Source organism: Cervus elaphus, chromosome 1 (genome assembly GCF_910594005.1).
Source record: "Cervus elaphus chromosome 1, mCerEla1.1, whole genome shotgun sequence".
Taxonomy (NCBI): Eukaryota; Metazoa; Chordata; class Mammalia; order Artiodactyla; family Cervidae; genus Cervus; species Cervus elaphus.
The window spans coordinates 80,031,244-80,158,513 of NC_057815.1; the positions used below are offsets into that span (position 1 = coordinate 80,031,244).

The 127,270-nt window shown below is 45.7% G+C and overlaps 2 protein-coding genes across 9 annotated transcripts; one reads left to right on the forward strand and one right to left on the reverse strand.

Annotated features, from left to right (window-relative positions):
* The first annotated feature begins 1,836 nt into the window (after positions 1–1,836).
* PRR5L (proline rich 5 like) lies at positions 1,837–79,064 on the forward strand. Of its 8 annotated transcripts, none has more exons than XR_006342342.1 (10): positions 1,978–2,194; positions 24,519–24,806; positions 26,883–26,963; positions 42,347–42,395; positions 55,986–56,043; positions 60,609–60,700; positions 64,945–65,085; positions 68,673–68,799; positions 69,065–69,235; positions 77,771–77,897. XR_006342342.1 is itself a non-coding variant. In XM_043909454.1 (10 exons), the coding sequence occupies exons 3-10, from the start codon at positions 24,643–24,645 to the stop codon at positions 78,163–78,165; spliced, it is 1,107 nt and encodes a 368-aa protein (XP_043765389.1). In that variant the 5' UTR covers positions 1,986–2,194; positions 12,226–12,424; positions 24,519–24,642; the 3' UTR covers positions 78,166–79,064. The 8 variants fall into 8 exon arrangements, 6 of the variants coding, with proteins under 6 accessions (XP_043765404.1, XP_043765433.1, XP_043765414.1 ...); XR_006342343.1 differs by having other exon boundaries at positions 1,979–2,194; positions 69,111–69,235; XM_043909454.1 differs by lacking the exon at positions 69,065–69,235 and adding an exon at positions 12,226–12,424 and having other exon boundaries at positions 1,986–2,194; positions 77,771–79,064.
* A 24,020-nt stretch (positions 79,065–103,084) lies between these two features.
* Positions 103,085–122,469, reverse strand: TRAF6 (TNF receptor associated factor 6). The gene is made up of 7 exons (XM_043909533.1): positions 122,330–122,469; positions 116,624–116,944; positions 112,454–112,604; positions 111,386–111,544; positions 109,925–109,996; positions 105,987–106,064; positions 103,085–104,658 (listed from the first exon to the last, which is right to left on the reverse strand). Exons 2-7 carry the CDS (start codon positions 116,920–116,922, stop codon positions 103,789–103,791), a joined length of 1,629 nt encoding a protein of 542 aa, XP_043765468.1. The 5' UTR covers positions 116,923–116,944; positions 122,330–122,469; the 3' UTR covers positions 103,085–103,788.
* Between the last annotated feature and the right edge of the window lie 4,801 nt (positions 122,470–127,270).

A 127,270-nucleotide genomic window follows, 5' to 3' on the forward strand; every position in this document is an offset into this window, starting at 1 on the left:
CTTTTATCCTCGTTTGCATAGGTGTACACTGAAGCGTAGTCGTTAAATAACTTGGCTAATATTCTGCAACTAGTCAGAAAGGGTGGGTGACTACCCTTGACCTCTGGTTCCAGGCTTTGGCTCTCAACTGCTCTACACAACTGCTTTTTTTTTTTTTTAATTTTTTACTGGAGTATAGTTGATTTACAATGTTGTGTTAGTTTCAAGTATACACCAAAGTGAATCAGTTATACATAAACATATATCCACTCTTTTTTACATTCTTTCCTTACATAGGCCATTATAGAGCATTAAGTAGAGTTCCTTGTGGTATACAGTAGGTCCTTATTAGTAATCTATTTTTTTTTTTTGCTTCTCTATCCTACTGACTTTGATTGCTAGTTCATGAAAAAAATTTTTAATATATATATTTTATTGTAGTTGACTTACAATGTTTCAGGTATACAGCAAGGTGATTCAGTAATACATATACACATATATTATTTCTCAGATTATTTTCCATTATAGGTTACTACAAGATATTGGCTATAGTTCCCTGTGCTATACAGTATATCTTTGTTGCTTGTGTATCTATTTTCTTTTAAATTAGAAACCTAGCATTTTATTCATACTAAGTCAAACAAGGAGAATCAAAATTGTCATAAATTTTTTAGCTAGGCAAAAATTCATGTTTTCTAAAATACATATATTATACATACTATATATATGTATACAAAAGCTTTTCTACTGCACTTGATAAAGGCTTGAGAAAGAACATCTTAAAAAAAACAGAAGAGATGGAGAAATTGGAAAACATAAACTAAATGAAATGGGAGCACTGAATATGAAATAGAAAATGTCAATGTAACTTTGACTGCAGTTCCCAGTTCCCCTCATTGACCACTGCGCTCTCAAGCCTTCTGATCCCAGGCACGCGCTTTGTCCAGTCTCCTTCATTGTCTGTGATTCCTGGGATGGGATTTAAAGTCTCTGCATCATGCTGAGGTTTGCTGAGAACACTTTAGCTTTATCTGATATCTCTGGACAAGGGGAGCACCCGGAGCTTCATGAAACCCCCTTTGGGCACATTCTGACCAACAACCCTTTCATAAGGTCACACTGCTCAAAATAAACAAGAAATTTTTTCTCAGTTTTGACATAAAAAGACATCTTTTTTTCAGCAAATGTCACTGTGGTTTCAAAGCCTAAGTGTGATGTGTGAACGAGCCTATTTGTAAAGTATTTCCTGCTCAGCCATAGGGTGAAATTATGCAAGCCAGTGAGTCCTGAGAACAGCTGCATCAAATTCTTTACACCTGCAAAAGAAAAACAGTTTTGAAAATAGTTTTTCATTGTTTTTAATTTGGGGATCGGTTGGCTTTCTGTTGTTTCAAACTCTGAAGGACCCTCCAATTCACTAAACCTTCAGCTGGAAAGAGAAGTGAGAAATTGGAAAAAAAAAAAAAAAAAGTTTACCAAATCTAAGGTAGAGACTTCACTGGAATTACATTTCCATTAATGCACTTAACTTCTGGAACCGGCCTGAGGATTGTCCCTTAACGCAATGACAGAAATCCCAGGCTCCAGCCCTCCACTGAGCCCTAGAATCACGCCCTTGGCATCCTGGTAGAGTTTCTTTTCGTGGGGGTGGAGGTGGGGGTGGGGGTGGGTGGCTGGGGGGTCTCGAAACCTCTAGTGTGAGGTGGGGGTGGGTGGCTGGGGGGTGTCGAGACCTCTTGTGTGAGGGAAGCGCAGCGCCAAGCTCCCATGACCTGTTGCATCCTCCCCAGCTTTACAAGCGTTGCATTTCCTGAAATTGTTGCACTGGATCGAAATGCAGGCGACCCCTTCCCCTTGCACCGACCCCCTCCCTAGCCGGGTGAGAGTTGCTGCTGGGGAGGAGTACTGGGATGGGGTGAGGTGGGGTGGGGTGCGAGCTGCTGGAGAGAAACTAAAGCGATGAGCACAGGACAGGAAAAGTGGGAGGAGGAGGAGCGGGGGGCGGTGGGAGGAGGAGGGGGAGGTCGCAAGATGAGCGAGGAGGGAAACGTGTCACCAGCTCGGGTCCGGGAGCTCCGCCGCCACCGCGATTGTGGACTCGCGCCGGAGAGGACTTGAGGCTGGACTGGACCCCGCCGAGCCGGGAGAGGAGGGAGGAGAGGGAGCTGGGCACCGCGCGGTGGCGAGAGCCATCCAGGTCGCTCATTGCTCGCGGGTGAGAAAACTTTCTCGGGAAGACAGGAAACTTTTCCCCGGGCGTGCAGAGTCTGGGGCGGAGGCGAGCTTCGGGGGTGCGTTGACTCGAGGTGACTCGGGAGGGGCTGGAGCCTTAGGCTCAGCAGCGGCTCGGGATTGAGAACACAGTCGCCCGGCACACCGGGCACAATCCGGCGGGGCTCGCGGAGGGGGCTTGGGGAAAGCGTTACATCTGGGGGCAACCGGGTGGGGGCCCTCGCGTGGTGAAGGGTCCTCGGATCCGACGCTGCAGGCGGGCACAGAGGACGGGGCTCGCGATCACCGTGCGGGGGGGGGGGGGGGCGGGGGAGGGGAGGAACTTTCCCCGCGTCGTGGCTTAGGATGGGCGAGGGACGCCGCCGATCCTAGGACCCAGGCTATGCCTGGAGATCGAAAAAGAAAGTTTGCTTGTCGTTCTCTCTGGTTCTCCCCTTTGGCTCCTTTGAGGTGCAAATCTCAAGAGCTGCCCCTGCTCGGGCGCGGGCTATTCGGCGCCCCGAAACACCCCCATCTTTTCCTACTATTCCCCCTTCTTTTCGGAGAGAGGCTTGGGAGGGGAGGCCAGAGAAGGGAGCCGCTTTGTCCCAAGCGCCGCTGGAAGTGCGCGCTCCGCAGACTGGGGCGGGCGGGGGAGCAGCCCGCGGAGACCTCGGCCCGGCGGGCGGCTCTCCTCGCCAGCTGCATCCCCTTTCCGCTACATCTTTCCCGCCCGCCCGCGTTTTGGGGAGGCTTTCCCCTGTGCGCCTACTGTGCGCGCACGCAGAGCTCATTGCGAGCACAGGGGGGCGGTCTGGAATCTTCACTCCTGCCTCTCGACTCTGGTTCCAGCTTTCTCCCCCTTTTCCGAGGGGCGGCCGCCCAGGATCAGACCAGGTTCTGTACTTGCAACCGTGCTTCAGGAATCAGCTCTGGGGTGCCTCCCTGGTTGGCAGTAGGGTTTTCCCCTGTTCTACCTAGCCTCCGCCTTGGGTCACATGCCACCGCCTCTTCCCCCGCGGTGCCGGGAGCCCGCGTTTTGTTGGTCAGCAGTAAGGCGGTGAGTATTTATAGACACCACTGCAGTCCTGCGGTATGCAAGGTTTCAATTACTGCGATGCGCCCCACGGGACGGAAGGCTCACGCGAGGTGGCTCAGAGGCACATCTGCTCCGGAGACCCACTTGGAAAAAGTTCCGGGCTGGAACCTCCAGACATTCCTGCTGGGTAGAGTTCTAGACCTATTGCCCACACGATACGTGCAGATCCAAACGACCCATTGCAAAGGACCAAATTGGTCAAGGACTCCAGATTGTCTCCGTCTTCCGCGCCCGCCCCCCGCCCTTCCCCACCAAAAGGTGCTTGCTGATCAAACCTCAGAGGTGGCCCTTTTTATTTCCCTTTAGTGATCCTGACCACTGTGGGTGCAGTCATGACATATCACTGGCCTGCATGCTGCAAAATGTCATGGAACTGTGCTCTAGTAAATTGCTGGGGCGGGGGTGCTGAGAGGTGTGCTGGAGGCGCTGTAACTGACAACAGAAACAGCACCTGTATCAGAAGGCGAGATGGCACTTACAGGCACTTACAGGAACTAATTTAGCCACATTTTAAATTTAGTTTCTTGTGAGTTTCCTAGTAGGACTAAGAAAAGTGCAACGCTCCTCTCTGTGGAACCTGGCTGGTGGGGCTTTTCTGGTTGTATTGAGCCCAAGAATCTGGCCAAGAGAGCTGTTCAAGTGTTTTTGTAGAATGTAGCAGATAAAGGAAACAATGCTTGGTTAATCCACAAAGTTGTCTTTGGTTTTATTCAACCCCAACCATCATCCTTTCAGTATTTCATTGATGATTGTTACAACCAGAACCCTTAGTAGTGTAAAAAAGAAAGGTATTAGAAATAAGATTGTTTGACCTGGTTATTGCTCAAGAGCTTAGTTTAAACAAGCTTATTTCTCAATGAGGAGACTTAATTTCTTTCAGATCCAGAGGGTCATGGTTGTGTTTTTATTTCAAATTGGTGAAATTTCAACAATGGTCTGTGTTTGAACATTTCAAAAATGTTTTTCTTTATTTTATAAAAGGGGAGAGGGACAAACAACTCTTGAAGTCTTATTATATTAAACTTTGCACTAAGAAACTTTGATATATAATCTGCACCCCAAAAAATGAGATAAGTAGTATCATTTTCACATGACATAGATAAGTCCACTGAGGCTTAGAGGACTTCAGTTCAGTTCAGTTCAGTCGCTCAGTCATGTCTGACTCTTTGCGGCCCCATGAACTGCAGCACGCCAGGCCTCCCTGTCCATCACCAACTCCCGGAGTCCACCCAAACGCATGTCCATTGAGTTGGTGATGCCATCCAACCATCTCCTCCTCTGTTGTCCCCTTCTTCTCCTGCCCTCAGTCTTTCCCAGCATCAGGGTCTTTTCCAATGAGTCAGCTCTTCGCATCAGGTGGCCAAAGTATTGGAGTTTCAGCTTCAACATTAGTCCTTCCAATGAACACCCAGGACTGATCTCCTTTAGGATGGACTGGTTGGATCTCCTTGCAGTCCAAGGGACTCTCAAGAGTCTTCTCCAACACCACAGTTCAAAAGCATCTTTGTCCAAAGTCAAGTAACAGGGACTCTTCCCTGCTAGGTCTATTTCTTTTGTTATTATAATTACACATAATGGCCTGCCTCTGAGAATCCTGCCCCTCTGCTTGACTGTTAAGCTAAAGTGCCTTTATTCAGAACTCTTCCACCTGTAGATGGCAGGAAGGAAGAAATTAACACATCACCCTGTCTGAGGCTTGCTACTCTAGGAGATACTTGCGAGAGTAAATGGCCTTTTTAGTTTGTTTCCTCACCACCCCCCATCACTGATGAATAAAAGAATCTGGCATCCAGACTTTGACAGGATGGTTATTTTGAGACATTAGTCTGCCATCTTGGTCAGGCGACTTTCCAAATAAATTCGTGTTCTTGCCTTAACACCTTGCCTCTTGGATTCACTGACCTCTGTGCAGCAAGCAGAGTGAGCCTGGACTCAGTAACAGGCACACACACCTTGGAGTGGAGCTGAGAATGGGTTCCAGATCTGTTACTGCAGCCTTGAAGTGCCAGCCATCTCTGAAGATGTCTTTCCTTTCAGGGCCTCAGTTATTGATAAGATCATTTTATAGTTGATTAACTGGTGGCTTTTCTTTCTTTTAAATATCATAGAGTGGCTCAATCACTGGGGAAAAAAATCCTAGTCTTATCTTTAAAAACCATCACACTGGTATTTGAAAATATGATTCTGGGGATCCAGACCTAATGTCATAATCTTCACTTTGTTTATTAACAATGTACATGCAGTATTTCAAGCATTCATCTGTAGAAAATTGAAATCAATAAGGACTTTGTGGATTTCTTAATGAGTTCTCTATCCTAGGGAATTTGTAGGTGTCCATGTGAATAGTCTCCTTGGTCATTCTTTTTGTACTGCCATTGTATGCATAGAATACACAGAAACTTGAATTGTAGCCTTTTTCATTTTCACCTTTTTTTTTTTGCAGAGGTAGATTGATACAGAATTGATGTGAGAAATATAGAGTGTGAGGCCTTCTGAAAGATCTCTAGTGTGTTGGGTTCATCATTTAAAGTTTGTTCCCTAGAGTTGCCTCTGTATATGCAAAATGTAAATTCTTGCTAAAAGCAATGCTTATAGAAAATCATTTGTTAACCATTTATTATAAATTAATATTTCAGTGGCTGAGTGTTGGGAATAAAATATTTTGTGGGTTTTGTACAGGCTATGAATTTAATAATTTGGGAACAGAGACAGTGGAACCCTGATGAGCAGAAGGTACTGTTTTAGAAGGGAAGAGTCCCCTTTGGAGCTAAGTGATGCAAAGCAATGATCGAGCATCAGCAGTGAATTTGAGTTAATTCATGATTTGGGCAGGGGCTGGAGATTCAAGGTTTATCTTAAAACTTGTACCGTTAAAGGAGCCAATTTATTTACTGGGCAGTTACTGTGAGCTAGGTACAGTCATGGTAATGTTATTTGAACCTCTCAACAATCAAACAGGTAGATAGTCTTCCCTATTTTAAGATGTGAAAAACAAAGGCTCAGAGAGGTTAATTATTTTCCTGATGTCCCACAGCTATTAACTCAAGCCCCTTGTTCTTTCTAGTATATTCTGATATGTGTCTTTGAAGACCTTCCATGAAAAACCCAGGATCCCAAGATCTCAAGAAGGTCCTAGTTGTTCACATGGAAGTTTCTGAATCAGAGCAGTGTGGTAGCATTAACATGAGAGGACAGGGGCTGGGGGAACACTGGAGGAACCGAAGGGACAGTCTGGGTAATTCTGAGAGTAGTTATTCCATGGAAGAAGGAGAGAGGCCCAGAAGGTATTGTGACCATAAGAATTACTGGTGCTGGTCTGGCAAGGGCTGGCTGTCGCACTGGTGGGCAGGACCTGGTGATCAGCCTGCCCAACAGGTTCTGAAACAGGAGAATGGGGGAGGCAGTACTGCCACCTCTCTTGGCCTGGCTTCTGCTGTGAGGAAGCCTCGTTAGAAGCCCCAGGTTATAGTCAATTTATATTAGGGAGCCCCAGACTTGTTTCCATTTTAATTGGACTTGTCTTACGTAACAGTCACCCAATCTCTCTCTCTCTTTAAATATTCTTTTCTTATGCTTTGCCAGTTTATGGCCTTTGTAGATCAATCCTTGGATTCCATTTAGAGGAGAGAGAAAGAGAGAGAGAGAAAAAAAAAATAGTAAAGGTTAGTGATTACCTAAATTGGATTAAGTTCTGTCTAGCAGCCGTTTAAAGAAATACTGCTTGCTCTTTAATTACTGTCAACTAGGAATTTAAACGGTCTATTAAATTTAAGCTGACTTTTTTTTTTCCCCTCTGATAGTTCCAACTCCTAACATATTCTGGTGATTTGGGGGCTTTTTAAATATTTTTCATATGTGTGGAAGACATTCTCTGTCTCCTCCCTTTTAAAAATATTCCATTTCTGTAGCAGGATAATAAATGACATTATTATAAACTGGCTTCGTTATGAAGCAGAAGCTAGCAGCCCGGTTTAGCTGGCTCTATGCTGATTGGAAAGCAAGTCAGTTAGCTGAGTTCTTTGTCAGAAATATGAGGACACCTCTGTGAGGTTTTGGGGATGGAGTATGGCTTCCTCATTTTTCTCTAATACAAGGTTAGGCTTAAAATGAAAATCAACCACCTTTCCTCTGTGTAAGCTTTCAGTCAAAAATATGAGTATTCTTTATGGAAGCGGGTGGTGTGTATGCTTTGAGGCTGGGTCTAGAGTGAGGTGGGCTTCCCTCGTGGCTCAGCAGTAAAGAATCCGCCTGTAACGCAGGAGCCACAGGAGATGCAGTTTCCATCCCAGGGTTGGGAAGATCCCCTGGAGGAGGAAACGGCAACTCGCTCCAGTATTCTTGCCTGGAAAATCTCCATGGGCAGAGGAGCCTAGCTGGTTATAGTCCATAGGGTCGCAAAGAACTGGACATGACTGAAGCGACCGAGCATGCACACGCATGCGTGCACGCACGCACGCACCAGGGTGAGGTGAGTGAGCCGCCAAGGGCATGGCCCTGAGTGATACCTCACTCCCCTCACCCTCTTCCTTGCCCTGTCGTGCCTATGGGTGAGCTGTGCCCAGAGGGTCCTGGAGAGCCATGGAACTCACCCTAAGATCCCTCTCCCTCTTGACCATGGCCTCTGGAAAAACCAGGTCAACATCTATCCCTGCCAATGCCCAAACAGCCTCTCATAATTATTTGTATGATTTAGTTTGCATATAATCATAGGCTCCAAAAAACGTGTTCTTGCCCTTAAGTACACCTCACCTTAATTTTGGGGGGTAAATATGAGATTTCTCTCATCATCAGTGTTCTGGTTTCACTTTAGCTGGCCACCACACACCAGCAACACCTCCAGTTTCTTGCTTCTCTCCTCATTTGTTACAGAACTTTCTTCAACTTTGCTGGCTCTTCTGGATGCATGCCGAGTTCTGTGTTTTATTGAAGGCATCTGTGACAACAGTTGTTTCTAGCAAATACTAGGATTAAGGGACTGCTTGGGACTGCCTTGGCCATGCAGGAACTAGAGTTTATGTCCATTTAGCTGAGCCTGGGAGAATAGGTGAAGGAATTTGTTTTCCCCTTCTTCCCAAGGTTGGGGGCAAAAATCCAGCAAGGACTCTGACGTGTGTCTGTATTATTATGAACTAAGCTGCCTCAAACCCTGTTACAACCTGCTCGTGACCTCATCTGCGTAAATCCTCCGTGTAAAGCCTTTTACGCTTGTCGTTGAATTCTAAATACTCCTCTGGAACGGGTTCAGCATTATTCCCCAGGTGCCGCTGGGGAAGACCACATCAGCTGCCGCCGTCATTTTGGAGAACTCTGCTACTTGCTGGCCACTGGAGTCCACCACTGTGGTAGCTGTGTGGCCACTTTCATTGTAAAATATCTGCAGGCAAATGTGGTGGGTGAACATGGTTATCCCATGCAGTGTTCTGAGATCATTTTAAAAAATCTCAGCCAGCAGGATAATCGATTCCTTTCACGATTCAGAAAAAGTCCCCAAGATACCCCCAAAGGTCAGTATCAACTTTGCAGATGAGAGAGTTGTACAAAGGGGCCATATGTTGGTCCTGCCTGGCATCTTGGAGATAGTGCAGGACAGGGATTTGAGATCTGGATTTGAGATCAGAGATTGCCATGGGCAAGCTGTCTGACCGGGGGCCAACTGCTCACTGTTGCCGTCTACAAAATAATGCAATGGTCTCCTGTGAAGGTTGCTTCCTATGTTAAAATTCCGACATGGCCAAGGAAGCCTGGTCTAGGGCTGTGCTTCTCCAGGTGTGTGCAAATCACCCAGGGATCTTGTTAAACCACAGCAGCTGATTCAGTGGGTGTGCGTTGGGGCCTGAATGTCTGACAAGCTCCCAAGTGATGCTGATTCTGCTGATTCTCGTCTTGAGTTAAGTAGCCAGGCGCTAGAGTCTGACCAGGGTCTCAACCTTATCCATATTGACACTTGGGACTGGATAGTTCTTTGTCGTAGGAAGCTGTCCCGCGTGCTGTAGAATGTTTAACAGCATCCCTGACCTCCATCTGCTAGATGCTTGTGGTACCCTTCACACCTCCCCACAGCATAGCAGCCAAAAATACCTGGAGACATTGCTGAATGTCTCCCTTGGGAGGAGATGGGGGCAAGATCACCCTTGGCTGAGAACATTAGTTTTTGCTAGACTGGTGTTGTCAAGGCTGGCTGTATATCAGGATAGCCTGGAGTTCTTCTCTTTGAAATTCTGCAAAAGTACTCATCCTAGACTTGAGTCCTGATGCTATTGCCCTTTCATAACTGTGGGACTGGAGACAAGTTCCTTCTCTGGCCTCTGAACTAGAAACTCTTTACTTCTAAAATAGGGTTCATAATGATGCCTACTTCTGAGAGTTGTTGGGGAGATCAGATGAGGTAGTCATCTGATCATGACTAGTCATCCCTTGGTATCTGAAGGAAACTGGTGCAGGAGGTCTCTCTTCCCTGGACTGAAATCCAAGGATGCTCAAGTCTTTACACTTGGTCCTCTGTATCTGAGGGCTCAGAACCCACAGATCCCTAAGGCTGACTATATGAAGTGCTGTGCAGGTGTCAGTGGTGAGTGGTATACTACAGACCTCTGAAGTTTTATTCTACTGGTTCGATGATTTTTCCCAGGACTGGATTCATCTTCCTACAGGCCTCCCTGAGTGACCATCACGCTCTTTCCTCATTATTCCTCTGGCCCTGGCAGTTAGGAACTATACTTGTTTTTCTGTAGTCACTCTTTAAGGCAAGGGGCCTCAAACTGGCAGCCCAGGAGCCAGACTTTGGCATCAGAAATGTCCTGTTTGGTTTGAGTCCTGTTTTGGAAAAAAAAAAAAAAGATTATTTGCCCCAGTATTTAAAAATTGGAAGATTTGACATGTAAACTCGGGCTTCCAGCTTTTCTTTAGGAAACAGAAAGAAGACGGAGGGTTCTCTTTAGTCTGCTGTGGTCCCTACCTGGCCTTCTAAGCATGGGTGTGTTCTCTGCCTTGGGCCACCATAGGCATTGAGTTGTTTGCCATCAGAGCTTTAGGCCTTCCTGTGTTTTTCTGTAATCGTGACCAAATTCCTGTTCCTTTTTTCTCTTTTCTTCATTATTGGTAAGACCACATCTGGCTCTTCTCTGCACTCTGGATAGTGGGTGCTTACTGATATGTACTAAAATGTAATATTTGGTCCCATCCTTGCCAGATTTTAAAAGGGTACCTGTTGAGCTTTAGCTATGAAAACTTGTTTTTTTCCTTCCCCAAATTTCCTTCTCAGTGTCCAGCGCCCATATTCTTTAGAGAAACAGACAAGAAAAAAGAAAGCATGTATTTTTTGGTTGACCTTTCATGAGCTTTGCTTTGTAAATGGAGAAGGCGATTTAATCTTTCTGCCTCCGTCTTGTCTCAACCGTCCATCTTCAATTACAGCCGTTAGTGTAATAGCGCATTTATGGCATTACTTTTGAATATTTCCTGTGAGCCCCTGAGCCTCTTGGGGGCAGATATTCCATTCTTCCTTGTCCTGAACGGTTCTTTCCTACTCAGATCCCGTGCACAACGGACCTTCTAACATGTGGTTGTTACATGAACTTGAATCGAACTCATGACCTCCCTGAAGTGATCAGATCCCAGGAGCCCCTCCAGGCTCCTGACTGTCCAGCGCTCTCTGCACTTGGCCCCATGACATGGGGCCCTTTCCCTTTGTCTCCTTTTCTTAGGAGAAAGCACTCCATCTTGTTCCTGCAACGGGAGAGTGAAGCTAATTTTTAATAAATCACACATGTTATTCTAGAGCACATTTCCCCACACTGAAAACTCCTGCTGGGTGCCAGACAGTAGCTCTGACCACTCTGTCACCCGCCGGGTCCTATGTACGGTCCATGTCAGCAGTGTCATTGCCGACATCATGCATGGTCAGTCTCTGCGACCACTGGTGTCTAGACTTTTCAGTTTATCATCTGGGAGGCACTGCAGAATCACTCTGGATGGCATTTATGGGCCACACCCAAACACTCCAAGAAACTTGGACACTTAAAGTGGGGCTTTGAGAGGAGTAAATAAGAGGTGTGGTTATTCCCCACAGTTTTGTTTGACTTGTATCACAGGAGGGGATTTTTCTGATGATTATATCGTGGTTGGCAGCCTGGGTGACGATGCTGCTGGAATGAAATCATTACTTCTAGATGCATCGGGATTGTCAGTGCTCTGAGTTCTGGGGACATTTTGCCAATCTTGTGAAGCAGAGAGGAGCAGGCGCTTGCATCCTGTTTGTGCCAATATTTACTCTTGCACAAATTTGGACTCCCAGACTCTTCCGTCTGCGTCTGATTTCCAGCGGAGGACTGAGAAAGTTGTCTCATTCTTCCTGTTGAACTTTTTCCATAGCCCAAACTTGACTCCTAACATTTTCTTGTTTGTGAGAATGTCTGTCTCCCGCTGGTTTTTGTCTCCTACAAGTTGCAAAGGTGGGTCTTAATCCAAATAAGTGTGCCATGTCCCGCCGCCGGCGCCTTCCTCTGCTGCGCTTGTGGGTTCCACGGACCAGCAGGCAGACCCAGGACTTCTTGCCCACGTGGCCCAGGTCCAGTGATGCTAAGGTGGACCCCAGTTCAAGCAGAAGGAAGGGTATTTTTCTGGTCCCTTGTGTATGCTTGGCTCAAAAATGGTGAAGAATCTGCCTGCAATGCAGGAGACCCAGATTCGATCCCTGGGTCGGGAAGATCCCTTGGAGAATGGAAAAACTACCCACTCCAGTATTCTTGCCTGGAGAATCCTATGGACAGAGGAGACTGGCGGGCTGTGATTCATGGGGTTGTGAAGAGTGGGACATGACTGACCAACTAACACTTTCACTTTCAGAAATGGAAGGGTTGTTCCACTTGCTGGCCTGGGAGTCCACATTTCATTCCAATATTCACCCTTATTTCCTGGGCAATCTTTTATGTGCGCAGCACCGTGCTTATAGCAGGATACGACAGTGAGCAAGTCCAGCCAGCTCTCACACGTCTTTAAAGAACTTACGTGCTCTCAGGGCCAGTCAGACTGTGAACAAGTCAACAAGCACAAATGACTTCAGCTCTCTTGAAGGGACTATGAAGAAACAAAACCTCCTTCCTCTAAGGGACAGAGCTCACGGGCTGCCTGAACCGGGTAAGAAGCTGTCGGTGATGGTTGAGAAGGGAAGTGTGGGAGGTGGTCCTGTGGCAGACCTGTCGTTAAAACCGAGGGTTGGGAGTTCAGGACATGGAATCAGGTGGGATTTGACTTTTGGTCCCACTTAACTAGTCTTCTGACTTTGGGCAAGTTAATTCCCAGGCTTCAGTTTCTTCCTCTGCAAAATGAAAATAACAAAACCTACCTCATTGGTTTAGGGCAGAAATGGACTGAGATGATAGCTGCTCATAGAGGCTCAGCATTACCCGACCATCCGGGCCAGCCTCTGATGATGGTTAGTATATTCCTGCCAGCACCAACAAGAGGAAAATCGTCATGGAAAGCGATTGATCTGGAAAGTGGTCCCACTCTTCTTCAAAACATATGGGCACCAGGTAGTTCAGATCTGGTTTCCTAGGTTGGCTTAGCAGGCTCTGTTTGCTATGTGTTTCTTTTAGTGAAATCTCAGGGGCTGCTGACTGGCCCTGTTTGAAGAGTGTATCTGGGTGTGTATGTAATGTGGAGGGGAGGAGAGGGTGCTTGTGGCTCCACTGAGGAATCAGTGATAGAGTAAGGGTGAGATAAGAGAGAGCTGGTTAGTTAAGAGGCTGACCAATTAGATGATATGGCAAGTGGGAGATGACAGAAGGCTGAAGGCTGGTTCTGCGTTTGCACTGTGTCAGGGTCTAATCCCCATCCTGGTCTGTCAAAGGTGCCTAGTTATGTGGGCCTCACAGGGTAGGGGTTGAATACATGGCTGGCAATGCTGAGAGGTTAGCATCCAGTGAAGTTGCTCAGTCGTGTCTGACTCTCTGTGATCCCATGGACTGTAGCCTACCAGGCTCCTCCATCCATGGAATTTTCCAGGCAAGAGTACTGGAGTGGATTGCCATTTCCTTCTCCAGGGGATCTTCCCGACCTGGAGACTGAACCCAGGTCTCCTGCATTGCAGGCAGACGCTTTACTGTCCGAGCTACCAGGGTGGCTAGCATGGCCATCAGCCAAGTCCATGGCCGTCAGCGAGTCTCTTACTTATAGATCTTAGGAAGGAAGTTACTTATCCAAGGCCACAGTGGCTGGGTAGTGCTGGCTTACATTATACTCTGATTAGGCTCTGGGTAAAAAGTGTGAGAAGGCTGATGGTCATAGCTATGATGGGATAAAATAAAGGTCACAGACCCATATGCATGCCAAGTTGCTTTAGTCAAGTCCGACTTTGTGACACTATGGACTATAACCCACCAGGCTCCTCTGTCCATGGGATTGTCCAGGCAAGAATACTGGAGTGGGTTGCCATTTACTATTCCAGGGGATCTTCCTGACTGACCCATGGATATCCTGCAGCCCCTGTATTGGCAGGCAGATTCTTTTATCACTGCCCCAGCTGGGAAGGGTTATGTGAAGCCCCTGAGGTGTTAGTCTGCCTGGTGAATTAGTTGCCAACTCTTACACAGAGTGATTTAAACATTCTAATAGGTCTGGATTTGGGGCTTCTCTTGAAAACTTCAGATTTGGGACAGCTGGGCTTTTATCCTAAGATGGCAAAATCCAGATTGAATTGGGCAGTGGATGCCTCCTTTAACTTGGGTTGTTTCTGTCCACTCTTTGGGATGTTTCAGGCTCAGCCCTTTGGGACAGTTTGTGATGCATGATGCGAAGATGGAAAGAAATTGATTCTCCCTTTCATCTTTTCTTACCAGGGTTTATTTTCTGGTCCATGTATCCCTCCACAAGGCAGCTCCTGTTGTAAAATAAATGCTAAATAAATAAATTTGTTTTGAATGAGTGAGTGGTAAGTGATAGAGCACTGCCCTGGGGATTAGGAGCCCAGTTTGAATCCCGACTTCTAAGAGCTGAGTGACTTTGAACAAATCGTATAAGCTATGTTTGTATTTGACTTTTGAGAAGGGGAGCTGATCACCCAGCTGATCACTTTTTTTAAACTTATTTATTTGAAAAAGTAATACATTTTCATGTTTCAAAATTTAAAAAGTACGTAAGGGTTTATAGAGAAAAGTGCTCCCCACTGTGTTCCTGCCACCCAGCTTCCTTCCTAGGGAAAACCAGGGTTACCAGTTTCTGGTTTGTCTTTTCAGAGATACTTTATGCTCATTTGGTGAAATAGGCACATACGCTTTTTCATCTTTTTTATGTAGGTGGGAGCCTAACATACACATGATTCTGTTTAGCCCTTTAACACGCTTCATTCAGAGAGTGCCCTGGCGAGCACCCCAGTCAGTGCATGGTTTGTTGACCCTACTTTCTTAGATCCCAGCATATGGGACACCGCAGCTGACGGAGCCAGTCCTCGATGCTGAGCGTTTAGGGTCTCCCCGACCCATGGCTGTTCTAAAGAAGGCAGTAGAAAAACTCAGGTTTTAAAAGCCACTCGACATGCCCAGAGTAACATCCCTGGAAGTAGTGTTGCTGTGTCCGAGGATACAACCTTCGTCATTTTGTGTATGTTAGTCGCTTAGTCATATGTAACTGTTTGCAACCCCGTGGACTGTATCCTGCCAGGCTCCTCTGTCCATGGGATTCTCCAGGCAGGAATACTGGAGCAGGTTGCCATTTCCTTCTCCAGAGGGGAACCCAGGGATCTCCCAACCCAGGGATCGAACCCTGGTCTCCCACATTGCAGCCAGATTCTTTACCATCTGAGCCACCAGGTTGCAAACTTCCCTCCATGGCAGTTGCCCCAGACTGTGCTCAGTCAAGCCCCACACCATGACTGGATGTCATCTTTGGGAACCTATGGAGGCTTCGTGGAGAACAATGTTCTATGAAAATTTAATACTAGCTCCAATCAGGGGGTCTTCTACTATGGCTGAGGCCATGATCTAGGCTGCCTCATTTAATACTAACATTGAGCTAAATATCACATTCGTTTGACAGATGAGGAAACAGAGATTCAGAGAGGTTGAGTCATTTATCCAGGTCACCCAGCTGATACATTGTGGAGGTTGGATTTGAACCCAGGCTTGTCAGATTTTAATACTAGGATGTTTTCATACAGTAAGGCCGTGTGTAATTTGAGCTATTGGAATCCTCAGCTGATACTTGTTTATAGTTTCTGTGTCTCCTAGCAAGACTCACTCTCTGACAGGTTCATTTGCACATTCATCAAATATCTGTGGAATTCTTGCATTATACTACACTCTGGGGATGCACTTGAGAACCGAATAGACATAGTCCCTGCCATTATGGACCTCATGGAAACCATAAGAAATATTTCTGTAGTGATTTATTGTGGGGTCCATAGCCCCTGGGATCTAATGCCTGATGATCTAAGGTGGATCTGATGTAATAATAATAGAAATAAAGTGCACAATAAATGTAATGAACTTGAATCACCCCCAAAGCATCCCCTGCCCCCATCCATGGAAAAACTGTCTTCCATGAAACTGGTCCCTGGTGAGGAGGGTGCTCTGTGGGGTGGTGTAAGCTGATTGGGGTGGGGGTGGGTGGGGGGAGGAGTAGGACCTCTCTGAGCAAGTGAAGTTTAGATGATAAAGGGTGTGCAGGTTTGAGCCTGGGTAAGTGAGTAGAAACTATTTTGCACAGAGGGCACAGCACATACAAAGGTCCTGGGGCAGGAGAGAGCAGGTAGTACTAGAGGAAATGTAGGAAAGCTGGTGTGCAGAGTGAAGGGAGGTGAGAATGTGAGGATGAGGTTTGGGGATTTGTTCTAAGACCTGTGGGGAGCCTTTGAAAGCATTGAAGTGACAGCTCTGTGAGCATTGCAGGCACTGCGGTGTTGGGTTCTTGTTCAAAGCAGCATCTCCATTTCATTCTCTGTAAGATGGGGAAGATGATAGCACACAGGGCTTCCAAGCATTTTCTAAAAATATATTTATTTTTAATTGAAGGATAATTGCTTTACAATATTGTGTTGGTTTGTGCCATACATCATCATGCATCAGCCAAAGGTATACATATGTCCCTTCCCTCTTGAATCTCCCTCACACCTCCACCCCATCCCACTCCTCTAGGTTGTCACAGAGCCCCAGTTTGAGTTCCCGGAGCCATACAGCAAATTCTCATTGGCTATCGATTTTACATATGGTGGTGTGTATATTTCAATACTACTTTCTCCATTCATTCCACCCTCTCCTTCCCTCCTCCATATCCACAAGTCTGTTCTCTATGTCTGAGTCTCCATTACTGCCCTGCAAACAGGTTCATTGGCCTCTTTCTAGATTCCATATATATGCGTTAATATATGTTATTTGTTTTTCTCTTCCTGACTTTCTCTGCATAATGGGCTCTAGGTTCATCCACCTCATTAGAACTGACTCAAAGGGCATTCATTTTTATGGCTGAGTAATATTCCACTGTATATATGGAGCACTGCTTCTTTATCCATTCATCTGTCACTGGTCATCTACGTTGTTTCTACGTCCCAGCTATTGTAAATAGTGCTACAATGAGCATTGGGCTACAATGAACATGTGTCTTTTTCAGGGGCTTTCTAACATTTTGATGGTAGGAAATACTGATATATTTAGTCCCAGTAAATGTGTAATATGCACGTTTCCCCCAGATGGGTGCACTCTGATATTTCCTATTCTAATCTATATCACGAAAGATATAGATTAGGGGTCTATATTCAGGTCAAGCCCCCCTGAATTCATTTTAGAAGCACCATGATAAGGCATGTCAAGGGCCTGTCCCTTTCTTTGCCCTTAGTCAATATGCCATCATTCTCTGCGGTCATCATGATCAAGACTGCCCTGGCCATAGTTAAGAGAATGGATGGGTGGAGTTGAATGACGGTATCTAAATCCTGAGGGTGTGGAAGGTCATTGGCTCTTCATCTCTGTGTTCGTGTCCCAGGGGAGGAGCTCCACGCTGGGCTTCCTGCCTTCAGGGGCACCTGGGTGGGGGTGAGGGGACCTTATCAGATGAGCTGGCAGTGTGGTTTCCCTGGGAACGGGTTTCTCCTGTTTTGTTTTCTGGGCGGCCACATCAGACTGAGTACCCAGTTTTGTTTGACTTCTTTGTTGTTTACCCTCAGATTGGCTTTTTCTAGGAAGCCTCAGAGTCATTATAAGCCACCCACTTCTTTAAGTTTTGCCATGATCCTACTTCCCTTTTCAGAGCCGAGGGTTGGAGCCTTAGTACAATAGAATTCATTTGCATTTTCCGCTAAGTATACCACCTTCTTCTGCCCATTGGCCCAGCCCGTAGGCTGCGCCCCCTCCCCGTGCCCTGGCCCTAGAAGCCGGGAGAAGGCAAGACACCACATTCTTCTCCAAGATACACATTGTGGATCCCGAGTTTCCAAAGAAACCCCGTGCAATGAGCCTGGGGGAGAGCAAGGCCAGTGACAGCATCCAGGAACCCTCTAACTGTCTCATGCTTCGTGGACACAGGACACTGGCTTTCCAGATAACTGAAAAGCACGCAACACTTAACTACTTAAATCATTCTAGAGGCATATTTTCCTAAGTGTTAACCTCATTGGTCCTTCATGAGCGAACATCTACTAAAGCACCATGGTTTCTGTAACTCAGAGACTTCAGGCGAGGAAGGTTTTGTGATGGTGACAGTGATGATGTAGTGGTGGCGGTGGGGTTGTAGCTGAATTGTGTCCCCCTAGAATCCGTATGTTGAGATCCAGCCCCTAGTACCTGAGAATGTGATTGTATTGGGTTGGCCAAAACGTTGGTTCGGATTTTTCTGTAACATCTTATGGGAAAAAAAAACCCAACAAGCCTTTTTGGCCAACGTAATATTTTAAGATAGGGACTTTGAAGAGGTGACTGAGTTAAAACGAGCTCATTAGAGTGGACCCTCGTCCAATCTGACTGGCGTCCTTATAAGAAGAGGAAGTTTGGACAGAGAGACACGCGGGATGCAGGCACACGGAGGAAAGTCCCCATGAGGACACAGGGTGGCCGTCTGCAAGGCAGGGAGAGAGGCCTCAGGAGAGAACCACCTTGCTGAACCGTGGGAAAATAAATGTCTGCTGCTTGAACCCACCCCGTCTGTGGTCTTTGGTTAGAGCAGACAGAGCAGGCTAATACGGCAGCAGTGGTGGTGGTGGTAATAAAAATAAGCAATGGGTAGCAGATATCAAGCCCTTGCTGCATACCAAGCTTGTTTCAAGCCCGCCTTGAAGCATCTCACCCAGCCCCACACCATCGCTACCACCACCAATCCTAACTCACCTGCCTCGGCTGGAAGTGGCGACACGGAGCCTGGCTCTGGCCCCTTTGGTCCGAACCTCCACGGCATGTGCGGCGGCACCTGCGTAATTCCAGGAACCGTGCCAAGCACCTCGTAGATCATCTTGTTCGTCAGCACCACGACTCTCCAGGCTCCCATGTTTTCGATGTAGACCCTGCAGTGCAGGGTGGGCCAGGGACGCAGTGAGTATATTCATTTGTGGTGGCTGCAGTAACAAATGCCCACAACCTGGGTTTTCTTTGAACAACAGGCGTGGGGACTTCCCTGGCTGGTCTAGTGATTAAAACTTCAACTTCCAGTTTGGGGGAGAATGGATACGTGTGTATGTATGGCTGAGTCCCTTTGCCACTCCCCTGAAGCTATTACAACATTGTTAATTGGCTACACCCCAGTACAAAACAAACTGTTTTCCAAAATTAACAGGTAGCATTTCAAAAAAGGCTTAGACTTTCAATGCAGGGGGTACAGGTTTGATCCCTGGTCTGGGAACTAAGATCCCACATCTTAAGCCAAAAAACCAAAACATAAAACAGAAGCAATATTGTGACACATTCAATAAAGACTTTAAAAATGGTCCACATTAAAAAAAAAAAAAAAAAAAGTCTTTAAAAAAAACCCAGAAATGTATTTTTTCACAGTTCTAGAGTCAGAAGTCCAGAATAAATGTATCATAGGATCATACGCCCTCCAGAGATTCTAGGGGTGAATCTCGTTTTCTTTTTCACAGCATACCAACTTCTAGCTGCATCGGGAGAACCTATTTCTTTCCCCTTTCAGCTGGTGACTGCCAGAATTCCTTGGCTTGTGGTTGTATCTCTCCTGTCTCCTCCTCCGTCTTCTCATCTTCTCTGTGTGTATCTGTGTCTCCTCTTCTGTCTCCAATTTCCTGCAGCCCTCTTATCAGAATACGTGTAATCATATTTATGGGCCCATCTGGATAATCCAGGCTAAGCTTCTTCTCTCTAGATCCTTGACTTAATTACATCTTTTGCCACCCAAGGCAATGGTCTCAGGTTCTGAGGACTAAGCAGTGACTCTATCTTTGGGGGCCAGTTTTTCTGCCTCCTACAGTCAATGAGTGGCGGAATGAGCATTGATACCAGGGTTTGCCTGATTCAAAAGCCTCTAGTGACCACTCCTCCTTGAGAACTACAGTCATTCCTGTTAATTTTAATGGTATGTTAAATGTTCCATTTGGGCTTCCCAGGTGGCACAGTGGTAAAGAATCTGCTTGCAACGCAGGAGATGCAGCAGACATGGGTTTGATCCCTGACTGGGGAAGATCCCCTAGAGCAGGAAATGGCAATCTGCTCCAGTATTCTTGCCTGGAAAATTCCACAGACAGAAGAGCTTGGTGGGCTACAGTCCATGGGGTTGCAAAGAGTTGGATGCGACTGAGCAACTGAACAGCAACCATTCCATTTAGGGGGTATCATCGTTGATTAACCTGCCCCCTATGGGTGGATATTTTGGTAGTTTCCATTATTCATTACTGCAAAGAACTGGCATATCTGCCAGTCTTCAGGACCATGTGACCATTTCTGTAGGGTACATTCTTAGAAGTGGAACTGCTGGGCCAAAGGGCCAGTAATTCTTAGCTTGCTTCACTCTGTGACCAACCCCCACCCCACTGCCACCCAGAAATAGTGCTACAGGAAAGGAGTTGAAAGGCATCATGCCTCAATAAATACCATCCTGAGTTACCCAAGGCCCTAATGCTCTATGACCACCATGGGGGCTCGGAGACCTGGCCTGCTCCCAAGTGGAGTATTTTCCAGATGTTTGTGAGGCCGCCATAAGCTAGAGGAAGTGTTGCTGTGTTCCCACTGCTGTCCCTGCCTAGAGATTTAGAAATAACAAGTTATTTATTTAACAAGCACTTGTGAAGCATTTGCTGTTTGCCACGCACTGTTCCATCTAAGTGCTTTACAAATATCCTCCTTTTATCCTCATTCAACCCTGAGGTTGTCACGCTAGCTGGCTCATCTCCTGCAGGAGGCAACTGAGCCTCAGAGAGGTCAAGAGATCTGCCAAGGTCGCACAGAGAGTAAGGGGTGAGGTGTCTAACTAGAGCAGTCTATGCTTTCGCCTTCCTTTTTTCTCCTCTTTGTGCTCCCCTTGCCCGTGTCAAATGTGGTCTTAGTGTTCCTTATGTCTGTTTATCCATCTCTGGGGCATGAGGTTTAAATTTTAATATGAAATTCTGTGACTAGATGTTTCTGCCTAACTTGGTAGCTTCAGTTGTGATCTTCCTGGCCACGTCTGGTCTCCCAGCAAAGTGAGAATGGGCTGCAGGATGAGGCCAGTCGTCAGTCAGTGATCTGCCTCTTAATAGCTATGTGACTTCTGGCAGGTTACTTAACTTTTCTGATCTTCAGATGGGGTTTTGTGACAGCGTTTGTCATCAAGTCAGGCAGGCAGTTGGTGCCTTATGAGTTGCTAGTCTTTCTTCATTTTTAGCTTCAGCAGTACCCTTAGGCTTGAGGTTACAGAGATGAGTAAGTCTCGATCTGATTGCCGTCTTCAAAGAGCCTACAGAATGGCCTAGGTAGGGGCTGGGAAACTTTCTAGATCAGGAATGAGGGAACCTGAGTTCTAGCCAGTCCTGGCTGTCTCCTACCTCGGACATCAGACCTTTCTCTGCTCCTCTGGGCCTCACTTTTGTCCTCTGGAAGCGAGAGCCTGGCCTGGCTTCACTCCGAAGCCCCGTCTGTCTTGTGAGTTTCTGCCTTGTCCTGTTTAGGTCGGGACAAGCCCGGGTGTGAGGAGACAGCGCCATGGCAGGTGGATACAGGCTGTGTCAGCGTTTCCCTTTTAGGCCCCTCTCATCAACGCGCCCAGCAGCTTCCTCTCGGTGCTGTGGGGAGGCCTCTAGGCTCCAGCCGGAAGTAGGCATGGTGGATGAAGACAGCTTTGGAATGTCTGGATCTGAGGGTGGCAGGTTTTGCAGGGGACGAATGAGTCAGAGATGCTCCTGGCTGTGTGTTACTGCGCGGCTGAGGCAATGCCGAGGACACCGCAGTCATCATCCTTTTGACTAAGTCTCCCTTAGTTAAAAGGGTTGCCTATGTAGATGGGGCTGCCCACGAGGCTTGCTGGATGTGCACACGGCTTGGAGAGGAAGCCTGGCAGTGGGACGGGAGGCAGTAGCTGAGAAGTGGGATGGTGGGGTAGGAGCCCGCTCCCGGGATCTGCTGTGCTGCCCAGCCTCCTGGAGAAGCGGTGTTTCAGCAGGAAGCCAGAAGACTCGAATGATGCATTCTGCTCACCTTTCCACTTCCCTGTACAGGTGCCCCTGAGTGGGAGGCAGCTCCATCACCTGGAGTTTAGGATCCTTGTAAATGGAGTTAATATCCCATAATTACACAGATGAATTGCACTTAACAGGCCCATTTAAAGAAGGGTGGTGAAACAGAGTCTCTCTTAATTGTGTGACCTTTACCGGGCAAGTTAAATCCCAAAGCCAGCTAATTTAAGGCGTCTGAAGGGCTCCCGTGGTTTTATTACTGCATTGCCCCACTCATTTATTTGCATAGATCTTTCCACCTTCCAGGGCACTTGTGGGGTTATTGAGACCCTCTGAAAGTGAGCAGGTCTGCCATGACTTCCTCAGCATTTATTGGTAAAGTTTAGTCATCATCAGCTCATTCTGAGAATGGGGTGAAGGGCAGGAGACTGTCAGAGAAAGTGGGACACATTTAAAAAATGTCAGAGGTAGGACGAGTCATTCCTTTCTGGGCTCTTGGTTTTACAAGTACATTGTCACTGTGCCCACTGTCTACAGGGAGTGGTAACCCTGCCCACGCCCTCTGGATGGACAGTCTCAGGGCCCAGCTAGCAGCCTCAGTGCTTCACTGACCAGGGCAGCCTGTTTCCCTGGGAGGAGGGACCTGGATTCTTCCTTCTTCCAACACCACAGCTGGGCCTGCAAAACCTGCTCCCCCTGCCAGCTGGAAAGTTGGCATTTGTGGCTGGAAAATCTTTTTCTTTCAGTGTTGGTTTTGGGGACACAGCAGAGTAGCTGGTGAGGTGCCACTGAGAATACTTCTGGGCTAAACCCTAAAGCTTTGGAAGAAAAAAGTGACTGTGATCTTGGTGGTTTCCTTTTGTTCTTCCCTCTGACCAGTTCCCAAACTCACTTTGCATTGTCAGTTTGGACTTGACGCTGACTGAAGGATAAAAGACTGAAATGGCAGGTTCAAAAGTGCCCAGAGAAGTGAGAGAGACAGGTCTGAACAGAAATAGCCGGTGCTTGAGAGCCTCAGGTCTGCTGTTTTGCTGGGCAGGTCACACCATCTCATTTCCCCTCTTACCTGTCCTGTGGAGTTGGCATTGCTAGCGGCTGAGGACTCTCAGACTCAATCAGCCTGAAGTCACACAACCTGGGAGTGACCTTGTTAAGATGTGAACCCAGATTCACTCAAAGTCATTAACCATGGAGTCATAAAGGTTTCCAGGAGACAGTGTCATTGAACCCAACCCTGCAGGGTAAGTTAGATTTAGATAAGCAGAGAGGAAGAGGGAGGGGGTTCTGGGCAAGGGAAACAGGGCTGTGCTGTGATCAGTCGTTCAGTCGTGTCTGACTCTTTGCAACCCCAAGGACTGTAGCCCGCCAGGCTTCTCTGTCCTTGGGGTTTCTCCAGGCAAGACTACTGGAGGGGGTTGCCATGCCCTCCTCCAGGGGATCTTCCCACCCCGGGATTGAACCCAGGTCTCCAGCGTTGCAGGTGGATTCTTTACCATCTGAGCCACCAGGGAAGCCCAAGAATGCTGGAGTGGGTAGCCTATCTCTTCTCCAGTGGATTTTCCCAGCGGCGTCTCCTGCATTGCAGGCTGGTTCTTTACCAGCTGAGCTACCAGGGAAGCCCCAAGGGAAATTGTAGATACAATCAAAAGGCTGCAGCCTCACTTGGAACGGCTCCATGGGGCAGGGACCACATTCTGCATGGCCACCATGCATCCCCAATACCTGAGCACCTGAAGTGCTGTAGGGGTTTCTTAAATGTTTATTGCATGAGCAAATACATGACGACTTCTCTTGCCATAGACCATGAGCCTCTTGAGGGCGGGGACTAGGTCTTAGAAATCTTCGGATGCTCCACAGCTCACATGGTTAATAAATTGTTGCTGTTTATTACTAAGTTGTGTCCAACTCTTTGTGACCCCATGGACTGTAGCCCACCAGGCTCCTCTGTCCATGGGATTCTCCAGGCAAGAATACTGGAGTGGGTTGCCATTTCCTCCTCCAGGGGATCTTCCTGACCCAGAGATCCAACCCATGTCTCCTGCATTAGCAGGTGGATTCTTTACCACTGAGCCACTAGGGAAGCCTGGTTAGTAAATAGTAACCAATAAATATGTTCTGATGGAGTGCATGAATGGACGGCAGGTAAGTGAGGGTGAGGAGATGAGCCTGAGGGAAGAGGCGCTGATGCTTTGGGAAATAGTGAGCGATGCATGTGGGCTGCTGGGGTCAGAGCGTGTCATAGACCATCTTCAGTGCCTAGACAAGGAGCTCTTGTGTGCTCTATTTTTTTTTTTTTTTAGTCATCTCAATGGAAAACTTGGTGGAAGCTACAGAAACTCAGCGGGGGCCCAAACTTTGATAGGTGTGCATGGGAACCACAGTCAAACGTAGCTTAGAAATCACTTTTCTGTAGGACTGGCCTCAACCCATTGTGAGTGCCTCTCCACTTGGGGATGACCACAAGGTTATAACCAAAAGGAGGCTTGTGAACACTTGTGCATGGGACCCTGCGAGATATAGATAGTACTGTAGGGTCCTGGAATTTTTTTTGGGGGGGGGGGGGTCGTTTGCCAGGAAGTCCCAGCCAGCTTCCCCCAAGATGGCGTCTGCTTAGCCCAGACGTTTTTAAGAAAAGCTGGCCTCTCTTTTCAGGTATTGGCCAACGCCGTGGTTTTGAGAACGCCCGACGGCCGGAAGACAGCCCTGGGAGAAGCCCTTTGGGTGGGCAGTCAGAACCTTCTGGTCCAGAGGAGAAGCCGCCCCCTCACCTGGACTTATGACCCGTGGCTTCGCCCCCAGCCTACCCGTCGAGTTCCCCAAGATGGGCTCCTTCCGCAGGCCCAGACCGCGCTTCATGAGCTCCCCGGCGCTCAGCGACCTGCCCCGCTTCCAGGCAGCCCGCCAGGCTCGGCAGCTGAGTTCCAACTCCGCTTGGAACAGGTATGGGAGGCACTGGGTGGGCAGGAAGGTGGTGGTGGGGTAGGGGTTGGGGTGCCAGGGCCGGGGGCTGGCTGGACTTCAGCATCTCCTGAGATCACGGCTCCAGAAGGTCATGGGTATAGGGGTGATTGACACAGTGTGCCCATTTCCCTGGCAGCTGTATCCATCAGCTTTTCTTTTCTTTTTTTTAATGTATTTTTTCTTTTTGTATTGATATACAGTTTATTTACAATATTTTGTTAGATTCAGTTATTTTTTTCTGATTATATTTCACAATAGGTTATTACAAGATATTGAATATAGTTCCCGGTAGTATGCAGTGAATCCTGGTTGCTGTATCCTAGTTTGTTAATCCCATACTCCTAGCTTGTCCCTCTTTCTCTCTCCCTGTCTTTCCTTGTTTGAATAGAGGGAAAGCAGACCACTGGGGGCTTCTGGGCTCTCAAAGTCAGTTAACCAGCCCAGGACAGTTGTATCAAAACTTAACATTAGTCTCACGCCAGTTGTCAGAGACCTGAGGGTGGGAATGTCTAAATAACTTCCAGTCACCTGCTACCTGTTTGGGAAGATTTGACATGTATCTGTGAAAAGCTAGCAATGCAGCATAGACCAGGGTTGATCCCCACCTGGAAGCTGCTGGTGGCTGAGAGAGGAGACACTGCACCTTCGAAAGGTGTCCAGCCAATCTGTGTACCAGGTACTGAGTAGAGACTGAATCCATACTATGTCTCACCCTCCTGGAGCTGTTTTTCAAATTTGGTTCTTCTTTGGATAAATCAAATGCATTGTTATTTTAAAGCATTACTGAAGTGTTTTTTTTTTTTTTGTCATTTGGATCATTATCGGGTTTTTTTTTAATGAATACACAACTCATGATGGTGAGGGAGGAGAGATCTGAAATGGTTTGATGGTAAGTAGAACCTGGTTCTACTTAAAATGAACCTGGTTCATTTTAAAAAAGCCTGAAACCTGGGCTGAAGACAAACTTGTGATCAGCTCCTTGCTGAAATCCTGGGCTGGGTCCAGAGACTTACCTGGGTCCTTCAAGGGATCAACTCTCCTGCCTGGGCACTCGTGGGAGGGGAAGGGGAAGTGAGGCCAGCCCTTCTGGAGTTCTTCCCAGAAAGTACTGTTGAAAGGCTGGACCTAGAGTCTGTCATACAGAGTGAAGTATGAAAACAAATATCAGAAAGAGGAAAGCAAATATCGTATATTGGGGCATGAATATGAAATCTAGAAAAAATGGTCCAGATGGACGTATTTGCAGGGCAGGAACAGAGATGCAGACATAGAGAAGGAACATGTGGACACAAAGGGGGAGGGGCGGGTGGGATGAATTGGGAGAGTAGCAGTGACGTACGTACAGCACCGGCTGTGAAACGGGTCGCTGGTGGGAAGCTGGTGTATAGCACCAGCTCAGGTCGGTGCTCCTTGCTGACCTAGATGGGTGGGATTGAGCGGGGAGCTGGCAGGGAGTGCCAAGAAGGAAAGGATATTATGTATACGTATAGCTGATTCACTTCATTGTATCACAGAAATTAATACACCATTGTAAAGCAATTATATATACTCCAGTTTTTTTAAAAAAGTAAAACAAAAGGCAAGGACAATTAAAATCCATAATTGCAAAATTTAAAAAAAATTAAGATAAGCCAAGGCATGATCTTTTCCAGGCTGTGAAGACAGAGGCCTCCTAAGTGAGAGACCTGCAGGCTGGGGTGAACTCCTGCTTGCAGTCAGAGCCACGCGGGATTCTTCCAGGCCCGCAGGTGCTGGCCACGCGGTTTCCCGAGGGCAGATCCCACTGCCCGCCCTTGAGTAAGGCTGCTTCCCAGCAGGGCTGCCAGCCTGCGAGAAAGTGCGGGGAGAGGGCCTCTTTCTGTCCTCTGGGGCTCAGTCTTCCTCCCTCTCCAAGGACCCTCGTGTGCAAGTGATGGATTCCAGGGAGAGAAAACGTGGCCCTGCCTGTGCCCCGGGCTTCCTGGCCCTTCTCCCCACCTTCGGCTCTGAGCCGCTTGTGGAGGTGGCACCGGGGAGGCAGATCCACTCACCCGGGGTCTTTCTATTTCCCCACAGCGTCCAGACTGCCGTGATCAACGTCTTTAAAGGGGGCGGCTTGCAGAGCAATGAGCTCTATGCGCTGAATGAAAACATCAGGTATGTGGCTGGCCCGGCAGGGACCCTCCCTTCTGTGGGCCTGATCTGGGGCAGAGGGGCTACGCTTCACCATCACTCCGGGAGCCTCACCTTAAGTTCTGTTTTTTGCTTGGTTCTTATTGGTGCTTCTGTTGGCTTTTCTGAATCTTTTCTGACTGTGAAGTTCCGGGGCCCTTGTCTGTCTAGACTTCTGCTCCAGAGAGGGCCTGTCCATTTGTCCATGTATATAGTGCATGTGTGGGTGGCTGAGGCTCAGGGGTAGAGGGTGACATCTAGCAGCTGTCATTCACTCTGTAAACATTTCTTGTGCCTCATTGACCATACTAGGCAGGATGGTCTAGTGGTTGGGAGTAGACTGCTTAGGATTTTATAGCTGTTCTTCCTTTTACTAAGAGGTTTACCAACCTCTTTGTGCCTTGGCTTTCTCTTATGTGAAACAGGGATAGGAAATGCGCCTACTTCCATAAGTTCTTGTGAGGTATTGAGTTACTGCATAAATAGTCTGTCAGAACAGAGTTGGAAATGCGTGAAGTACTTGGTACTCGGAGCTCTTACCATCCTTGTCACTGTCATTGCTATTAGGTTTTGGTGATAAAACTCTCGATAAGATACGGTCCTTGAAGAGTTTGTCTTCCAGAATCTTCCCAGTAGTGTCTGCTACTCGTTCATTCATTCATGCATCAAATGTTTTTGTGCCTCCCCATTAGCCAGGCACTGGAAACACAAGAATGAATAAAGATAGATATAGACACGGCTTTTCCTGGAATATATAATATGTTCAGTTGGGGCAATAATCATTAGTCAACTGATCACACGTAAAAAATGTATTAATAATAATGTAGCTGTGACAGCTACCACAACACAACTGTTAGTAGGACTTGGTCTTGCCAAGGAGGCCAGGAATGGTGATGTGACACTTGTGCTGTCATCTGATGGATCAGTGGATATTAACTAAATGAAGAGGGCTCCAGGTAGTGGCAATTGCAGGTGCAAAGGTCCTGTGGTAGCAACGGACCTCAGCACAGAACTGAAAGTAAGCCCACTTGCCCAGAGCACTGGGGGTTGGGTGGTGGTGTGGTTGGATTTGTGTTTTGGTAAAATGAGGGCAGAGAAGCAGGCATGGCCCAGAGCCCCAGGATCTCCTGGGGACAAGAATTGGACATCAGTTCTTTTAATGCGCTGGTGTTCATTCCTCTTGGGTGTGTTAAGTGCAGAACATCAAGGCTAAAGACCCAAGCCTGAAGTGGGCAGAACATTAAACAAGGCCATTCTTTGAGTCCTGTTTACATTTACTTAAGACCTATATTAAGGGTCAGTGAAGTGTTTTAAGAGCTCTGCTTTCATGAAAACCTTTAGAGCTTAGAAGTAAAGAGAGTTGTGTTAAATTTCTAGCCATGTCCTTGAATTTCACATAAGAGTTACACAAATATGCAAAGACACAGTAGAGATCATCTCACCCAAGGCCCCATTTTCACAGAGGAGGAAACTGAGGCCCCGAGAAGTTGAGTGACAGGGGCAAAGCTGGGTCAGCCAACCTCCTGGTTGCAAAAACTGAGTTTCACTCCAAGAACTAAGATCCCCGGCTCTTCATGAATGTTCCTTAGCTCACAATAGATGTATAAATAAATAAAGTGGTGACTCAGGAGCGTGCTAATTGTTCCTTGCATCAGGGGACGGATCCTGAAATTGTACTTAAAACCCTTGTTTGTGGGCAGCTAGGAAAAGTACGGGTCACGCCAGATTGCACCAGCCCTGTTAACCCATGGGCCGCCCACCGAGAGGCCCGCAGGTGCCAGCCTGGTGGATGGAAGTGAGGGCTAACTCTCTGCGCAAGGGGATTACACTCCCCCTCCCCGCTGGAAGAATGCGGTCCAGTGTCATGCCATCTTATTTCTCAAGAAGAACCAGAGACTGAGATTTTTACGTGAAATTTCATATCTTTTAAATGTTGATAAATGATCCAGATGTCCCCAAACATTGGTATAGGGCAAACAAAACACATCCACAGGCTGAAATTGACCAAAGAGGTGTCCATTTGTGAGATTTGCCATCGCATGCATGGGAGGCATCGCTGGTGGGAATGTTGCATTCCAGATTCTAGCACTAAGGACCCTTGAGTTGGGGGAAAGGGAGCTGACATGGATGGAGGTTCCAGGAAAAGTGCTAGGTGCCTTTCACCTCCACCACACTCAACCCAGCTCACAGAGCTGCCAGACAACCATTGTTCACATTATGTAGTCCGTCCACAAAATGATGGGCAAGAGAAACACAATAGCTTGTCCAAGGTCACAAGTAGAGTCAGAATGTGAACCTTTTCCTGGGGAACCTATTTGCAGGGCAGGAATATAGACGCAGACATAGAGAATGGACTTGTGGACACAGTGGGGAATGAGAGTGGGACGAATTGAGAGCGTAGCACTGACATATATATATATATATATATATATATATATATACTACCAGATGTAAAATAAATAGCTAGTGGGAAGTTGCTGTATATCACAGGCAGCTCAAGGTGGTGCTCTGTGACAGACCCAGAGGGGGTGGGGTGGGGTGGGGGCGTGGGGGGGAGGTTCGGGAGGGAGGAGACGTGTGTATACTTACGGCTGATTCACGTTGTTCTGTGGCAGAAACAAACACAACATTGTAAAGCAATTAAACTCCAATTAAAAATTAAAAACAAAAACGCATGAATCCTTGTCTGATTTAGACACCTGTGTTAGTTTGTTCGGGCTGCCGTACAAACACCATAGACTGGGTGACTTTATCAATAGATGTTTATTTCTCACTGATCTGGAAGCTGGGAAGTCCGAGGTCAGGGTACTGGCAGACGGAGCTCCTGGTGAGAGCTCTCTCCCTGGCTGCCCTCTTGCACAGCCCCTCTGCGCACGAAGAGGAGAGGGCATGGTCTCTGGTGTCCGTTCTTGTAAGGATGCTAATCCCAGCATGAGTGTTGAGGGCCCTACCTTTATCACCTCGTCATAACCTAATTATTTCCCAAAGGCTTCATCTCCAAATACTGTCACACTGTGACCATAGGGCTTCGACATATGAATTTGGGGGGTGGGGTTGGGTGGAGACACAAGTCAGCCTGCAGTGAAACCTGTGTTCTTTGCACTGCATGATAGTGTCAGAAAGAGAGGTTTTAGCTGGAAGAAGGGTTAAGCCAATGGTCTTGATCTTTCTTTCTGCCATGGTTCCATTCCTGAGGCCTCTAAGGCCCCATCTATCACCATGAGCTTTGATTCTTAACATCCTCCGAGGACCACAACACTCCCCCAACACTCCTTTCCAGTACTGGGTTTAGTGTTAGGTGTTGGATATTCCTCTGTCTGTTTTGAGGATGATGAGAAACACATATGGTTGGGGTTTGAAGCTAATTACCCGGATGTGAATTGAGCTCAGAATACATCAGAGCTGTCAAAAACCAGAGTTGCTATGACCATGCTCTGGACCATCTATCCTCTGTCCTTCTTGAGGCTGGTCATTAGAATGGATGTGGGCTTTCCCAGCACAGACACTCAGAGATAACTGAGAACATGAAACGCATCCCAGACTTTGTATGACCTGGTTGTCCCTAGTTAAATAAGTGAACCCTTGTCTGCAAGAGCCAACATGGAAATAAACACAGCTGCCTTTATTTCAGTAATTAAAGCACCGAAACAGGCGTGCTAGTCTCTGGTTACATTCAGATAGACAGGTTTTGGTTTTTCTTCTCTTTTTTTTTTCTCTAAGAAGACCTGTTCGCAGAATGCAACTGCCACCTCACCAGCACTGAGGCCCCACCAGGTGGGATGAGGGGCAGAGGCAGTAGGGATAAGGGAGGAAGATGTGGAGGGAAAGAAGGCTGCTAATCTCAACCCCATTATTCAATCAGTTAGGACAGTTCTATATGCAGGAAGATCCCTGCCAGACTCAAGAGAATTGTTTAATTTCAGAGAGTAGCTATGTGACCAGCTTTAGACCAGCTATGTGACCATGGCTTATCCAAGTCTCTGTTCTTTGTTTTACGACATAAGGATAATGACATCAAAATCATAGTGATTGGGAGGTCTGAGATAATGCCAGAAGTGTCATTAGTACAAGAGCTTGTGTCTAAAAAAGGTAGATGTTAGCCATTATTATTCGTATTGTGAAAATTTAGCAATAATAAAGTGATAAATGCTTGCTGAGTACCTTGCATGCAGGCACAGGGCGGTGTGACCAGTCGCCTCATGAGCAGCACTGTATAATGAATTCTCTTATTGTTTGGATGAGGTGAGCTGACTTTGAACTAGAAAGATCCAGGCCAGGCTCCTTCAGGAATGTGCTGGCCTGGGAGTGAGGGTGAGGCTAAGTTCTTACAAGGAGAGCCAGCTGTTTCTCCTTTCTGCAGAGGAAAGAACAAGAGGAAATGACTCTCAGTTCTTCATTCTACTCCAGCCAAACAGTAATAAACTTTGATGGATTATCCAAGTCCAATGTCAAAACCTAAATCAGCTTCCCCAGGTTACCCCAGCCAGTCCTAATTGTGGAGTTAGTGTGTTCCTCGGGAAACGTGAATTCATATAAATATTAGCCAATGCAAAGGATCACCAGAAAGGTAAGTTTTATATAATTGGGTCCCGAAATGCAGTTGTTACAAATAATTGGTGTTTTCTTCTAAGACATGTCTCCATGTCTAAAAAATGAGCTCCAGTTTAAACATTGGCAGATAGACTTTGGGGTAGCTCTGCGGAAGAACTCTGGACTAAGGATGGTTAGGTTCTACAATAGATCATTAGATCAAAAGAAGGATGCACAGAACTTTTAAGATCAAATTCGTCAGGAATTATTGATGTTCAGTCGCTAAGTCGTGTCCGACTCTTTGCGACCCCATGGACTGCAGTGCTCCAGGCTTCCTTGTCTTTCACGATCTCCTGGAGTTAGCTCAAACCCATGTCCATTGAGTCAGTGATGCTATCCAACCATCTCATCCTCTGTAGCTCCCTTCTCCTTCTGCCCTCAATCTTTCCCAGCTTCTGTTTTTTTTCCCAATGAATCAGCTCTTTGCATCAGGGGGCCACCTCAGTAAAGTGGCAAGTTTTCCCTAAATTAAAGTCAGAGCTTGTGGTCTATCAATATGAAGACCATGAATCAGATTATTTTCTGTTGAAACTGACTTAGAAAATGACCCCTCAGAATAGACATATTCTAGTGAAATCCCTTGTTATCACAACCTGCAATTCTGTCTGCCCTGGCATGGGCTGGACCTGAGTATGTTCTTGGTTTAAATTCTCTATGGGGCATCAGTGTGGTTTTGAACGCCCCCCTCCAGCCTCCATCCTAATGTGGCTGCATTTTGATTAGTGGGGACAAGTCTGGGTTAGAGGTTTGAGTTTCATGAACTTTCCCAGGAACAAGAGTGGCCAAACTAAAACACGAAAGCATGCTCCTGCTAAAACATTCTTTTCAGTAACTAGTCCACTAATTGTAGAAAGTTAGGAAAGTGTGAGAAAGCTACTGTTTATGTGTCCTGGTTCTTATAGGAACCTATGCAAGTAGGTTCTTAAAAGTGCTTTCGGTTTGTGGTTGGCTGGAGGTGGGGGGGTACACGTAAAGAGAGGGGTCATTGATGCTTTCCTTCATTTCATTGGTGAATATTTGTGGACTTTCTGCCAGGTTCTGGGGCAGCTGTTGAGGTGGGTGGTTCTTGTTCTTGGGAACGTACCACAGAGTAAGATGAAGAAACTGAACAACCAGCTATCAAGCGATATTTTAAGTCAGGTGGTGGGAGAATCCAGAGTGCTGGGGAAGTGCGAGGTGGGGAGTGGGCACCCTTAGATCTGGGAGAAGGCACCCTGTTGAAATCTGTAGGATGGGGCAGGTGAGAGTCAGGTAGAAAGGGCAAGTGAGGAGAGAAAAATCTTGCCACCCATCTCTCCATACCTTTTCACCCCTCCTTCTTCCTGGGGAGATTTTTTTTTTTTTTTTCTCAGTAGAAATAAATGCTCACAGATGGAGGTTTCCGGAAACCAGAGATGAGTTATCTGCAGCTGGCCTGAGGCAGGAAACTCACATTTTCCTTCTCTTTCCAACCACCCTGCTTCAGTTCTTGTTGGGAGGGAGGCGTCGTGAAGGAAACCCCAGAGATTTTCAAGGAAAGAGGAGGTTCCAAGAATTGAGCTCCATCTCCGACAGGTTAGAGTTGAACGTCCTTGTTCTGAGTTAGTTGGCTGCCTGAGTCCCAAAGCGGAGCTCTGCCTTAGCTGGGTCCAGCCCTGGGAGGAATCTGTTGACCCAACTGGGACCTGAAGCTGGAGCGAGAGCTGGGAGGGGAGGAGAGGAGAGCTCGGATGGAGCCCACAGGCTGGCAGAGGGGACCGGTCTGAGTCAAGATTCCATGACATAATAGCAGACTTTAGTAGAAGATTTATTTAGTGCATGCCAGGCTCTGTGTGTTAACTCTGGTAAAACTCACCACACTCTTGTGATCTGGGTGCTGCTGTATCTCCCTTTTACAGATGAGGAAATAGAGGCACAGAGAGGTGGAATAACTGGCCCAGAGTTTGCAGAGCTAGTTAGCAGCTGACCTGAGACTTGCACCTGAGCCTCCCATGTTCCTTAACAAACAGTCAGTGGGGGACTTCCCTGGTGATCCAGTGGTTAAGAATTCACCTTCCAATGCAGGAGATGCGGGTTTGATCCCTGGTCGGGGAACTAAGATCCCACATTCCCGCTTGTGGCAGCTACTAAACCCAGGGTTGCACCAAAAGCTCCTGCCTGCAGCAGCCAAATAAATATATAGGTAAATAAAATTTTAAAAACAAACAGAAGACTAAGAACAACAACCAAAAACAGTAAGTGGGCTCCAAGAGGTGCGTGATGGGCCTTGTCCAGATTTAAGCCTGATGCCCCTAGACAGAGGTTCATGAACAGATCATCAGATGGTTGGAGCATTGCCTTCTGAGAACCCTCGTTTGAGAGGCCTTCAGGCAAGATCTCTTTCTGGCCCAGGTCACTCTGCCTGACGCCTTGTGTCTGCTCTGGTTGAGAAAGAGCCTTATCTTTGGGGGCAGGAAGAGTAATTTGAGGGAAAGAGCTCATGAGAAACTTTCAGGGCCAGCCCATGTGGTGGCTGGCCTGCACAGCATCTGGACATCTGCCCTGAAAACCCAGGGCTCTCTGGAAAGTTTACAGTGGGCAGTGCTGGACTTGGAGCTGGTCAACTGGTCAGTGGGACCAAGACCTGGCTGCTGGTTCCCGTAGAGTTTGCTGCAGCCCCGTTGTTGGTGCCCGTCTATGTCCCTTCCTCACCTTATCTGCCTGCCCCTGTGGGCTTGGGGGCGGGTACCACTGGCTGATGTTCAGGTGGGCCTCTGTTTGAGTTGGGATCTGCCGGTGTGTATGGCATCAGGCAAGGCTGTGAGTGTCAAGTCTTCTTGTCTTCAAAACAAGGGTCAATTCCTACCTTAAATGCTCCTGGAGGCTTTGTGCCAACTGCTTAGCACAGTACAAGCGGCATGATTTATAGCTCTGGAAGTGCTCGCTGTTGGCTTTCTCCATCTTTTTCACTGTGCCCACTGCCACCCAGGCAGTGCAGAGTATAGAGAGGTGTGAGAGTCCTAGCGTTTATCTGAGTCATGCACACGATCTCTGATCGGCCCCTATAGAATGGGGGCCTGTGAGGAAAGGTCGTTTCCAGGTGTTCCTGCTTAAAAGATGCCGCCTCCTTGAAACACACCCTGTTGCAGATGTGAGGTGGGTCATCTTGGGAGAATTTAATGATCAAATCGGAGAGGCACTGACCAGCTTAGGATCAGGCAGGATCCTGTGAGGTCCCCCCTGTTCCTGGACCCTGAGGGCATCTGGGCAGATAATGCCAAGGGGCCTGGGGCAGCCCCTCATTGTCATGTGGCACAGAAATACTACACAACTGATGACGGTTTCCCCAGTCACGCTGGCTAGACTTTAGCCCTGAGGCACCTCTCTCTAAGCTGCTTCATCATCCTTTGGAATTTTGCTGCTTTGGGGCTTGTGCTCAGGGGAGACTGTGGCTCACATCGAAGGTGGTTTTTCTGCGTCATTTCTGCTACTTCCTGCCCTGCCTGCCATTCGGTCATCCCTCTGCCTCTCAACTGGCTAGAATCCAGCTTCTGTGCCTCATTTACCATCGGGCCCACAGAAGTGGGAAGTTGAGTTGACAAGATGGTGTGGGGCGAGATGGCAGGCCTGTGTAATAGCAGGAAATCCTGTCATCTGGGGTGGTGTCTCACCCGGTCAGCCTGGAGGGTGAGGGGTGAGATAACACAGATCAGGGCGTGAGCAGTTCCCCATTTCTCCCTGTGATGGCCCTTTTGGGTTGAGTCCCACGTAAACATTCACTTCCCATTGCTCTCAAGCCCCCACTTCCTTCTCATTCTCGCTCAGTGGCTGCTGCTGCTGGTGGTGGCGGTAATGATGATTGTGGTGGTGATAGTAATGATCGTGGTGGTGATGGTCATGGTGGTGGTGCCCGTAACGATGGTGATGTTAGTGATGTTGGTTATGGTGGTGATGATAGTGATGGTGGTGACATTGGTGATGGGGATGATGGTGGTGATGATAGTGATGGGGGTGACACTGGTGATGGAGGTGATGGTGATGATAGTGATGGTGGTGACACTGGTGATGGGGGTGATGGTGATGGGGGTGATGGTGGTGATGATAGTGATGGTGGTGACACTGGTGATGGAGGTGATGGTGATGGGGGTGATGGTGGTGGTGGGGCTTGTAACGATGGTGGTGATGGAGGTGATGGTGATGGGGGTGATGGTGGTGGTGGGGCTTGTAACGATGGTGGTGATGATAGTGATGGTGGTGACACTGGTGATGGGGGTGATGGTGGTGATGATAGTGATGGGGGTGACACTGGTGATGGGGGTGATGGTGGTGATGATAGTGATGGTGGTGACACTGGTGATGGAGGTGATGGTGGTGATGATAGTGATGGTGGTGACATTGGTGATGGAGGTGATGGTGGTGATGATAGTGATGGGGGTGATGGTGGTGATGATAGTGATGGTGGTGATGATAGTGATGGTGGTGACACTGGTGATGGGGGTGATGGTGGTGATGATAGTGATGGTGGTGACACTGGTGATGGAGGTGATGGTGATGGGGGTGATGGTGGTGGTGGGGCTTGTAACGATGGTGGTGATGATAGTGATGGTGGTGACACTGGTGATGGAGGTGATGGTGGTGATGATAGTGATGGTGGTGACATTGGTGATGGAGGTGATGGTGGTGATGATAGTGATGGGGGTGATGGTGGTGATGATAGTGATGGTGGTGATGATAGTGATGGTGGTGACACTGGTGATGGGGGTGATGGTGGTGATGATAGTGATGGTGGTGACATTGGTGATGGGGGTGATGGTGGTGATGATAGTGATGGTGGTGATGATAGTGATGGGGGTGACACTGGTGATGGGGGTGATGGTGGTGACACTGGTGATGGGGGTGATGGTGGTGATGATAGTGATGGTGGTGACACTGGTGATGGAGGTGATGGTGGTGACACTGGTGATGGGGGTGATGGTGGTGATGATAGTGATGGTGGTGACACTGGTGATGGGGGTGATGGTGGTGATGATAGTGATGGTGGTGACACTGGTGATGGGGGTGATGGTGGTGATGATAGTGATGGTGGTGACATTGGTGATGGAGGTGATGATGGTGACACTGGTGATGGGGGTGATGGTGGTGATGATAGTGATGGGGGTGACACTGGTGATGGAGGTGATGGTGGTGATGATAGTGATGGTGGTGACACTGGTGATGGGGGTGATGGTGATGGGGGTGATGGTGGTGGTGACACTTGCCAAGCTTTGCTGTATGCCAGGCAGTGTTCTATAAACTCACCATTCCAAGGTTAACTAATTGACCCTTGCAGTAATTCTGTGGAGTGGATCCTTTGATTACCCCCGAATTCCAGTTGAGGAAACAGGTACAAGGGATGAACTTGTCAGTGAACTTGTAAAAGATATTGCTAACCACAGGGTTCAGACCCAGGTCTTAATGAAACTGCACTCTTAGTGAAACTCTTCTCCTCTCTGTCCTAAGCCCACTGCACACCCTCCTCAGTAACTTCTGAGGTTCTGGTTTCTTGTGTCTACAAAGCAGAAATATCACTACCACCTAACAGTTTTGTCTTAGGCTTAAATGCAGAAACACATGTACATTATTGACAGTGGTGCCTGGCACTTAATAAATGCTCAGTAAACTTTAATTGGGAAAAAAAAAGTGAGGCTCCATCCTAGGAGCAATTGGTTTTTTATTCATTATTATTAATTGCTCCAATATGTAATCACTTTCCTGTTTCCTGGGAAGAAACCCTAGAAAAGGATGGAAAAAGAGGAAGGGAGGCTGCTGACTTTGGTGCCTCTGTGCCCAAGAGAAACACACATCCAAGGTTTTGGGAATCAGGTTTTCCATCTCTTCTGTATGGAGGGGACCACAAAACACAGGCTCTTTAATCCTGTCTTTCTGCTTTTCTCTTCTTTCTTGTACTTTCCAAGCTGAACTGGAAAACAGTGAGGAAGATTATAGGGCTGAGTGATCCCTCTGTGGATTTAGATCTGTGCATCCCTAATGCCTTGATCCTTTCCATTTTGGGACAAGATGGTACCCTGTCTCCTGAGGGAGTGGTCCCGATGGGGCCGAGTCATTGTCCGAGCTCTCCTATCTTCCTCTCCTAGTGCCTCACACCGTGTCTGACACACAGTAGGTTTTCAGGAAATGCTTGTGACGTGGTGGACTCCTGGGGTCCCGATGCTCTGTCAGTCCCCTGTTCCTGTTTTGGTGGAGAAGTTACTGCCAAGTTCCCCTTGAGATGGCGCCTCAAGGCTGAGAGGCAGAAAATCCCTTTCCCTCACTTCAGCCAAGGCCAGGGTAGAGCTTTTCAGAAGGGCACTTTCCTTGTAAATCGAGTGCAAGGGGAGCACACACAGAGTATAGACATCGACGGCGGATCCCACACGGACGCAGCGGCTGACTGCTGTCAGCTGGGCCAGCAAGCTCTGACCTCACCTTACCCCGTGCTCTCTGAGTTACGATCTCGGGGTACCGCCCCGGGGTGGGTTTGCACTGGCAGACTCTCAGGCCTTGTGGGTTTCTGTTCCCCGAGGTCAGTCTGCTTCCTGATACTGTGCTCTTGATGTGGGAACACATTCCCACAATTCCTTCCCAGCCTCGAGCCATCCGCTGGCAACCTTGGTGGTGGCGATCGTTAATTAGAAACCACCATTTTTAGAGTGTTTGAGTAGGACATGTCCACTGTGTACTCCCAGATTTAAAATATCTAAGGAATCTCCCTTCCCTGTACTCCAGAAACCCAGTTCCTACTTCCCTGCCAAAGATCACTTTTATCGTAGTCGTTTATTGGCTTTTCATCCAGAGTTTCTTTATACATACAGAAGGAGTACTTACGGAAAAGCAGCTGGGGATACTTACTTGACACTTTATATGAGGCCCACAAACTGGGGTCTGATGAGGTGATTTGGTGTCTATAGCACTGCATCTCCCAACTTCAAGGAATAAAGTTTGCTCAAGTGTTTTGTTGCCCGACTTAATTTCTAGTAACAGCTTCAACCTTCTTTTTTTTTTATTAATATATTTATTTTAATTGGAGGCTAATTACTTTACAGTACTGTGGTGGTTTTTGCCATATATCTACATGAATCAGCCACGAGTGTACATGTGTCCCTCATCCTGAACCCCCCCTCCCACCCCCATCCCCTTCAACCTTCTGTAGCCTCCTCTGTCCATGGGGATTCTCCAGACAGGAATACTGAAGTGGGTTGCATGCCCTCCTCCAAGGGATCTTCCTGACCCGGGGATTGAACCCATGTCTCCTGTGACTCCTGCACTGCAGAAAGATTCTTTACCACTGAACCACCTGGGAAGCCCCAGCAAAGTGTTTTGTTGCCCGACTTAATTTCCAGTAACAGCTTCAACCTTCTGTAGCCTTCTTTTAGGGGAGATACAGGGGAGAAGACACAACCCAGTGCATTTACAGATAATTTTGAAAATGCATGTGTGTTTTGTGTGTTTAAAAATTAAGGTACTCTGTGTGTGTGTGTGTGTGTGTGTGTGTGTGTGCACACGCTAAGTCGCTTCATTCCTGTCCAGCTGTGTGACCCCATGGGCTGTAACGTGCCAGGCTCCTCTGTTCATGGGATTCTCCTGGCAAGAATACTGGAGTGGGTTACCGTCCCCTCCTCCAGGGGATCTTTCCAACTCAGTGATCAAACCCGTGTCTCTTATATCTCCTGCGTTGGCAGGCAGGTTCTTTTACCACTAGCGCCACCCGGGAAGCCCCGAAGTACCGTATATTTTAGTTCAAAGGGCCACTTGAACACCAAATCATATAGTTATGACAGAACAGCAAGTTAGACCAGATTTGACAAATGAATTTGTTGATATTGTGTAAATAAAAAACTATATATATATATTTCTCTTTTCTTTTCACATATTATACATACTGTTCTGCAACTTACTTTTTAAAAAAACTTAATGTAATGTAGGCATCTTCGTATCATTACTAAGAACACTTATTTCCTTTTGTGTTTTTTTTAATTGTTACTTAGAACTTCATTGTATGAGTGAACCAAATTTTTATGAGCACTTTATTGGTGCAGTTTATGTTAATCCCTATATTTCATTGCAGCAAAAATCTTGTACATATATGCATTGACCTTGTCTAACCAGTAACATGTGCAGACAGAAATAAGACAGGATTTTGTAAGGGACAGATAGCTTGCTGATATACCCACCAAGGCCAGTAGAATGTTGATTTAAATGATCAGGTAAGGTCCATTCTGTTCTGCTAACTCTGTAATAAAAATACCTAGTGGAGAGGGTTTTGAACTTGGGATTTGATAAAAGGAAAATTGCACGGTTCTCTTACAAGACCTGGTTATAGTCCATTACGTTTAATGTATGTAAAGCAGATTTCCACACCTGTGTCTGGTCCCGCTTCAGTAAAGAACTGAGGACCACCCTTATCAGTGTGGTGGGAGCACCTCTTTCTATTCTGCTTCTTTATTCATATCCATCAGCGTCTTGCTGCCCTGGGGTGGCTACTGCTAGCTTCTGAGTCCTTTTTTGCTAGGCCTTTGTCTTGGCAGTTGGAACAAGTTCACTCTATAGCCTCTGCGCCTTTATGAGCTGGTTTCTATCTTGAGCTTTGTCTTCCTGTAATGCTCTGCAGAACCCTGATGTTGGCCATGGCTTGATGGAGCCCTGGCTGTAACCTCAGGGTGCTGTACCATTCCTGTCACTGGCAGGGGAGGAGACCTTGAGGTCCTCAGTTGGGTAGCATCACGATGCTCCCAGGGTACCACTGTGAAAATCCCTGGGCGATAATCACCTGCTTAATCACGTCTAGTCCCAGCTAACAATGATTACGCCCCTGCAGTGCTCCAGGAGGTTTCCATAGCTCTTGACTTTGAAGGCCTACTCCTACCGCTGAACTCTCTTTTTTGCTTTTATCTGAAGCATCTTCATGAGCACAGCGTTCTCCCAGTGTGGCTTCCTTGGGACACCAATTCCATAGCATGCAATTTAGCCTCAGAACCGTGTTGACCCCTCCACACCGTGGGCCCTGAAGATAGGCTTGAGCAGCTGTTAGTAGTAACTGACTGTGAGGCCTTGTTTCCCCCACTTTTTGATGAAGCTTGCCTCCTTCACCTGTGTTTTTGAGACTTCCCGGTGGCCGTGAAGACTTTGTTGGGAGCCAGCAGCCAGAAGCAGCTTCCCTGTCTCTTCCTGTCCCAGGGCCTCCCCCTGGGACCACCTACTTGATTTCCATGTCCAGTCTGAGAGATGCCTCTAGCCTCGAAGACCAGCCAGGACCCACCTGCTCTTGGCCTGGTGACTGACGAAGACTTCCCTGTCTTGGTCAAACCTGCCCACATGTTAGTGAACCTTAGGTTCTCTGGGTGGGGTGTCCTTCTGATCTCTTGGATCAGAAAATGCAGTTCTCTTAGATCTCAAAATGCAGTGTCCACCACAGACACATCTTCAGTCCTGGGAAAAAGAAGGTATTTTCCTTGCTCAGTGTGGGTTTTCAGCATTCCAGGGTTCTTCCTGGTACAAAAGTTTAGGTCATGGATGGTTCTTCTTCTTGTGGTCCAATCTTGTTGTGTCTATCTTCTGCACTTGTGACATCTTGCTGTAACAACTTTCTGTTTATCCGACACATGGGAACGCGTTGTTTTGAGGAGTTAAAACCCAGTTGGTGTGGTCAGAAGTTTGAATGTTTGCTCCTTAGTAACTGTGGCTGATGGGATGCGTAAATAAAGTCATTGGACGTTCTGAAGGTTTTCTTCTCTAGGGAACTCACTGGATTCTTGGCTTCAGCTTCCTCACCTTGTTTGGATTAAATTAAAGACAGAACAGTAGGGATGGTTGCATGATTTGTCACAGGGAGAAGGAGGTCTGGTGCCAATACCCCCATTTTTCATTATCTTTCTTTCTTTTTTTTTTTTTTTTTTAGCTGTTAAGGCTCTTTGAACTTATCTTGGGAGTGTATTGATTAACCCACTGGCTCTTCATAACCCTCCCTGCAAAGATGTAAGCTCTTAGAGAACAGAAACCTCGCCTGTTCTTGTTCTCTTCTGCATGCCTGGTACTGGAACAATGACTGGCACATAAACGGCAGCTGAATGAATGTTGGTGCTGGATAAATAAAATAGACCCGTTCTCCCCTCAAGGACTGTTCGGCTGCTCGGGGATGGGCAGTTAGACCACTGAAATCATAATACCTGAATATATTCTTCCATGAATTTTCGAGGCAAGACAGGGTAGAGTTATGCAAGAATGTTGAATTTGCAGAAAAAGTTTGAATGTTAACTCTGCCACTGACTTATTTGGGAGACCTCTCTGTGCCTCAATTTCTTTATCTAGACTTGAGGGATAATAATTGCTCCCCCCACACACATACTTTCCAATACTTGGATGAAGAATGTATGAAAAATGTAAAATGCATTTTAAACCAGGAAGTCTGCAAACATAGGGGCATTAATTACACAGTTGTGGTATTCCCCTTCCTTATCTTTTGCTGCATGTGAAGCAAGGTGCCCTGGCCTGCCTCCACCTCTATTAGAAACAGGATCCCCTGTGGCTGCCCTCCGGAGATGCTTTACCCATAAAGGGAATGAAGGAGCAGAAGTCCCTCTAGGATTCCCATCCCCCGCCCCCCATTCTTTAATAACCTTGGTGGGGGTAGGGCATTCCTAGGGCCTAGGAAAGCACACTCCCTTCCCAGGCCTGGCCTCAGCCCCTGTGTCTCTGGCAAGCACGCCAATTCATCGTGCATCCGTGAGCTGGACTCCAGGAGCTGTGGCATCAAGGACTGCTTGACAGTGTTTCTCTCTCTCCAGGCGGCTGCTGAAGAGTGAACTTGGATCATTCATTACAGACTATTTCCAGGTAAGTTCTGTGCATCTGAGCATGGGTTATACTTTGCATGTGGGTACATGGACCTTAAGGGATGACCGATATGGTACACGGGATATGCCTTCAACATCCACAATTATGCATCCCGAGTTCCTACTATGTGCTGGGCACTGCAATGCAGCGCCTGTGGAGGCATACAGGGCAAGGGTCCTTGCTCTTTTGGAGATTATAGTCTCAGGCAGCAGTTGTTAGGCTTTTTGGCCTCAGGAACCCCTTTATGTTCTTAAAAATGATCATTTGTTTGGATTAACTGTATCTTCACCATAATAGAAATTAGAGATGAGAAACTTTACTGTGTGCCTTAATTCATTCAAATAATAAACCTACTAATGTTAGCATTAATGACATTTTTATGAACAATCACTTTTTCAAACTAAATGTAGAAGTGTGGCATTGTCCTATAGGCCTGCATATTTGCCTGCAGACTGGGTCCTTGAATCGGCTTCATCATCAGACTGTTGTGATAATGCGTGTCTGGAAAATATTGCACATAGTCTCTGGAAAATTCCACAGTACACTCACAGAGGATGCAAGGCAAATAACAGCTTAGTGTTGTTAAGAAAATCGTTTTGACCATGTGGAAGAGGTCTGGGTGATCCCCCAGGGGACCCTGAACCACACTTGGAGAACTGCTCCTCTATTGCCATTCCCTCCCAGCCCGTGGATGGTACCTAACTGAGTGTAATGATATGTCCCTTTAGCCGAGTTCTTTCTTGTCACTAAGCCTCTCAGTCTTTTCTGTTAAAGGTAGAATTGAATCAGACAAGCTAACATCCCTCCTGCCTAGACACTGCTGTCATGCAGCTAGTGAATTCAAGACTCCAGGTGCAGTCACAGAGTGGTTTCTAACCCACTGGCACGAGCTGGCTTCCTGACCCCAGCCAAAGGCACGTGGTGGGAGAGCGTGGGGAGGTGTCATGCAACTGAGTGGGTGACTTCCACGAAGTCGGAGCTGAGTGTCTGGGGCAAGCTGCTTCGCCTCTCTGTGCCTCAGTTTCCCCATCTGTAAAATGGAATTAAAAACAAAAAAAGATCTACCTTATAGGTCACTGCCCGGTCCACATGAAATAATGCATGCAAAGCACACAGCACATAGTGTGCGGGGGCTGGGGCGGGGGGCAGCAGAGAGGAATGCTTAGAGGCAGACTGCCTGGGTTCAGCGCCCAGCACAGCCACTTTCTAGCTGTGTGACCTTGGAAAGTCATTTTACCTCTCTTATTTTAGTGTCTTGTTCTGTAAAAACAGGGGTCATAGAATGTAACCTTATAGGGCTGTTGCGAGGACTAAGGTAATTATTATTTGTTAAGTGTTCAAACAGTGATTAGTACAGAGTAAGACAGAATAATGTGTTCATTAAATATCTATATACTGTTGACCCTTGAACAACATGGGTTTGAATTGCAAAGATCTGCTTGTACAAAGGTTTGGTTTATTTTTTAATAGTAAATAGTATTGTACTGTAGGATCTGTGGTTGGTTGAATCTATGAATATCAAAGATCTTGGGAAGCAGAAGACTGACTATAAATTATATGCAGATTTTCAAGTACACGGAGGGTTGGCCCCCCAAAGCCCCCCATGTTGTTCAAGGATCAGCTGTATACATATTCTTTATTCTAAAGTGTAATTCATCCATTTTAATGGGAAAGTGACATAAAAATCCATAACAAATTGGTTTCAGGTTGGTGATATTATTCTGTATCCCAGGTGAGCATACTTTTAAGACAGTATAAAGAGTCTGTAGGTTTTAAAAACAACACAGGCGTCCTTTCATTTTCTTTGCATAGATCAGGAAGCTTAAACTTTTATGTGCACTTTGAAAGAATGATAAATGTCAGTTGTTACACACACCCACACACACACCAGCAAGTGGCCACTTGGCCATTCTAAGTCTGGACAAAGCAAGACCCAACAGAAGCTGGGAATTCAGTCAGGTCAAAAACCTCAGCAGCTTGAAAGACAACCCCCGTCCAGGGAGAGAGACAAACAAAGATTAAAGAGGAGATAATTAGTCACGAATGTGAATCATTTCAGTTGCCCTTGACTCAGAGGTCAGTCTTGTCCACAGGCTCTTCTCTTGCTGTCTCTAGTTGACTGAGTTTTAAATCCCACTACAGAAATGGTTTTTCAGTCCCTCCTGGAGAAACCTGCTGGCCCAGCTGCCTTCCTCATTGACATTTAAAATAGACAAGGTTCCGCGTGTGGTTTCAACCAGGTTTGAAGTGTCAGTCATTGCTTGGCTTTGGGGGCTCCCCCTCGGATGGGTGGGGGAGGGCTTTTGGGTGGGGATTTGTTTATCTGGGAAGCGCTGAGGTTTCGGGGGCAGTTAGTACTGCTTACAAAGTGTGCCAGACACTTAACAGCTGGTAACCACATGTCATGTTTTATCTAGAGCTTAATCAGAGAGACTGCTTGGTGACTATTGAGTCTCCTTCTGGGGGTTTTTCATGATTTCAAATCTGGGTCTTTTTCCTTAGTTTAAGGTGCTAGATTGGAACAAAGGCTATCCTAGACACTGTTTGTTAAAATGTAGGTTTTAGGTCTCGTGCGGGCCCAGAGCCATTTTTTAAATCTGTTTGATTCTCTAGTCTCTAGAAATTACCTAGCATGTAGTAGGTGCCCAATAAACTTTCTTGGGCTAGAGGAAGGGGTTGTCCACCGTGGATACGCGAGAGATTTGAGGAGGTGTATGCCGTGGTATTGAGCAACCTTCCTTCACGGTGTTTCCTTATTTTCCTTTGGCACTTCTGATCCTGCCAGGGAAAGTCTTGGTTTGAGCCCTTGTGTCTGTTATGCTTCTGCAAGACTTGATGATCTCTCTTGTTTAAGGAAGAGAGAGCAGGTTTCAGACTTAGTGTCTTCAGCCAGAGCAGTGTCTAATTATAATTAGGGTTACATAACATCATTTAGTTTGCATTGAGTAGATCCTGAGTTACATTCTCATTATGGTAAATGGTGTTGCTACGGTTTCTTTTTTAAACATATTTATATTTTGAAAAAGTGGATTGAGGGGAACTTTCCTCAGTTCCCTGGTGGTCCAGCGGTTAAGACTTTGCTTTCCAATGCAAGAGGTATGGGCTTCTGGTCAGGGAGCTAAGACCCTACATGCCTTGGGGCCAAAAAACCAAAGCATAAAACAGAAGCAATATGGTAACAAATTCAATAAAGACTTTTAAAATGGCCCAGATTTTTTAGAAAAATCTTTAAAAATAAAGAACAAAAATTGGATTGATTGAAGAAAAATAGTATACAGGAATAACAGTGTAAGTGGCCCTGGTTGTGGCCAAGTGGTGACGGTGGTTCAAGAGAGACTCAGGTTTGGAAAGTCCTTCGTCAGGCACCCTTGGTAATGGGCTGGTTTCAAAGCCACGCCGAGAAGAGTTCTTCAGATTAAGAGGGAAATCCAGGAGGGAAGGCGGATAGAGGCAACCTCAGCCTTCACACTCAGTTATCAGCTGTAGTTTTAAGAGGGACAGTCAGGATGGGCTCCAGAAAGAGCATTCCTCCAGCAAGAAGGAGGGGGCAAGGTCTGGGGACAAGTGAGGAATGAAATTCGGGGGTGGGCTGTTGCAACCCGCATGCCATGGACATGGCTGTTGGGTAAGGTGATGAGCGGGCTCCTCTGTGTGGAGGATCAGATGACCACTTTCCCAGACGTCTGTACTCAGCAGTGAGGTCTGTCTCCTGGTACCCAGAACCCCCAACCCAGAGATCACTGTTTGTAAAAGCCATCACTGGGGCTCTGCTTTTGAAAGTGAACATTCTCATTTTGCAGCTTTAAAAAAAGATGGTCTTCAGGGAAGAATAATGAAAATGACCCCAGGTGAGGGCAGGGGGAAAGCAGGTGGAAAAATGGTGCTTATCTTACGCTTGCACACAGAGAAGTCAGCCCGTTTGACTGGCAAAAGCACAGATAGATTTCCGGAAGACACCGGCCAGAAAAAATCTTTGACATTTGCAGTATTGATATTCTTTTTCCTTCGGTCTGTTTTGAATTGCGCCCAGAAGGAAAATTGGGGTTTCCGACAGGAACTCTATATCCTAGAGACAGCCCTGGGGAGGTAATTGGTTTCTTTTAACTCTGGAACAGATGATAGGAAATGCTCTGCATTTTTCTCTTAACTGATTAGGTACCTTGGTGGTTCGGGACGTGGGGATGGGAAGAGTGGCAGATAGCACTTTCTGTGTTTCTGCATCTGCGTTGTGTCTGTTGGAAGCTTTTCCTCAAGCCCAGAAAGTTAAATTGTTTTTGGTGGAACCAGAGTTTTGCTTGATACAGAAACTCAGTGTGTAGTCAGTGACTTTCAACAAGATTTGTTGTTTTTATTTAGTCACTCAGTCGTGTCTGACTCTTCTGCGACCCTACGGATTGTAGCCCACCAGGCTCCTGTGCCCATGGGATTTTTCCCAGCAAGAATAATGGAGTGGGTTGCCATTTCCTTCTCCAGGGGATCTTCCCAACCCAGGGACTGAACCCACGTCTCTTGCATCTTCTGCGTTGGCAGGCAGATTCTTTTCCACTGAGCCACCTGGGAAGCCCTTGAACAAGATACTACCTAGCAAAAGGGGAAATTTGGCAATCACACTTGTCAATAGGTCACAGATGGCCTAGTAGTGTGTGATATGAATGTTTCCATCTTCTGCTCATATCCGTGAGTCCCAGGAGGCCAGTTTCCCATTAACTCACCATTATCAGAGAGGATTCATCAAGGGCATGTGGCACGTGGCAGGAAGCTGAAGGAGAGACCCATAGGAGCATCCTGGTCACCATGGAGAATGAAACTGAAGTGCAGGGCTGTAGATACATCCATCCAGGTAATACAGAACATTATGTTAGCTGAAGCCCTGAGTGGAAGGTAAAGGCTTAAACACAGGCCCAGAATAAATACATTGTTTAGGTACAAAGATAGGGCTTGTAAGAATCCAGGAAGATTAGGGTGGAGAAACAATAAAGAGTGGGGGAAATAATTTTTGCAATTTCCAAACCCAAATGGAATAGGGTACAAAAGTTTAAACTCTTCTTTAATCCACTTGGGAAGGCTAGCGTGATTCCTGAAATGGGAAAAAAGATAAATTAGGAGGGGTTCTTAGGTGGCGCTAGTGGTAAAGAACTAGCCTGCCGTTGCAGGAGACATAAGAGACTTGGGTTCGATCTCTGGGTCGGGAAGATCCCCTAGAGGAAGAAATGACTACCCACTCCAGTTATTTTTGCCTGGAGAATCCATGGACAGAGGAGCCTGGTGGGCTACAGTCCATAGGGTCACAAAAAGTCGGGCATGACTGGGGCAACCTTAGTATGCAACATGCAAGTAGTGAGGGACAGTTCCCATATACTGCTTTGAAGGTGAAATTGGAGCCAGTATCCAGAGGCGCTTTGAACAAGAGGAGCTGAACTCCAGTAAGAAGATGGGAGACATGGGGAGAGGATGATGTCTTTAGGTGAGAAGGTCATTAGAGGTTGCATTTTGAATTTGGCCAGCTCTTGGAATAGAGGCCTTACATACAGAGTCTATGAACACTGGGGTGGCCTAACGCTTCCCTTGGCTGCCGAGAAGGGATAGAAAAAGTTGGCATAGTCTGGGGGCTTCCAGGAGGACCCCTGGCTCTTTCAGGCTGCCTTCTGTGGGGTTGCCCACCAGCCAGTGGTTACCTTCCAGCCGCTTTGCTGTGCTTAATCTCCTTGGCAATTACTTGAATTTTATGCAATTATTTGAATATTTTTATTGGACTTTCCTCCAATTTTATGAAGATAAATGGAAAAATGAGTCTTGAAATGGATATCCATAAATCTTAATATAAGTGAGAGAAAGATGGAAATCTGTGGACATGCTGAAAGAGCAACTCTTTAGCCTCGTCCGACGAGGCTATTACATGTTCAACTGTTAAAGAAGGAACATGTATGTACAAAATGCTGCAAATATATCACCCAAAGATGGGCTCCAAAAATGAGGTGTAAATAGGGATTTTATCATCTGATGCTCTATGGGAACAGAGCTCCCCCTTATAACACATCAGTGTCTTGTTCCACATGTGTACGTGTTTTTGGAAACTCATTATGGATGAAATTGGGTGACTAGGCTGGGAATGGCAGGAGACGTGTTGAGGGAACCAATGTGAGAAGGGATGGAAGACAGAGGTAGATGCTGGGTACATGAAAACATCCAGCACTTCAGTGACCTGAGAAGTAAAGACAGAGATGGGAGGGCTGAGGAGTGTTTGTTAGACTTGGAAAGCAGCAGGGGGCCTTTCTCCGAGGCTGTTCTACAACTAAAGGAAGACAAAAACAACTATCATAGTAACAAAAGCTAATATTTTCCACCATTTATATGTCAGGCATTGTTCTAAGCTGTTGGTTCTCCACTGCATTTTCAGCATCACCTGAGAAAGTGTCAGATCAACAAATCCTCAGGTCCCCCCCTTCAGATGAACTGAATCAGAAACTGTGGGGTTGCGGCCCAGCAGTCTGTGTTTTAGCAAGTCCTCAGTGATTCTCGTGTGTGCTCAAGTCTTGAGAACTGATCTGAGAACCATTCCTACACCAAGTCATGTAGTCCTCCTGACAGCTGATGAGAACATTGTCATTGCTATTGTTGTGACCCTATGGACTGTAGCCCGCCAGGCTCCTCTGTCCATGGAATTTTCCAGGCAAGAATACTGGCGTGGGTTGCCATGCCCTCCTCCAGGGGATCTTCCCGACCCAGGGATCATACCCCGTGTCTATTATATCTCCTGCATTGGCAGGCTGGTTCTCTACCACTAGCGCCTCCTGGGAAGCCCAGTAAAAGGTAGAGCATAGATCAAACCCAGGCCATCTGGACATGGGAAAAAATCTTTTGGATTATATACTTTAAGTGTTAAAAATGCCCTGAAGACATCCCCTGAAAAACCCCGGAGAAGAGAAATTTCAGTGCTTTTAAATTTTATATTTTCAGTATGTAGCAAAACAGACATGGGACTATTTTCCTGCTTCCTAATAAAATAACTTGAAAAAAGCCCCAGTTCACCCTTTCAGTGAACTTTACCAGCGACATGATGCTAAGTGAAGAATTAGCATTTGTACCAAGTTTTAAATTGTCTTCAGCTTCCATCTGGGGCTTTCTCTCTGGTCTCATCACTCCTACACATTGGTTTATTAAGAACTCTCTGGGCCTGGGGGTGAGTTTTGTTTATAAGACTTTTTATTGCTTATCTAGGAAGACATCCAGGTTCACAGGAAATGTAGACATCCTTAGAGATGATGGCTGTACTTTCAAAGTCACAAAAGGGGAAAAAAATGGAGGTGGCCCATGAATCCATCATTGGCTTGATGCCAATGACAACAACCTCTGCAGACATTGCTGTCCCTGGAAACAAATGCCTGGACTAGAATTATTGGTTAATACAAGTTCTTGGTAGGCAGAGTGACATACTGCCAAATCCTTCTGGGGTAGGAAAGAATGTCTTATCTGGGAATAGAATCCATCTGGGAGCCAGGTGTGTGCCTTGCTGGATATAGAATGTGGTTGGGAAGATCTCCTGGAGGAGGGCATGGCAACCCACTCCAGTATTCTTGCTTGGAGAATCCCATGGACAGAGGGACCTGGCTACAGTCCATGGGGTCTCACAGAGTTGGCCATGACTGAAGCAAGCTAGCACAGTGGAGAGGGAGGCCCCAGGAAGACCCTTTTGGAGAGGTGGAAGTTGAGAAACTGTAGCAGGATTGGGCAGCAGCAGTGACCCAGATGAATGAAAGTTTTGGTGGAACCCAATTATAGCCTGAAGTTGCCAAGCCAACCTCCCCACCGTATCTGAACCAGATGGATCTCATCTATTTTCCTTTGTGGGCAAGGGCATTAAAAACCTCTCCAACTGACAGGGCAGAAGAGTGTGATGCCTAAAAACACCAGCCTTTCTGTCAGGAAGGTCTGAATGCCAGTCCTTGCCAGAACACTTTCTGGCTGTGTGACTGTAGGCATGTTACCTAGCCTCTCTGAAACTCAGTTCTTTTAGTGATCTAGCTGTAATCACAGTACCTACTTCAAAAGATCGTTGCCAGTCGCTAGAGGAGATGACATATATCAAGTGCTTTGTATAATACAAAGTGAGCCATCAAGGAATGATAGCGTTCACCTTAGTATTTTTTTTAACCATCATTGAGGAAGTAAAACAGAGTCGTATGCTGAGGGAAAGATTTGGGCTTTGGATTCCAATCAACCTGGATGCAAGTTCTGGTCTCACATTTGCTAGTTGCTTCTTTGAACCTCAGGGCTTCCCTGATAGCTCAGTTGGTAAAGAATCCACCTGCAATGCAGGAGACCCTGTTTTGATTCCAGGGTCGGACAGATCTGCTGAAGAAGGGATAGGCTACTCACTCCAGTATTCTTGGGCTTCTCTTGTGGCTTAGTTGGTAAAGAATCCACTTGCAGTGCAGGAGAACTGGGTTCAATCCCTGGGTTGGGAAGATCCCCTGGAGAACGGAAAGGCTAGCCACTCCAATATTCTGACCTGGAGAATTCCATGGACTGTATAGTCCATGGGGTTGCAAAGAGTTAGACACGACAGAGCGACTTTGACTTTCACTTCTCTGAGCCTCAGTTTCTTCTGTATAAAGGGCATCAGTTTGTGGCAATGGTAAAGTGAGATCATGCATTCTAAGGGTACAATACGGTGCCTGACAAAGAGTAAAAACCAGCGTTATCCCTGCTGTCATCCTTTCTCTTCTTACTGTCATCATCACTGCTAAAGCACTAGAAGCAATGGGTGGTCAGCAGCCTTAAGCATTTACAGAGCTCCTACCTTGTGTGGGAGGAGCATCATTCACCCCAACTCCTAGCTTGTTGGTTCTTCATATTCCTGAGTCCTTCTGGCCGGGTCAGGGAGCAGCCCTGCAGTTGTCACAGGCCCACTCTCTCCTCTGTCCTCCCCAACTCCTTCTGCCCACCCTCCAGGATTACCCTGGATGAGCTCAATCTTTTCAATCCACTGAAGAGTGCATAGTTTTGGATACTTTTCCACAGACATCCTTGTCTTTTTTGTTTTGTTTTGTTTTTTGCATTTTTTTTCCTTGGAGCCTTGTTCTTCCACTGGCAGCCCATTTTCAGCATCTTCTTAAACACAGGTCAGCTGTTTTTTTCTTTCCTTCTGGATCCTCTGCCACTTCATTAGAGGGCTATGTATTCCCTGTCCAAGTTCATTTATGGGGGCTGCATTAAGTAACAACTGGCCCATTTCCTAGGTGGCTGCTATTGAATATAACTGGTTTTTTGGCTCAAAGCCTTTGGGTTGGGGGGTGATGGGGTTGGTGCCATTGGGCAGGGAGCGGGACAAGGGGAAAGTCGGGATCTTCTCTTCGGGATCTTCACTTCAGGATCTTCTCCAGCTCTGTTCCCGTACAGACACTTTCTCGGCACCTTCTAGAGTCAGGTGTTTATCTGGCTGGGAATACTGGCAGGTGAGGCCAGGGGGAACAGACGCTTAGAAAGACAAGATAGCTCTCAGAATCCAGGCTGTTTTTCTCTTCTTTTTTCTTTAAGTCTCAGCCGTTTTAAGCTGCACAGATGTCCAGTTGGCGTGTCCTTAGGTGAAGTGATCAGCAGACAGGGTGGGCTTCGTCATTAGCAGGTGCAGAATGCAAATGTGGTTGCCACCAGGGCGTGGAAGGCTCTTCCCTTCCCATAGACCTGCAGCTGCAACCCACCATGGACAGGGGACCCCCAAGAGTTGCAACCTTCATGGTCTCAGTGCACAGATCAGGGGTGGTCAAGAGGCCCCCACTGAGTCACCAGCACTCGAGACAGAGCTCTGCCAGCCCAGGGCAGGGAGGTCTGCCGCCTGGCTTTCTGCAAGACGCTGTAAGGCACCGGGGCCTGGGCGCCCACCGATGCGACCCTGTCATCGCCTTAGGAGTAGGATGACAGCAATGGTGGGGCAGGGCAGGGGAGATGGGCGGGGGGTGGGGAGCAGGGACCTAAAAACCCCTCCTGGGGTGGCTGTAGGAGACAGACCACAAGTGAGCTGAAGTCCAGCCCCTGGGGTGAGCTCCATTGCCCTGTCAGCCTTCTCTTAAAAAAACACAGATTCCAAAATAAAAATATTACGAAGTGAGGAAGGCAACTGCAGAGCATAAGCCCTTTCAAAGCACTGGGACCTTAGGATTACAGGGCCCTTTGCATTGAAGGGGGCCTGGTTGATTACACTTCCCAGGAGAGCAAGTGATTGGCTCCGTTGGAGACTCAGGTCGGGCGGAGGGTGGGCACCTGGCCAGTCAGCACAGCCAGAGATGCAGGCTGGTTCAAAGGGTTGGAGCATGCAAGAGGGGGCAGAGTGCCACTGAGTAGGTGGCGGGCGATTCTCCAGTGAAGTGGGGCTGAGGGCCAGGCTGGCCCAAAAGATCTGAAGTCACTTAGCACGTGCCAAATAAAAGATGGAGACTGTACTTCTAGCTGCAATTTATTCAACTGTAAAATAAGAGCAAAATCTACAAAGCCTAGGAGTAACAAAACTTTTCTTTCAGATGCTTTTGAAAGGTGCTTTAGCTTCCTGGAAAATGGGTCCAAACTAAAAAATTATTGAAACTATGTGTGACCATTTGATTCAGACCACAGGGCTGGGGAGAGGTGAGAAGGACTAGATGATTCTGAAGGTCCCTTTTCACCTCAGGTTTTTGTTACTCTTATTTTGGTCTGAGGTAAAGAATTTCTATGCTGTGTATCATGAGACATTTAAAAAAGAGTATTTCCTTTTCCATTTCTTCCATAATACACAAATAACTTCCTTAGTTTGAAAAAAACATCCCCGAAATGTCTCCTTGTAGGGGGAGGACCTGGAAAAGAGCAGGAAGGAGAGTCTATGCCACTTTTTAAAGTTTGTCTCTTAAGATGCAAAGTAGTTTTCATCAAAGGAAGAAAATGCCATTTGTAACATAAGAGCAAAATGTACAAATGCCTAAGGGTATTAGAATTTTGGCTTCCCCGGTGGCTCAGTGGTAAAGAATCCACCTGCCAATGCAGGAGACTTGGGTTCAATCCCTGGGTTAGGAGGATTCCCTGGAGTAGGAAATGGCAACTCATTCCAGTATTTATGCTTGGAAAATTCTATGGACAGAGAAGCCTGGTGGGCTACAGTCCATCGGGTTGCAATGAGTAGGGCATGACTGAGCACATAGCTTATTGTGTATTAGAATTTTAGGGACTTACATCACTTTCTCTCTTCTTAAAACCATTCTATCTCTTACCTTGATTTCTTAAAAGCAAAAATGGTCTGTAACATCCAAACAGGCAATACGTACTCAGTGAATATTTGTTAGCTTCTATCATGTTTTAAGCATTGTTCTCCAAGCCAGGTAACCTAAATTACATGGTCCTCACCCCTGAGAACCTAAAATCCTGACACATGGGATATATTGACTACCATTGACTCATGATATAACCTGGACTAGGCTTTTATTTCTCTCGGTGCCTTGGACACCCCCCACCTATAAAATGTAAATAATTACAGTGCAGGAACATAATTATGAAACCTGCATCACAGGGAGGAGTCTCTCGTACATTTGGAGGTAAATCTCAGAAACTTGAAATTGAGGAGGATTTGTGGCTATTTTGGAAGAAGGCTGGAGTATCCGTGTTGGCAATGGAGGTAGTGATGGAGAGCAAGGCATCAGGACTCCTTGCACAGAGTACCGGGGGACATCCTAAGGCCATCCTCCGGGCCAGTGAAAGGGACCAGGGCAGACTTCAGGCCTGAATTAGGACATTTGCTCAGAGCCATTTGATGGGGTTGGTTACATCTGGAAACACCCGTGCCATCCATTCCCACCCAGCTAAGTTGGCACAAAGCCCTGATTTTGATCATCTCAGTTTGGTGCTGTGGTGTTTTTCTTGCTTCTGGGATTCGTGTGCTTGGTGGAAGGTAGAAACACACAGTTCCACCTCCATTACTTGTCTGTTCTGTAATTCCTAGGAAAGGAATTGACCTTTTTCCCTTTAATAAAGTTGGTGGACTCCTATAGGACATCACTGTAACTTTGAGTTGGGGTTCCATCTTGAAACTAAATGATGGCTAATTACTTTTCAAATTAGGTTATAGCTTGGAAATTTTAATTGGGCCTATAAAATTCCATATATATGTATTAGTTACAGGAATGTGATAGTGCCTTTGATAAACTACTTTAATATGTTTGATGTAGGTCTATTCATTATTGAATCTCTTTACCCGCCTATCCTTTTGTGAAGATAGTTGGGCTAAGAGAGCAACTATTGTCGTCAGTGCCCATTACCACTGATTACTCTGTGTGTGTGTGTGTGTGTATGTGTGTGTGCATGTTTGTGTGTATGTGTGTGTGTATTTAATCTTTTGGCTGTGCCGCACATCATGTGGAATCTTAGTTCCCCAACCAGGGATCGAACCCACGCCCACTGCATTGGCAGCTTGGAGTCTTAACCACTGGCCCACCAGGGAAGTCCCCGTGTGTATATTTATAATGATTATTATAAGAACTTTATGATATTGCTGGTGTGATGCTGTTTTACAGATGAGGGGCTCAGGACTCAGGAAAGGAAGCCCAAGATCACACAGCTAGAACGTGGCTGAGCTGGACTTGAACACCTGTCTGATCTTTCCTCTCTGCCATGTACACTCTCACCATCGTGGTAACAGGGCTTTTAGGGTTTTCTAAAGGAGAACACCAAGAAATGCATAGGTTTTTGATAGGATATATACCACTGTGGATCCCCCATGCCATAAGCATAGGCCTTTGATCATCTAAAGATGTGAGGTAAGTGGTGAGGCATCTCTGAGATTCTGTGACCTTTGGAAAAGCTGCCTGCGTTGTGTGGGACCAGCTGTACCCTTTTGAGGGAAGAAGGGGATCTGGGTGGGAAGACCTGCTGGAAGGCAGCAAGGCAGAGTAGAATGAACAAGATTGAGTCTGTCTCCTGTGGGCAAGTCTACCCTGACTATCAGTAAAGTCAGGGGGTAAAAGCACCAACTCGATCAGATTATTGGGAAGGTCAGAATTAGATGAGACGAAGAATAAATATCCTGTGATATCTGCAAAATACCCAACAGTTGTTCGTTGCATTTGCAAAGGGACTTCATCTTACCCTGTCTTCCCGCAGCTCTCTCATGCACACACTCACTGAGGGACACACCCTCACTCCTGCTTAAAATTTTGCAGGCAGTCTCTTTCATGTGAGCTTGAGAAACCGTCAGCTTGTATAAAAAGTCTATCATTTCTGCATAATTTCCCACTGCCTCCACACTCCACTTTCTGAGTTTATATGAAGGGCTCAAAGGACATTGGGTGTCCACTCTAGTCCTTCCAGACAGTCCAGCCAAGCTTGTGGTCACGTCTTCCCTGGTTGGAGAAATGGGAATGCTGGTTGGGTTTGGCTTTCGTCTCCTTCCTCTGTGACGGGCTGCCTCACTGACTCCTCCCGAAGCCTCAGCCTTCCTAGAGCACCGAAGGCTTCTTGAGCCTGGAGGCATGACAGTGTCCAAGTGCCTAGAACTCCACACCTTCACCCGCCTGGAGTGGACAAGGGTTAGCCACACAGTGAAGTCTTGTGTCCTCTGTTCTCTTCCGGCAGAACCAGCTTCTAGCAAAAGGACTGCTGTTCGTGGAGGAGAAGATCAAGCTGTGTGAAGGCAAGTACAAGGCAGCCCCCGTCTGGCGGGAACTCTGACTCAGCCTTTGATGCTTGGACAGCTGAAATGAGTCTGTCTGAGACAGGCAGGCTCCAAGCACGTGAGTCACCCCACCACCTCTTCTCCAGCTAGGCGGCAGCGTTTCAGTTTGAGTCAGCCACTCCTGGCTGGGTGCAAGGCAGACTGTTTGAGAAATGAGGGGGAATTAGGGTGGCCTCTTGGGAGACCCCGTTAAGGGCTGGTTTTCACAAGATGCTGCCAGGGGTCACCTTTGAAGGAATACATTATATTGTAGATCCTGTTCCCTCTGGTCTGATCCAGGCTATTTCCTATTGACCTTTGTCCTGTTTCTCAGGGCTTCCCTGGTGGCTCAGATGGTAAAGAATCCACCTGCAATGTGGGAGACCTGGGTTCGATCCCTGGATTGGGAAGATCCCCTGGAAAAGGGAACAGCTACCCACTCCAGTATTCTGGCCTGGAGAACTCCATGGACAGAGGAGCCTGGCAGGCTGCAGTCCATGGGGTCACAAAGAGTTGGACACGACCGAGCAGACTTGCACTGTTTCTTGAGGTCGTATCTGTCAGGTGGTCCACTCATTTGAGGGAGACTAAGCAGGCACCCACTCAGTGGGGTAAGGTTTAAGAAGCAAAAGAACATTTTCCCAGCCTTAAAAGATTCTAGAGTCTAACTGATAGAAAGGCATTGAATGGAGCTGGGAGGTGGGATGAAGGCAAGAGTTGGCCGACAGACCCCTTGGCTCCACTGATGGTTACTGTCAGCTCCCGTCAATGTGGATCGTGACTGTAGCTTGCCACCTACTTCTTGGGTGACTTTTGGTGAGTTTCTCACCTCTTTGAGTCTTGATTTTTCCAATAATTTTTAAAATGATAAAATGGAGCTAGGGATTATAGGGGATGTAAGGAGTAGAACCAGCATAGCGCTGTCCCTGGCACATAGTAGGTATGCACACTAGTTCCTTCTTTTTTTCCTACTCCAGCCTCGAGACTTCTATCTGTTGGTCAAGTTTACTTCTAGATTCAGACGCATTAGGCAGTAGACCATCCCTTTTTCTCTTCCCCTTCTCTGGGAAAGACACTTGTGTACCGTGTCGTGTCTTCTAGAAAGACAAAATAGGAAGAAAAATGAGAAACTGACCCTGGAAAGTCCCAGGGCCTGGCACACAGTGAGTGCTCACCAAAACTTTGCAAAAACCAGAGGTTCCAAATTAACCTGTCTACTCAGGAGTTGACTGAACCTGAAGCCTTGTTTCCCTCGAATGCAATTACGTTGAGAGCTTCATGGCCTTTTTGCATTTTGGAGTGGGGCTAGTACCCAGGCATGAAAGGTGGGTGGCTTCCAGGTCTTCGACCACATTGTAAGTCATTTGGAGAATTATTTCATGCTCCTGGAAATGTGGATAACCAGAGTTAGAACAAGATCCTGAGCAAAACCAGAGATTCAAGGGCCCTTAAAAGGGAAAGTTGATGGTCTCTTGCCCAGGTGACACTCAACATAGCTACATTCAGAGTGAAAATTCAGGCACAGAGCTTGACAGGAGAAACAAGGGCATCCAAGTGTCTGTGTTTCTGCTCCAAAGTGTGACTGGAGGGCAGTGGGCCGGGATGATCTTGTTGGGTCCCATCTTGTCCTGGGGGTTAGGTGGCAGGGTCCTTTCTGCACAAGTGAAGGCGCTCTTACATCTTCAACCAGAACATTTCTACATGTTAATTTTGTATGTTATAACTCCAAGAAAGATTTTATTTGGATGAAAGTGTTTTGCTATAAAATCAAGTTTGGAATCCATCATTGAATAACCTGTACTTTATCAACCTGGCTTGTACTCGTCCACCCTGACTGATGGCTGCAGAAGGGACAGAGGCAGCCCTTAGCTCTGTGGTTCTCTTTTGTAGGCAGCGTATGCCTGGTTAGTATCAGTAATCTTTTCTAGAGCTTTAGTGACCTTGGAAGAATTTCTCAGACTTATTCTGTATACCTCTGGTGATCTAAACCTCTGTGGCAATTAGAGGACAGTTTTTAATAAGATAGTTTTTAATAGAAGCCTCCATCCAGACCCCTTTCATCTTTGTAGAGGAGTAAGCCCTTGACTTGGGGGCTGTTCTTGGAGGTGGAGTCACCTTGTCCCATTAACTCTTTCCTCCCCAGGCTACTCTGTTTAGCTTGTCTCTCTGATGTTCTTCTCTGAACACTTTCCAAAACCTCCATTCCTCTCTGAAGTTTGCAGCCGACAGTTAGACCCAGGTTCCCAGGAGAGGCACCTTCCTGTTGCCGGGTTGAATGAAGACTGCATGTGCCATGAGTATTCCGTCTGGGACCTGAAGGGGAGAAAGTAGGAGCAGCACTGAGCAGCAGGCTTTTCTGTCCCATCCTTCTAGTCGGCAGGGCCTCTGCTTGTCTCTGTGATGGAAGGCTCAGGGTAAGGGCCGTCAGTAAAGGAGCTGGTGCAGCCTTTTCCCCTTTGAGACATTCTGTCCAAGTGTTGGGGTTCACGTTGGTTTTAGGCACCAGCATGACCTAATGTTTCAGACTGTCCTCTTGATTTCCTGGCTCCTCCCTGCAGTGAACTAGCAAACCTGCCTTTGAAAAGAGGATGGTGATTGGTTGATTCATTCAGACATTTATTGATTATCTACTATACCAGGTACTTTGCTAGGTGCCGAGAACACAGTGGTGAGCAAAACTTCATAGGATTACGAGTCCTGAAGGTGCTCACAACCTGGTAGTGGAGACATGTATTAATCAAATCACCACCAAATATAAAACCATAACTGAGACAAGTACTAAGAATACAATCCATAACAGGGGAGTTTGACCAATGGGGGAGACTTTCCTGTGGAAGTGATGCTAGAGTTGAAACTATGAAGAAGATGAACACTTCATCAGTTTATGAAGATAAACAGATGTAGGTTAGGCAAAGAGAGAAGGCAGAGAATAGTCTCAACAAAGGAACTAGCATGTGCAAAAGCCCTGTGGCATGGAGGGAGGATGGTGAGTGTAAGGGACTAAAATAAAATTCACGTAGAAGGGGAATTCAGAAGAGGATGAAGATACAGAAGCAGGAAACAGACTCTCCCCAGCGGGGTTGCCATGGTGTGGTTTTCTTTATCGAAGAGCAAAGGAAAATGTTGGAGCTGACTGTTAAGTCCTGCCTGCCCTGTCCTGTCCCATATTTGGGTTAAAAGGTAACCTCCTCCCACTCACCAGCCCTGGCATTTACAAAAACCTATACACTCAATACTTCCTATTCATTCAATCAAAGATTTCCAAACAGTGAATTACCAATGTGTCTGGCACCATGCTAAGCACTAGAATTAGAAAGGTGAGCAGGAAGACAAGGCCGGTGCCCTTATTCCCGTGCTAGTGGAGGAGACAGAGAAGTGAATGAGTGATTCCAACAGAGTGTAATTAGTTCTTGGCTAATTACAAAGGAGAGTAGAGGGTGTTATGGATTTGCATTCTGGTGTGTTTCACTCTGACCTTTTAAAATCGGCACATCTTTGGTCCTGCCTGCTAAAGTCATGGCTTCATTCTGTTCTCTCTCCCAGCCACTGCTTTTGTTGTCCGTTAAACTAATAGATAGACATCGCTAAGTGAATCTTTCAAGATCTGTTCAGTGGATCTGGCAACGTATTGCCAGACGCATCTCTCAGTGTCTAATCTTGGCTGACCCAGTTTCCCTGCCTCAGCTGGACAGAGACAGTGCCCAGTCAGCTCTGTTATCTAGGTCATTAAACAGCAGCTGCCATGCAGACTCCCCTCTGCCAGTGCCTGCCTTTCCTGCAGGTGCAAAGTTCCTCAAACAGCCTTCCGGTGGTGTTGGGTGACCTGTGTCCATCTAGCCTGGGGGGAGCACTTGGCCAGGACTCAGGCTTCCTGATCGCGGGGGTGTAGGTAGACACGGCGTCAGGAGGTGGCTGTGTTTTGCAGGTGACCATTCAGAGAGTAATGCCCTTCTGGTTACAGTGGGTGGAGGTGATAGTTTCTAAGTCCTCTTTCCATCTTTCTCAAGTGGTAGCTCAAATCTAGACTGAAAAGCCAGTGTCTTAGTAATTGCAAAAAAAAAAAAAAAAGATAATATATAACTGTGCACTTGATCTTGCTGGATTCTATTGACAAGAACATGGGTTCTGGAACCCCAGCTTGGCCTTCTACCTGTGTTCCTTTGAGCCCAGATACCTGGCATGTCTGAGCTGTAAAGCAGGGTAATAGCGTCCGTTCATGAGATGCTTATAGATAAATAGCACAGGGCCTGATCATGTTGTAACCATTCTCATGATGACTGTAATTATTATGTGCTTTTCAAAATTCAGCTCCCTTTTGTGGATGAAGGGAGAGAAGGCATATTTGCATATTCTTGATCATCTTGCCATCCAATTCCATGTTTGCTGTAGTAACACTTAGAGATCCAATGTAGGTAATGAGCTTTCCCCCACAACATCCCCGCCTGTGCTCCATTTGACTAGGAACTGCCTCCCAGCCACTCCTGTGAGTAATGACCACATTCTTTTCTTTCTTTCTCCCCTCCCATCTTCTCGCCCTTGTGTAGGTGAAAATCGCATTGAGGTTCTGGCTGAAGTCTGGGACCACTTCTTCACTGAGACTCTCCCCACCCTGCAGGCCATATTCTATCCAGTTCAGGTCAGTCTCACTGGGGAATGACCTCCTGCCAGCCTGGGCAGTCTGTCTTACTCCTTGACCGGTGTCCCCCTGGGGCCTGCCAGCGAATGGGGGAAAGCCAGGAGCCTGGGCACTGCCTGAGTTGGATTAGGACCTCGGACATCTTTGGAGGGCACTCTGTTCTATATTTAGCATCTGACCTCAAGCAGCAAACAGTGCCTGCATACCTAGCAATTTGTAGGCTCTCCTTTCCCTCTTGGTTTTGAGTATGTCTGTATCTTCTTACTTTTCAGAAGTAAGGGAAGATGGGGGAAGGAGACTTTTTTCCCTTTTCTTTCCTTTTTTCCCCTCCCCACTTTCTTTGACGCACAATTGTCTGGCAAGTTTCCTGTGACTCCCAAATTCCGGGAAAGGAGTAGTGTTCCTTGCTCTCTATAAGCGATTTCCTGAAGACGAGAAGGCCCATGATGTAGCAGAAAGAACTGCGGACTGGGAATCCGTAGTTGAGTATGGGCAAACTCGTTTCCCTTCTCTGAGCATGGCTGCGTTTCATCTCCTGCAGAATGAGGAGTTTAGAGTAGGAGACGAACAGCCTGTCTTCTGCTGCTTATTCCGCGAGCTCAGCTCATTTCTACCATGTGCTGGTTTCCCTCCACCCTCCTGCAGGGGCCGAGAACAGGATTGGTCAGTGCCTGGTCAGAAGGGACACGCCCTCAGGCCGACTAACCAATAGATGTTCTTCTCCAAAGTGTACGTGTCTGTCATACGCTTCCCCTTCCGTTGCTGTGTGCTCACAGTAGCTTTTCCCGTTGGGGTTAAGGCTTCGCATGTAATCAGGTTAGATTAGATGTGAAGCCATTGGTAGGAAATACCTTGTATCGCGAGTAAGGGCCCACGGGCTTTGTTTGCTCTGAATGCTGTCTTAAAGGAATTCTGGATTTTTTAAAATACATGTCAAATATTTTAAAATCAGGAGATTATACCTTTAGAGTCCCATTTTCCAATTCCAGTTTGCCCCTAACAATTCCAGTAGAAGCGTGTGGCCTGCAGCCCACTGCTCTTTTCATCCCATTCTTGGCTCCGTGCTGCTTCCCCACGAGAGGATTTATAGCTTTTCTTTGGATGGTTCACCCTCTGTGTCTATAGACTTGTCTCTTTGGTGCAATACTCACTCCTTGGCCAGCAGTGGGTCTTAAGATGACACGCCTGGGAGGCAGGGTTGCCAGATAACGCAAATTGACCTGCAGGATGCTGAGTTAAATTTCAGGTGAACAATAAACAATGCAATATTTGGGACGTACTTATACTAGAAAGTTATTCAAATGTAACTGGACAGCCTCTGGTTTATTTGGCAGCCCTAGTGGAGAAGGGGTATAGACATAGGTCCCTCTTAGGACTGTGTAGGCAGGGAATTCCTAGATAGAGATACCCAGATGGGTATTTTCTTTTTTTGACCGTGCCTCAAGGCATTCAGGATCTTAGTTCCTTGACCAGAGGACCAGGGATCAAACCCTCGCCCCCTGCAGTGGAAGCTCAGAGACTTAATCATTGGACTGCCAGGGAATTCCCCACTAGATGGAGTTAGAGTGGGAAGTGAGGAAGCTGAGGGGCTTGCCTCTGGTATTAGAGGGTCAAGAAGGGCTCCCTTAGCCCCAGATTCAGGCAGGAGTCCAGTTGTGTGGATCTGAGGATGACACTGTCCTACTTCTCTTAAAAAACTGTAAGATCTGGGACTTCCTTGGTAGTCCAGAGGCTAAGACTCCATGCTCCTAATGCAGGGGGCCAGGATTCAGTCCCTGGTCAGGGAACTAGATCCCTCATGCCACAACTAAGTGTTCACACGCATGCAGCAATGAAGAGTGAAGATTGTGCATGCTGTAACTAAGACCCAGAGCAGCTAAATAATTAAGTAAAAAAAAAAAATTTTTTTTTTTTTAAAGAAAAACTGCGGAGCAAGTATCTTTTAATTTCATGGCTGCAGTCACTGTCCACAGTGATTTTGGAGCCCAAGAAAATAAAATCTGTTACTGCGTCAAAAAAAAAAAAAGGAAGAAAGAAAAACTGCAAGATGTGGCAACATATGCTGTTGCCCCATCTACCTTCCCCGCCCACAATTTCCCAAGTGCTGCTTCTGATGCAGATACCCCACTTGGAGAACCCCTGGGCTCTCACTACTGGTAATAACACCCTCGGGGTGTCTGTTAGTCTAGACACTAACTTGCTGCGTAAGTGTCTGCGTGAGACCTGCTTCCTCACTGGATAAAGGTGTTTGAGTGTGGAAACTTGCCTGCCTTTTCTACCTTATAGAGTGAATGGAGTCCTGGAGAAGAAGCAAGGGCATAGACACCTATGAGACAGGCAATCAGTGATGAGTGCTAAGATGTGGTGCAAAGAATAGAAATTGTAGGACCTTGGGAAAGGTGGGGGGACCACCGCCATTGGCAGTGGCCAGGGAAGGCAATCACGAAGGAGTGGTTAGGGATTTCCCTGGTGGTCCGTGGTTAAGACTCCATGCTTACGCTGCAGGGGCATGGGTTCGAACTCCGGTCAGGGAACTAAGATCCTGCTTGTTTCAAGCAGACAAAAAAAAAATGAAGAAAAAAACTTAGAACTAAAGAAAAAAAATTTAAGAGAAGGACTGGTTAAACTGAGCCTGTGAGGTGTGGGTGGGGTGTATCTCTTTGGGACTGGAGAGTAGGGGGCTGTGAGAATGGCAAAACCACTCCTGCCCGTGTTTCTGTAAACCCTAAGGAGTTATAGGAAGTGCAAAATTTCCTTCAACCTTGGCCAGCTTGAGGAATGGGAGGCTACATCTCTTTGGGAGGATACCCTGATGATAACTCATCTCTAAGACCAGCCAATTTGGGGTATGTGCGGTGTACATATGTGCAAAGGAGAGTTTGGGAATGGGCCCTCCTTTCCCTTTCTGTTTTGGGAGGCTTTAGGAGCTCTAGAATCAAATAGTTTATCTTTGAGATCCAGCTCTACCTTGAGTAAATTCCTGTCAGTCTGGGTATAGGGTTTTTCTTCTGTGGATTGGGTTTTATTACAGTATCTATCTCAGAAGCGGTCATGAGGATTAAATGTGCCATTTATATCTAGCATATTGAAAATCAAGCCCAGCACATGGTCAGAGGTAAGGGTCTTACTTAGCCTTACTAAGATAAGGATCAGCTCTTACGATTATCAGTCACTATTTTCATCCTCAGCCGCTATCTACGTGGTTGAACAAGTCCTTTTCTTCTACATCTTCAGTGATTTTTCTTCCTATGTTACCTGCATTTGCAGAAGAGTCTTAACTGGTCCTGTATTTCCTTCTTTGCCTGGCATATGATAGGTGCACAAGTATTTAATGGATGAAGCCGAGGACACAGCCTTGAGTGTAGGGAGGCACTATCTTTCCTCTTGTTTCTCCACCTCTTCCTCCTTCCTGACCACTCACAGCACAGCACGACCCTCAATATATGTGTCTTGTATCACCTTTGGGTCATTTAAGCAGATTGAGCATTTCAGCATTTACTTTTTTTATTGACGTATAATTGATTTACGGTATTAATTTACAATGATACAATATTAGTTTACAACACAGTGATTCAGTGTTTCTATAGAGTGCACTCCATTTGAAGTTATTGTAAGATATTGGCTATATTCCCTGTGCTGTACAATATATCCTTGTAGCTTATTTATTTTTTACCTAGTAGTTTGTACCTGTTCATCCTCTACCCCTATATTACCCCTGGCCCCTTCCCTCTCCTCACTAGTAACCACTAGTTTATTCTCTGAGTCTGTTTCTGTTATATTCATTAGTTTGTTTTGTAAGTGATAAGGTACTTGTCTTTATCTGTCTGACTGATTTCACCTAGCATAAATACCCTCCAGATTTATCCTTGTTGTTGCAAATGGCAAAATTCCATTCTTGTTCTGGCTGAGTAGTACTCCGTTGTGTGTGTGTGTGCGTATATACATCTTCTTTATCCAGCCACCTGCCTATGGTCATTTAGCTTGTTTCCATGTCTCAGCTATTGTAAATAACACTGCTATGAATATTGGGGTGCATGGATCTTTTCAATCCCATGAGTCATACCTTATCTTAAACGAAGCTTTCATTCTGAAGGAACAGGGGTCAAATATTCGACTCTTCGATAGCCCCCCTGGGCCTTGGAGGTGCTGGTCCCACCCCTCCGATCGTGGCCCCGGCCCCCACGTGGTTGGTGGCAGATCCCACGCGCTCTCACCTCCCACCGCTGCCTCTTCTGTCCCGCCAGGGCCAGGAGCTGACCATCCGCCAGATTTCCCTGCTGGGCTTCCGCGACCTGGTGCTGCTGAAGGTGAAGCTGGAGGACTTGCTGCTGCTGGCGCAGCCCCAGCCGCCCTCGTCCATCGTCCAGATGTTGCTCATCCTGCAGGTGGGGCGCGACGGAGCATGGCCGCGGGGTGGGGGAGGGCCCCTGTAGCCGGAGCACCCGGGCTCCGTTCTGTGTCCTCGGTCACGTTCCAGCTCCTTTGTCCGTTTGCTGTGCGCGCAGCGAGCACTGTCAAGGTCCCTCTCCTCCCGCCGTCTCCCAGGACACTTGGAGCTGCCCCACAAGCGATGGTCCCTTTAACACGGGGAATTTGGCATCGTTTCCCTGAGGGCCTCCTGGGACACCTTCTTCTACCCTCTAGGAGCCAGGAAGCCAGAGGCTGGGGGTGTGACAATGGCAAAGGCGGGTCTTTCCCCAGCCCAGGACTAACCTGGGTGGCAGGGGTGGCAGCTTCTGAATCTAAAGGAAATGTGCAGGTTGTACTGCCCTCGGACCGTCCCCGCTGCAGGGAAGCTGAGCCCCAGTAGCTAGAACTGCTGTTTTCTCTGCCTGGCCCCCCACTGTCCACAGCGTCAAGAGATCTAGGGCTGGTTTTTCCCTGCCTACCTCTCCCACAGAGAGAAGAGCCATTTCTCTTTCCCAGTGCATTTCCAAAATGGCCCTGAACCAACCTCTCCCTCCTCAAAACATACAAGGGGCTCAACCTTTCCTCCCATGGGTCGTGAGGTCCTATGCTTAGGCTGTCCAGGAAGAGGCTGAACCAGAGACTTTGATCACCCTGGAGATCTGGTTCTTCCTGGCAGGCGCAGGCAGGTCTGAGACTGTGCAAGAATGGTCCCTTCTGAGGGGACCCGCCCAATCAAGCTGGTGTGCCCCCTGCTGGCCGGTGCCCCAGGGTCCTTCCCCGCCCCCGCTCCCCGTCACCAGCAGGATCCCATGCTGGGTTTAATTCTCTTCCCTGATGGCTCAGACGGTAAAGAATCTGCCTGCAATGCAGGAGACCCGGTTCGATCTCTGGGTTGGGAAGACCCCCTGGAGAAGGGAATGGCTGCCTGCTCCAGTATTCTTGACGGGACAATCCCATGGACAGAGGAGCCTGGCGGGCTACAGTCCATAGGGTCGCAAAGAGTCAGACATGACTAAGCAACTAACACTTTCATTTTTCATCACCATCTGGAAATTCTTAATTTTTGAACAAGGGACCCCACATTTTCATCTTGTGCTGAGCCTTGCAAATACATAGCCAGCGCAGCAGCCAAGCCAAGGGCAGCTCCTTCCCAGAGGGCTGTGTGCAAGTCAGGTTCTCTGCCCAGGGAGAAAACCATGCAGCTCAGAATTTTCTTCCCACTTCTTGCCTCTTCTCCTCGCTCTGCATCCCTCTCTTGTTTAGCGCTTAGGAATCGTAGAGCGGAAGAGTCTTGTGGGGAGAAGGCAGATGAGAAATATCAAAGTGTGAAAAGATGAGATAAAAGTGTCCTCAGCTCTGAAACCCAACCAAGGTGGTTTGGGGGCTGAAACCGCTCTACTTTTGAGGCTGCGGGTGGGTCTCTGGAAGCATGAATAAGGCTCCCCTCTCCCTTCTGCCCCTTGGAGGATCCCCTCACCCTTGTGGAGAGTCTCGTGTGCCTTTCTAAGTGAAGCCTTTCTTTTCTCAACATGTAGTCCTGTAGGTAGTTGTGATAGTTACTTATTTTTTTTTTTTAACAAAGAAAAGTTTTTGTAATAACATATTGCTGCTGCTGCTAAGTCACTTCAGTCGTGTCCAACTCTGCGCGACCCCAGAGATGGCAGCCCACCAGGCTCCCCCGTCCCTGGGATTCTCTAGGCAAGAATGCTGGGGTGGGTTGCCATTTCCTTCTCCAATGCATGAAAGGAAAAGTGAAAGTGAAGCCACTCAGTCGTGTCTGACTCTTTGAGACCCCATGGACTGCAGCCTCCCAGGCTCCTCCATCCATGGGATTTTCCAGGCAAGAGTACTGGAGTGGGTTGCCACTCTATTGCTAATGGTAAAGAAACCACCTGCCCAGGCAGGAGATGCAGGAGACCCAGGTTTGATCCCTAGGTTGGGAAGATCCCTTGGAGAAGGAAATCGCAACCCATTCCAGTATTCTTGGCCCAGGGGATTCTATGGCAGAGAAGCCTTGCAGGCTACAACCCATGGTTCGCAGAGTCAGACACGACTGAGTGACTTAGCCCAGTACACATTTTGGTAGTTCTGAAATTCCACCTGTTTTTATTTTTTAAATTTTTGTTTCATATTGCAGTACAGCTGATTTATAATGTTGTGTTACTTTCAGGGGTACTGCAAAGTGATTCAGTTACACATGTACATGACTCTCTTATGTTTCAGGTCAGTTTCTCATGTAGGTTATTACAGAGTACTGAGTAAAGTTCCCTGTGCCCTACAGTAGGTCCTTGTTGAGTATCAAGCGAAGCATCTTGCTGGCCTTTCCCAGTGCTTCTGCTGTTGCTGAGGGACATGAAAAACCCTCAGGTCTTCTCCCATTAGCAGCCCTCTCAAGTGCCACACCACCCCACTCCCATTTCCTCTGCATCAATTCTGACCCCTTCCTGGTCCTGACCGCCAAGTCTTCTGCCTCATAGACCCCTCCTCGGCCTTCCTTTTGGTTTTGGTAAGCCACCCCTCCCTCCCACTGCCCCCAGCCGCCTCCATCTCACTGTGATGGAGCTGACAACGTACCACATCAGCCAGTTTCCTTGGAGCTTGCACTTCACCCAGGGGTCTCCATCCAACCCGTAGGACTGGCCCCTCCCGCTTCTTGGCCCCAGCTCCTAAACTCCAGTGCAGGGGAGAGTTTTCTCTTTTCAAACAAGAGTGATTTAAAATCTATTCCGCTTTGAGACTTTGACAGCTGGCCCTTTGGGCTGAGCACAGCGCCCACGAAAGCCTTGCTCTCTTGCAGGCCTTCCACACAAACACATGGCTTCCACACCTTTCCAGGAAGAAATTGAATTCCTTCAGAGTTAGCTGGTTTTCTAGAAAACCTCAATGACTTTCCAGCTCCTTATAGCTCCAAGGACTACTGTCCTTTTGAACTGACCCTTCATTTTGGTACTAAATGTGTGTCTAGTCCACAGTGATGCTCCCTTTCTTCTACCGTTCTGGTCTTTTCCAGATTCTCTCCCCTTTTCTTTTCTAGCCTGTTAACAAGGAGCCATAAAATGGGCTCAGAGCCAGGCATCTTGTGTGCCAGTCCTGGGTTTTGGCCACTTACCAGCTGTATTTTCCTGGGCAAGTTACATAAGCTTTCCGAGTCTTAACTTTCCTTGTGTGTTAAAGGGGGGATGGTGAGGGTTGTTGGCAGGTGCCATGAAACATATAAAGTGCTTCTATAAACCTCCTGTGTGCCTGGTGTGGAACGGTTACTGTGGCGGAGAGGGTGAGCTGGCTGTGGTTGGGACCAGTCAGACCTCAGCCCTGGAGCTGGGGTGGGGACAGTCCCGCTGGCCCTGCTTTGGGGCGGGATCCCACCACAGAGGCCAGGGTGCGCTCCATGCACAGTTCTGATCACCGCCACCCAGGACCAGTGCCTGGGGCTCCAAGCCTGGGTTTCCTTCATTCAGCCACAAGGATACAGCCTGCCTTGAATGTAGTGGGAGGGTGGCCAGAATCCGCTGGCCATGGTGACTTGGACTGACCTCTGTCTCTCTTGGGTGTTTATTTCCAGAGTGTTCACGAGCCCACAGGCCCAAGTGAGGGTTATTTGCAGCTGGAGGAGCTGGTGAAGCAGGTGGTTTCTCCCTTCCTTGGCATCAGCGAGGACCGTGGCCTCTCAGGCCCCACGTACTCATTGGGTAAGGGGGCCGGCTCTCAAGCTGCCAGGAGCCTCGGTGACTGGTAGCAGTTATGTTTCCCTGAGCCCTGCTGATCCGCCAAGCCCTTTGCTTCCCACGTGGGCCCTGCAGACCTCTGCACACTCATTGCTCATGTTTCCCTCTGGCCTGGTGGTTGCAGTAACCTCCCCGCTTGGCGAGTCCAAACTGATACCAAACTTCTGTGGTGGTGCTTGTCTGATTCACACCTTTGATCCGTGGCTTTAATCTGTTGTGGTGCCTGCAGTGTTAACTTTCCTGTATCTGATACCAAAAACCATGCCTGACTGCAGCCCACCCCCTCATGACTGGAAGAACCACCAGTGATGAATTTCCTTTTGAGAGTGGCTGAAAAACGTGAAGCCAGCTTACCGGGTGTGTGGCTGGAGATCAGCTGCTGGCTGCCCACTGCATTCCTGTAGGTACCGCCAGAGCCTGCACGTGCAGGACAGGGGCTCCTGGGCTGGGGGACAAGTCCCACTGAGGCCTCTTTCAGTGGCTGCCAAGCTAAAATTCAGGCTCTGTACTAGTCACCCTGGAGAATCTAGAGATGAAATGGGTCTATTCCTTCTCTCAGTGAGACTACGGTCTAGATGGGGAAATAGCTGTAGGCTATCATAAAAGGTATTCCTTAGTTACTCTCTGAAATGGAAGCACCCACCCCCCAATGCAGGAACTTTTGGTTTGTGGTTCTAACTTCAGCAGCCAAGATGGTGCCTGGCAATACAGTATGTGTGCATACTCTGTCGCTAAGTCACGTCTGACTCTTTGTGACCCCTAAACTGTAGCCCATCAGGCTCCTCTGTCCCAGCAATGGAGTGGGTTTCCATTTCCTACTCCAGGGGATCTTCCCGACCCCAGGGATCGAACCTGCATCTCTTGTGTCTCCTGCATTAGCAAGCAGATTCTTTACTACTATGCCACCTGGGAAGCCCTGGCATAGAGTAGACAGTCAAAAACTATTTGTTAGATGGATGGGTGGTACCCGAGGCTGGGGTGACCAGCACCAACACACAGGTGCAAAGGTGGAAAGGGATTTCCCGAATTTGAAACCTTTTATCTCCTGTTCTTGCTTGAATGGAGACAGAGCTGAGCTTCAAAGAAAAGAGGGGAGGAGCAGTCTCCAGCAAGCTTCCCGCCCCTTCCCGGGCCTCCTGACTGCAGAAGAAAGCAGGGCTTGCCGCAGTTTTTAGGGCCCCTTCATGTTTCTCTGGAGACACCGGTTTAACCACAGTCACCACAAGTCTGAGGGTGCTGGCCCGTCTTTTGCCTGCCTGGTCCTCCACCCTCCCTCCCTCCCTCCCTCCTTCCCTGATTCCACCCAGGAGCTGGCAAGAGCCGGCTGAAGGAAAACAGTACCCTCCGCTCCCCGTGAGGAGGGCTGGGTGCCACCTTCCTGCTCTGGGCAGGCCAGCTGGCCCCTGAGTTTGGGGCGGGGGGATCCAGAGTGATGGGAACATGCCAGTGGGTTAGCCGGGCCGTGGCAGGGACCCCACCATCTGCTGGGCCTGCAGCCGGGAGCATGAGTAGGTTTGGGAGTTTGTTCAGTGAGGACTCAGTCTAAGAGGGGATGCCTTCAACTTTTCAGCTATAATGAGACGAATACATACTTTCATCAAATTGTAATCAAAGGCCTGCGGTTTTATTCTTGTGCCAAGGACAGTCCTTGTCTCTGGGCGTTGTCACAGTAGAGCCCAAGAGGGGAGGAAATGACGTTCTTTTGATTACTTTTTTTTTTTTTTTAATTTTTTTTTTGATTACTTTTTTTATTATATTATTATTTCAACAAATGTGTACTAAGAAGAGCCTGTCCCTGGCACCTTGTGAGGTGCTGCAGGTGATATCTGTGACAAAACCGACCCACCCCTGCCCTCTGGCACAGGGACCAATGCGGAAGTCACAAACACGAGATGATGACTCATCAGTGTACAAGTGCTCCCGGAGGGGACGTCCAGGGCCCACAGCAGGAGGGCTTCACCTGGACTGGGCAATCAGGGAAGACACCCTGGAGGAGGTGATCTCTGCAAAGGGACCTGGAGGATGAATACAAGTTAGCTGAGTCAGTGGGGAGGAGAGATTGACCAGGCAAAGGGAAAGATATCTGGGAGGCTTTTGGGGTTATGGGGAGGCAGGTGGGTGCAACGTTTGAGGAACTGAGAGAGCTTTAGAGTTGCAGAGTGGCTGATGGCAGGGGAAGCCCCGGGACACAGCCCACATCATGGGCGCTGTGCAGGGTGGGCTGGATACCACATTCCCACTCACGGGTGAGGCAAGCAAAGGTCAAGGTCGCTTGGCTGTTGGAGACAGGCTTTCAAAGCCCCCAGCTCTTTGCCCTTGGCCAACTGTTCTCCCACACTCCACTCGCTCCCCACCTACCCTGTCAGCTCCAAGAGGTGACAGATGGCGCTGAGGACCCGCGGAGAAGCTGGTCCTTCCTTCTCAGTTGTTGACTGAAAAAAATGTACACCCTAAAAACTGAGAATTATGTTTTAGTCAATGGACAACCTAAGTACTTAAGCACAGAAGACAGCCTCTCAGATTGCTCTGGAGGACTGTTCCAAAGAGGGGAGGGAGAAGCTAGGATATATAGAAGTTTTTGCAACAAAGACCAGGTAGTTGGAATATTGTTATCCCAACTATTAATTAAAGAAAAATAGATATCTCAAGTTCATGAATTTAGCGCTTTTCTACATACGGGAAGATGCGAGTCTGGGCTCATTGAAATCACTCCTTTTTTAAAAAAACATTTATATTGGAGTATATTTTATATTGGCGTATAGCCAATTAACAATGTTGTGATAGTTCCAGGTGAACGGCAAAGGAACTCAGCCAAACATACACATGTATCCATTCTCCCCCAAACTCCCCTCCCATCCAGGCTGCCACATGACCTTGAGCAGAGGTCCTATGCTATACAGTAGGTCCTTGTTGGTTATCCATTTGGAATATAGCAGCGTGTACACATTGATCTCAGAGTCCTTTGATGCGCACCCTAACGTCTAGGCCTGGTATCCTGCTCTTCTCCATCCTGATTCCCCTGAGGGTACACAGTCCAGAGTGGCTGCTGGCTTGGGGGCCAGGGAATCCTTTGTTTAGTGGTATGGCAGGTGGCATTCTTTGTCCACGCGGTCCTTAGTGCCAGAGGTATCCGGGGCCAGGACGTCATCCCCAACCCTGGACACCAGAAGCTAAAATGGCCACCACGGCGCCCTTCCTTATGGAGGACGCCCCTTTCTAGATAGAGAGGACTCTCTGGGACTGTCTTCCCCTCAGTTGAGCAGAGGTTTCTCTCCTGTCTGTGGAAGAGGTGGCTGCCTGTTGTGACAGCCGGCTGAGGTAGAGAGAGACTGGGCTGAGGCAGTGGACGTGAGAAATCTCGGGAGGCCTTTCCCACGTCCCCTCTGGGCCTGACGGTGGGAGGGGTAAGCGGCAGCTGGGCCCGGCATCTCAAAGCGCCTGTCACCTTCCAGGCCCTGAGCAAGCACTGGGCATGTAGTCATCCTACCAGATTCTGGGGATGCACGCCGTCGTGACCTCAGACTCTGCATTGGTAAGAAACGTCCCCAGGGTCACCACGCGGGGTAGGTGACCAGAGCCGGAGAAGTGGCCGCCTAGGGGCTCCCCACCTGTGCTCATGGGCTCAGGCAGGTTGAACTGGGACTCACGGGTGGACCCCCTTCCTCCCGGTCAGGCCAGTGGGTCTGAGAGTTAAGCCTCACCCTATGGATATGCAGGGCTTGCTTCAGAGAGAAAAAAATGAGTCCCAAGACGTGATGGAGTGAGCGTGTGTGTCCTTCCCTCCAAAGGTGTCACTTTTCTTGGGCAGAAGGAGTCGTGGGTGAGGAGGAAAATAATGAAATCTTTAGAAAAACAACAACAACAACAAACAGGCCGATTTGTCAGAGGCCAGGCCCACATTTCTACCTTTCCAGTTTCCCAGGTTTCCAGGCCACTGCGCTGGCTCAGTTAGCGCTCGTTTCTCCTGCACAAAGGCCGGGGCCTCCCACTCATCTCTCTCCATTGTGTCTCCAGGGGGAGGGTCATTTGCCCCCAGATATGGTAACATGTCTTCGTGACCAGTCGGCATTCATGGACTTTCAGGTGCCAGGTCCTAAAGAGAGACCCCCACCGTGGATCTGGTGGGCAGGGGTTGCAACACCCACCTGACGGGGGCCACTCCGGCGGGGCCCAGCCGAAAGCCTGGGAGATCAAAGGCCTGGGAATGGAGTCCCCAACAAAGAACCGCCTCCTCTGGGCTTTGCTTCTCTCTGGGGGTTTGAAAGGAGCTGCCAGGGCTGGCTTCAGAGCAGGGGGACGAATGCCAGGGCTCCGCGGGGCGCCTGGGGAGTGAGGCAGCAGCAAACACAGGAGGAGGCCGGGAGGTGGGTGCAGGAGGTGGCAGGGCCCAGCCCTCTTGCTGCTTCTCCGTGGGCCCCCTCGCCAGGGAGGGGCCAGCTTTTAGGCACCAGGGGGAGACCCGCAGCTCAGCCAATCCCCTGTGGAGACTTCCTGCTCTGGATGGCAGGGCCCAGCTTTCCCCGATGCAAATAAGAAAAAGAAGGCAAAGAAGGCAAGCAGCCAGTGTGGCAAGCTGACTATCTCCAAGCCTACTATGCAGTTTAAAGGCCTCCCAAGGGGCCCCTGTGGTCTTTTCTCTGGGAGGCGGCTCCGAATGTTCTGGGGAGCTTTGCAAGCACACACTGTCTGCCCAGGGTACTCACACAGCCCAGCCGCCCCTGTGGTCTCTGCTGTGTCCACACCCAGGCTTGGGAGCCAGAACATTGTGCCCAGAAGGCAGCAGGAGGAGCTGGCGGCCTCCGGGTCAGCGGCAGGGAACTGTCCTAAGAAGAGAGGTGGGGCTGGCCGCAGAGGGAGCAAGGCTGTGGAAACCACCAGGGTGGGCTTCAGCTGTGTGCCCTGGAGTAAGTTACTCAACGTCTCTGAGCTGTGGAGGGCTGAACACCGAGGAGGAAGAGGCTGCCCTGTCGCTGGGCAGGGCCCCGGCAGAGTTGCCACCAGCTGTATTACGGGCCCAGATAGGATGTCTGGGGCCTGTGGAATCACCCCAGGTGAGGAGTTGTGTGTGCCTCCCCTTCCCTTCTACGGACCCCAGACCACACCCCAGACCATACCATGCTGTGTTAGTCACGGCCTGATTATTGTCGGTTTCCCCCTTAGACTCACTGCGTGTGGCTCCCCTGTAGGCCAGGCATGGCGCACATCCCCTCCAAGGGAGGGAACGAATGAACGGACAGCCAAGCAGTCTGTCTGACCCTCAAAGGACCAGGCCCATCTGAGAAGACCCCTCTTCATAACTCCTCCTCCTCTGATTCTCCAGCCTGCCCTCATTTGTACCCCTGCCCTGACATTTGCTGCGTTGACCTGGGTTTGACACAGATGTGTGTGCCGGCTTCTGGAAGGTCAGGAGCAAGGACTCTGCTATCAGCCCTGGGCTTGAATCCCAGTTTCATCACTAACCATGACTGTAAAATGACTTAGCATCTTAACCTCAGGTTCCCTTTCTGCAAAGCAGTCAGAAGGAGATCATGTCAGTGAGGCCTCTCCTGTTTGGATACAGTGCATAGTAGATGCTCAACTAATGATTGCTCCTGAAACTTCCACACCTCCCCTCCACCACTGTGCTCCAGCCCCTGTGTAGGGCCTCATATCAGATTTAAGCTCCTCTTTGCTCTCCGCAGCGAACACAACATTTTGCACAAAGCTCAAGACGTTTGTTGAAAGGAACTGGGCATCCTGGGGACTCCCTCCTCCAGGCTGGCCACCCTCCCTCTGGCTCCATCTCTCCACAAAAGCCCGAGTTGAACCATCCAGAACCTTTAGGCTGCTGGACTCACAGTGTGAGAGAGATGGATGACGTCCAGGCACCCATCTGAGACAGCTTGCTAGTTCATTCTGCCCGGTTGGGGACTATGGAAATCATCCAAGGAATTCTTTCCTCCAGAGATGCTGTGTGTCCATTCACGTCTCTCCCCCAGACCTCATCCCGCATCCTGAGCCCAGGCTTTGTTCTAGATTTTTCCTCTTCCTCGATTTGCATGTAGTAAACACTCACTGTCCAGTCCAGTTTCCTGCTAGGCTGGTTGTAGGGCCACCACCACCTGGTTTTCCAACTGCCAACCTCGAGTGTTTGCTTTTAACAGCAGCAGGAGAGAAGATGAATTGTTTTCAAGGGCACTTTTTTTAAAGGATGGTTCTTTAATGGGGTCCCTGCTTCTTTGAACTCTTCCGGTGCTTCTGTTTTATAGTTATCGATTTTTGTGATCATAAAAGTAATACATGGTTATTGTAAAAATGTGGGGACATTTTAGAAATGTGAGACTTGGCGCGTGGAGGCACCCATGCTTCAGAGAGGACCGCTGCCGACGTCTGGCATAGATTCTTCTGTCCTGTTGGCTCCTTGGCGTTTTGTCTCCTATATCATTTTTCCGCCAAAGAAGGGCGTGAGGACCCAGCCTCTTGTCTGGCTCTGCTGGAGGCAGTGTTTGCTGCTGCCTGAGTTCAGAGAGTGGGCTGGCCCAAGGGCGGTGACGGAGGCCTGAGACACAGCAGCGTGTAGTAGGAAATGTCTGGGCACTGCCAATTAGGGCTTCACAGGATTGGGCTGAGCCTCAGTCTTCCTTATCTGAACAATGGGGATGATCAGAGATGTCCTAGTGTTTCAGAGGGAGATTGGGACTCAACAGTAAGATAATGGATGGGAAGACACTCAGTAAGCTCTAAATTCTATGTATTGTTACCTGGTTCTGAGAAATAATTGCTGTTACCACCAAACAGCTCCTGGGGGCTCCAAGCCAGTAGTCATGGTGACAGTCCTAAGGGTTAGTATTTTATTCTCTTGTCATTGTATATACATATTTGTGTATGTCTATATAGTCACACATGTGTGTATACACATATATGCATATGAAAAGTGAAAGTCGCTCAGTTGTGTCTGACTCTTTGCAACCCCATGGACTATACAGTCCATGGAATTCTCTAGGCCAGAATACTGGAGGGGGTAGCCTTTCCCTTCTCCAGGGGATCTTCTCAACCCAGGGATCGAACCCAGGTCTCCCGCACTACAGGCGGATTCTTTACCAGCTGAGACACAAGGGAAGCCCTTATATGCATATGCATATGTGCATGTATGGACATATAAGACCATCCAGTGATGGGACCTGCTGAGAATTTTGCAGATAAACATGGCACCCTCACTACAATGCCCATCAAGGCGCATGAGGTTTGCAGGTGATGACTGCATGTTTCAGGGCCTCCAGATCCATGGGAAGAGCCAACAGTAAACTAGAGCAGCATGGGCTGAGTGACCCAAGGCCAGTCTGTGACTGGCGAGTGCCGTCTTCTCTCCCTTTAGAGACCAGGTCCCCCCCTCCACCCTTAGTTATCCTGTCAGGGGTGGAGGGAGCACCAGCGAGGTCAGGCCTCCCTCATTTATCCTCCTGGAATCCCCTGCTGAGAGAGGCATGTGTTAGGAGTCTTCCAGGTCTGAGGGATGGGGGAGCTGGGGAAAGCAGTGACAGGTGCCAATGGGTTGGGCGGCTGGAAGGCTGGGGGTGTGCACTGGCTGGAAGAGGGCAGAAGGGAAAAAGAGGCTTTGACCATACCCCACCACTCCTCAGCCCTCTGTCCTCTCCTCCTCTGCCTCGCTGGGGTCTTTCATCCAATTCGTGATGCTAACATGGTGCTTCAGTGGGATAGGAGGCTGGTGTCTATGGAGGAGGCTTTGCTGGGGCCTTGGGGATGCAAGTCTGGAGTGAGACGGCCCTTGTTTGCATCCCAGCTCTTCTACATTCTAGCATCTCAGCTCTTCTACGTTCTAGCATCCCAGTGCTTCTATGTTCTAGCATCCCAGCTCTTCTACGTTCTAGCATCCCAGCTCTTCTACGTTCTAGCATCCCAGTGCTTCTACGATCTAGCATCCCAGCTCTTCTGCGTTCTAGCATCCCAGTTCTTCTATGTTCTAGCATCCCAGCTCCTCTACGTTCTAGCATCCCAGCTCTTCTACGTTCTAACATCCCAGTTCTTCTATTTTCTAGCATCCCAGCTCTTCTGCGTTCTAGCATCCCAGCTCTTCTGCATTCTAGCTGTGTCAGCATAGGCCAGTTCCTATCTCTTTGATGCTCATATTTTCTCCCACTTTGTAACTATGAAAAATGATCATAACTTAGGTTCAATTTTTAGGAGAATTCAAAAGATGAACACATGTCAAGGTTGAGCATAGTTTCCAAAATGTGAGAATTCGAGAAGCAGCAGTTTTTTTTTAATAATTCATATCCAGTGCTCTCTGCCTGCCTCCACGGGCCATCTACGGAGCCTCACCCCTTCTTTGGTGATGCGAAAGGCTGGTTGAATCCAGAGTATCAACTTGAACAGAATGCAGACCTAAGATCATCAACCTGCTGGGAGTGTTGGTGGTTCTGGTCTGTGATGATCCAGAGGATGTCCCACTACCTTTGTTTTGATAGCCAAGGTCCCCCCAGTTAGCTGTTCCTCGGGACCTGAGTTTATGAGATCTTTTCCACTTCCTCTGTTGACACTGCAGAGGGCTCATTGTGCTGAATGGAGCCCAGAGCATCTCTGGTCCAGCCAGTGCTCAGGTCTTCGGACGAGACTGGTTAGAAGGGAACTGAGGGCATATCCAAGGAAGCTGAGGCAGCAGCTGCAAATGTGAGGAGATTCCCTTGGAGCTCCTTGATCCATCATGGAACGTCCATTGGGACTCCTACTATGGGAGGGCATGTTGGCCATAGGCAGGATCAGGCATGAACAAAGTGAAGTTACAAGAAAGCATAGATGTAGCCAAGTTCTTCCCTTGCGCTTCAGGGCTTCATCTAAAGCCGTTCCTGCCACCTCCCTCTTCCCCCAAATTCTTTAGGAGTTTTTGACACCCACCACCCCCATCAGATCACAGCCTTTGCTGGTCTTTCTCTTGCAGCCAGGCGCCACTCCAGGGTCCGGCCCAAGGTCACGCTCCTGAACTACGCCTCCCCAATAACCCCCATCAGCCGGCCCCTGAACGAGATGGCCCTGACCCCGCTGACGGAGCAAGAGGGGGAGGCCTACCTAGAGAAGTGTGGCAGCGTCCGGCGACACACGGTGGCCAATGCCCACTCGGACATCCAGCTGCTGGCCATGGCCACCATGATGCACTCGGGCTTAGGGGAGGAGCCTGGCGGCGAGGACAAGTGCCTGCTGCTGCAGCCCAGCTTCCCGCCGCCCCACCGGCAGTGCTCCAGCGAGCCCAACATCACCGACGGCCCCGACGAGCCAGAGCAGGGGGCCACAGGCAGCCAGGAGGACTCAGAGCTGAACTGTGCTTCGCTCAGCTGAGCCCCCATCTCCCAGCACTCCCAGCTCCGGCCTGGCAACCAGGATGAGGGCAGCTGCGTCCCCGAGGATCGCCGAGGGGAGCGCTTCCCCTGGGCAATGCCACCTTCTGCCTTTTCGGATGGATACAGGTTAATCTGAGTGCCCTAGGCGAAATTCCCATTGTAAGTTTTTCCATTTTCAGGATGGTGATCCCCTCTTTGCGGCCACACACATCTAACTGCCCAATGTCTGCCCTCTGTCTGATTCAGCCTTCCCTGCTTGACTCAACCCAGATCTTCCTCTCTGGGCCTTTACTCTCAGATAGTGGACTGTCCGGTCCTCCTGACTGTATATCCCAGCCCCCCCGGCGTTCCTATAGCTGGAGGTCATCTGAACCACACACAAAGCCAGCAAGGATGTGTTGGCATGTGGAGTTCCCCTTGAGTCCTCATGATACAAAAGGTTGATGGGTGAAAAGGGGCAGTAGAGAGGTACCTCTTGTCTCTGTCTCGTGTGGAGTAAAAGTAGACTGCAGCCCCTCCCAAGCCTGACCAGGAATGCATCTTTCCTTTCAGTTTCAGAATTACTGGCAAAAGAGGGTTCTTCCTCACCTATATCCAGACCCTTTGTACTGTCTTTGGCTTTTGGTCCAGGAGGGCCACATGGTTGGAGGAGCCCCATCTTTAATTAAGCCTCAGCATTCCCTTCCCAAGGCTTTCTCCCCAGCTCAAGGAACTAACCTTCCCGGTGGAATAGCTGGTGCCTTTCTCCCTCTTTTATTTCAGAAACTGACCCCTTTGCTGTCATCAGGGAGGGGCCAGCCGATACCAACTGACTAATCTGTTCCTGGATTTGACTTGAATTTTTTTTTTAATGTACATCGTTTCAAAAATAAAATTGCTTGCAAATATTTGCACGTAGATCTTGCACCGCTCATTTCCCACGGGGGTGGGTCTTCACACAGAAAAATAGCAAACCCCCTAAGAAAGGAGATTAGGAGTGGTTCAGGGTGAAAGCGATCCATGGTAGGTGGGGCCCTGAGGCTACAGAGTTCTGGAAGCAGCTGAATTTGAGTGCAGTTAAGGCCTGTGTTTGTGAGTGTCATGGTTTATAGGAAAAGTTGTATTGCGGTGAGGAGACTCAGCATGCCTCGGGAGCAGAGGGGTTGAGCAAATGAGATGTCTCAGTGCTTTATATTCGGGGGAGCCAGGGGTGATGTGGGCAAGACCTTTTGGAGGAGATGTTCATTCCCTGTGATTAAAGCAGTGCCTACAAGTGCCTGGAATGTCTAACCTTCAGGGTCTGGAAATGTTCTTCGGGGCAGCAGGCTTTGGTACTATTTATGTATAAAAAGTGAAAGCGTTAGTCACTCAGTCATGCCCAACTCTTGGCAACCCCATGGACTGTAGCCCACCAGGCTCCTCTGACAATGGAATTCTCCAGGCAAAAGTATTGGAGTGGGTAGCCATTCCCTTCTCCAGGGGATCTACCCAACCCAGGGGTTGAACCTAGGTCTCTGGCGTTGCAAGCAGATTCTTTACCATCTGAGTCATATAATATCTTCTCAACACTGCTTCTTCCATCCAGGTCTGGGCTTTTTATCTCCTTTTACCTCACTGTTCTTTTTGTATTTGTCTGCTGGCCCCCTGATAACAACTCCAGAAAAAAAAAGAAGGCCCTGAACACTTCTGGCACCTTCTAGGTATCCTGTTAGTCTTTGGAAACTTTGTTTATGAAATGTCAGAGCTGTGAGCCAGCTTGGCTTCCAATACAGCAGGAGAGAGGATGAGGACAGTCTAAGCTGCCAGCAGAGGAAGAGACGTTCTAAACTCATCTCATCCTTGACGGTATTTCCCTTCTGGGTGAAGATTTGAAATATGACCAGAGTCGTGCTTTTGATGGCTTCTGATTTGGAAATTTTGTTTAAAAAGTTGTTTCGTTTACATCCTTTTAAGAGAGTGATGGAAGAAAACATACACAAAGGAGACTTTCTGAGAATTTCAAACAAAAAATAATCTGTGGATGTGTTGGGTAAAGTCCACACATTCACTAACATGCATTAGCAAATGGAATATCAGTAGGTAACATATGATGATTTCTTTAACCGATGACTTCTGTCCTTATTGACATACTTAGCACTCGGGACTAGTCTTTACTGATCCCAGCAAAGTAATTAATTATGGTTGGGTTTGCTTTTTTAGTTTACAACATGAATGATATATATGCTTTTAAATGCTTTTTCCATATACTAAATGCCCCTGATGAGGACAGCAGTCATCAGTTAAATGTGTAAGCCCTTAGTGTACTTAATTGCTAATGAATGTTAGCTAGTTCACAACTGTACCTTTGAGGTCCACACCTGATATTTGTGCAGTAAATACTTCACGCTGTACATAGAAAAACTGCTGATGTTTATGAGCATTCAGGCCATCAGAGCTATTGCAAGAGCAACAGCGGTAGTGTTTTTAACCACTGTTCCCCCCTTCATGAGAGGAAGATTCGTTTTCATTATTTAAGCTAGGATCTTTCTGTGCCTGAGGTTTAATGACAGGAAACAATCACGACTCTTAAACTTGTAGTGAGCTCAGAAACCAAAAAGCTTTCATGCTGTCTGTTTCCAAAACGGATTCAATAAACATCATTTTGTACGTTACTCTGTTCCCGGGCTGTGTGTCTTGATTGAATTTGCACGTGCGTCCATTTGCAAATTCTGAGTCTGAGCGTGTCCGGTAGACCTCTGCATCCTGTCTGCACACTCCCGGTGTAAGGAACCCGCCTTCTCGGCTGCTAGGTCCCTTTTCCTGTTGCCTCCATCCCTGGGTTAGGCAGCAGCCTGACCTCAGCTGGTCTCCCTTGGGCTTTGCTTGCCATCCTCATCTGGCAAGTCATTTCCTGGAGGAACAGCCCGTCTGCCAAGGAGCTTGGAAAACACCGAACAGAGTCTGCAAAGGCAAGGTCTCTTCTGAAGCCAGCTTGGTCTCTTTCCTGAGTGTTTGACCTGGAGGGAGCCTTTGTAAGAGCCTTCAAAGAGGTGTATCCTGAACTGATTGAAAATCCTGGAGGAGGTCAAGGACAATAGTCACACTTTTCAATGAGCCTTCAGAGACTGGAACAGTGAACTATGAATGCTGAGTGGTCTGTCTCGGTAGATTTCACATCTCTGGCGCACTATCTGTATTCACTCATTCAGCCACTCATCTTTCCACCAAATATTTGTGGAACTGCCACTGCATTGTAGGCACTTGTGGGTGCTGGGCATGAGGTGATGGGACAGAAAACCCATGCGCCTGCATCTCTTGGGGCTTACCCTCCAATGGGGGAAGGCGGGCAGTCAGGTGAACACAGGCATTTCAAGTAATGAACAACACTGAATGAAATAGAATGGCAAAACACAGTGACTAATGGCTGATGTGTGGGTGACCCTAGACCAGGTGGCTAGAGAAGGTCACTCTAAATTTGGGATCAGCCTTAAAATCTGCTTTTGTTCCCGCTCAATGCCATAACAAATTACCATGAATGAGCGCTCGCTGGGCTTACCTGGTGGTCCAGTGATTAAGAATCCCCCTGGCAATGCAGGGGACCTGGTTAGATCCCTGATCCAGGAAGATCCTTCGTGCTGTGGGCCGACTGTCTGTGTTCCACAGCTACTGATCCCGCGTGCCTAGAACCTGTGCTCTGAAACCAGAGAAGCCACCGCAATGAGAGACCCACACACTGCAACAAAGGGTAGCCCCTGCTCACCACAACTAGAGAAAGCCCATGCGCAGCAACAAAGACCTACTGCAGCCAAAAAAAAAGGCAGCGTGCATTTATGATCTCATTCTGTAGGCTGGAAGTCTGACCTGGGTCTCACTAGGCTAGAGATCTAGGTGTTGGCAAGGCTGCGTTCCTCTCTGGAGGCTCCAAGGGAAGAACCCATTTTCTCACCTTTGCCAGCTTCCAGAGGCCACCCATATTCCTTGGCTTGCGGCCTCTTCATCTTCAACACTAAACTCGCAGCCATGGGTTGAGTCCCTCTCACGTTGCATCATGCCAGCCTCCATTCTGCTTTTGTCCACTCTTAAGACCCTTGTGATTCCACTGGGCCCACTGGGATAAGCTTTATGTCAAGATTCCCATGGGCCTCTGATTACCACTGCCTCTGCTGCCCCCTCTACTGATGTCTCAGGGAGGAAAGGCCAGCCTCGTGGTGTGCTCGGGACGCTGAGAAGCCTGAGCTGCAGCCAGCAGGTGGGTACCAGTCTCAGTGTCCAGGGAGACTGGTCTGCCTGGCCCGGGGGCCTTTAAACCTGATGTCCACTCAAAGCTGCCTCTCTTCCTCTTCTCAAACTCTTTCTAGAAAACCTCATAGGGTAGGGAGTGGGGGGTTGGGGGAACCTGGACAATGGATTTCTTATGTAGAAAAGATTTCAATTATTTATTTATTTATTATTTATTTTTGGCTGTGCTGGGTCTTTGTTGCTGTTCCAGGACTTTCTCTAGTTGCAGAAAGCGGGGGCTCCTCTCTCGTTGCGGTGTGCAGACTTCTCATTATGGTGGCTTCTTGTTGCAGAGCACAGGCTCTAGGGCATGGGGTTTCAGGAGTTGTGTGCACAGGCCTAGTTGCCCTGTGGCATGGGGGACCTTCCTGGACGAGGGATTGAACCCATGTCCCCTGCATCAGCGGGTGGATTCTGAACCACTGGACCACCAGAGAAACTCCTCAATGTTTTTTTTTTTTAAATCTTTAAATATTAATAGGTTTAAATGTGGCTTTAAAAATAATATTTAGTAAGTATAATCATTAGTAATCATTTAACAAATAGTACAATTAATAATTTTGTCTTTAGAATCAATATTCAATTTAAGAGACAAGTTAAACTTTTTTGGGACTTTTAAGTTCAGCTTACACATTTTATTGTTCTTTATATAAGTCTAACAGATTGTAGCAATAACTTTGGAGGAGACTTTGAATAATGCTTGGTCCTATTTACGACCTTAGCTCAGCACTTCAAATGCTTTAAATGCATTTATGAATTTAATATATTTATTTCTTTTTAAAGTACTTCAGTTTTTCTGACAGCATGCAAAATCTTCCCCAATCCTAAATTCTTATAGAAACTAATAAATTAAACTTATAAATAAATGTTATTATACTTTAAATGATATTATACTCTACTTAAACTTAGATGTCACTATTTAAAAATTGTAAGTCTAAATTAATTACTCAATTATGCATTTTAAAATGGAGTTATAAAAGTGACATTCTAATGGGACTTACTCTCTTAAATATCACATCTGAAATATCAAATATGCACTTTGCCTTCCTAATGTAAAAATATTAAAGCTATAGTTTTGTTTATTTTAAATCTTTCTCCACTTAAGCCTAAATCTTCCTGGTGTGTTGCTTGTTAAGCTGTTGTCTTAGCTTCCAGCCTTTTATGTGTTTTGGGATGCGGGTGCTGGGCCTCTGCGTATCACATGTCGGCTTTGTGAGATGGGACCCCGCTGTTGGTTCTGCCAGTGGGGGGCGCTAGAGGGAGCCTGGGAAGCTGGTGGAGTCACCGCTTCCTGTCTTGTCGCCATTGCACTGGCAGTTGGGTCTAGTAGCTGCAGGTACCTCCAGTTTGCAGGTTTTCCTCCCTCTTGGAACCCACCTCAACATCCTCTCCGAGAGACAGCAGCACCCTGGCTGGGCCCCCTCAGGCCCTGGCAGTCCAGCTCTCAGCGCCCCTCCTCCAACCCTTCACACCTCAGTCATTCCCAGTCGTTCCCTTCTGTGGGTTATCGTTGCTTCCTGTAGCTACTTCTGTGATTCCTCGGTGTCTACTCTTCGCCATTTTATTCTTATTTGTCCAATACCTGATTAATAATCTACTAAATGCTCTCTGTTAAAAGGACAGATGTGACTTTTGTCCCCTGACTAGACCCAGAACAATGAGCCAGGGTTGAAAACTACACGCCTGCTAAAGAAGACAGTAACCATCCCAGGTAACCAAGCTTAGGCATTACCAGAAACTTCCTTTCGATGTGAGACCCAGACCAGCAGACTTTCAGAATGATTCTTCTCACCCCCACCTAAGGAAACTATAGCGTTTCAAATAATTTTGGTTATTGTTCCTCAGCATTCTTTAAATTAACAGTGAAGCTGACTGGCTTGATGGACTTGATTCTTGCCAGCATCCCCAAGAGACACTGGATGCTGTTTATGATTTTTAGTCAATGACTTCATTAACCTAAAAGAGCTGTAAGGCAGTTGCCTAGTTTCCCAGTCTACCTTCAGAAGTATGCCTTTGTCACCAAGTCATTCATTAAATTGGTTCTTAATTTCCTTGGTTCTTCTGCCATACATCTAATCACCTTTGAGAAGACTATTAAGCAATGTGAATACCTTGAACCCAACCGTCTGCTGAATTCTTTCATATTCTCAGGAACACATAATTTTTAACAAATACCTAAACTTAAGTCTGATATCAGTTATATATCTTGGAGATAGATTTGTCTGGAGTCCAAATTATGAGGTCATTCTATTCTCTATAGACTGAACTAGGATCAAGTCAATTGCCTGCCAACAGAAACTTTTGCTGCCGACTCCAAGGCAGTTTTGAGATGGGCTCGATAAGTGGAAATAGCACATAGCTTCTGGTTCTGGCCATAGGGGAATGACTTGTATCAGATGAATCTTTCTGCCAGTATAATTATAGAAGCTAGATAAAATATATAAAGTAACTGTTTGGAGGAATTGGTGATCACCCAGGGCAGGCAGGATCTGAACTGCTATGATCCCTCCCTAAGAGAAGGGAAACAAATGAGGCAAAACTTCACATTCATCTTGGTTTTTCCAGATGGTTTTTCCCCAAGTCACTGACAGGGGTGTGAGTAAGAAGGAGTGGGTGACAGCAGCAAGCAGCAGTCTTACTGGACTGAGATCAGAGTTTAAGGCTAGAGAGTAGCTGGAACTTGAAGGAAGGGAGAATGATGGAGAGAACTAAATGGGAAACCTGCATACCCATTTCCCTCAAGCTGTTGACTGACTCCTAAGCTGAACATGGAGCTTTCCTGGTGGCTCAGCAGTAAAGGATTTGCCTGCCAGTGCAGGAGATGTGGGTTTGATCCTTGGGTTGGGAAGATACCCTGGAGAAGAGAATGACTATCCACACCAGTGTTCTTGCCTGGAGAATTCCAGGCACAGGGGAGTCTGGCGGGCTACAGCCCGCGGGGTCACAAAGAATCAGACATGACTGAGCACACACACACACACACACACACACACACACACACACGCTGAACATGCAGTGAGAACTCCAGGAAACCCAGCAGAAAATAGCAGCTGGGATGCTAAAGAACAGAACAGATTTCAGCTGTTGCACAATGCTGAGGAGACCAAGGTTCAAGTCCCACCTTTTGGTTGAGGCCCAAGAAAGGCCACATTCTGGGAGTAAGGTCATGCCCAGTAGCAAGATGGTAGACTAAAATACAGTGATATCAGAAATTACATTAAATATTAATGAACTAAACACTCCAATGAAAAGACAGAGAAGGTTAGACCAGATTAAAAGATAACAATGTTCTGTTTATAAGAGACACACTTTTAATCTTTGAACAGAGAATGATTGAAACTAAAAGGTTGGAAACATACTCTGTAAATGCTAGCAAAAGAAATCTGGTGTTGCTAAGTTATAATCATGCAAATTTTGTAATGATAAGATGTCAATAAAGATATAATACAATAGATATATAAATATAATAAAATAATCATTTCTTGATCATCAACTCTATGCCATGTACCACCCTAAGTATTTTACATTCATTGTTTTGTATAATCCCCTGAGAAATTTTATGAAGAAAAGTTATCATCCTCATTAGATGAGAAAATTGAAGCTCAGCGAGACTGAGCTATTTGCCTAGGATCACATAACCAGAAAATGAGAGAGATGAGATTCAAATGTAGTTTGGTCTGACCTCTTGCCAGAGAGCTTTTAAATCACTGCTCTGCTTTCTAAGTACAATATTGCCTATGGTATGCTTGTTTGAGCAAGCTTGTATGCGGTTGGAGAGGGTCCCTGAAAGCACAGGAGTACATTGTAACCTAAGCGGAGGATATTCTGTGGGGATTCCTGTAAGTGTAGACTGGAACCTTTCAAGAGCTAAGATCCTAAGATAGTCTGTTTGACTCATACACACACTCCCGCACACACAAGCTTCTGTGTAAATGCTCTCCTCCCCTGTTACACATGATCCCTGAAACGTAAAGAGATCTTCCAGTTCATGGACTCCTGCAGTCTGATTTCTTTGAATTTCTCAGTCCAAATTCTCAAAAATCTGGTCTAGTTCAAGCATGTATCCATCCTTGATCCAGTCAATAGGCGGTTGCTAAGGCATGCCATCTCACATGGTTTCAGATGTGAGAAGTGTTAAAATACTTGCCTTGGAATTGAAGAGGAGGCCTCAGCAGTGCTCAGGGTAAAGGAGAGACTTGTTTCTGAATCTACACACATGCGGGTAGTGGGAACCAGAGCAGGAAAACCCCAGGTAATCCTCCCCAGCTCATCTCTAGCTCTGCTCTTCCCTCAAAATGCAAAGCTGCTTGGAGGGAAGCATGGGTGGCAGGCTTGTGCAGAAGGGACTGGGGGAGCCCAGAGAGAGAGTGGGGACAGAAGGGCCCATCATCGGGGTGGCAGGGAAGAATCTGAAGGGAAACCAGGAGATGAAGCATTTCCTAAAGTGCTCAGTCGCAGGCTGAGGTCTCTCTGCCTTTGAGCTATAATGGGGGTGTTTTCTCTCAGGGAATATTGTCATCAGCTGCCTGTCCTCTTTCTTCCTGGGTAGGAGTAACTGGAAAAGCCTATAGAGAAGACAGGCTGATGTTTGGAGCATCATGTGCTGAGGTGATGGACAGTCAGGGTGACACAGGGGCCCTAAGAGTCTTCCAAGCTTCTGGGACACCCCCCCCAAGAATAATTCTGTAACAAATAATTGTAAGAACAACATTTAATATTCACTGAAGGCTAACTATGACCAGATGCTAGCGTAACACTCAACTGTTTCTATATTACCTCATTTAAACCTCTTAAAAATGCAATGAAGTAGACACATTATTATTCACATTTTAAGTTGAGGCACCCACTCCAGTATCCTTGGGCTTTCCTGGTGGCTCAGCTGGTAAAGAATCCACCTGCAATGTGGGAGACCTGGGTTCGATCTCTGAGTTGGGAAGATCCCCTGGAGAAGGGAACGGCTACCCACTCCAGTATTCTGGCCTGGAAATTTCCATGGACTATGCAGTCTATGGGGTCGCAAAGAGTTGGACACGACTGAGCGACTTTCACTTCACTTCACTTCGAGCTGAGGCACAGAGAGGCTGAGCAAGTTGTCCAAGGCCACAGAACTAATATGGGGCCACACCAGAATGCGAACCTAGGTGGTCCAGCTCCAGAGACCTAGCTTTTAACTATGCTCTGATAAACTCTTCTTCCACTCTTTGGAACGTGTAACCTAAATTACTAAACCAAATAACAGTGATTGAGAAAGATGAGAGCTAGCTGGGTGGCCCCTTGGGGCCCCTGGTTTTCCCTAGGGTGTTTCACTGGAGGGAAGTTCCCTCTGTGAGGCTCCCCACCAGTGTGCGAGAGGCGCCCTGAGGCGCTTCCCCATCACGTTCCTCTCAGAGCCAGTGAGCGCAGGAAGAGAATGAGGTCCGCGGGAAAACCAGGGGCCCCTGTTTATAGTTTCAGTCAGCCTCCTGCCCCTGCAGTTGCACAGAACTTTTTCTCTGCCCAGCAATACTAGCTGGTGACTTCGGACAAGTTACTTGATCTCTCTGTTCTTCCACAAAATGCAACTAATTATGCCTACCTTGCAAGTTTAGAGAAAAAAAAAAATATATATATATATGTGCACACACATGTATACACTATATACTGCTTACATACACACATGTATGAATAGCAATGGTATAGAAAAGATCCAGGCTGTCTCTGGGTTAGGTAAAGTCATGGATGTTCCTAGCAGCCTTAGGTGTAATAGCCAAAAACTGGAAACCTAAATATCCATAGGTTAATGAATGCTGAGACAAAATGAATTGTGAAGTTCTACTTGGCAACAAAAAAGGAATAAAGTACTGTCACAGGCTACATCTTGGGCAGACTTCAAAAAGTGTCAGGCTAAGTGAAAAAAGCCAGATACAAGAGACTGTTTATTGTATGATTCATTTATATGAAATGTCCAACAAAGACACACGTATAGAGATAGAAGGCAGATGAGTGATTGCCTGGGGTAGGGAATGGGAGTGGGGATTAATGATAAATAGGCATCAGTGGTCTTATCACAGGGATAAATATGTCCTAAAACTGATGTATGATGATGATGTATGATGATGGAAATTTACTAAAATGTAAACTATACACCTGAACTGTACACTGACATTGCATTTTTTTTCTTTTTTTTATTGTGGTTAAATATACATAAAATTTGCTATTTCAATCTTTTTTAGATGTATAGATCAGTGGCATTAAGTAAACACTCACATTGTTATACAACCATCACCACCATCTATCTCCAGAATATCTTCATCTTCCCCAGTTGAAACTCTGTACCCAATTAAGCAATTATTATTCCTCATTTCTCTCCTCTAGCCCCTGGAAGCCACCACCCTATCTTCTATCTCCTGTGTTTGACTGTTCTGGGCTCCCTGTGTAAGTGGAATCATACAATATTTGTCCCTCTGTGACTGACTGATTTTGCTCCAAATAATGTCTTCACAGTTCATCTATGTTGTGGCTTGTGTCAAAATTTCTTTCCTTTTGAAGGATGAGCTATATTGCAGTGTATGTATGTACCACATCTTGTCTATCATCCTTCAATGGACATTTGTGTTGCTGGTGGCTCAGATGGTAAAGAATTTGCCTCTGATGCAGGAGACCTGGGTTCAATTCCTGGGTTGGGAAGATCCCCTAGAGGAGGGCATGGCAATCCACTTCAGTATTCTTGCCTGGAGAATCCGATTGACAGAGGAGTCTGGTAAGCTGCAGTCTATGGGGTTGCAAATGACTGAGCAACTAAGCACATCTTTTGACTACTGTGAATAATAGTTCTATGAATATTGCTGTATAAATATCTAGAAATTGGTGGGTTTATGCTATGTAAAACATATCTAAATAAAATTATTTTAAAAATAAAACTTTTTTTTCAAAATTTAAAAAGCCAATAAATGATAGATACTGTTATATCAGTAACTGAGAGTGATAAAGTTGATCAAGGAAGTGAATTTTTAAAACTTAATTTAATAAAAAAGACATGGTCTTGGTTTAGATAAAGGAAAAACACAGAAAAGTACAAAAAAGAAAAAAAATCTGAATCTCACTTGAAGATACCCATTCAAAGACTATTTTACAAGAATTACCGAATTTTAATTTTACTTGAAATTAGTAGAAGGAACTGAACTGAACTGAAATGAAGAAGCTGCTGAACTCCAGATGTTTATCCAGAACAGAGATTCATTCCTAAAGTATCTCTCCAAAGGCAAAAGAAAGTTATGGAAAAATATGGAGATCGGGTTGGGACCCATGGTTTTTCTATTTCACTTCATGTCTCTTAACAGTCAAAGTTTAATCCCCCAGATGGGCAACTGTTTCATAAAAATCAGAGGATACCTCTGATGTTTTTAAAAATTAAGACCTGAATTTTTTAGATGAAAAACAAAAGAACAATGTTGAAAAACTTAGCAAACTTTTAAGACAAACTTCGAAGAGAAATGATTAGGGAATGACTAGTTTGTAAGCCAAATAACTACAAAGATGACAAATGACTTACTTAAAAAGCAGGAGAAAGTGATTGTAGCTAGTGTTGAAAATAAATCCAAGGAAGCGGCCCATGAATTCTGAGTATCAGTCAGTTTTCTCCTCCTTCTGAATTAACTGGTTCTTGTTTTTGAATATATCTTCTCCATCCTGAACTTTTTTTCACCCAGATGTATGGAATCCACGTGCTCCATGTTCTGCTGTCTTTATCCTCTGTAAAAAAGAATCCCCCAAACTTAATAAGGCAAAGAGTTGAGCTGTATGTCCTTTCAAAGTCACACTGGGGAATTATTTAAGAAGTTCACCTGAAGATTATTTAATTTTCTGGGTGAATGTATTGCTCTTTGACTTTACTATTTATTACTTGATCATAGGTCAGATACTGCAAGCATAGCGTTAAGCGTTAGTCACTCAGTTGTGTCCAACTCGTTGTGACCCGGTGGACTGTAGCCCTCCAGGCACCTCTGTCCATGGGATTCTCCAGGCAAGAATACTGGAATGGGTCGCCATTCCCTTCTCCACAGATACTGCAAAATCACATGTTCAGTTGTATTTTTTCCATTTGGTAGGAAAGATAACCCCAAGGGTCATGGCTTTATTAGCTTGCATTAACCAGTTTCTTCTGTAACCTAGCAATCTTATTCTAACGTTCTTTTTTGTTTTGAAATGCTTTTCCTGGTGGATTATATAAACTCTTTTTCACCCTAATGCTGTTGGACTCACTCTTACCATCTAATGGTTCCATCTTAATGAGCTGATGAAAGCCTTTGACATATTTTATATTTGAATGAGTCATGATTTTATCATTTCAACGATTATAATTTGATTTAGCTGGTAGACTCAGATGATACTCTTTCCTCCCATCTCCCATGAGGGGTCACCTGGGGAGCCTATTTAGAATGCAGATTCTCCAGTGCACCACTCAAAAAGTCTAATTCTGGGGGTTTGCTTAGCATCTAATGATACGTATTTTTAATAAGCGCCCCAGGAGATTCTGAGGCTGGTGGTCCTCAGACCAGGCACCTTGAGGAAGTCCTCCAGTGAACTGCGTGGTGGTGACGGTCCTAATGCCCCCTTGATTCTCACTGTTCCCTGAGGACAGAGATGACTGGGGTTAAACGCCGAGGACCTGGGATGGACTGGAGTCCCAACAATGTATTTACCTAAGCTTCAACTTGGAGACGGCAATTGATCTCAAATGCTCATCCACCTACTGGCTGTATCAGAACAGGGGCCGGGTGGAATCAGGAGTGGGCAATCAGGAATCTGATTATGTAGTTTGACCCTCAAGAAACTGCTGTACTCATCTCTTTTATCGACCTTACAAAAATGGTGATTAAAAAAAAAAATGGCGATTTTGTATGGTTCGACCTGATAATTCCTCAGGTATTTCTAATTTGAAGCTACTTTGGCAATCACTATGTAAATATGATAGTTGAGACATGGAATTTCCAGCATGGAGGGATGTGCTTTGTAGGTTTCATCAGACTTAAAGCAAAAAAAAAAAAAAAAAAATTAAGGACTCTCTTCCCAGAAAAAGGTACAAAGTACAACTTTTTGCAAATAATCTAGGGGAGTTTATGGACTCCTTGAAAGTGCAAGGACTCTGCTGCTGCTGCTAAGTCACTTCAGTCGTGTCCGACTCTGAGCAACCCCACAGACGTCAGCCCACCAGGCTCCCCCGTCCCTGGGATTCTCCAGGCAAGAACACTAGAGTGGGTTGCCATTTCCTTCTCCAATACATGAAAGTGAAAAGTGAAAGTGAAGCTGCTCAGTCGTGTCCGACTCTTAGCGACCCCGTGGACTGCAGCCCACCAGGCTCCTCCATCCATGGGATTTTCCAGGCAAGAGTACTAGAGTGGGGTGCTAGGCTACTCCTATTTAACAACTTTCTTTCTGAAGGTCACATGCTTTAGGGATGAAGCTTTGCTGCCCCCTGCTGCCAAAGCTGTCTCCAGACAGCTTCGCTTGACTCAGGCCTGTCATGTTTGGACTTTTGTAGGAACTAGAACCAGCTGTCATCCCACACCAGCTGAAGCCCAATCCTCGGCAGGAATGGGCCCTGTGAGTGTACTTAATTATCATGCCCACAGTTGCAACGAATTCTTGTTAGTGTAGAGGGTAGGGAAGTTCTGTGCTTTGATGGCATACTGCGCCTTGTCTAGTCCAGAGCACACCCTTCAGGGTTATCAGATCCTCATTCTAGGGAAGCTACTTTACCTTCCGCCCTATAGATAACTGAGAGCAATACAAAATAATTCTTGTTTCTGGAAACACAAATTATGTCCTGTGGGGAGAGACTGACTTGACTTCCCTCTCCTACCAAGGAAGAAGCTGGATTTGCCTTCATTTGGACATTCATGTAGATATTCCCAGTCTCTCACTGTGTCTGTTCTTTAGGTTCTCCTTTGGATGGATTATAGCCTCTGACTGGGTCCCTCATTAATAATTAAATAAAATCTTTAACACATGCTCATTTGATATCTGTGTTGTTGCTCAGTTGCTCAGTCATGTCCGACTCTTCTCGATCCCGTGGACTGCAGCACGCCAGGCTTCCCTGTCCTTCGCCATCTCCCAGAGCTTGCTCAAACTCATGTCCATTGAGTCAGTGATGCCATCCAACCATCTCTTTCTATGTTGTCCCCTTCTCCCCTGCCTTCAGTCTTTCCCAGCATTGGGTGTTTTCTAAAAAGTTGGCTCTTCGTATCAGGTGGCCAAAGTATTGGAGTTTCAGCTTCAGCATCAGTCCTACTAAGGAATATTCAGGACTGATTTTCTTTAGGATGGACTGGTTCGATCTCCTTGCAGTCCAAGGGACTCTCTAGAGTCTTCTCCAACACCACAGTTCAAAAGCATCAATTCTTTGGCATTCAGCCTCCTTTATGATCCAACTCTCACATCCAAACATGGTTACCGGAAAAACCATAGCTTCACATGGACCTTTGTCAGTGAAGTAATGTCTCTGCTTTTTAATAAGCTGTCTAGGTTTATCATAGCTTTTCTTCCAAGGAGCAAGCGTCTTTTAATTTCATGGCTGCAGTCACCATCTGCAGTGATTTTGGAGCCCAAGAAAATAAACGCTCTCACTGTTTCCATTATTTCCTCATCTATTTGCCATGAAGTGATGGGACTGGATGCCATGATCTTAGTTTTTTGAATGTTGATTTTTAAGCCAGCTTTTTCACTCTCCTCTTTCACTTTCATCAAGAGGGTCTTTAGTTCCTCTTTGCTTTCTGCCATAAGGGTGGTGTCATCTGCATATCTGAGGTTATTGATATTTCTCCCAGCAATCTTTTTTTTTGTAGCTTTATTTTATTTTTTAAATTAATTTTTTTATTGAAGGATAATTGCTTAACAGGATTTTGTTGTTTTCTGTCAATCCTCAACATGAATCCACCATAGGTATACATATATCCCCTCCCTTTTGAATCGCCCTCCTATCTCCCATCTAGGTTGCTTCCATGTTCTAGCTATTGTAAACAGTGCTGCAGTGAACAATGGGATACATGTGTCTTTTTCAATTTTGTTTCCTCAGAATATGTGCCTAGGAGTGTCTCTCAGCAATCTTGATTCCAGCTTGTGCTTCATCCAGCCCAGTGTTTCTCACGATGTACTCTGCCTAAGTTAAATAAGCAGGGTGACAATATACAGCCTTGATGTACTCCTTTCCCAATTTTGAACCAGTCCATCCTTCCATGTCTGGTTCTAACTGTTGCTTCTTGACCTGCACACACATTTTTCAGAAGGCAGGTCTGTATGAGATCCATAAGTTGACTCTTGAAAATTATCCTTTAACAAAGGCCAGCATCATATTAGAGATCTCTGATTCCTTTCCTTGAAAGTTCATATTCTGATTAAGAAGACACTCAGTATTGTGAGTAACTCTGAGTATTAAGAAATCTGCCCCTCCCTCTCCGCATCCCCCACCTCCTCATTCAGGTAGCATACCACCTCTTTGCCTCAGGGGAAAGTATTAGTTGCTCAGTCATGTCCAACTCTTTGCAACCCCATGGACTGTAGCCTACCAGGTTCCTCTGTCCATGGGATTCTCCAGGCAAGACTACTGGAGTGGGTTGCCATTTCCTTCTCCAGGGGATCTTTTCAACCCAAGGATCAAACCTGAGTCTCCTTCATTGTACACAATTGTGTAGAATGTGTACACATTGTACACATTTACCTCCCCTGCCTCAGGGGAGGTAAAGGGCAAAAGCAAAACAAAACAATGAAGCCCATTGTAAATCTTTCTGGGCTTTGTTTTCCTAGAGCATCAGTCCACAGAAGAATTCAGAGGAGCAGGGGAGCAGGAGAAGACCCACATCTTAGAGAAACAGGAGATGGACCTTTCCTTTTACAAAGCCATGAGGCTACCTTAGGCTGGGGGAAGGAGACAGAGGCAGGAGTATCAGGACCAGACCCTGAGAGGCAAGGCTCCAGGGTCAGGATGGATGGAACAAAGAGCAAGGCATGGCCTGGAAGCCCCACTAGACATCTGATGGTGTAGTTGTATGTGTTGTGTGTGTGTGTGTGTGTGTGTGTGTGTGTGTGTGAAAGAACTTTACCTTTAGCTTTCTGGGCTATTTAAAACCCTCAGATCTTGACTCAAGAGGCAAGCTCATTCTGATAAGTTCATTTGTGTTCTGGGGGCTACTTGTGAAAAAAGAACAGAAAGTATCAGAACACATCAAGTGTAGTAAAAACAAGTGTTTCAGAAACCTATCCTGTCAGGTTAGTTGATGTACATCTTATTTATTCATTCATCTGTATCTAATTTACTGTGCATAGCTAGGGATAAAAAAGGATTATAAAACACTGACCCTATAGGCATTAAAAAGTCAAGTTCTTTAATAAACTGAAAAGCAAAACAAAAACCCGGTCCATTTCAGTTCAATTAGTCTAGAGGTATTCAGAAAGCCTTCCTTCTTTCCTCTTTTTCTTTCACCATGGCTCCAAAGGAATTTCAGATGTGTTTGGGAAAATTTTTGCTTTCAGGTTCCTAACTAGTCTAAAGAGAACGACTGGTTACCACCTTTAAGCCCTTTTTGTGGGACTTCATCTACTTTAGCGAGACACCTCAAGTGAAATGACCAGCCCGGGGGAAGGAAACGGGGATTGAGACGAGGAGACCAGACCTCCTCAGACAGAGGCTCACTCTCTGCTTTTAAATCAACTCCTGTCAGGCTAGAGCAGCCAGAGGAAGGGGGGGTGGATAAAGATGATTTTTCAGGATTGTGAGATCTACTTTTCAGGGCAGTTTTATTCTTCAGCTTTCAGCAGTATAAATTCTGTGAAGATCAGACTTGCAGACCCACTTTTATTCTAAAACGTACAAATCCCTACCCGGACCAAGAGAAAAAATTTTTGATTATGCATCATTTTCTGCCAAGGGTACCATGGTCACTTTATACTGTAATCCTGCTTGTCCATGGATAAAAGTTAATTTTGAAAATGTGACGACAGTGTAACATACATCCATGAGAATAGACTGGGAGTGAGATGTATTGTTAAAGACAAAGGAAGACCAAACTTGAAAACTCCCTGAGCAGACAAAACCAGTTTGGTCATACAAGTGAAGCTTAGTTTAGCTTATTTTGCAAGACAAGTGAGGCAAACTTGACCTGAGTCACTTCTTGCTTATGCCTGTGAAAATCATAAGTGAAACTTCAATTGTTCCCCAAAATTAATATGAAGTAACCACTAAACAACTCTAAGAAAATTCTAATATTGTGACCAATAACTGAAGAATAAGTACTGTCTCCACACTAGATAAACTGCTTTATAACAATATACCTCTGAGCCTCCTTCCATGTTTTGGTTTGAATGCTCCCAGTTTGCAAGCTTTCTGTGTGTGTGTGATAAACTTTTACCAATGACTACTTCAATGATTCATTGGTTTTACTTCTGGTTTTTTTTTTTTTCCTGAACTTTTGACAGTGTCAAGAAGGTTACCCAAAATAGAGGCAGAATGTTTTTAAAAAATTTTTTATGGCTTATTCTGGGACTAATACCAGTATTTCATTTCTGGACTGTTAGTTTAAAAATTAAGGTGGAGTTTTGTAAAACAACTACATGTCTTACCAGATTTTATATTCCACTTAAGGTAGCTGAGTCTGTTTTAGAAGAGACAAAACCATTGAACTGAGAGTTGAACCATAAAGAAGGTTGAGTAGCCAAAGAAGTGATGTATTTGAACTGTGATGCTGTAGGAGACTCTTCCTTTGGACAGCTAAGAGATCAAACCAGTCAATCCTAAAGGAAATCAATCCTGAATATTCACTGGAAGAACTGATGCTGGTGCTGAAGCTCCAATACTTTGGCTACCTGATGGAAACAGTTGACTCACTGGAACGACCCTGATGCTGGGAAAGACTGAGGACAGAGGAGAAGGCGGTGACAGAGGATGAGATGGTTGGATGCCATCACTGACTCAGCTGACATGAGTTGGAGATAGTGATTGACAGGGCAAGCCTGGCGTGCTGCAGTCCATGGGGTCACAAAGAGATAGACACGACTGAGTGACTGAACAAGACCCATTGAGAGCTTACTAAAAATGATTTTAACTGCCCCACAATAGAGGCAACCATTACTTATGGAACTCATCTAGGGAGTTTGCGGACTAAGGAGAGATGAGGGTAGCCATTGCCCCAAAACTGGGGAGAACAGAGACTTCTCATTTATTTATCTGTTTGGGAGTGAGTTCAACTGGTTTTCTGGTTTCACATTTTAGCCTGTTTGGTTCCTTTCTCTGATTTCATTTTGTGAGATGCAGTCTTACAGGCCCCAGGGAAGAGACCACAGCCTAACCAAGAACTAGAATGAACCCTCACTTACTATTTCCTGCAAGAACAAGATATTAATTTTATTTCAAGTGAAAACTAGTGCCCAGAATGTTTCTTTCCTCCCAATACAGTGAGTTACATAGTCTCTAAAACAGAACAAAGATAAGGCAAAAATCAAAGCAGTCATTTTATTAAAAATACTTGGAATATCTATTTTTCGTTTTGATTAAGGGTACTTTTTAAGAGTACTCAGGTTTCTCCTGAGAAACCCGTATGCAGGTCAAGAAGCAACAGTTAGAATCAGACATAAAACAACAGTCTGGTTCAAAATTGGGAAAGGAGTACAACAAGGCTGTATATTGTCACCCTGCCTATTTAACTCATATGCAGAGTACATCATGTGAAATGACAGGCTGGATGAATCGCAAGGTGGAATCAAGATTGCCCGGAGAAATATCAACAACCTCAGGGAGGCAGATGACACCACTCTAATGGCAGAAAGTAAAGAGGAACTGAAGAATCTCTTGACGAGGGTGAAATAGGAGAGAGAAAAGGCTGGCTTGAAATTCAACATCCAAAAAACTAAGATCATGGCACCCAGTCCCATCAGTTCATGGCAAATAGAAGGGAAAAAAGTGGAAGCAGTTACAGCTTTTATTTTCTTGGGCTCCAAAATCACTGTGGACAGTGACTGCCACAATGAAATTAAAAGATGCTTACTCCTTGGAAGGAAAGCTATGACAAACCTAGGCAGCGTATTAAAAAGCAGAGACATTACTTTGCCAGCAAAGGGCTGTATAGTAAAGGCTACGGTTTCTCCAGTAGTCATGTTTGGATGTGAGAGTTGGACCACAAAGAAAGCTGAGTGCCAAAGAATTGATGCGTTTGAACTGTGGTGTTGGAGAAGACTCTTGGGAGTCCCTTGGACTGCAAGGAGATCAAACCGGTCGATCCTAATAGAAAGCAACCCTGAATATTCACTGGAAGGACTGATGCTGAAGCTCCAATATTTTGGCCACCTGATGCAAAGAGCCGACTAATTGGAAAAGACCTTGATGCTGGGAATGATGGAGGGCAGAAGAGGGCGGCAGAAGATGAGATGGTTAGACAGCACTACCAACTCAATGGACATGAATTTGAGCAAACTCCGGAAGATAGTGGAAGACAGAGTAGCCTGGCGTGCTGCAGTCCATGGGGTCACAAAGAGTCGGACACAACCCAGCAAATGAACAACAGCAACTTTTAGGGTAAAGATATTGGTGTAACACAGAGGCTAAGGGAGTATCCAGAACCGAGAGGAGGGGGCAGTTGTGCCAGTCTGGCATTTGTTCTAAGTTAATATTCAATAGGATGCCAAACGACCACACAATTGCACTCATCTCACACACTAGTAAAGTAGTGCTCAAAATTCTCCAAGGCAGTCTTCAGCAATATGTGAACCGTGAACTTCCAGATGTTCAAGCTGATTTTAGAAAAGGCAGAGGAACCAGAGATCAAATTGCCAACATGCTCTGGATCATCGAAAAAGCAAAACAGTTCCAGAAAAACATCTATTTCTGCTCTATTGACTATGCCGAAGCCTTTGACTGTGTGGATCACAATAAACTGTGGAAAATTCTGAAAAAGATGGGAATACCAGACCACCTGACCTGCCTCCTGAGAAATCTGTATGCAGGTCAGGAAGCAACAGTTAGAACTGGACATGGAACAACAGACTGGTTCCAAATAGGAAAAGGAGTACGTCAAGGTGTGTATTGTCACCCTGCTTATTTAACTCATATGCAAAGTACATCATGAGAAACGCTGGGCCGGATGAAGCACAAGTTGGAATTGCGATTGCCGGGAGAAATATCAATAACCTCAGATATGCAGATGACACCACCCTTATGGCAAAAAGTGAAGAACTAAAGAGCCTCTTGATGAAAGTGAAAGAGGAGAGTTAAAAAGTTGGCTTAAAGCTCAACATTCAGAAAACAAAGATCATGGCATCTGGTCCCATCACTTCATGGCAAATAGATGGATAAACAGTGGAAACTGGCAGACTTTATTTTTTTGGGCTCCAAAATCACTGCAGATGGTGATTGCAGCCATTGAATTAAATGATGCTTACTCTTTGGAAAAAAAGTTATGACCAACCTAGACAGCATATTAAAAAGCAGAGACATTACTTTGCCAACAAAGGTCCATCTAGTCAAGGCTATGGTTTTCTCCAGTGGTCACGTATGGATGTGAGAGTTGGACTATAAAGAAAGCTGAGCACCAAAGAATTGATGCTTTTGAACTGTGGTATTGGAGAAGACTCTTGAGAATCCCTTGGGCTGCAAGGAGATCCAACCGGTCCATCCTAAAGGAGATCAGTCCTGGGTGTTCATTGGAAGGACTGATGTTGAAGCTGAAACTCCAATACTTTGGCCACCTGATGTGAAGAGCTGACTCATTTGAAAAGACCCTGATGCTGGGAAAGATTGAAGGCAGGAGGAGAAGGGGATGACAGAGGATGAGATGGTTGGATGGCATCACTGACTCAATGGACATGGGTTTGGGTGGACTCCGGGAGTTGGTGATGGACAGGGAGGCCTGGTGTGCTGTGGTTCATGGGGTCGCAAAGAGTCAGACACAACCGAGTGACTGAACTGACTGAATGAGGATGCCAATGAAGGAGCACTCTTTTGGTCAAATCTTTGCAATCACTAAGATGCAATCTAAGGCAAAAACTTCAAGTGACTTTGCAAGATAAATGTGAATCTACATTCATTACCTGGGCTATTAATAGAAAGAACAGGGCACACTCATCTACTAAATGGAGCAGAGAGACCCTGCTTAGCCCCTGGTCGATCTTGTAATTCAATTGTATTGACCTGACGGAGACCTCCTGAGGTTGGGCTGGCAGGAGCAGGGCTGGTGTTCTGTGCTGTGTGGGTCGATCGGGGACCAGTGGAAGGTGTGTGCCACTGAATCAGGATGACTCCTTTAAGCCCCACCCTTCCATACAACCTGTTCTTTAACTCGACATTGATTTTCAATCTTGCTGTGATTAATGTCCGCCTCCTCCCATCTTTAGGGCTTCCCTGATGGATCAGCGGTAAAGAATCCGACAGCAATGTAGGAGACACAGGAGACGAGGATTCAATCCCTGGGTTGGGAAGATTTTCTAGAGGAGGAAATGGCCTCCCATTCACCCTCTCACAAAATACATTGTAATTTTCAGAGTCCAGATGGAGCAGGGAAACCACTCACAAATTCTGTGGCAACAGCCAAGTTCTAAGCAACAGCAGGTTTTTGATAAGATACTTTGACCATGGCCCATGCCTCTGTTTTTCAAACCAGAGTTCATTCTGAAGCTTGTCATACAGTTAATTATGAGAACCTCCTTGGATGCATCGTGTATTTTTTTTTTTTAAAGTCTTTCTTAACTGATCCAAGCATTAATAAATGTTACCCATTACTTATTAAAACCTAAATATCAAATTCTAGTCCCCACTTTACAAGTAGATAAATGGACACAAAGATAAAGAGAAGTGATTTGTCCATGGTCAGTCAGGGATAAAATCTAAATCTCTTAGCTTCTAATTTAGTGGTTTATATGCTAAATTACCCTGCCTCTTCCAGCCCTCTGGGAACACTATCCTGAAACTTTGTTTAAGCAAAATGAGCCCCACGTACACTCTCACCAGAAAAATTAATTAGATAATTTATCAAGTGTGAAAACAACATTAGAATATTCTGTTCAATTGATCAAGGACTTTAAAATAATTCTATTATAAAAAAAAATTCCTTCAGGCAAAATAATCAAGTCTGAAATTCAACAGGATAGACTTACATGTTTAAAACTAGTGTAAAGGACTACAATTCCGGCTATAATGCAAATATCACATTTCCCCAGGGTTTAAAATAACTCGCTTAAAGCTGTTCAATTATCTTAGCAGTGCAATTTTAAAAGAGAAATGAAACTTGAACAAGTCTCATTAAAAGTAGCACTCTTAAGTGATAAGGCAAATGTAACAAAATGCTATTTGTGAATTCTAGGTCGTGATCACTGTGAAATTTTTTCAGTATTCTGCATATTTGAGAAATTTCATAATAAATTGCTGGGGGGAAAAGTAAACAACCAAACCACTCCCCAATATATAGTCCTTACCAGCAAAAACTTACATGAGAAATAACCTGCTATAAAATGGTGCACTTCGGCGTTCATGATCCTGAGTGCATGCTGTGTGCCAGGCAGCGTGTCAAGTCTGGGGTTCCTGCCGTGGACAGAACCTTGCCCTGCTCATCGCGGACACGCCCCTCAGGGCTCCAGTGGAAGTGCTTCTGTGCTTTCAGGACCACTGAAAGCATCTCTTTCCTGAAACCCACCTGCCCTTTCTCCCACTGGCGCTCTATGTAGCTTTCATCCCGCAGCGGGGGAGGTGCAATCAGTCAGCGGAGACAAGGAAGCTCTAGGAAGAGGAGATTCTCCCTCTGAGAGACAGCACAGCGGCTGTGCTTTGCAGGGTCCCCGGGAGATGGGGCGGAATGCACGGACCTTCAGAGCCTTCAGCCCGAGAGAGGAGTGGACTGTGCCTTTCCCGATGCCCGTCCCACAGGCCGAGCCAGCATCCTGCTGCCAACACCCCTTGAAAGGAGCACGTCTCCTCACATCACACTGTGTTCCCCATCCAGGATTACTTTTCTGCATTTTATAAAATTTTTAACAACTGGAATTGGGGGGAGAGGAGGAAAAAGCTTCAAAACTGGTTTCTTTTTCATTTCCTCAAGGCATTGCACTGCTTAGGTACTAAGGAATTACACATCACAAAAACACCTGATGGTGTTTCACGAAAAAACAGAGAACTTAATTGAGGCAAAACAAGAATGGCAGTTATGGAAAGATACTTCAAAATCTTAAAGTTAGAAAAATCTAATAATTTAAAACATTTTCTGGTCACCAAAGACTTGAAGATTCCCTGGGCAAAGAGAAGACAGCAACTGCTCCCCTCTGATGAGGATGTTCTCTATCTGCACGCGTGCCCTTGGTTTACCTAAGACTTCTGGTATAAAAACAGTAATGAAGGACAATTTTATAATTCTGTACCTGCCACAAAAACTGTTAGAGATCATCCAAAGCCTCGTTAGTCCATCATTAGGGGGAAAAAAATCCTCAATTTTCATCCTATTTCAGGGCTTTCCAGGTAGCACAGTGGTATAGAATCCACCTGCCAATGCAGTAGACGCAAAAGACTTGGGTCCAATCTGAGTCAGGAAGATCCCTTGGAGAAGGAAATGGCAGCCCACTCCAGTATTCTTGCCTGGGAAACCCCATGGACAGAGGAGCCTGGTGGACTACCCCCCATGGGGTCACAGAGTTGGCCACAGCTGAGCGGCTGTGCACACATGCATTTAGTCCCGGCAGTCATTCTGTAGAATAGCCACAAACTGTCATTGCTGCAACAGCTAAAGGACAGTTTAAAAAAAAAAACAAAACCACCAAACTACCAATCAGCATGCTGACTTATTTTCCAATAACAAAGGGCACAACCTGCAGCAAGTTTCATTGAACACTGGACTGGATATCTCTGGGAAAAGAAGAAATGATTTTTAATTTAACAATGTCCAAAAATTAATGTTAAATGTTCAATAAAACAGATACTTGTAGGTCAGCTGGGTCCAAACCAGCATGTTTCAGAGTGGGACTGGAGGATTGAAAAATGAAAGGAAGAGATCCACTTTCCAGCTAAAATTTGATTCTGCATTGAAGTCAACAAAAGCTCCTATGTGGAAAGACAGTCTGATCACTACTCTTATTACATGTTCACAAGGAACAACCAGTATATAAGTGGCAGGTTTATTACAAAATGCCAAATGTTGGGAGTTTAAAAATATTGTTCAAATTAAAAGGAGACGCTAAATTGATACTAAATTGAAGTACTACGTCTACGTCAGCAAAAAATAAACAAATTTTTCTACTGGCAAAATCCTTTTGTAATTACTGTCAACATTCTGCTGGTTAGAACTTCATTTCTTAAAACAGAATTTTATGGTTGGAACATAAAATTGGAAACATCTAATCCAACTCCTTCAGGGAACCTGAAGCTAGGATAAGCTGAAGTGAAGTAAAACCTGTTTTTGTTTGGATTTAAGGCTCCCAAGTTAGTAGAAAAAAAATAACCAAAGCAGGAAATGACTCACCTCAGTACCTAATGCACAGACACGCTTTTAATAGAAATTTGACCAGGAAGCTATTAAATATTATTTCCTTTTTTGTTAGGGTTGAATGTTTTGTGGCAATATGTAACTTTTTTTTCTCTGAGAAAAGGACATGTTTATTGTAGAAAAAAATGTAAAACAGGTAAGCTGCACAAAAAAGAAAATAAGTCATCAAAAACAGTAGCTTTCCTTCAGGCTTTCTTTTACCTATGCAACAAGAACAACTTTATTTTTTTTACTTGTACCTTGACAGGTACTTATTTCTGGACAACAATCACAGAACAGCAGTGTTCAAAAGTGTTGAAAATTTCTGAGCTCAAATAGCTTTTCTCACCACCAATAAGCTACCATGCTGGCTGACTAGGTGAGACATTTAAACTTTCTATGTTGGTGATTATGTGTGTGTGACTCCTTGTTCTAGAGCACTAGGTAACAAAGCACCATCGGAGGGGCTGTGGAATTCACTCTGCCTGCAACAGACAAAAAAGGGGTTTATAGCCTAAAACCTAGCAGCTGGTCTTCACATGGTTCCAGAGTTCTAACTCTGGAGAAATGATACTCTGTAGCCTACAGGAAACAGTAAGCAAGGTAGAATGGAACGACTTAAAGGAGAATTATTGGACAGACAACACAGTTACATTTAATAAGTAAGGTTATATTTAGGGTTTATAACTAGTCCCTGAATATCCTTAATAACCCTGGAGGAAAAACCAGGGTGAATGAGAACTTAAGCTTTCCAAGGATTATGGCTCAAATCCTCTGAAATCTACAGGAAGTCAAATAAAATTCACTGGTGAGTATTATATCTTTCCCATTGTTTCTGTTTGTTTGTACATTATTATTGAGAACAGGGTAAGTTTGCTGCAGATGTTTTTTCTGTTGTTTCTTGAACAAGTCAGGGGGTGCTATATCCCTGAGTCAGTACTCCGTGGCTGAAAACCCTCCCTCCGAAGACTGCCCATGTCGAAGCGGGTGGAGACCTCACAGCGTACTAATAACGTGTCATCCTTGATGAAGGTTCTTTGTCTGAGGGCTTCCAGATGCATAAAAGTCACGTAGCCAAAACCCTTGGGGTTCCGGGGGATGGTGGGTCTCTGAAAGGCGAGGAGCTCTGGCTTGGCGTCCATTATTTCCTCGTGGTTCTGCCGCACAGCTGCTTCAGACTGATCGAGGATCGTGAGGCGAATGGTCCCCTGGAAGGGCCAAGGCAGGTGGCTGTCGTACTCCCCCTGCATCGTGTGGACAAAGAGGGAGATGTAGTTGGCACAGCGCTGCGCGCTCGGCAGCTGCAGGTGCAGGCGCATGCACAGTTTGTAGCCGGGTTTGCCCGTGTAGAAGCCGGGGCTGTGAATGACAACAGGTTTCTCCTCTTCTTGCGATTTCAAGTGCATCCCAAAGTTGCCAATCTTCCAGATGTAAATCCCATTGCACTGCTGCGCTTCTATCTCAGCAACTTTGTCCTCGAGGGTTCGAATAGTTCGCTTGAGCTCACTTACATACATGCTCTGGGTTTCCATTTTCGCAGTCAGCTCCCGGATTTGATGGTCTTGTCTTACAAGGCGACCCTCTAACTGTTGAATCGTTTCTTGGAAATTGTGGACTTCTGAGTGACGCCCAGAGGAAGGCCGGGTGGGAGGGACAGAGTCGTACAGAGGCATGGTGCACTGAGGCGCGGGAGCTACCGCGAGGCTTAAAGTCTGAACAGCCTGGGCCATCATTCTCATGTGCGACTGGGTATTCTCCTGCAGGTGTCGTGCCAAGTGATTCCTCTGCATCTGAAAATCAAGCACAGGCCTCAGGTGAGGAGTAGAGATTTGAGGACCAGGAAAGGCACCTGGCCAAGTCAAATAAAAGGTTCTGAAGTCACATCATCACTTTCCTCAGTGCCGTACAACCTTCTTTGACTGTATCAGATTCTCCATCCGGAGAAATGATCTTGCCTCTTCATTCCCTGAAAAACTGAGAGGCTATCTGCTGAATACTTGTTCAAGTTTCACTCAGAAAAACCTCCCTCCCACCTGTAAAAGTATCAGGATCTATGCCCATCCTTCACTTCGGACTCAGAGCTGACCCTCCTCTTGTCCTAGATTAATACTTCATCTGGGTTCCAAGTCCATCCCTTTTCACCTCCTCAGGAGGTTATGCTTAACCATCTCCTTTTTCTATCTTCAAACATTCTCTCCTCTTAACTCTTCCCCTCAGAACAGATTTATTAGTCTTTCCTGTTTAAAAAAACTGGGGTGGGGAGGGGAGCAAAACCCTCTATTGATCTTGTATCTCCCTCAAGTTAATACCATATTCTTCCTCTTCCTTTTATAACCAAGAGTCATCCACCTGGACTGCCTCCAACCCTGCATTTATTTTTACAAATCTATTGCCAAGTGGAAGCTTCCCTATCTTCCTACTTTTCTAAGGTCATCAAGAATAGCCTAACTGTTATGTGAAAAAAACATAATATAACAATTTTATTGTGAGGGTAATTCAGGTACATTATAGAAACAGTGTAGATAATCAAAAAGAAAATAAGCTACCTGTTATCTCACCTACCACCACCATTTTGCTACATTCCTTTTAAGTCTTTCTCTCTATGCACACAAGCAATATAGGATTTCCCCACCAAGTGTAATCGTACTCTTCACTATTTGCTCATTTAATTTTTTTAAATTAAATGCATACTTACTGTAAAAAAAAAAAATGCAGATATAAAGGCACAGCAGAAAAGCCAAAGTGTACTCACTCTCTCCAGACAAACTGACTTACCATAAACAATGCTATCTCTCAGGTATCTGACAAAACTGATCGCTAGGTCTTGAAACTCATGTCGGAGATCGTAACACCGCCTACTCCTTGCCTGTTTCTCCAGCGTCATGGCTCCTTTCCAGGTCTACTTCTCTTTCCAGTACACTCCATGCAATCCCAATCACACCTCCCACTGTCATCACCAACTACTTCCCCAAATCAATATTGAGTCCCAACTTCTCTTTGGAGCTAAAGACCACATAAGCAACGTTGTCAGCCATCTCCAATTCCACTGTTATCCTCTACCACACTATACAGCTTAATTTTCTTGATCTATATTTGAGAATTTAAAACAACAACTTACCTTTTCATGGCAACCAAAAGCACTGAATGTGCATGGCACTGGGGCTGTAGGACAGTCTAGATCATAGTGATTGGGCATCTGAAAACCAAAACAAAGGCTGAAAAATGTTCTTCCCTGAATTTCATATTCTCGTTTGACAAGATCATCTCAAAATAAGGAATAACGCTTCATCTAAATAAAATTATACTGTCAATGGCTGCTTTTGTTACAATGGCTGCGCTCAATAGTTGAAACAGAAACCAGTTAGCCCACAAAGATTAAAATGATATTTACTTCCAAAAGTCACAGGGAAAGGAAATATCAACATCTCATACTGTGCCCCCAAATCACTCAAAATTCATTTCGAGAACATGTTTATTCCTATTGCTGGGGAACCGGCACCCTCTAGCGGCACTTTAAAGAAAAAGCACCTTCTGATGTCATCCACAACGCAACTAGGACTCTCCCTGAGGACCATGCCACTGATTCAGTTCAGTTCAGTTCAGTCACTCACTAGTGTCTGACTCTTTGCGACTCCATGGACTGCAGCACACCAGGCTTCCCTGCCCTTCATTATTTCCCAGAGTTTGCTCAAACTCATGTCCATTGAGTCAGTGATGCCATCCAACCATCCCATCTCCCATCCTCTGTCGTCCCCTTCTCTTCCTGCATTCAATCTTTCCCAGCATCAGGGTCTTTTCTAATGAGTCAGCTCTTTGCATCAGGTGGCCAAAGTACTGGAGCTTCAGCATCAGTCCTTCCAATGAATATTCAGGACTGATTTCCTTTAGGACTGACTAGCTTGATCTCCTTGCAGGCCAAGGGATTCTCAAGAGTCTTCTCCAACACCAGAGTTCAAAAGCATCAATTCTTTGGCGCTCAGCATTCTTGATGGTCCAACTCTCAGGCCCGTGATGAGGGACCAGTAAACTGTGTACATTAGAACCACTGACTGCACCCTGTACTTCCCTCATGACCACCTTTCATAGCTTCTTATCTTCTGTTAACCTGCGCATACTCTGACTACAATGGGGAGACTCAGATGTTAGAAGACACTTTAAGCACTAAGTTTTAAAGAAAATCTCAGCTTTTAATTTGGGGACTCCAAAAAACATTCTTTAAGGTAGATTCATTATGCAGAATTATGTTTTTTGAAAGTGGTACTAAATTTCCTCTAAAAATTTAGTTTAGCTATAATTTCAGATGACCTAAGAATATACTGGCCTGCACCTAATGGAAGTTTTTGGCTTAATTCTCACTTATGATTTTAGTAATACCACTGTGTTATTTGTATTTGTCTGTTTTACAAGATTATTGTTTCTTGCAATGACCAAATGTGTAACTAAGTCTCCAATGAAAATAATGATGACTAGGCAACTTGAACTGGAGGAGGAAATGGCAATCTATATGACCCTTCAGAAATAACATCAGAGATCATTTATTCCAACCCTTCATTTCACGTAATCTGTAACAGTGGTCAGCAAAATCGTTTCTGAAGGGTTGGGGAGTAAATATTTTCAGCCTTATAAGCCCTGTGGAGTCTGTCGTGCGCGTGTGTGCTAAGTCGCTTCAGTCGTGTCCGACTCTGGACCCTATGGATCGCAGCCCACCAGGCTCCTCTGTCCATGCAATTCTCCAGGTAAGAATACTGGAGTGGGTTGCCATGCCCTCCTCCAGGGAATCTTTCCAACCCAGGGATTGAACCCAGGTCTCGTATGCCTCCTGTATTGGGAGGCAGGTTCTTTACCACTAGCTTCATCTAGGAAGCCCCATGGACTCTGTCACAAGTACTCAACTCTACCACTGCAGTACAAAACCAGCCATATGCAAGACATAAATGCATGGGCAGGGCTGTGTTCCAATGAAACTTATTTAAAAAAGCAGGTAGCAGTCAGATTTAGCTGGTGGGCTGGTTTACTAATCCCTAATTTAGAATGTCAACTTTCTTTATCAGAGATAAACGTCCAAGACAATGGCACAGTTAGGGTCAAAACCTAGGTTTTTCTGACTCTAAACCTAGGGTTTTTTCCTATGTTAAGTTTTACTTCTGCTGGTTTTAGATATGCTTTCCTTTAAACATCAAAGCAAGGCAAAAAAGAAAAACCAGGTAGGTGAGAGTTCATAAGCAAAAAGAAGTTTAACACCTTTAAATTAAGGCCCTGTTGGAAAAAAACTAAAAAGACTCTGTTAACAGATGAATGGAAAAATTTAGTCGAGGGACAGGTTTTGCTTTTCCTACTTAGTAAGGTAATCAATTATGATCTCTATCTCTGGGTTTGCAGATTTCATGGGTGTATAAATATTTAGTGACTAATATTCATATTTTGTGGGGAAACTCTCCAAATGTCAGAAGATAGCAACCAGATGGAATTTTCCTTTCTCTATTAATAATAAAAATGAATAGTTTTCTATTACAACTACTTCTGATGATGCCCCATCAGGGGTCTACAGACAACGGAACAGAGGGGCTACAGATCCTGGAAATCTCCCAACACGCCTCAGGGGCCATGGCGATAAATAACGTTCTGCTACAGACTTGTTTCCTTCTATTTCTTCTTTTTCAAGTGGTTTCTGGATACCTAAGATCCTTATTTCACAATCTTAAAGATGTATTTCTTATAAATATTTTTGTTCTTTAAATGGGCATTTTAAATTATTTTTATCTAAAAACTACTTGGCTTTGTCTGGAACTTTTATGAATATACATAAACAGATACTATGTTAATGATTTAGGAATTTTAAGTACTTATGACTGAGTACTTTGTTCTTTCTGAAAGTATTATATCCATATATCTGGAAAAAAAAACTCGGTTTTCTAAAAAATTGAAATATAGATAGATTTACAATATTGTATTAGTTTGAAGTATACAGCAAAGTGATTCGGTTACATATATATTTATACTTTTCGGATTACTTTCCATTATAGGTTGCTACAAGATACTGAATATAGCTCCCCACTGTGCTATGTATATCCTTGTTGCTTATCTATTTTATGTATAGTAGTTTGTATCTGTTAATTCAATACACCTAATTTATCTTTCCCCACTTTTTTTTTCTTCTTCCGTAACCCTAAGTTTGTTTTTTTATCTCTGGGTCTATTTTTTTGTACAGTCACTGGCATTATTTCCTGGGTTCCTGTGTAAGTGGTAGCATGTAACATCTGCCTTTCCGTCTGACTCACCTCACTCAGTATGATATTCCCTAGGCGCATCCACGCTGCTGCAAACGGCAGTACCCCATTCTGTGCTATGGCTGCTGTTGTCAGGGTTCCGTCGCTCAGTCGTGTCTGACTCTCTGCGACCCCATGGACTGAGTGACAGTCTAATGTCTATATACACATACCACATCTTGTTACACCCATCATCTGTTGATGGGCATTTAGCTTGTTTCTAAGTCTTGCCTATTGTAAATCATGTAGCTATGAACACTGGGGTGCATGAACCTTTTCTTTTTTGTGTGCTACACTGTGTGGCTTGCGGGATCTTAGTTCCTCCAACCAAGAATTGAATCCAGACCCTTGGCAGTGAAAGTGTGGAGCCCTAACCACTGGGCTGCCAGGAATTCCCCATGTACCTTTTCAAATTAAGATAGATATATGCCCGTGAGTAGGATTACTAGATCATATGGTAGTTCTATTTTTACTTTTTTAAGGAACCTCCACAGTGTTTTCCACAGTGGCTGCACCAATTTACATTCTCACCAACAGTGTAGGAGGGTTCCTTTTTCCCCACACCCTCCCTAGAATTTATTATTTGTAGACTTTTAAATGACAGCCATTCTGACTGATGTGAGGGGACAACTGATTGTGACTTTGATTTGCATTTAAAACTCACATAGTTTTAACTCTTCTTCAGTCTGCATTCATTTTGCCTTACTGATTTAAAATTTCAATTAAAGACCTAATTCATTTTTTTAATTTATTTATGGAAATACTGGCTTATGAAAGAGAATCACTATACCTGTTCTCTGATGAGCATGGTATTGCAGTATTCACAGATGACATTTGCCAAAGGACAGTTCTGCTCATGAATCTAAATTTTATTGGAGAAATATAAGGAAAAAACGTGAGGAAATCTGAAAAGGTAAAAACAACCTACTTTTATAAAAAGCAGTATTTTTCACTATGAATAAATTAGGGACACTGGTGTGTGTAAAATAAAAACGTGAGAATAATCTATAATGGTTATTTTCTCTCCCTTCACCAGTGAAGAAATGAGATTCATCTCACCCTCCAGCTCTTTGAAAGAATATGATAGTATGCAAAAGAGAATCTTTTAAATCACTTTTTAAAAACCTGATTAAAAGTCATAAAGCATCTGTGGCTGTTTGGATATCATTCATCAATACTATAATTCTCCAAAGACCTCTTTTCAAAACTTTCCAGCAGCAGCAAGATGATTTAATTAAAACTCTTATCAGGAGGGTAAAGAACAGAAGCATGATTGGGGCAGGTGGCCTAGGTTCTCAAAGCCCCCAGAAAAATGAGTCTTCTTTTCTAGAATACAGTAAATTTAAGAAATAACTAACCCTCCTGGTTAGGCCTATTTTTACTGAAGTTTAAGAAGACACCAATTTGCTGTAATTATGCCTCAGACTTCACTGTTTTTAGCAAGTTAGCTGACACTGTTTTAATAATTAAACAAGTTAATAAGCATAATATGCTTGATCTCATAAGTAGGGGCATTACCAAGATGAATCTGCAAGAAATAAAGTCTAAGGAAGTATCTTGATAATAAAAAGAACATAAATTGTACATAGATTATTTTAGTAAAAAGGACATAGGATGGGGATACAAGATCTAGGATCTCTGTGCTGGCCTTCCCATTAATAATATTAATATAAAATCACTTAATCTGTCTATAAATGGAAAAAATGTTCTATCATCATGATGCTGTCAGGTGCCATGGAGTTTCTTTAAAAAATAAACACTTTAATTGAAGTGTAACATAAGTACAGAAAAGTGAATTCATTGTATGTGTACAGCTCAATGAATTATCACCAAAGAAGCATACTTTGTGGGATTTAATCTCCTCAAAGTTTCAACGACTCATTTTCTTTTTAAAAGAGAAAAATGTAAGTCTTATACAGTAATTATTTTATTTGTCTCTAATCCAAAACTGGTTATTAAAGTTCACATAGGGAAACAGATCAGCAGATACTTTCCTAGATTTTGTTACTTGTAAATCTTCCACAGTGGTTAAGTAGCAGAAATAATGCTTTCTAAGAAAGAGGCGAAAATACAAACCCTACATTCATTTACTAAAATGGTTTACTTAACTTACTTTCTTAAAAATCAGTCTTCTCACAATGATAACACAGATTCAGGACTAGATTAACATCTTCATCTCTGCTAACTCCTTCCACTGCACGTTAAAAAAATAAAACAACAGTTGAATCAGTAAATCCAACTTAGTACATACCTCTTTATCTTCAAATGCCATCAATACAGCACAGTTTTCACAAGGAACCTGTCTCCTGGGACACTCCTTGAGAATATGAATATTAAGGTGGCATTTCTGGAAAGGACGCTGGCATTGCGGACAACTCATAAGAGCAAACTCACAGTGTGCTTGATGGTCCTATGAAGAAAAATAAATAAGCAGTATTTGCCAATCCTTGAGAAACCTCCTAAACATCATCTATTCTAAGAATATACTATTCTCTTCTATAGAATTGGCTACTGAATCTACTTTGTGTAGTACACACTACAGAACCACAATATGAAGGCTTTAATGGATTTTTTTCAAATAATGGTTGTGAGTTGAAAGTATACACAAAGGACTTGACTTTTCAGGTTCATTTATCTAATTAGGGAAGAGGGTTGGAAAGAAGCAGATTTTCTCATTATCAATTTAGTGATGTGTTCAAAAGGCCACTCCTTCAAAAGGAGCTAAGTAAAGGGGGGCAAGTTACATGAATATTTTAAATGCTTAATTTCAAATGGAACTTAAGCAATATTTAACTACTCATAAATATCACCACATTAAGGACTGATTAACTTAAAAACAAAATCTTTTATCTGGTGGCTTCAGTTCATCTCAAGGTATAGGAGAACTCCATTTAGTTCAAAATAAAATGAATAATTTAGAAAACCAGAGAAAAAAGTATGATGAGGGTGCTAAGATGATGACTACATGGGGCTTGTTGCTTATTTCAAAATGAGAGAAATGAAGCAATGGGATTAAAATGTGACATATTTAAAATGCTCTTCAGTTTCACTGCAGATAAAGTTCACCCAAAAAACTTTTAGAATACTGATTTATTTTTTATTATCACAGGGTGTAAAGCCAGAGTAGGTGGAAAAAGAAATTTCTGGCTTCTACTTATATTTATACTCAATAATGAAAGGGTTGGTATTAATTCAGCAAGAATTTACTAGCCAATCACTATATGCTAAGCAGTGGCAATATCCACATGGACAAAGCAAAGTCCTCATTCTCCTGGAACTTCTTGCATAAACGCACATGGCTAGAAAATAACTTTAATACCTCAAGATGCCTCAGTTCCATCTTGTGCAAACAACCTTCATTTGGACATTTCACCATCAGAGAAAGAATCTCTCGTTTTGCAAAATTGTCAGGAAATAGTTGATTTTCCAGCAATATTTCATTGTCAACTGGACATTTGTGACCTGCATCCCTAAAAGAAACAAATACATTATTTAGTAGATTTAAAACAAACATTCACCTTAGAAAATCCAAAACAATAATACACCACATATAAACTCTTCATTTATTACTTAAATGCATTATATTGTATAATATCACCAAAATAAACTGTCCTTTTATGGACAGTTTATGAACCAGTCTTCCTGTATTCTGACAGCAGCTATTTAACATACTAGGGAGATGTAACTAAATATATGCTGCTCAGAATACACTAATAACATGTCTACAGTTATTAGTCATAAGTAAAAATTAAACCCATTAGCAGTAACCTCGTGAGGCCACATTTTTAAGGTTTACTCTGAAAAGTCATCAACACTGGCTCATGGACAACACCGGTTTCTTTTCTTTGTGTCATGGGTACAGTGCAGTTGGGAGTTAAAAGGACCTCTATGTCCTGCTTCCCCAAGGTTTATTCCGTCCAATGATGGGGAAAACTATCCCCAAGAAGCTTGGGTGTCTGTCATGCCCCTTTCCCTTTTGGGGATGTTTCAATCTTCACTCACAAAATGTGGCAGGTCAGGGAGGCTACAGAGCATCCATCACTCAGACACTGTGCACTTCCTACGTGTAAGGCAACAGTGGTGGTTCCTGTGGCAGATAAGGGTGCTGAAAATAAGCTGTGCTGCCCAATGTCTCAGAACTAGAAATGGTGAGTGACACAGTCAGTGTTTACAGGGCCTCTCTCAGATTGCATGATGTTATTATTACACTGTCAAATATTTTTTTGAGAAGCAGGGACATAAACAAATTTACTGAAATATATTCCCCAAACCTAGATGATTGGGTGTTTAAGAGAAAGTAAGAAGAACCTTTCAAAGTGAACTGGAAACCATTATCCACTGCATAAGCAATCACTCCAAAAGAATATGGAATTGGATTGAGATGTCTTTTGATTCTCTGAATGATTATACCGATGAGAAATTCCCGAGTCGTTCCTTTAAGAACATTAAAGTCAAAGTTAGTGGTCATTTCTAGTTTAGAAGGAGATAGAAAAAAAGAAAAAAAGTCTCGACTTCCTTTTGTGGGTTTTACTTCCTTTTCAGATCACTGTTCCACTACTTTCATGAATATCTTGCTATTAAAAAACTGCTAAAGATTAGTTACCTTCCTGGGCATGGGTGACACTTGGTAAAATACTGTACACTTTCACCTACAGAAAAAGCAACAATTCATAATGTGGTCTTGTTTCAACCTAAATATAATATAAATTAAAAATCATTATAAACAGGAAAGAAAAAAAAAGGTAAGACTTTAACAGTCTCATGTATACCCTAAACCAGTGGTCTCAGCTGGGGCAACTCTGAGCCCCAGGGGACATGTGGCAATGTCTGGAGATGCTCCGGGTCTCACAACTACAGAAGTGGGCCTATTTTCACCACTCAGTGAGCAGAGGGCAAGGATGCAGTGAAGCATCCTACAACACCCAGGACATTCTTCCACAACAAAGAACCATCTGGCTCAAACTGCTGACAATGTGGAGGGTGAGAAAACCAACCCTAAAGAGATACTGGCAATTCACCACTGGTTAACAACTTTTTCTCCAAAACTGAAGTGAGACACGTGCTCCCTTGTAATTTAAATTAAGCCAATTCCCAAGTATGGATGTGGTTATCACAAATTCAAATTTTATAGACAAGTCTAGCTAGACTCACAAGAGAAAAAAAAAAAAAGATTCAAGTAAATAAAATCAGAATGAAAGAGGAGACAATTACAACTGATACCACAGACACAGAGAGACTCATGTGAAAAAGTATATGGCGACAAATTTGACAACCTAGAAGAAATGGATAAATTCCAAGAAACATACAACCTCCAAGACTGAATCATAAAGAAACAGAAAATCTGAACAGACTAGATTACCAGTAAGGAGAGTGAATCAGTAATCAAAAACCTTCCAACAAACAAAAGTCTAGAAGCAGATGGTTTTACTAGTGAATGCTATCAAACATTTAAAGGAGAATACCAATCCTTTTCAAACTCTTCCCCAAAAAAAACCAGAAAAGAACATTTCCAAACTCCTTTGATGAGGCTAGCATTACCCCGATGCCAAACCAGGTATTGGGGATGCCACAAGAAAAAAAAATTATTAAAAGTCAAAAGAAAAACTTACAAGATGAGTTAATGGCCAGATAACCTTCTTAAAAATGATTTCGCCAATATAAGTAGATGCTTATTAGTTGAAGAACCAAAAATTCCCCTACTTCTTCGATTTTTTGGTCCTGTATAGAACTCCTAAAAATGTTGCCATCTACTTTTGAATAACAGTAAAATATATCTATTTCTTAGGAGGTGAATTTTATTCCTTTGCAGAAATCCCATATACTTTCATTCAGTTGAAGCAATCATAATTTACTGAGCACCTACTACGTATCAGCACTTAGGAAATACCAAGAAATAAAGTTCTCAATCCCTCCTCTCAAGGATTATCTTCTGGGCCGGGGCAGGTGGGAAGCAGACAATAAGCGCACAAATTATCTGTATTTTTAAAGATGAAAAGTGCTAAAGAAAAAAAGTACCTAGGGGAGAAAGGGAGTATGGGGCGATGAGGGGGAAGGCACGCCGTGGTATAAACCGGGAGGCCAGGGTACCTACAGGAAGGTGCGATCTGAGCCGCACTGAGGGAGTAAAGCGCGGTGACGAAGCAGTCAGCTGACATCAGACGCAGTGAGAACCGCGCCAGCCAACCACACAAGGCAAGCGCATGCCTGGCAAATTCAAGGAGCAGCGAAGAGTGAACAGGTGGAGGGGACGGAGTCTAACAGAAAGGTGGTCAGATATGACTTAGTGACTGGACAATGGCAAAAGAAAACGCACGGGCCCATTATATACGGTCGTACAGGGCTCTGGCTTGTACTGCCAGATGCCGGCTGCAATGTTTGGAGCGGAGACAACATCATCTTACTTCTCTTACCAGGTTCATTCTGGCTGCTATATTGAGAACAGCCTGGAAGAAGGCAAGGGTGGAAGGAGGGCAGCCCGTGAGAGAGCTGATGGGGATTCAGAACAGGGTGGTAGCAGTGAAGGCACTGAGAAGATTCTGAATTTTGGCAGAGCCATCAATCAATGTTGTTTAGTCGCAAAGTCACGTTCAACTCTTTGCAAACCCCATGGACTGTAGCCTGCCAGCCTCCTCTGTCCATGGGACTTCCCAAGCCAGAATATTGCACTGGGCTGCCATTTCTTTCTCCAGGAGATCTTCTCATTTTAGGGATCAAACTCAAGCCTCCTGCATCTCCTGCACTGGCATGCAGATTCTTTATCACTGAGCCACCAGGGAAGCCCTGTCGCTCAATACCTTAAGTGAAAGTCGCTCAGTCACGTCCGACTCTTTGTGACCCCATGGACTATACAGTCCGTGGAATTCTCCAGGTCAGAATAGTGGAGTGGATAACCTTTCCCTTCTCCAGGGGATCTTCCCAACCCAGGGATCAAACCCAGGTCTCATGCATTGCAGGCAGATTCTTTACCAGCTGAGCCACAAGGGAAGACCCCTGCACTGGCATGCGGATTCTTTATCACTGAGCCACCAGGGAAGCCCCATGAATCAATACCTTAAAAATACTGGTTATTTTACAGTATTCCATAGGCTGCAGGTAGCAGACAAAAATGTAATGTGGCTAAAATGAGAATAATGATTACTTACAGAGTCAGCATTATTTGTACAGTCAAGATGATCACATTCTAGCTGCATCATCATTTAAGGTACTTTTTACATTATTTTCTTAAAGCTTCAAGACACACTCCAGTCTGTAATACAACTGCTTTAAGTGGAAGGAGCTACTTATTGTTTATTTATCTATGAGTCAAAAAGGGAAGGAGACAGTAATTACCTTTCATGCTAGAGTAAGAATTGGAATAAGAATGTAAATTTCTCCGTTTTCTGTCCACTGCTCTTTTCCCTGAGGCAGCTTTTTATGTATAAGATTATTCTATGTAATAATGTTCCATTTGGTTGTTACAGCATTTGGTTCATTCTTTATGCTCACATACCTTATGGACTTGATGATGCAGGCTTTGCAGAACCTGTGGCCGCAAGGTGTCTGCACCGCTTCCCGCAAAGCCATTAAGCAAATGGGGCACTCGTATTTGCTCTCCAAGGGTGGGTCAAACTCCACGTCGTACCCCTGGATCTCTTCCATGAAAGAGCTGGAGAGAGTCACCGTGCTGGCTGTCCCACTCACACTGTCGTCCTTCGCTGCGGTCCCACAGGAGCTGGCGGCCATGGCGGCGCAGCAGTCGCTCTCGGACTGGCTGGATCCGCAGCTGTTCTCACAGTGTAGCAGACTCATAGTAACGCGATCATCGACTGCTCTGTAGACACAGCAAGGGAAAAAAATGCCTTAACATATATTCACACACACACACACACACACACACACACACTCACACATATCACAGCTATCTATGCAAGCCACCTTTTAGTGGATATATTACTACATTAGCTATGCTTAATATCATTTACAGAAAACTTCCAAAGTTTTTTTTAGCTTTGCCTCATAAAAGCACTATTTTACAAGTTGAGGAATTTGTGAGCTAGTAGAAAGCTAGAATATAAGGTTAACAGAAGAAAAATACCTCAGTTGTAATAATTAGCATAATTATCTGTTTAAATGTCTGTTTTCTACGACTGGAGTTTCAAGAATTTTTGTTTCCTCAGTACTTAGCACGAGCTCTTTCACCTATCAGGTGTTCATTAAGCAGCTGAAATGAACTTAATTATGCTGCTCAAGTTCCTTCAAGTATTCAGAGCTGATGGGAACAGTATGACTGGCAGGCAGTGCAAAGACCAGTGCACAAGGAATCAAAAGGCTCATGAGAAACTATTAGGTACGTGGTTTAAGGCGATGTAACCATTTGGATCTCGGTTTCCTCCTCCAGACCTAAAATTCTGAGTACAGCCGACCCGAGAACAACCTGGTGTAAGGGGTGCCAACCCCCACATGATAAAAAATCCAAGTTGGCCCTCTGTTCTTAGAGTTCCACATTCTTGAAGTCAACAACCACAGATCCTGTACTGAAAAAAGAAAAACAAAAACAACTGCATATAAGTGGACCTGTGCAGTTCAAACCTGTGTTGTTCAAGGGGTCAACTGTACCTCCAAATGTTCAGAGTGGCAATTTCTATTTCGCAGGAAGAACAGGATTAAAAAAGCATATTATTTGTACGTCCCCATGCCCTCAGTCAAGTGACTATGTTTCATTATTAATGACTGGAAAAACAAATGAGGCTTTGTTTGCCTATGGAAAACCATGGCTTTCAAGGGTAGGTAGGATGCTTTCAAATTCAAACCATTACTGGAATTTACAAGGTAACAAGTTAAGGTCTAAAAGCAATTCACAACCTAATTAACCAGGTCCCTCCTGTGGATAATTACACTGAAGGAAGATTCTCAGTCTATGTGCCAGATATACAGCTGACCCTTGAACGACTTGGGGGTTGGGGTGCTGACCCCATGCAGGTAAAAATCCACATACATCTTTATGGTCTTTGTCTATACCCACTTATTCAACCAAGCTCTGATGACATAATGCTGTAGTATTTATTGGGGAAAAAGAAATCCACCTATAAGTGGATTCACGCAGTTGGAACAAGTGTTGTTCAACTATCAACCAGAGCTCTAGAAAACAAAATGTAACTCTCCAGCCAATGTTGTAGACAATGTATCCCCAGCCTGTCTCATTTCTATATAAAAATCTTGTCTACCACCATGACAAACAGTGGATGAAGACAGTAATCTTCAATCTTTTTACCATGATAGAGATCTTTTTTTTCCTTCTCAGAAATCCTGAGAACCATTTGATGAGCACCTACAAAGGATGAGGCGCTATTCTGGCTGGACAGGCACTCCCATGAAGTGCTGAAGAGCTTAGGTGCTAGAATTGGATGATGTAAGTTTAACTTCTGTCTCCATTATTTGGTGTACACCCTGGACAAATCACACAACCTTTCGGTGCTCTAGACTCCTCATCTGTAAATGGGGATAACAAAAGAATCCACCTCAGAATTCCATTAAGTGTATTAATATGTGCAAAACACTTAGAACTGTGCTTGGAAGTAAAATGAGTTATCCTCTGTAGCTCCATAAGGGTTATTTTATTTAACAGTTTCATTATTCCCCCTTCCCCCCGTCAAAGGGAAAACTCTGAATCTTTAAAAGGCTAAGTAACTTGCCAAGGATTAACCAACTAAGAAGAAACAGAGTTAGGATCAGCACTCAAGACTACCTGACCCCAGAGCCTGTGCAATTTGTACTAGCCTATAGCTGTCTATATTTTGACAACTTTGTCTATCAAGCTGTATTAAAACTCTTTCCAATTATTATGACACTAGACTAAGATGCTGACAACAACTTCTATTAAACATGAGCTGTCCAGTGTTATTAGATTAGGTTGACAGAATTCCAAAAAATCAGTAAAGAAAGGCTGGTGCTTTGTTTCATTTTTTTAGTTTCGATATAATATTTTCAACAAGTTAAAAATAGTTCAAGAAGCCTTGTTATAGGTAATGCAGATTCCCAGGGAAGGCTGTGCAAGTAGATGAGAAGAAAGGAATGGCAAGATAATGGAAAAGAACAGAATTAGTCTTTACACCTGTGCTCCAGGAGGGGGTAAAAGGCCCCCATTACACCCTCCAAATCTGAGGACAGATGACACCGTGATGCTATATTAGGGTTTATATCCTTTGTTTTTTATTTCCCCATATACATTTTTGTTGGAGAAGGAAATGGCAACCCACTCCAATATTCTTCCCTGGAGAACCCCATGAACAGAGGAGCCTGGCAGGCTATAGTCCATGGGGTCTCAAGAGTTGGACATGACTTAGCGACTAAACACACACACACACACACACATATATACATTTTTGTGTTTAATTACTACTTTAGGTAAATTTCTTAGAAGTAGAATTATTAGCTCAGTTTTATAATTTTTTATGATTTCTTATAGATGATGCTGGTTATCCAACATGAGCTACATTTTGATACACAATATCAAAGACTTTCTAATTCCCACTCCCAAGAGATTAAGTATGAGAGAACACATTTTATATACCTTTGATAATTCCAGGTATACTTTTTGAAACTTTATTCAATTTTTTAAAGTAAAATCACTTCTGAGAAATTAATGTTTGTTTGGTTATACAGCATATATCAAAGTGCTAGCCAGAAGACAAAAGCAAAAGTCTACTTTTTCTGCCCAAATGTCCAGTTAAATTTTAGTTTATTGGATAGTTGATATACTGCCCTCTTGCTGTCCAGTTCAAAAAACTTGAAGGTCTTTAGGTTGAAAGAGACCTTTCATAGCAAATATGTTACTAAAAAAATCTGTCCAGTCAGTCACAATTCCTTAAAAGGAATTCCATTGCAGGAATGCAGTGTTAAGACATGAAAGTGAGCATGTCTTAAAAATCTAATTGCCACTACTTTTCAAGCTTTTTAGAAGTAATACAAAAGCTTTACACCTTTCAAATAAACTTTTTTAGGTAGTCACTGTGTCTACAGGATATAGTCCCATGTAACTATACTGCAAAGGGAAAATTAAGCTAAAGCAGTATTTTGAGTGCCATTCAGTATTTTTAGGTTTACTCTTTCTCTTTGGCAAGTTAAAACAATTTTTCCCTTTGCTTTTTGGGATTGTGATGACTTAAATGAAAATCATTTTCCTAACTACAATGAGTAACTGTTTTAATTAACACCAATGAAAAAAACAGTGCTTACAGTTAGCTACAGAAGTGAATGGAAGATGACCTGGCAACCAAGTAGAAAATACTATGTTCTATTAGGGGTTTGTTTTTTTTTTAACCTCACATGGTGCCTCAGGCATCCACTTCATGAGATGCTACAGACACAGGCCTGGCTTTTCATAAGTTAAAATAGAGTTAACAGATATTCTTACTTGCAAATAAAGACTTCTTACAGCCTCTTTTCTATTCTAACATTTAGAATTCATATGGCTTTCTACGTGAATTAATAGAAGAGACAGTACAAAGTTCATGGTTCCTTAGTAGGTTAAGAGTTTCATGACTAATTCCCTCTTTGTGAACCGAGTAAGCACTGCGTTAATTAAATATTGTAGGATGTATTCACTGCAACTTATTTTGACTGCAAAATGAATACTCAAAATAGCCTTACAAGAAATCATAGCTTACATTCCCCTATTAGCAAGGGTGTATATATTAGTCTAAAGAGTATACTGCTAAATATCTTGTGGGAGGGAGAGTAGGGTGATGCACAAAAATTTGTTTCTGTAAGATCTACAGATGCTAGGATGAGAAACCCACCAAGCTAAAGAAATCAATGTTACATCTTGAAATAGTCAATTTTAAGTCAACGGAAATTCGTTCATAGTTAGACATGTAACTCACATAAAGTAAGACTATGTTAATACAAAACACTGAGAAATCACCTCTAATTTGCTATTAGCTTAGAAACAAGAACTATTTACCAAGTCTTTAAAATCTATTCCTAAAATTGCAAAGACCTACAAAAGTGTTGGAATGGCCAAAGAGTGCTGGCCAAAAGAGTCAACTGCTATGCCTTATTCTTGAACACAAATGTGAGGGGCATTCCCCTTTCTAGGCACTATTTGTTCTCCTCCAAGAGGCAAAGATTTGAACAACTTCTTTCAAAATCCAAGTGGCCACAAATTTATCGCGTATTCAAATCTGTCACAGAAAAGCCCTCAAGTTACAATTCTGAAACGCTGTGCCGTATGCAGCGCATGCAGGTTGAAACGCTAATCTTCACATGGGCAACAAGTGCCTGAGACACAGTCCTTCCTGCAGTCACGAAAGGGGCCACAACGTCCTCACCCCACCCCCAGGCTTCAGATCAGAAAAGCCCCTTCTCCCTTCCCCAGTAATCACAAGTGGATGGACAAAACGCCTGTGGCCAGACTCTCAAGGCCAACACTCAGAAAGCTTTTCTTGTTTCTATGCCAGTGTGCAGCAAGACATTTAGTAAATTACTCTCCCGAGAAACCAGAGAAAACACGCACATATTACAGACTCAAGCTGCTAAAACTTGTAGGTACTTTCTGTTCACTCAAGACAGTCCTAACTCTCATTTGGAGTTCCCCCGAAGCCAAATACTAGGAACAGCTTTATCAACCCAGCGTCTGGAACAATCGCTAGAACTCCCAAGTGCAGGCGCGGGGGAGGAAACATTCGTGTCAGCTGAACATTTTTTTTTTTTAAAGCTTGCTGCCTGGGAAGTCTACCGAGTTCAACACGGAGCCTCAAAATAGCTTTCCCATGACAGTGATAGAGGGAGTCGCCACGAACTTAACAAGGATTTTTTTTTTGTTTTGTTTTTAAAGTTGGTAACATCCGAGCGACGGGAAAATCCAGGAGGCGATTTCCTCTTCTGGGAAGGGAATGCGCCGAGTCGGGCAGGTCGGGCGGAGGAAGCTGGCGCGCGACTCCCGCTGGGGGATGGAGTGGCTCGGGGAGGAGGTGCCCGCTGGCCGGCGGAGCGGAGGGGTCAGGGGGCGGGGTCCCCAACCTGTAGGAGCCCAGGGGAGAGGAGGCGGCGTCCCCAGCCCTCGGGAAGCGAGGGGACAGGGGCGGCATCCCCAACCCGTCAGAAGCCAGCGGACAGGCGCGGCAACCCCAACCCGTGGGAAGCGAGAGGAGAGACGGAGACGTCCCCGCTCGTAGGGAGCGAGGCCGCGACCTCCAGGAGCCGCCAGAAAACTCACCGTTCGGGTTCGCTGGGCCGCCGACTCCACCCGGCCGCACGACTCCGCTCGGCCAAGGCGCCAGGAGAGGAAGGCGCCGCGCTCCGCGCCGAAGTGGCCGGAAAGCCGATCTCCTAACTTGAAGGCCGCCACTGCTGCGGCCCCTGGGCGCCCGGAGCCCGAGCCCCAGAGGTGGACACCCCTACTTCCGCCTTCTCTGCTCGCGGGGGAGCGAGGGGCGGGGAGCGGGCGGGGAGCGGACAGAGGGGCCGAGTCGCGCGGGGGCGTCCCCTGGCGGCGGTCCTCCACCCGAGCGCGCTGTGGCGCATGCGCGAGGCGGCCTGTCTGGGGCTCTCCCGGGGCGCTTCCGCCCTCCGTGGTGGGAATCCCACCTGGGTTCTTTACACCGCGGTCCTGAACTCGTGTGTGTGTGTGTGTGTGTGTGTGTGTGTGTGTGTGTACTGGGGCGTGTGTGTGTGTGTAAACTGGGGTGTATGTGTGTGTGTTCCTGACGTGTGTGTGTGTGTGTGAACTGGGGCGTGTGTGTGTCTGTAAACTGGTGTGTGTGTGTGTGTGTGTGTACTGGGGTGTGTGTGAACTGGGACGTGTGTGTCTGTAAAGTGTGTGTGTGTGTGTACTGGGGTGTGTGTGAACTGGGGCGTGTGTGTCTGTAAACTGGTGTGTGTGTGTGTACTGGGGTGTGTGTGAACTGGGGCGTGTGTGTCTGTAAACTGGTGGGTGTGTGTGTTCCTGACCTGGTGTGTGTGTGTGAACTGGGGCGTGTGTGTGTGTAAACTGGGGTGTGCGTGTGTGTTCCTGAAGTGTGTGTGTGTGTGTGTGTGTGTGTAGCAGCAACAGCAGTAATTCCACACTGTGTTCTTATAGCTTACCTATGCAAGCCGGAGCGAAATCCCAACTCAACGAAATCACTTGACCTTCGAGAATTCTTAAATCCTTCCCTGACTCCACCGGACTTGCCAAGGAAGTTTCCATCAAAAGTAGAACCCTCTTATCACCTACCTCTTCAACCAGTCCAAGGAAGTCAAACCCGTATATTTAAATATTTTTTTTGAAACTTCTGCCAAGCACATCATCTCTTTTGCTGTCAATGTTGCAAGAAAGCTGTTTTGAATTCCCCGCGGAACTACATGCAAACCTGTAAGGAATGTAACAAGCAGGAGATGCCTGAGAGATTTTGACCCACCGCTGCAAACCTGACTCATCCTTCACCTTTTTAGGGGAGGTATTGCCAGGTGATGGATTTTATGTGTACACATCCTGAAACCAGAGTGCTTTGTTTCAATCTAGTTTTTCTGCTTTATAGATTACTTGACTTTAAATAATGTATTGAATTTTTCTTCAGTTTTTGATCTTATATTAAAATAAGGATAATGATTATATCTACCTAATTGGTAGCATGTTGGAGTGAGATAAATTAGGACAGAGATAAATTTTAAAAAACTATCTAGGACGTAGTATGTGCTTAATAAATGTTAACAATAATGTATTTCCTGCTTTCTCATTGCTGATCTATTTTTAAAAAATACTTAACATCTTTAAGAAACTGTCAGGAGTTTTTGATTCTATCTGCCCCCTTCTCTTTTTTAAAAAAGTATTTTGAAATATTTAAGATATAAAAGAAATTAGCTACACATTTATGTGCTCACCACCCAGCTTGCTAAAGAAATCAGTGCCAGTAGAATGGCCAGCTCTTCTGTATCACTCCCCAGTGATTCCCTACACTCCATAAACATAAATCCTGTATGCGATGGTGAAGAAATCATTATGTCAAGCTGAGAGATGGAGAAAAGGAAGCGCAAGAGAGTTAGACTTTCCTCCACTTACTAATATGAACTCTGGGGCAAGTTTTGTAGTTTCTGTCAACTTAAAAAATATTCACAACCTAAAAGTTGAGAGTTATGTTTTACTTGGTGGGAATTTTTAGGACTTCAGGCCGGGGAGTCAGCATCTCAAGTGACTCTGAGAGAACTGCTCCAAGGAGGTGAGGGAAGGAGCCAGGTTATCCAGAAGTTTTGCAGTAAAGGATAGGTAGCCTGAACATCAAGAGATTATTGTTAATTAAAACCAGATATTCCCAAGTTAAGGAATTTAGCACTTTTCTAGGTATGGGAAGATGCAAGAGTCTGGGCTCATTGAAATCATTCCTTTGATATCAGTTCAGTTCAGTCATTCAGTCGTGTCCAACTCTTTTCAACCCCGTGGACTGCAGCATGCCAGACTTCCCTGTCCTGGAGCTTACTCAAACTCATGTCTATTGAGTCAGTGATGCCATCCAACCATCTCATCCTCTGTCATCCCCTTCTCCTTCTGCCTTTTAATCTTTCCCAGCATCAGGGTCTTTTCAAATGAGTCAGTTCTTCGCATCAGGTGGCCACAGTATTGGAGTTTCAGCTTCAGCATCAGTCTTTCCAATGAATATTCAGGACTGATTTCCTTTAGGACGGACTGGTTGGATCCCTTTGCAGTCCAAGGGACTCTCAAGAGTCTTCTCCAACACCACAGTTCAAAAGCATCAATTCTTCGGCACTCAGCCTTCTTTTCACATCCATACATGACTGCTGGAAAAATGACAGCTTTGACTAGACGGACCTTTGTTAGCAAAGTGATGACTCTGCTTTTTAATATGCTGTCTATGTTGGTCATAACTTTTCTTTCAAAGAGTACGTGTCTTTTAATTTCATGGCTGCAGTAACCATCTGCAATGATTTTGGAGCACGAAAATGTAAAGTCTCTCACTATTTCCATTGTTTCCCCATCTATTTGCCATGAAGTGATGGGACCAGATGCCATGATCTTAGTTTTCTCAATGTTGAGTTTTCAGCCAACTTTTTCACTCTCCTCTTTCACTTTCAACAAGAGGCTCTTTAGTTCTTCTTTGCTTTCTGCCATAAGGATGGTGTCATTTGCATATCTGAGGCTATTGATATTTCTCCCAGCAGTCTTGATTTCAGCTTGTGCTTCATCCAGCCCAGCATTTCACATGATGTACTCTGCATATAAGTTAAATAAGCAGGGTGACAATATACAGCCTTGATGTACTCCTTTTCCTATTTGGAACCAGTCTGTTGTTCCATGTCCAGTTCTAACTGTTGCTTCTTGACCTGCATACAGGTTTCTCAGGTGGCAGGTCAGGTGGTCTGGTATTCCCATCTCTTGAAGAATTTTCCAGTTTGTTGTGATCCGCACAGTCGAAGGTTTTGGCGTAGTCAATAAAGCAGAAGTAAATGTTTTTCTGGAACTCTCTTGTTTTTTCAATGATCCAATGGATGTTGGCTATTTGATCTCTGGTTCCTCTGCTTTTTCTAAATCCAGCTTGGACACATGAAAGTTCACGGTTCACATACTGTTGAAGCCTGACTTGGAGAATTTTGAGTATTACTTTGCTAGCGTGTGAGATGAGTGCAATTGTGTGGTAGTTCGAGCATTCTTTGGCATTGCCTCTCTTTGGGATTGGAATGAAAACTGACCTTTTCCAGTCCTGTGGCCACTGCTGAGTTTCCCAAATTTGCTGGCATATTGAGTGCAGCACTTTCACAGCATCATCTTTTAGGATTTGGAATAGCTCAACTGGAATGCCATCACTTCCACCAGCTTTGTTCCTTGTATATACACCTTAGTTAGTCTGTGGCCAGTATCCTTTGTTTTCACTTCCCGAGCTTCCTTGCCTCAGGGCTCACTATGGGGAGTGGCTACAGTCAGATGGCTGCTCAGTTCAGTTCAGTCGCTCAGCTCAGTCATGTCCAATTCTTAGCAATCCCATGGACTGCAGCACACCAGGCCTCCCCTGTCCATCACCAACTCCTGGAGCTTACTCAAACTCATGTCCGTCAAGTCTGTGATGCCATCCAACCATCTCACCCTCTGTCGTCCCCTTCTCCTCCTGCCTTCAGTCTTTCCCAGCATCTAGATGCAGGTATTCTTCTCCTTCCTGAGTCCCCTCAGGGCTCCCCATCCCACACTGGAGGGCTGCAATTACTGATGATTGTGACATCCTCATTTAATGATATGGCAGGAAATATTCCATTTCTCACATCTATAAACTTAAGTTTCCTAAACCATAAAACAAGGAACAATATTCACCTTCCAGGCTGTTGTCAGGATCAACTAATAAAAATGTATGTGAGAGAACCCAGCATTGGGCTTTCAGAAAGGTTTGATGCTGTGTGTGTATTTCACCATTTTCATTAGTGTCCTTGAGGGGCCTCCTCCTGCTTCTACAAATACTATTTATTCTTTGATATTTATTCATGGTGGGGAGTGTGGGTGCTCACCCATGCCCTGGGGACACAGGAAACTTATACTTCCCTGTCCCCTTATACGGCACCCTGAGGACAAAAAAAACAAGATGAGGGGACTTCTTTGGTTGTCCAGTGGTTAAGAATCTGCCTTGCAAAGCAGGGGACACATTTGATCCCTGGTCAGGGAACTAAGAGCCCACATGCCTTGGAACAACCAAGCCCCGTGCCTCAACTACAGAGAGGTCCACAAGCAGCAACTGAGGCTCTATGTGCCACAACTAAGATCTGATGCAGGCATGCCCAGTCAGTAAGTCGTGTCTGACTGTTAGGCAAGCCTATGGACTGTAGCCCACCAGACTCTTCTGTCCCTGGGATTTTTCAGGCAAGCATACTGGAGTAGGTTGCCTTTTCCTCCTCTGAAAGGGGATCTTCCCGACCCAGGGATCAAAACTGCATCTCCTGCTTGGCAGGTGGATTCTTTACCACTGGGCCACCTCGAAAGCCCAAGACCTGATGCAGCCAACATTAAAAAAATAATAATAAATATTAAAAAAGAACAAGATGAGCAGGAAAGGTCTTGAAGTGTAGGAACAGGAAAAAACCCAGACCCTTATGGCCCTTCCCGCCAGGTTGTAACCACTGTGGAATTTTTGAGCCCTCCTGTGTAACATGGCCTGTCCCCTTCCTGTCCCATACAAGGAAA

What these genes read in the sequence shown, in the direction of transcription:
- PRR5L (XM_043909469.1), top strand. Translation starts at nt 24,643, where the DNA reads ATGACCCGTGGCTTCGCCCCCAGCCTACCCGTCGAGTTCCCCAAGATG. An exon ending in GCGCTGAATGAAAACATCAG is followed by an intron (nt 26,964 to 42,346) that starts GTATGTGGCTGG and finishes CTCTCTCTCCAG; the next exon opens with GCGGCTGCTGAAGAGTGAAC. An exon ending in CCATATTCTATCCAGTTCAG is followed by an intron (nt 60,701 to 64,944) that starts GTCAGTCTCACT and finishes CTGTCCCGCCAG; the next exon opens with GGCCAGGAGCTGACCATCCG.
- TRAF6 (XM_043909533.1), bottom strand. Translation starts at nt 116,922, where the DNA reads ATGAGTCTGCTACACTGTGAGAACAGCTGCGGATCCAGCCAGTCCGAG. An exon ending in TGGCATTTGAAGATAAAGAG is followed by an intron (nt 109,997 to 111,385) that starts GTATGTACTAAG and finishes AATAAAATTTAG; the next exon opens with ATTCATGAGCAGAACTGTCC. An exon ending in CTTTTGGTTGCCATGAAAAG is followed by an intron (nt 104,659 to 105,986) that starts GTAAGTTGTTGT and finishes CTTGATTTTCAG; the next exon opens with ATGCAGAGGAATCACTTGGC.